Here is a 144,179-nt window from a genome sequence, read left to right as displayed (position 1 = left end):
TTGAGAACCTTAAGGGAATTACTTCATATCTTACATGGATTAATTAATTTTTCTTTTATGTATTTCAGTTTCCCTAAATGAGGTTTCATTGTTAATAGATACCTCCCATATAAAGAGATTTGGGTTATGGAAAAGAAAGGATGGTGAGCACAGTAAACGGAGTCATGCTATTCTTTTTCTCTGGGTCTCTTCAAATTACCTTCAGGACATTGAGATCCAATTAGATAATTCTTCATTAAGCCAGAAATGTGAGTATAATATAATGTCTTGGTTTTAGAATAACTTAAAAATACTGTATATAAAATAGTTTTTTCCTAAGATAATTTTTTTTTTTTTTTTTTTTTTTTTTGGTTTTTGGGTCACACCAGGCAGTGCTCAGGGGTTATTCCTGGCTCCAGGCTCAGAAATTGCTCCTGGCAGGCACGGGGGACCATATGGGACGCCGGGATTCGAACCGATGACCTCCTGCATGAAAGACAAACGCTTTACCTCCATGCTATCTCTCCGGCCCCTTCCTAAGATAATTTAAAAGCAAGGAGTAAGCCCTAAACAGCCAGTTGTGTCCCCAAAGTTAGTGAGTGTATTTCATAAAATTGAAATTAATTTTATTGAATTAAAAAAGAATTTTTGTCACATGTTTTCTATGATAAATTTACTCAACCAAGTCAAATTATTTTCTAACTTAAATGATTTCCATAATCACTTATCATTTGCCATCTTTGGCTATCTTTTTTGGCGAGGGTAGGCCACATGTGACAGTGCTTGAGGCTTATTCCTGTTAAGTTCAGGGATCACTCATAGTGGACTTGAGCAGTAGGTGCCAGGGCTTGACCCTCGGACAGCTCTGTACAAGGAAAGTGTCTTACTCCTACAGTATCTTGCTGGCTATTTTTATATTTTATTTTATTATTATTTTTTAAAACTATCTTTAAGTATTTTTATTTTTTTTTTTTATTTTTTATTTTTTTTGGTTTTTGGGCCACACCCGGTAACGCTCAGGGGTTACCCCTGGCTATGTGCTCAGAAGTTGCTCCTGGCTTGGGGGACCATATGGGACACTGGGGGATCGAACCGCGGTCCGTCCAAGGCAGCGCTGGCAAGGCAGGCACCTTACCTTTAGCGCCACCGCCCGGCCCCTGTATTTTTATATTTTAAATCACCATTAGATGCAGTTAAGTTGTTGATATTTGAGTTTTAGTCAAACAACGTTCTGACAACCATCCCTTCACCACTGTTCATTTTCCACTACCCATTTCCCCAATTACCCTCTAACCGTGCTTTTTCTCCCCACCCTCCAGTCTACCTCTATAAAACCTCTCTTTTTTCCTTTTAGGCACTGTGGTTTGCAATACTGTTACTGAACGGGCATCAAGCATATCAGTTTACCTTCTTGTGCACCCCGTTCTTGGCCACAGCGATGATTTCTAACTATTATTGTCATAGTGGTCCCTTCTGTCTTGTTTTATTATTTTGTTTATTTTGGGCTACACCAGCCGCGCTCAGAGGTTACTCCTGTTTCTGTGCTCAGAAATTACTCCTGGCAGGCTCGGGGGACCATATGGGATGCTGGGAATTGAACTTGGGTCAGCCACTTGGAAGGCAAAGGCCCTGCCTGCAGAGCTATTGTTTCAGCCCCCTGTGTTAATTGCTCTTTTTCTCCCCATTGTTTCCATTGTCTTTGGGTATTATTCTCATACAATTATTATTATTATTATTATTTTTGGTTTTTTGGGCCACACTCATTTGATGCTCAGGGGTTACTCCTGGCTAAGCACTCAGAAATTGCCCCTGGCTTGGGGGGACCATATGGGACGCTGGGGGATGGAACCGCGGTCCTTCCTTGGCTAGCGCTTGCAAGGCAGACACCTTACCTTTAGCGTCACCTCGCCGGCCGCATCATACAGTATTTTTAATATCCCGCAGATAAGTGTAATTACTCTATGAATGTCCCCTCCATCTGACTTATTTCACACAGTTTGATATTCTCCATGTATAAATAGATTACATGACTTCATTTTTTCCTAACTGGTGCATGTTTAGATACTTCTAGAACAGGGTCCCAGCGAACATTCTCAGTCATGCTATGGGAAGATATCAGGTGATTCCTGGGATTGAACTTGGATTCAGGTGCATGCAAGAAGGAATGCTCTCATTTCTTTGAGTTATTTCATTTTCCCCTATGGGTGCCATAGAAAAATAATGTATTTTTCCCTTTAATTTAAAGAAAATTAGTTTATTTATACATTTACGAACAAATGTTTACTAACACTGTCACAATATGGTGATGTCGTAGTGTACAATAAAGTTTTATTTCTAAAGCAGGAGGAATATAAATATTGTGTTTAGTTTATTTTTCCCATTTTGGGGCCACACTTGGCTGTGCTCAGCTTCTCCTGGCTCTGAGTTCAGGGATCATTATTACTGTTGGGGGTTCCATTTATAGTCTTCAGGGATTATACCAGGGTCAGGTGCATGTAGATATCTTGTGTCTAGATTCTAATAGCTTATTTGGAGTTAAAAACTAAATACAAAATGCTTTATAAGTTATAAAGTAATATTTTATTGTTTTAATTATAATCTCTGAAAAAATAGCATTGCTAAAAATTGGTTTCTTTTATCTTTCATAGCAAGATCCAGTGAATTTATTTTCCTTGAGTTACACAATCCTATTTCACAAAGAGAAGAATTAAAGCTGAAAGATATTATGACGGAAATAAGTACAGCCAATGGAGATTTAGAACTTTCTTATTCACTGTCTTGGGGTCAGGCACTTCCTTTGTTTCAGAATCTTTCTTCAAAAGATAGTTCTTTCATTCATTATTACTGCACTTCAACTTATTCTATCTCTGCTGTTACTGCTGTTGCTACTACTGCTGCTGCTGAAGAAATGAAGATGAAATCATTATCGCAGGTTAGCATCAATTAATCTAGTTGTCCAAGAGAAGGGAAGAACATCAACAATACGTTTTTTATTGAAAGTTAAATCTAATTTAAAGTGCTATTTTTTTTCCTGAAGGTCACAGGAGCCATCCTAAAAAGAGTTCTGATTGCTAAATCTAGAACATTTCCACTAACAAAAATTAGTAATAGCAGCTTTGATTATACCCAATAATGACATAACTGCCTGCAAATCTATATTGACATTAATAGATGAATGAGTTTTGAAAATGTTATATAGGGACAATCCTTCCTTAGAAAAATGTTCAGTTTAACAACATAAACGGAATAAAAAATATATAAACTAAACTAAACTCATAGTTATGATTGTTGCAGGCAATGCCCACTGAGAGATGTTTAATTTAATAGTGAAAATTTTAGGAAAGATAGATATCCTTTTTTTGGTTCTTGGGTCACACCCGACAGCACTCAGTGGTTACTCCTGGCTCTACACTCAGAAATCACTCCTGGCAGCCTCGGGGGACCATATGGGATGCTGGGATTCAAACCACTGTCCTTTTGCATGGAAGGCAAATGCTCTACCTCTATGCTTTCTCTCCGGCCCCGAGATAGATATCCTTGTAATAAAGTTTTATACTCCAAATATATTCGAGTTGCAAAAAGGAAGTAGAATTTTTTTTTTCAAAATAAAAATTATATATTTATTAAAAATAAAAGAAAGAAAGAAAATGTGTAAAAACATTGTGATTCTGCCATAGAAAGGAATCAAATATTGCTTCCTGCATTGGGAGAAACTTCCCACTTCTGCTTGGTCTTTGAGAGTTTGAACAACTTAAAACAAAGGCTAAGGAAGTACAAAGATAATATGTGCCCCAAAGCCAGGACTCTAAAACCCTTTTTGTTAGATTAAGGTTGTAGATGTCTTGCCCTGCAACATAGGAAGTAGAATTTTTACATTAGATAAGTCTGACAGACATCTCCTTATCCTATGATCATATTTAACATCACCTTTAGTAGGACACATTGACTAATGCACCCTGTCACATCATATACTTAACAAGGGGAATATCAACTCTGGGATATTCTTTTTTTTTTTTTTTTTTGGTTTTTGGGCCACACCTGGCGTTGCTCAGGGGTTACTCCTGGCTGTCTGCTCAGAAATAGCTCCTGGCAGGCACGGGGGACCATATGGGACACCAGGATTTGAACCAACCACCTTAGGTCCTGGATTGGCTGCTTGCAAGGCAAACACCGCTGTGCTATCTCTCCAGGCCCAACTCTGGGATATTCTTGGCTATATTGTATTTGGTTTTATATATATATAGTGTATAAACAATTGAAATGAAAATTAAGTATGAAAGTATGGGCAACAATATTATAAATCCTAGTACCTAAGTAAAAATAGTTTAACAAAAACATAAGTGTAGAGTTCAGTAGTCAGATAAGATATTAATATTAAGGAAATCTGGGAAAAGTTTATTTTTCTTTTGTCACTTTTTTTTTTTTTTGGTTTTTGGGTCACATCCGGTAGCACTCAGGGGTTACTCCTGGCTCTATGTTCAGAAATGGCTCCTGGCAGGCTCATGGGATGCTGGGATTCAAACCACCCTCTTTTTGCATGCAAGGCAAACACTCTACCTCCATGCTGTCTCTCCAGTCCTTTGTCACTTTTCTTAAGATTAAAATGATCATAATATAAATGGTTTGAAGTGCATATGTTTGGGACTAGTGTAGTCATACAAGGATTATTGCCTTGCTTGTGGCTTACCTCGGTTCAATGCCCTGTACCTTGTATGGTTTTCTCAAGCACCATCTGAAGTGATTTCTGAGCACTATAAGGTGTTGCCTGTAAAACAAACAAAAAAAGATGGTCTATTTTTGTGGGAAATAGGCAATATACATGACTTACATAGTTCTGCTATATAGTTCTAGAATAAAATTATTAAAGTTTGCACAAAACACAGGTTAGTCACACACCCAGGTCTGGGCTAATCTTTAAAAAAATTTTTTTTTGGGTCTCACCTGGCAGCGCTCAGGGGTTACTCCTGGATCTATGCTCAGAAATCGCTCCTGGCAGGCTCGGGGGATCATAAGGGATGCTGGGATTTGAACCACCATCCTTCTGCATGCAAGGCCAACACCCTACCTCCATGCTATCTCTATGGCCCTCTTTTAAAATTTTTAAAATAATTTTTAGTTTGAGGGGCTTACCAAACAGTAATTAGGGGGCCTTAGAGCCACTCCAGATACTTTGCCAGTTGGGAAGAGAGTTTGCTGATAGAGCTTGAGGAAGTGGTGCAGTTCACATACTGTATTGCTAAGGACCCAACTGGGCTACACTACGAGTGTTAAGCAGACTTCCAGGACCATAGAAAGTGGAGCTTGGGGACCATCCAGTGCTGGTTATTGTACCCCGCATGAACCCTAACTCCACTGTACTATCTATATAGCCTCTACTTTTTTTTTTAACCAGATTAGTAAAGACTTAGCACTTGGTATTTTGCTCAGGGATCGCTTCCTGTACTGTAAGGACTATGTAGTGATGGAGATTAAATTCAGGCTTCTCACATACTAAGTGTGTGCTCCAGCCCCTTGAGCTTTCGCTCCAACCCCTATAATATATTAACAGTTTATATTTATTAGTATAAACTAATGAATTTATTAATATAAACTCAGTTTCTTAAATTTTTTATGAAATCCAGTTATATTCTAATATTTATCACATATTTTGTTCATTTGAATAGTTGCATTTTCAGATTATTTGATTAAAATACAGATCAGGAAATAATAAATCTTTTTAAAAATTATTTTTATTGAATTATTGGGATTTATAATACTGTTAATTATACCTTTCATGCACATTGGTCCAACACCACACCAATCACTAGATCGCACCAATCACCAATTGCCTACTTACCTTCAGTGTCCAAGGTCCCTCTCAGGCAACTCTCTCTACCCTCCATGAAAGTTCATTTCTGTAGACAAATGCCCAAATGCCCAGTTTGGTGCTTTTGACCATTTGTTATTCTGTATATCCTATGTATGAGACGCGTGCAAGGCAAATGCCTTACAGCCGTGCTATTGCTCCAGGCCCATATGAGACATATTTCTAAAAATATTAATTATATAAATGGTGGCAGCTATACCATCGATGAATAAAGCTAATTACTTAATTTCTACAAAATTGTAAATCAATAATAATTTGATAAAATATTTTCCCCAAACTGTACATCTTTCTTTATTTACAGAAATACGAGTAAATATTGAGTATAAATAATTCTGTATTAGTATACTTAAGATTTACATGAATGATAATATACTACTTAAGCTTTGATCATGATATAATCTTTTTTAATCTGATGTACCACACTTAATTTGTTATATCTTTGTAGAAATTCTAAAACTACAGATACAATATTTGGGTCACATTTTTATGTACAAATCTAGGTTTTTGACTTCATCCTTTTGAAAGTTATTCTGTGCTTATGTATTTGTAAAGGTGATCATTTTCTTTGCCATTTCCTGACAGCCCTCAAATACAGATACAGCTAAGCCTACCTACACTTTTCTGCAGAAGCAAAGCAGTGGTTGTTACTCACTTTCTGTCATGTCAAATCTAGATGAAGAATGGCAAGAAGTCAGACACACTGGACCAGTTCAGAAGTATGTACTGTGTCATATCACATTTGTAATAGGTGGGCATATTAGTAGTTTTTATTTATGTTATTGCTTTTTATGTCATTTACATTTTGAAATGTTTTTATGTTACTTTTGTGCTGTAACAACAATAACTTATGCTTTTTATATGTTAGTAAAATTAAGGGTGTGTGTGTGTGTGTGTGTGTGTGTGTGTGTGTGTGTGTGTGTGAAGAAAATAGCTGTTGTAGGGGCCAGAGTGATAGCACAATATAGCCTTGAATGATTATAAGGGATGCTGGGGATTGAACCTTGGTCAACCACATGCAAGACAAACTCCCTTTCCTACCTGGCATACTATCTCTCTGTGCATAAATTTTCACATATTCTTGTTTTAATTTACCAGTAATCATAGGATTTATATACTAGGATTAAATCAGTTGTGAATTACTTGTTTCCTTGAATTTTTCTGGTATAGAAAGCACTTTTTTGTTTGTTTGTTTGTTTGTTTGTTTTTGGGTCACATCCGGCGCTGCTCAGAGGTTACTCCTGGCTTTGTGCTCAGAAATCACTCCTGGCAGGTACAGGGGACCATTTGGAATGCCAGGGATCGAACCCATGTTCATACTGGATCGACTACGTGTAAGGCAAACGCTCGACTGCTGTGCTATCTTTGGCCCCAAGAAGCACACGTTTTACTTTTTATTGGCTAAAGTTTTGTAGCCCATATCTTACGATTATAGTCTGGAATTCACTATAGGTTTTATTTATGAGTTTGTAAGAGGGGATCTCAGAGTAATATATTTTGTGTTTTGACTCTTTCTTCCTGTATTCTGGTACTTCATTTTCTTTATGTTTTCATATATTTTGCACCACACCCACCACCATCATGCCACTACCCTCCAATGATAGTCCCCAGAACCCATTTCTTCATTTCCCCAACACAAGTCTCCACATCCTTCTTGCAGACATGTTCTGTAAATAGAATATCAGAGTTTGGAGGTCTAATTTTTGACTGCTGGCTCTTCTAAATGAATAGAGGCTAGTCTTAGACATTTAAATTTAAAGTGGAAAAGTGAGTGTAGGATAATCTTATATAGTTTAATGGTTTGTTGAAAGTTAAAATTGTGCAGAGGCCATTCTCAAATATTGGAAATAAGGGACTGAAGAGATAGCACGGTGGTAAGGCGTTACCTTAGATGCAGAAACATAAAGCCAGGAGTAACCCCTGAGCGCTGCCGGCTGTGACCCAAATTAAAAAAATATTGGAAATAAATATATTGTAAATTTTTATGAGATTATAACCTGGTTAGGGGCTGGAGCAATGGCACAGTGGTAGGGCGTTTACCTTGTACACAGCTGACCCAGAACAGACCGTGGTTCAGTCCCCCTGTATCCCATAAGATTTCCCAAGCCAGGAGCAATTTCTGAGCACAGAGCCAGGAGTAACCCCTGAGCATCACTGTGTGTGGCCAAAAACAAACAAACAAACAAACAAAACACAAACAAAAAATAACCTACTAATAATATCAAGAATAAGCTATATGGGAAGAATTGGAAGTGAGAAGAAACTCAGCTAAGTATTGTTGGTACCTTGTGAAATAATGTGTGTAATCTGTTAGCTATTTTGTACTTTGGAATGGCAACTACTGACTACAGCTACTCTGCTCTAGTGTGTGACAATTTACCTTGGTAGTCAATGGTCAACACTTACATAGCTTAACTTCATTTTTATTTTAATTTTTTTTAACTTCATTCTTGTTTAGACTGATTGTATATCCCCCACCACCTACTAAAGGGGGGTTAGGAGTGACTAATGAAGATTTGGAATGTTTAGAAGAAGGAGAGTTTCTTAATGATGTAATCATTGACTTCTATCTTAAGTAAGTACAGTGCTAAATGATCTTATTTGTTTTACATATTTTGATGCGAATCTTGGAGTAATGTCATTATCTTTGAAATATTCTAACTCTAAAGGAAACCTGAGTATTTCAGATTAAAAAATTTTTTTTTATATATCATGATTTTTTCATCAATGAACTTGGTTTTTTCCTTCCTTCTATTTTTTTTTTTGCCACACCCATTTGATGCTCAGAGATTATTCCTGGCTAACCACTCAGAAATTGCCCCTGGCTTGGGGGCACCATATAGGATGCCGGGGGGTTTTCCATATGGGATGAACCACGGTCCTTCCTTGACTAACGCCACCTCACCTTTCCTTTACTTCTGATAAATATTATGTACTTCAAAAAAGCTACTTCTTATTCTGGGTTTTATTTTTCATTAGCATGTTTGACTTTACAAAAATTTATTTCTCATAATTCATGATTCTAGATAGAGTCCCAAGATCAAGATACCACATGATTTAAGTTAGACTTTCCTTCTGGTTTGCAGATGGACACCATCCATCTTTCATATCTTCATCAGTCCAGGTGTCTCTTCATCTTCTTGTAGGAACAGTTACAAGGCAAAAACTATCATTTTAAATTTTATCACTATTCTGTAAAATTTTTTTGTTTTGTTTTGGGGCTATACCCAGCTGTGCACAGGGGTGATTCCTGGCACTTTGGAATCACCTCTGGCAGGCTCAAGGGTATTGGAAGCCCGGAATCGAGTGCAAGTTGGCTGCAAGCAAAGCAAACCCTTAACTGCTGTGCTCTAGTTCCTTAAAAATTATTTTCAATATTTTTTTATATCAAAATGAGGGAGTAGGTATGATTTTCAAACTTCAATGATGGAATAAGGTCACTCTTTTAACTCTGAATATCTCGTGAATTCCCTATCTCCACATACAATCATATCACATTTTTATTTTTGACTGATAGCACTTTTTTTTTGGTTTTTGGGCTACAACTGGTGATATTCAGGGGTTATTCCTGGCCATGCGCTCAGAAATCATTCCTGGCTTGGGGGATCATATGAGACACTTGGGATCGAACTCAGGTCCATCCTGAGTCAGCCACGTACAAGTCAAATGTCCTGCCGCTGTTCTGTTGTGCCTGTCCCTATTTATAGCACTTCTTTGTTATATTATTATGGTATGAGAAGTACTTGCATAAATACAAATCGCTTTGAGAACCTAAAAGAAGTGACTGTGTAGTTATCTATTGCTTGTTTTGTAAATCATACTTTCATTAAAGCTTTCTGTCACTTCTATAAAAATTATTTTCTGGGGCCGGAGAGATAGCATGGAAGTAAGGTCATTGGTTTGAATCCTGGCATCTCATATGGTCCCCTGAGCCTGCCAGGAGCGACTTCTGAGCATAATGGAGCCAGAAGTAACCCCTGAGCGCTGCTGGGTGTGACCCAAAAACCAACCCCCCCCAAAAAAAATTATTTTCAACATTTTTTTATCCAAAAAATAGGTAAGTTTTCTAAATTTTATGCCAAAATTTTCATACTTCACTTTGTACTGTATTCTTATACTACGTTCTAACATTTCTTGAAATTATCTCCTAATTATTTCATGATTTTGGCCCTCCTTATTTATTTATTTATTGTTTATATATTTATTTATTTTGGGCCACAACCAGTGATGCTCAGGGGTTACTCCCGACTATGCGCTCAGAAATCTAGCTTGGGGGACCATATGGTATGCCAGGGGATCTAACCACTGTCCATCTTAGGCTAGCACAGGCAAGGCAGATGCCTTGTTGCTTGCGCCATCTTTTTGGCCCCTGTATCCCCCCTTTTAAGTTTTTTTTTAATCATTGTACTTAAGCTCTGTTGTTTTACTAATACGATGCTTAAAAAATGCTTGTTTGTTTGGGAGCTCATACCTGGTGGTGCTTGGAGCCTACTCTCAGCTCATAACTCTAGGTCATTCCCAGTGGTGCTTGGGGAACTATTCCATATTGGGGATCAGATTTTGGCTTCCTGCATGCAAAGAATATGCTAAGTCCATTGAACTATTTTTCTAGATCAGCAGTTTCTACTTTAAGTGATCTTAGTGGACAATGAGGTGACTCAAGGATCTTGTTCAAGTGTTAGACACTGGGTTTAATTTAATCCTTAGGTTCGATTCTTGACAAAACATGATCCTGTGAGTGTTCTGGTGCTTTTTCTGAGTACTCCTGAGATGGACACAGTCGTCTTCAGTACTGCTAGGGGTGGCAACTAAAAAAAACCCAGTAAGCTGAAAAGCTGAAATGCAAGTAAACTATCAGATTGTCTTGTGTATAATTGGATAGAAAATGAGTATATATAGGTCAGAAGCCAGCACCACAGCACCAAACAGAGTCTCCAAGTGCACACTCAGGCCACAGTCCCCTTCCCCTTGGGAGAGTGACTTGTGTATTAGCTCCCAAATCCACCTGGTGGCCATAAACTAGTGCTGTGGTTCCAAAGTGGTGTGTACAATGGAGCAGGGCAAACGGGAAGTGGATGAGTGAGATCTTTGGGACATTGGTGAAGGGTATTAGGTACTCTAGTGGTGGATGTTCAATATACTTATGAAACTATCATTAATAGTATTGTAAGTCACAAATAGAATATTTAATAAAAGATAAAAGATTAAAAAACAACAAATATCAAATAGAATATTTAATAAAAGATAAAAGATTAAAAAAATGAGTCAGCAGGGGAGTTGGTTGCCTTTTCTTGTAGGGGGCAAGGTGTGGGTTTGACTGGTTGTCCCTTCGCTTGGGTGCTGGGTACTGGTACTTGATGCCTAATGGAATAGGAACTGAGGGTGAAGAGTTTTAATGTGGGGAATCTGGATGGGATTGCGGGGTGAAGGGATAGTCGAATTTTCAAAGGGGTGAAAGGGGGGAAGTATATGGAAGGGGCAGGAAAGAAAAGAGAAAATAAATTAAAAAGAAAAGAAGAGAAAAAGAAAAAGGAAAAAGCAGTAGTGAGAAGAGTTAAAGAGCGAGGGAATGCTAGTTTGTTTAAGTGTGTTCGATGAGTAGGGCCTGTAGTATAAGTCTATAGGTCACAGTTGCTGCTTCGGTGGTCTGGGTGGTCACATGCTTCAAGTCCTAAATGAAGGTATTACCTAGGGATAAAGCCCTAGTCTAGGGTGTGAGCTACGACCTGCATAACAACTATGATCCCTAGTTCCAGAGGTCTGTCTGAGACTATTGCAACAGAAGGGGACCTCTGGAAACATAATGGAAGACGCTATCCCAGGCCCCTTCCTAGGATCAGCGCAAAGACCAGGACCCCCAAACACAGAAGACGGATTAAAATGACACTGAGGGAACAGAACTTCTAGATCCACAAAGAAAGACATAATCATAAGTTCAAATCCTTGACTCGTGCAGATACCAAGACCTCTAGATACAGAAGTCTGATGTTATCACCAGGACGGAGCAGAAGTCTTCCATACACCACAAAAGCACCAAGGGGAGAGTAAATGAACCTGAAAGAAGTCTATAGTTAATCCCATGACAATATACTTCAAGGGTGGAGAAACCCTGTATCTCTTAGGCAAAGGAAATTCCTTTTCAAATGACCCCAATATTTACTGTGCATCTGCAGGAGGGGAAAAAAGGCACAAAACAATTTTTTTTATTATTATTTACTTATCTATTTTTTTTGTTGATTTCATTGTTGTGGTTTGGCTATTGAAGTGGATGTCTCCATTTATATTTATTTTCTTCTTTTCTTATGTGCTCTGCCACATTTTTTTAATCTCAATATCATGGCTTTTATATGGTGCTTACCCTTTTGTTTGTTTTTTTTTTTGGAATGCTCACTGGATATTTTATTTGACAGTTCTTTATGTACTGTTGTGGTGTTTCACCTTCTTTTTCCCCTTCCTCTCTCAAACCAAGGCTGAAAGCCTCTACTCTGCCCAATTCCGGAGTATCTGATTCTTTTTTTCTTTTTTTTTCTCCAGGTTATTACTTTTCTCCTCTTCAAACAAAACTGCATAACTTGAACTATCTAGTCTTGCCTACCAATGTGGGGGGGGGAATCAGGGAGGTACCAAGACCAAATAGGTGTAAGACCACTAAATAGTAGTCTAGGCACAGAGGGGACCACTTATTCTAGCAGCCCTGGGGGCAAGGGAAGAGGATATGGAAAGAAGGACTGGAACGGAGGTGGAGGGAGGACAATTCGGTGAATGGAATTCCCCTGATTTTATGTTAATATGTACCTAAAATATTATTGTCAACGATATGTAAGCCACTATGATTAAAATAAAAATTATATTTAATAATAAAAAAGATTAAAAAATAACAACAACAAAAATAAATAAAATGAGGATTTTCATAACATAAGATAGTTTTGGGGGTGATCAGGTAAAATATAAAAATAAATAACAGTTTATATATATATATAAAAATAAATAACAGTATGGTATTGTTATTACCTTACAGGTATCTTATCTTGGAAAAGGCATCAGAAGAACTTGTTGAACGAAGTCACATTTTTAGTAGCTTTTTTTATAAGTGTTTGACAAGAAAGGAAAATAATTTAATAGAGGATAATCCAAATCTTTCGTAAGTTCTAAGAGGAGAATATTATTTTAATACTCTTACCTTATTTCCTAGCATTAACTATATTAACACTTGTTGGCATTGCCTGGGGTTGCTCTGGGACACATTTCTTTTTTTTTTCTCCTTGGGAGTGGGTCACACTTTGAGGTGCTTACTCCTGGTTCTGCATTGAGGTATCATTCCTGGTGGCATGTGGAGGATCATATGGGATGCTGGGGATTGAATCTGGGTCTTGTATGTCCAAGGCAAGCACCCTACCCATAGTACTGTCACTTCGGCCCCAGAGAGACATTTTTTATCTTTTCACTGTACTCTTCCCCGTGACAGGGAACTCTTGCATGTTACGTTTCTAGTTGAATGCTTTGTGGGACACTAATCTCAGGGGCAAGAAAGGGTCATGCGGGGCCAGGCAGTGGCGCTAAAGGTAAGGTGCCTGCCTTGCCTGCGCTAGCCTTGGACGGACCGCGGTTCGATCCCCCGGTGTCCCATATGGTCCCCCAAGCCAGGAGCAACTTCTGAGCACATAGCCAGGAGTAACCCCTGAGCGTTACCAGGTGTGGCCCAAAAACCAAAAAAAAAAAAAAAAAAAAAAAAAGAAAGGGTCATGCTACTTCTTTCTTTCTTTTTTTTTTGGTTTTTGGGCCACACCCGGTGATGCTCAGGGGACCATATGGGACGCTGGGGGATCAAACCACAGTCCGTCCAAAGCTAGCACAGGCAAGGCAGGCACCTTACCTCTAGCGCCACCGCCCGGCCCCGCTACTTCTTTCTTACTCTTTGCCTTGACCACTAATTCTGACAGACTGTATTTCTTCATTGTTCTGTCATTATTGGGTAACACATATCAACTGAGACCATCTTAGAAAAACTGGACTTTGCTCAACTATATATATATATATTTTTTTTTTGTTTTGTTTTGTTTTTTTGTTTTTTGGGTCACACCCAGCCGTGCTCAAGGGTTTCTCCTGGCTCTAGGCTCAGAAATCGCTCCTGGCAGGCTCAAGGGACCGTATGGGTTGCCAGGATTCGAACCACCGTCCTTCTGCATGAAAGGCAAATGCCTTACCTCCATTCTATCTCTCAGCCCCTTAACTATATTTTGAGTGTTTAAAGAGTTTTGGAACTTGTGCCAAGGGGTAAGACTGATTGTGTAGATGATTTCAAAATTATGTTTAATTTTGTTCATCATGGTTAATGGAGGAGAGATATAGGGAAAGGGAAGATTTGTTAAATAAATTTAATATTTAATATTTCTGATGCTCTGCAGTTCACTCATGTACATAGTAGTTGATAGATGGTTCCAGGAATTCAGTCTTCCCTTTTAAGATTACTAGTTCTTATAGAGATTATGAATTTGTAGAAACTGAGAAAAAAGGTGGATAAATTTTATTATATGTATATTGAATGGCATATTTCATGAAAATGAGGGTAACATTTATAATATACTTGTTAACACTTGGCTTTATAAGTATATAATTGTATATATCACTTGTATATATATGTATATATATTGTGTATATATATATCACTATAAACCATATTTTAAAAGCAGAAGATAACCAAAAAAGCATTAAGATACAAAACTTAGGGTCTGAGCAGTGGTGCAGCAGTAAGGCGTCATGAAGACTGAATTCCCAGTACCATCTATCAACCACTATGTACATAAGTGAACTGCAGAGCATCAGAAATATTAAGTATCAAATTTATTTGCCTTGCAAGTGGCTAACCTAAGACGGATGGTAGTTCGTTCTCTCGTGTCCTATATGGTCTCCAAGCCAGGAGTGATTTCTGAGCACGTAGCCAGGAGTAACCCCTGAGCGTCACCGGGTGTGGCCCAAAAAGCAAAACAAAAGAAAAAAAGAAAAAAAACTTAGTGGCCAGTCAATCCTTGTTTAGAGATTCAAAGGTCAGGACAACTTAAACTAAGTTATACACAAACTTATTGTTATAAGAGGTTCGATTCCTGGCATCCCATATGGCTCCTGAGCCTGCCAGGAGCAATGTCTGAGCTCACCTAGGAGAAACCCCTGAGTGCTTCTCGGTGTAGTACAAAACCAAAGAAGAGGAGGAGGAGGAGGAGGGAGAAGAAGAGGAGGAAGAGGAGCTATCTTTGTAGCCTTTTTTTTCCCCCATAAAAGCCTAATTATTTTTATGAAGTAAAAGATATCTGAGTGGTATATATCCTTAACTCAATGAGTTACAATTTTTAAAATATATTAAATAAAGGGAGGTGACATTTATCTTTAAAATATCTGAGGATATATGTTTTATTTTTCCTCATGTTTCTTTAGGTTTTGGCACATCTCAGATCACTGATAAGACATTTAGGTTGTTCTATTAAGTTCTATAAAATGTTACTATTTTATATTATATCAAACCAAATAATAACTAGATTTATTTGTGTTTTTATTTAGCTATATAGCCACTTTAAGAATCTACATTTTATACATTTTAATTTTTCTTCTATACATTACTTTATTGTCTTAAGTTATCAGATTTAAGAACACTTGGACTTACTAAAAGTATGTAAATTTTCTTTATTTTTGGTTTTTGGTTCACACCTGGCAGCGCTCAGGGTTAGTTACTCCTGGCTCTAAGCTCAGAAATCGCTTCTGGCAGGCTCAAGGGACCATATGGGATGTCAGGATTCAAACCACCGTCCTTCTGCATGTAAGGCAAATGTCCTACCTCCATACTATCTCTCTGGCCCTAAAAGTACTTAATTTTTTAGTATGTTGGATATTAAATATTTTGAAGGATATAAATGAATACACCAATTATAACATTTTTGATACTCTTGAAATTTATTTATATTCAAAATTTTATATATAAATATCTACCTTTTACTTTCCAGAATGGCACAGAGAAGACATAAAAGAGTAAGAACATGGACTCGTCATATAAACATCTTTAATAAAGATTATATCTTTGTCCCTGTAAATGAGTCGTGAGTATTTAAAATTATTTAAAAATGAAGTTTAAAAGAAAGAAAACAGAAAGATATTTATTGATTTGCTTATCTTGTATTCTTTATTTCACAATAGTTGTATTTTAAGTATGGTGGAAAAAAATAAGTGACAGGAGTATAATGACTGAGATGAAATATTTTTTCCAGAAAATTTTTTTCTAAATGAAAGATCAACCTTCACATATTAAAAAAATTAGGTCTTCAAGCACTAAAATGAAAAATAATAATACTATGCATTTATTTACTTACTTTTACTCTCCTTGGCTACATTCAGCTTTGTACAGAGATCACTGCTGGCAGCATGTCAAGGGACTTTATGTGGTGTAGGGATTGAACCTAGGAACTTAGTACTCAAAACAACTGTGTGCAAGGCAAGTGCTTTACCCACTCTACTATCTCTTCAGTGCCTACAAATCTATTTAAAGCACATCCTCAATAGGAGAAACACCAGATATATAAAAATACATTTAAATTATTTGAATTTACCCCAAGTAATGGTTTTACTTATTTGACTAGTTTCGAAAAGTGTGTTATGGATATTTTAGCAGTTATTGTGAGGAAGTTATTTAAACTAGTTACAAAGTTTGTAATACTTGTTTTATCAGCTAAAGTGCTTACACGTATGTGTGTGTGTGTGTGTGTGTGTGTGTGTGTGTATGTGTTTTGGTTTTTGGGTCTAACCTAGTAGTGTATTTTGGTTTTTGGGTCTAACCTAGTAGTGCTCAGGGCTCCTTTTGGCTTGACTCTCTGGGGTCACTTGGGGGACTTAACGGGGTACAAGGCAAGTTCCTCCCCCACTGTATTATCTCTTTGGTTAGAGAGTTTATTTGAAAGTCACAAAATTTATTTATTCAAAACCATTTATACTAAGCATATATTGTAATTTACTAGCATATACAAAGGGTTGATTAAAAAAAGATAAATATGTCAGGAAAAAATAACATGGAATGAGAATACAGTAACAGGAGAAAATGATTTTTGAAGCATTTGCTATGTAAGTGTAAGCTTTACTTTCACTTGAATGCATATTTATAAAAACATCCTTAAAGTCAACTTCCTATAGAGCAAGCAACATTCGTTTTTCTGTGTTATTTCAACATGGTGTTATTACAATAGTTTTATTAGTTTATTTTGTTTTGTTTGAAACAGGTCTCACTGGTATCTTGCTGTCATTTGTTTTCCATGGTTAGAAGAAGCTGTATATGAAGATTTTCCACAAACTATGCCCCAATATTCCCAGACTCAGCAATCCCAACAGGAGAACCAAGCAACAGGTAATGTGTTTTAATTAGCTGACAGTAAAATGATTATAGGGAATAATAGCGATCAAAAGATAGTACTATTGGGGCCGGGAAGGTGGCGCTAGAGGTAAGGTGCCTGCTTTGCAAGCGCTAGCGTAGGATGGACCGCTGTTCGATCCCCCGGCGTCCCAGATGGTCCCCCCAAGTCAGGAGCGATTTCTGAGCTCATAGCAAGGAGTAACCCTTGAGCATCAAAATGGGTGTGGCCCAAAAACCAAAAAAAAAAAAAAATAGTACTATTACTATAAACTTATTAGAAGAAAGAATAGGGTACCTTAACATTTCATAATAGATGCTCAATTTTATGTGCAGGTAAAATTATGGTTTTAAATAAAGGAAATCTAATAATAGAAAAAAAAAAAAAGGAAATCTAACCATGATTTTTATTGAAGGCCCAGGATTTACAATATTTACAATTTTGTTAATAATACTTAAAAATGTAGTTCTGGGGCCAGAGAGATAGCATGAAGGTAAGGCGTTTGCCTTGCATGCAGAAGGTTGGTGGTTCAAATCCCGGCATCCCATATGGTCACCCGAGCCTGCCAGGAGCGATTTCTGAGTGTAGAGCCAGGAGTAATCCCCGAGAGCTGCAAGGTGTGACCCAAAAACCAAAACCAAAAACCAAAAAAAACAAACAAACATAGTTCTTGGGGCCAAAGTGATGGTGCAATGGTAGGGTGTTTGCCTTGCATGCGACTGACCTAGGATGGACCTCTGTTCAATTCCTGATGTCCTATATGGTCCCTCAAAACCAGGGGTGATTTCTGAGCATATAGCCAGGAGTAAACCCTGAGCATTACTGGGTGTAGTCCTAAAAACAAAAACCATGGGGCCCGGAGAGATAGCACAGCAGCGTTTGCCTTGCAAGCAGCCGATCCAGGACCAAAGGTGGTTGGTTCGAATCCTGGTGTCCCATATGGTCCCCCGTGCCTGCCAGGAGCTATTTCTGAGCAGACAGCCAGGAGTAACCCCTGAGCACCGCCGGGTGTGGCTCAAAAAAAAAAAACCATAATAAAAATGTAATTTTGGGGGGGGGGGTGTTTTTGGGCCACACCCGGCGGTTCTCAGGGGTTACTCCTGGCTTTCTGCTCAGAAATAGCTCCTGGCAGGCATGGGGGACCATATGGGATGCTAGGATTCGAACCAACCACCTTAGGTCCTGGATCAGCTGCTGCAAAGCAAACACCCCTGTGCTATCTCCGGCCCCAAAAACGTAAATTCTTTTTTTTTTGTTTTTGTTTTTTGTTTTTGGGTCACACCTGGCAGTGCTCAGGAGTTATTCCTGGCTCTATGCTCAGAAATGGCTTCTGGCAGGCTCAGGGGACCATATGGGATGCTGGGATTTGAGCCACCGACCTTCTGCATGAAAGGCAAATGCCTTACCTCTATGCTATCTCTCCGGCTCCAAAAATGTGATTCTTAAGTTTACTGTTTATTTACTTTGCCATAACATTTTTTAAACATTATTTACTTACTATTGGTTGATTGATTGATTGATAGGTTTTGGGGCCATATCTAGTGATGTTCAGTCAGAGTTTACTCTTCGCTCTGCACTCAGAAATAGCCCCTGGTAGGCTGGGGGACCATATGGGATGCCGAGAATCAAACCAGGTTCCTCCTGGGTTGGCCACATACAAGGCAAATGCCCTACTGCTGTGCTATCTCTCCAGCCTCGGGTCATAACATGTTTTGTTTGGAGCCATACTGGATAGTAATTGGGCTGCTCCTGACTCAGTGGTCAGGTATCATTCTGGTGTTGTTTGGGGACCAGGCCGTGACATGGATGGAAAACGGCTCCTGAAGGCAGTACATGGACTACCTTCAGTACTGACTGTATTACAGGCAGTACAATATTGAGTTACCTTCATAGCTCTTAACATAGAAATTTTAAGAAAATATATAGATTCCCTTCCTTCTTTCCTGTTGTTTTCATTGATATTGTGGTAGGGCTAGAGAGAGAGTACTTTGTAAGATAGTGCTTTGTAAGAGACCACCCCTGATTCATTCCCCTGATTTCCACATAGTCTCATGAACACTGCCAGGAGTGATCCCTGAGCACAGCCAGAAGTAATTTCTGAGCACATGTCTTCTCCTATACCTCCCACCCCCCAAAGAACATGCAGTTGTAATGATTGTAGATTCTGTTCTGTGGCTGACTATAGAGCTTGTGCTTGCCAGGGGTTAGGCATCAGATTGTGGCGCTCACACAGTCAAACTCTGTGGTCACTGAGGGTTGCACTTGTTTAGTTGTGGTGCACCTGCACATTCTGGTTGCAGTGCTCACTGGATTTACTGTGTTCCTCACACCTCTGCTTGCTTGGAGTTGCACTTTCTGGCCATGTTGCTTCAACGTCTTTGAGTCTCAGTGCTCAAGAGTCAGCCTTTTGAGTGAAGGGCTCTCAGGATGCCACTTCACACATGTTTCAGTACAAGGGTGGAACTACAAATGAAACATGCCCCTGAGCTCTTCCTTCCTCTGGCTCTGTTATCATAGCACTTTCTACAGACAAATCTTCCTAACATGTCTAGGAATTAATGCCATGAATCTTCAGACATAGGTCCCAGATTTTTCTCCCCTGTAATTGCTACTCTGCATACAAATTATGATTTAGTTTTATCTGAGTACTTTGTATTACTCATAAAATGTGGACATAACTATCCTATTATTTCTAATTAGATAACGATCAACACCCTACTTCAACACAATCCCTGGTTTCGGAGGATTCCCAAGTAAGTGTGCTCTTTATATTTGTGAAGGAAGGAAAACTTAATATACTTTTATCTGTAAGATAGGGAATTACTAGATGATTAGTGATGGATATTGGTGGTCTTTAAATTTTGCTGTTTTATGATTCTATTGTATTTTTTGGTGGTGGGAAAGAGGGAAGTAGTTTTTCTTCAATCTGTTTAACTTTTATCACCCTAGATATGTTTATTTAGTAGTTTATCTGGTCATCTTGGCTACTGACCATTTTGATCACTTTTGTAGGTCAGATTTACTTTATGATATCAGCAGTATTTTTGTTTGTTTGTTTGTTTTTTGGGTCGAGCTCAGGGGTTACTCCTGGCTCTACGCTCAGAAATTGCTCCTGGCAGGCTCAGGGGACCATATGGGATGCTGGGATTCAAACCACCGACCTTCTGCATGAAAAAGGCAAATGCCTTACCTCCATGCTATCTCTCCGGCCCCTATCAGCAGTATTTTTAAAAATAGTTTGTTCATATAAACAAACATACTTTATATCCTATTTTTATTGTTTTGATTTGTTGTAAAAAATCATTCAAAATGGACTTCAATATAATTCATATGACTTCTAAGGTTATGTTAACTTTATATGTATCTGCAAAATCATAAGCCTGGTCTACATTTAGGGATTCAGAGTCTTAATTGAGTTAATCTCATTTTGCTTTTTTAGTATGGATATGAAGTAGCCTCTGTAGTATAGTCTAGTGTCTTTATTGTTAATGTTGTGTGGTGGACAAAAATAGGAACTTCTGGAGTCTGAGAGGCAGCATGGAGGTAAGGCGTTTGCCTTTCATGCAGAAGGACGGTGGTTCGAATCCCGGCATCCCATATGGTCCCCTGTGCCTGCCAGGGGCGATTTCTGAGCATAGAGCCAGGAGTAACCCCTGAGTGCTGCCGGGTGTGACCCAAAAATCCTAACCCCCCCCAAAAAAAAGGAAGTTCTTTTTTGTTTTCCTTCTGATGTTATAGTGGCAAAATAGAGATGAGTTCCTTTTCGCTTCTTAGTTTTGTTCTGAATTTGTTCTTAGACACTATATAGGATTAAAAAAAATTATAATGCCAGTTGAGTAAAACTTCTTGCACTGTTTCTCACTTAGAGATTCACTGAGTATCTTAGAATAATAAAAGTCTTATATTATATAGTATTATATAACTATAATATGTAATATAATTAAAGATTAGTAATAAAATGATAAAAGTTCACAGTTCAGAGTTCAGAACATAATAAAGAATTAGAGTAAGTTAAGCCTTGCCTTAAGGAAATGTATTAAGACTAATATATTAATTTTATCAGCAGAACAATAAAACACCTCATTTCTTTCCTCTGTATATACATTAATATTCTGCTTTTTGTACTTTAAATGGAAAATTATGTCTCTACTAATATTATATACTTAATCAGATAGGGCATAGAAGGATATATTAATTCGATTTGCCTATCACTGCCTAAGATGATGTCAGTAAAAGAATTGAAATTCCATATTGATTTTTAGTTCTAGGGCTTCTTGAGACATATGTAGAGTGTGAACTTACTTTTATATCCTATTGTAATTTTTTTCTATAGGATCTGGGAAAAATAGCAATTATTTTGCCAGAGTAAGAAAACAAACCAGTGATATTTAAGAAATGAAGTTAGCTCACTTCAGATAGTGAAAAGAGCACATTTGAAATTTGAAACATTTTAAAGATTGACAATATTTATTTAAATTAGTTTTTATTTCACCATCTTTAAAAATTCATGTTATTTCAGAGTACGGAGACAAGTATGTCAGCACCAAAGAAAATGTGTAAAAGGTAGGGGCATGCTATAATGTTTTTCAGATTCTTTTTTGTTTTAAAATTATATTTATTTAAACACCGTGATTACAAATATAATTGTAGTTGTATGATTACAGTCATGTAAAGAACACCCCCCTTCACCAGTGCAGGATTCCCACCACCAATTTTCCAGATCTATCTAATCCCCACCCCACCCACACCTGTACTCGAAACAGGCTTTTTTTCCCCCTCATTCATTCACATTGTTATGATAGTTTTCAGTGTAGTTATTTCTCTAACTGTACTCATCACTCTGTGTGGTGAGCTTCATGTCATGAGCTGCACCTACTGAGAAGATAGGGGGAAATAAGGGTTGGGACTGAGGCAGTAAAATATTAGAAATGAGATTTGTAGGGCAATATCAAGGTCACAATACAAGATGGATGTTATGGATATATAAAATATATGCATACAATACTATCAATAGGAAAACAAGGAGAAAAAAATTCCAGTGACTGTCCCAACATAAACCAGTACTAAAACAGCCCGCCCTCCTCCCAAAGTGCATTTCCATTAGTGTAGGGAGAGGTAGTGGGGAAGCCTGAGGACAAATAAGAGTCCACCTGAACCACTTCTGGCCATCTGAGCTGGCACCAAGGAAGGCCTGGAGTCAGGGGAAAAAGACAAGGACGGCTGGGGGCCTGCCAAGCCTCCCAGCACTCCTCAGGCCAGGGAGAAGGGCTCCAGTATGGGGCCGTTTTTCAGATTCTTAATTTTACCATATACAAATAAGGACCAATTGACTTCTCTTTTTTCTGCTTTTCTTAGACCATGCATTCTCATACTAGACTCCTTGAAAGCTGCCTCTATACAAAACACAGTTCAGAATTTGCGAGAGTAAGTAATGACAATTTTACCCTTCAGTTTGCTATTTAAAAATGTCAATAATTTTGAAACTACCATATAAATTACTATGAAAAAGTATTATTACAAAGAGAAGACTATTGGGGAAATTTTATTTTGTCTTATATTTATTGTTGATATTTACTTATTTATATGTTTATTTTATTTATTTATTTATTTATTTATTTTTATTTTTTGGATTTTTGGTCACACCCGGCAGCTCTCAGGGGTTACTCCTGGCAGGCTTGGGGGACCATATGGGATTCTGGGATTCGAACCATTGACCTTCTGCATGAAAGGCAAATGCTTTACCTCCATGCTATCTCTCCGGCCCTTATCTGTTTATATATATATTTTTTTTTTTTATTTTTATTTATTTATTTTTTGGTTTTTGATCCACACCCAGTGGCACTCAGGGGTATCTCCTGGCTATTTGCTCAGAAATTGCTCCTGGCAGACAATGGGGAACATATGGGATGCTGGGATTCGAACCACCTTTGGTCCTGGGTTGGCTGTTTCGGCCGCTTGCAAGGAAATGCCCTATTGCTGTGTTATTTTTGTATATTTAGGTATATTTAAATAAAGTAAATTAATAGTGCATATTCTATATCATGTGTAAGTACTAAGTATTTAAACTTTTCAAGAAGTATTAGAAAGTAAAACTTGAATTCGTATTTATAATTGAACAGCATAATTTTACTAGGGAGCAATTTTAATTCATTTTATTTTATTTTAGTTGTTTATGTTTAATTGCTTTATTTATGCACGTGGTTACAAAATTGTTCATTTGGGGTTTAATTCATATAGTGTACACCATCCTTCACTAATTCACTCTTTCTATCACTGTCACTGAAGTCTCCTATTTCCCTCCCAACCCTACCTCTCACCCCACCTTGCTCTTGGGCAGGCAAATTGCAACATTTTATCCCTCTTTCCCTTTCTCTCTCTTTCCCTCCTTCCCTCCTTCCCTCCCTCCCTCCCTCTCTTTTCCCCCTACTCACTCTCCCTCCTTCCCTCCCTCCTTCCCTCCCTCCTTCCCTCCCTCCCTCCCTCCCTCCCTCCCTCCCTCCCTCCCTGCCCCCCCCTCTCCTTTTTGAAACTGTTGTTAGCATTATTGTTAATGGACAGATGCCTTGCTTGTTAGGCACCTAGTTCTTGTCCAGAGCAATCAGTTCCAACTATCATTGTCCTCATAGACCCTTCTCTACTCTAGCTACACTCACCTCTATGTGGTGAGCTTTCTACCCTGGGCTAAAGCTCCTGAACTTTGTCTTTAATGTCTCTGGGTATTATTACCATACAATCTCTTGTTCTTTTTTGGGGGGGTTTTATTTTTTTTGTTTTTTGTTTTGTCAGTGCTCAGGGGTTACTCCTGGCTCTACACTCAGAAATTGCTCCTGGCAGGTTCAGGGGACCATATGGAATGCCGGGATTCTGCATACCAGGCAAACGCCTTACCTCTATGCTATCTCTCCGGCCGCAAATTTTTTCTTTGATTTTTTTTTTTTTGGGTCACACCTGGCTTTGCTCAGGGGTTACTCCTGGCTCTAAGCTAAGAAATCACCCCCGGCAGGCTTGAGGGACCATGTGGGATGCGATGATTCAAACCACCTTCTGCATGGAAGGCAAACGCTCTACTTTCATGCTATTTCTCCTGCCCCCTTCTTGTTTTTCTTATGCCTACACATGAGTGAAATTATTCTGTCTCTCTCCCTTTCCCTCTGGCTCATTTCATGCAGCATAATAGGGAGAAATTTTAAATGTTAGTAGCTCTCAATAGTAACATGTTAGGAAAAATATTCATTTTTATTTTTGTGTGTATAATTATATAGTTTATTTTAAAATCTGGAAAAGATATAGCAGCTAACATTTTAAAACATTATTGTAGGGGCCAGAGTGGTGGCACAAACGGTAGGGCATTTGCTTTGCATGTGCTGACTTAGATGGACCGAGGTTTGATTCCCCGGTGTTCCATATGGTCCTCACTGGTGTGGCCCGAAAACAAAAAGATAAAAATAAAACAATTGTTGTCGACCAGGGATTTGGCTCTGTAGTAGATACTTGCTTTTACATATGTGAGGCTCTGGGCTAAAACCGCCTTCACAAATAAGTTATTGGTGTACTAGTAATATACAGTGATCAACTCTCTCTCTCTCTCTCTCTCTCTCTCTCTCTCTCTCTCTCTCTCTCTCTGTGTAGTGAAAACTGAGTTGAGAAATTGAGCTGTTAATTTGAAATTCAGTGCTTTCTATTAAAGTTTGTTAAGTATGGAAATTTAGCTTGAGACAAATAGCTGACAGCAAGTATTTTTCCACTTTATGAAAGTAATGCATCATAGTAAAGAGATTTCTATTCCACTTACTCTACTTTTTGATGATTTAAGGTATTTAGAGGTGGAGTGGGAAGTTAAGCGAAAAACTCATCGTGAATTCAGCAAAACAAACATGGTGGATCTATGCCCTAAAGTTCCTAAACAAGATAATAGTAGTGATTGTGGAGTATATTTACTGCAATACGTGGAAAGTTTCTTTAATGTAAGTAAAAATATAATTTTTTTTAAAAACTGCAATATCAATGATATAACATACTATTTTTAGGTGTATATATAATGATTTAATATTTGTATGTTTGTGAATGATTACAATAAGTATAGTTAACATCCACCGTTATCAGTAAGTTTTTATTTCACAGTTACCAGTCCACATTCTTATGTGACTGGACCAGCAAAGAAGCAAGAAAATATTACAGGTAACTAACAAAGGGGAAAAAAATCAGACTCTCATGTGTTCTTAATATTGAAGTTACCAGATGTGAACTTTAGTTTGATTTATATGCTAGTGAAATAGTAAAAGATGGGGCCGGGCGGTGGCGCTGGAGGTAAGGTGCCTGCCTTACCTGCGCTAGCCTAGGAGACGGACCGCGGTTCGATCCCCCGGCGTCCCATATGGTCCCCCAAGCCAGGAGCGACTTCTGAGCGCATATAGCCAGGAGTAACCCCTGAGCGTCACCGGGTGTGGCCCAAAAACCAAAAAAAAAAAAAAAAAAAAAAAAAGAAATAGTAAAAGATGAATAGATGAAGGATGGAATATACTAAAACAAAATCTAGAGGTAATTCTAGGCTGGAAATGCATAATGTTTCTGAAAAGAGTTACAGTTAGGTTTGTTTAATATAAGATTAAACTAGTAGAGAATATGAATCAAGCACATTTAAAAGGACAGTAGATGGGGCCAGAGCAGTAGCGCAGCAGTAGGACATTTGCCTTTTTTGCGGCAGATCCAAAACAGACCTCGGTTCGATCCCCGGCATCCCATGTGGTCCCCCAAGTCAGGAGCAATTTCTGAAAGCATAGCCAGGTGTCACCCCTGAACATCACCGGTGTGGCGCAAAACCCAAACCCCCCTTCCCACCCAAAAAAAGGCAGTAGAAAGTGTACAATTGTAGAGAGGAAAAAATGTGCAAATAAGGGGCTGGAGCAGTGGCGCTAGAGGTAAGGCATCTGCCTTGCAAGCTCTAGCCTCAGCTGGACCGTGGTTTAATCACCCTGCATCCCATATGGTCCCCCAAGCCAGGAGCAATTTCTGAGCGCATAGCCAGGAGTCACCCCTGAGCGCCAAGCATCAACAACAACAACAAAGTGCAAATAATAGACAGGTCTGTCATGATCACTCTATCTTGGAAGTCTTCCTTTTCTCCCCCCCTGACTTTTACTATATCACTGTGATTTACTAATTTGTTCATAATACAGTCATTTCAGGTGTTAAGTATTCAAACATTGATTCCACCACCAGTGTGACCTTCTTTTCACCAGTGCCCACAGTCTCTCACCCACCACATTTCTGGTTTTTGTACAGGCAAACACAAATCACTTCATTTTGCTTGCTACCACACAAAGGCAAATGGAATTACCAAAACTTAGATCAACACAGGTCAGTTTGAAGTGACTGTGATGTTTCTCCATGATACCAAGTTCATTTTTCTTGGTATTACTAAATGGTTGGTGCTACATGAGCCCTTCAAATGTTTAGGTTCACTGTTAAAATTCGCTGAGCCTGGGGGTTACTATCTAGCTTTGCCACCAGATTTTCAAAGATGTTACTGAGCTGACACTACTATCAAACCTTGAGGTGTCCAGGAGTTATGGAACTAAAACAAATTTGAAGACTTGGAAGTTTGATAAGGTTAAGTTGTGGAACTACGCTATGATTGTTGGAGGATGTAAAGGTGTGGTGTCGGGCTACCGTAATTCACACAGAAAGAAGGGTGGATCTGCCCGTCCCCCTTTCTGAGAAAGCCACAGAGGTATCAACTCAGACTGGGCTATCTGGGAAGTATAAGTGGCCATTATTTTCTTTTGGAGCTTGGTGGAGGACCAGGACCATTTTCCAGGAAGAGGCCATGGAGGTTGGAGGTTCTGGGTTTCACAGTGGTAAAAGGGAAACCCAGACTTTTCTTTTTTTTTTTTTTTTTGATTTGTGGTTTTGGGGTCACACCTAGCAGTGCTCAGGGGTTACTCCTGGCTCCATGCTCAGAAATCGCTCCTGGCAGGCCTGGGGGACCATATGGGATGCCGGGATTCCAACCACCATCCTTCTGCATGAAAGGCAAACGCTTTACCTCCATGCTATCTCTCCGGTCTTCTGCATGTAAGTCAAATGCCTTATCTCCATGTTATCTTCCGGCCCCAAAACCTAGACTTTGAAACCCTGTAGTCCAGTCTTACTACAGGACTTAGTTGCTCATATGATTTGATTTTAGTCATAGAGCTAGATAGGCCATTTCTGTTGGAGGGTGTGTAGGGGGTAGCATTCAGTTGCTGCAGTTCATGCAGAAAGGGGTATTACACCCCCCCCCCCAAATCCCACCTCAACTCTTCTGAACTGGAGAACCCTTCTTTTTTTTTTTTCCTTTTAGAGACCATTGTGAATTACAAGTCTTTCATAGTTGTATTTCAGGCATATAGTGACAGTAGATTAGGGCCAGTCCCACCACCAAAGTTGACCTCCCTCCACCAGAGTTCCTAGGATGCATCCCATACTTTCACCCTTTGCCACCTGGTCTACCAGTGTAACAGCTAAATTTTGTATTTAGCTTGTTATAGTTTGGGTCTCTCTGTTTTTTAAAAATAATATCTTTATTTAAGCACCTTGATTACAGACAAAATTATAGTTGGTTTTCAGTCATATAAGGAACATCCCCCTTCACCAGTGCAACATTCCCACCACTAATGTCCCCATTCCCTCGCCCCCGCCTGTATTTGAGACAGACATTTTGCCTCTCTCACTCACTAACACTGTCATGACAGTCATCAGTGCAGTCATCTCTCCAACTGCACTCTCCACTCTGCTGCGGGTGAGCTTCACATCATGAGCTGGTCTCTCCAGCCCTCATCTCCATGTCTCTGGGCATTACCACAACAATGTCTCCCATCCTTCCCAAAACCCATAGATGAGTGAGACCACTCTGTGTCTATCTCCTCCCCCCTGACCCACTCCACCTAGCATAACAGATTCCATGTACATCCACATACAGGAAAACCTCATGACCTCATCTCTCCTGACTGCTGCACAATATCCCATCTTGCATATGTACCACGGTTTCTTTAGCCATTCATCTACTGAAGGGCATCTTGGTTTTTTCTAGAGTCTGGCTATTGTAAATAGCGCTGCAATGAATATAGGTGTAAGGAAGGCATTTTTATATTGCATTTTGTTTTGTTTTGTCTTTTTGGATCACACCCAGCGGCGCTCAAGGGTTACTCCTTGAGCTGTACTCAGAAATAGCTCCTGGCAGGCTCGGAGGACCATATGGGATGCCAGGATTCGAACCGCTGTCTGTCTGCCTGCAAGGCAAATGCCCTATCTCCATGCTATCTCTCCAGCCCCTTATATTGTATTTTTGTGTTCCTAGAGTATATCCCTAGGAGTTTAGGTTTCTTGATTCTATTTGAACTGGAGAATTCTTAAATTTTAGTGAGATTTCATGGCTTTTATTGGTATGTTTTTGGTTTTGGTTTTGTGCTTTCCAAGCTTGATTGTTACAATTTTCACTCTAATTGGGTAGGAATACCATACTATAGAACATAGTAAACATAATAAAAATCATGGGTGTCGTTACTAGTGGCTTTGCACTCAGGAATTATTTCTGGGGTTCTCAGAGGTTCATATGGGGTACTGGGAATTGAAACAGGTTAGCTCCACATAAGGCAAGCAACTTGCCCAGTTTGCAATCTCTTCAGTCCCAGTTTATTTTTAATTTTATTTTTTGGTTTTGAACCACATCTAGCAGTTCTTAGGGCTTAGTCCTGGCTCTGCACTCAGGGATCATTCCTGGTGGTGTTGGGAGACTATATGTAGTGCTAAGGATGGAACCTGGGTTAGGCTAGTACCCTACCTGCTATACTATGGCTATTGTACCCATTGAAGATTTTATTTTGCATTTTCTTTTTTATTTTATACCAAAGAACTTTATTATAGGCTAGTCATTCTCATTTCTTCATACACTTCCCAAAGAGATTTGATTTTACTTTCAGAATATTCAAAGTGTCATATGTTACATATTCTGAGTTTTTTTTTAAATCATTTTTACTGTATATCTAGGTCAATTGTGGTGCCATTGTGGGGAGAATATTGAAAATACTAAGGTTTGTTTGGGTTTTTCACATTATATATAATAGAACCTAGGTTGAAAAATTAGAGTTTGGAGAATTTGATAAAGTTGCTCACAATCTGTGGGTCTTTCTAAAGTAAGCCCTAACAAAATCAGTAGTAAGTCTAATAAAAATACACAGGTATGAGTCCATTGATCTTTTCTTCCTAGTCCTTTTCAGTTTGATACCTGAGACTCTTTGAATTTTTTTCAGCAAAGCATACACCCTTGTTATATCTGACTTCTAATAGTTTCACCAAATATATGATCATTCCGATAGCTTTCCTATGCAGTTAGCTTTTTTTTTCATCACAGGGGAGATGTCTTTGCAGTTGCCATCTGCAACTTCTTAATATAATGGAATACAGTAGTTCTTGAAACCATATATCATACTAAAATAAGGGATTTTCTATGTTTTTTTCAAAAACGCTTTTGTTTTGTTTTAAGTCTTTATTGCTCAGACATTTCTTGTAATCAGGCCAAGGATTTTTTTCCATTTTCCCCATATTTTTTTGGGCCTATGCAAACAATGGTGATTGCCACTGTCACACCTTTCCTGTTTTTTTTTTTTTTTGGTTTTTGGGCCACACCTGGCGTTGCTCAGGGGTGACTCCTGGCTGTCTGCTCAGAAATAGCTCCTGGCAGGCACGGGGGACCATATGGGACACCAGGATTCGAACCAACCACCTTTGGTCCTGGATCGGCTGCTTGCAAGGCAAATGCCGCTGTGCTATCTCTCCGGGCCCTCCTGTTTTTTATTTTAACCCTTATCCTTTAAGAAAAAAAAAAAAACAAAAAACAATTTACTGAACTTAAAAACAAATAACAAATGCCTCTTGAATACAGGCAGGGGATGGGATGGGGGAGGGTGGCATTGGGAGGGGGAATGTTACACTGATGAAGGGGAGTGTTCTGTTTGTGACTGTAACCCAACTATAATCATGTTACTTAAATAAAAAATATATTTAAAAAAATAGTTTAAAATGTTAATATGTTGTAAAAATTATGCTCAAATTAGCCCAATTTCTGCAATATACTTAATCATTCTCTACTAGAAATTGACTTAGATATGTGTCATAACAGATAGATGATACTTGAATGTACAAAAGTTAGCAATTTCTTTATATGGAGGCCACATAGTGTTCAGGTACTCGTGATTTGGAGCTCAGGTTTTATTCATGGTGGTGCATGGGGCACCATGTGCTGTGGTTTAAATTTGGGCTCCTGTGTGCCAGACATTCATCAGAGCATTGTCCAACTTCTTGAATTATCTCTCTGGCCCCAGAAATGAACAATTTAACATGGTTGTACAACCCTGTGACTATACTAAAAACGATTCAATGGAATACTTTAGAACAATTGTGTGGTATAGGAATTACTTCTCAAAGTTGTATCACATCGTACAGCTATTTAAAATGATTAAAAAATAATTTCTTAATCTTGGAAAAGTTAATAAAGCGATGAAGACACGAATTTTATGTTGCGTGGACAGAAAGTACATGTAAATTAAAGCATATTTGAAGCATTTGAATTGTACTGCTAAATTGACTTTTTTTTTTTCTTACTAGGATCCTATTGTTAACTTTGAACTTCCCATTCATTTGGAGAAGTGGTTTCCTCGTCACGTAATAAAGACCAAACGGGAAGATATTCGAGAACTCATTTTGAAACTTCACTTGCAGCAGCAGAAGGGCAGCAGTAGCTAGTTAATCTGTACAGACCTGACACAGATGTTCTATACGATTACTAGAAAGCTGCTTACCAGCATTTGTCTTAGCCAGCTCACAGAGAAGAAAATAACCTAGAGTAATTGTTTTTAAGTCGCTGAGCATTATTTAAAATATATAACATAGAAATTAGCATTGTTGGGTTCTCATTAGATGATGTAGAAATGGGGGTTATGTAGATAAACGTGAGATAGAAATGATTTCATAAATATTTGATATTTTTCTGATAAATATGCTTGGATTATGCAATCGCATATGTAATGTGGTCATGTTTTTGTAGATACTAAAACTCTGTGATCTGTACTTCTACATAACTGGGAGTTGAGGGGAGTTGGGTTCTCCCTGGTGCCAGCCCCAAAGCTTGTCAGACTTGTTGATAAGCCACATTATATAGTAATTTTATTCTTTGCAGCTCAAGCATGCAGTATGAATACTGTGTATTTTTTTTTTTAAAGAATTTAGTATCAAGGCTTCAGAAAATGCCATTTACGGCATCCATTCTGTATAGTAAAAAGAATACATAATGTTAGAAGATGATGAATTTGACTCTTTCAAATGCAGCCTATTTTTCTCAGTCGCTAAGCAGAACCATGACTCTGTTCTAATAATTTCCCCCATTTCTTTTGATATTATACATGGGGACCTGAGAATTTCGTTCTTTTATTTAAGGTGAAAATCGGAACAGAAATACATTAAAATTATATATGTAGCTCAACATGATTTATTTGAAGTATAGCTATATACATACAGACTCCTGAATTATCCAGGAATATATATAGTTTCTGTACATGTAACGGATAAGACTGGTTTCCTCATAACTTGACTTCAAAGCTTATTTGTTAGTCTAAATAAGTATAATGTTGTAGCTTTATCTACCCAGTATTCATTCACAAAGTCAGATTGTTCTCATTCCTTCTATATTTTTAAATTACAGGTTTTAGAAACTTGTGCTTTCCATAATGCTTAATATTAAATGTTCAGGTATCATCTGAATTCATGTGGTGATGATATGTGATTAAGTACTTCACAACATTCAATGTATCAAGAATTATTTCAGGGGATGATCATATTGTGCTTTCTTTGATAAGATTATTAACAAAATCTTAAAAAGATGTAATGTTTTAAACAGTTTTACAGTTTTACATTGTACTATTGTAAATTTACAATTTACATTGTAACTTCTTAGAAACAAAGAAATAAAATGCAACTGAAAGTTAGAACATTTTCTTAAAAATCTTGTGAATTGGGGCCGGAGAGATAGCATGGAGGTAAGGCATTTACCTTGCATGCAGAAGGACGGTGGTTCGAATCTCGGCATCCCATATGGTCCCCGAGCCTGCCAGGAGTGACTTCTGAGCATAGAGCCAGGAGGAACCCCTGAGTGCTGCCGGGTATGACCTAAAAAACAAACAAATAAATAAAATAAAAATAAATAAATAAAAATCATGTAAATTGAGATTGTCAGTCCAGCCTCAGAGTCCTTAAACTTTGTTTAATCTTGTCATCATCTTTATAGTCTTAGATTTGTTTCTTTCAAGATTTCCTATAAAGATGGTTATGAGTAAGTGCTTCATTTTCAATTTGTGTGTGGGGTGGGAGGGAACTTTTTAAGGTGACATTTTGTACATCTAATTTGGGGAAGCAAGAATATAATGTATCTTGTGACTTCTGAACCTTTTTGTTCTTTTCAAAGACACCACTGTTCTTTATCATATTTTGAAAACTGTTTAAAATTAATTTCCTAAATTCATGTGAAAGTAATGCTTTGAGAATTTCAACATTTTGTATTAAAACTTGTTTCCAATTCAGTAACCTGAGGAGTCATTTTTTCCTTATCAGATATTCTTTGGTCATGGGGAGCAAGCATTGGCTTATATGTATAACAACCTGTTTGTTTTTTTTTAAACTTGATTGATTGATTGATTGGTTTTTGGGTCACACCTAACATAGTGCTCAGGGGTCACTCATGACTCTGCATTCAGAAATCACCCCTGGCAGGATGGGGGCCCATATGGGATGCCAGGAATGGAGCCGGGACCCTCCCTGGATTGGTTGCATTCAAGAAAACACCCTACCACTGTGCTATCTCTCAGCTCTTAACCTGGTTTGATCCCCTGCAGTGCATGCCCTCTTCTGTGCCCCCTCCTTGTCCCCACTCTGCCAGGTGACCCTGGTGGCTCCACTGCTGTTCACGAGTATCACTGCCTTGTCAGGCCCTAGCATTGACCCATCCATCCCTGACGCAGCAGTCTCTGAACACTGCTTGGGGAATTCCTTCCCTTGACAAAAGAAACATCTATGTAATTCATATTGTGTAGCTGATGGTTAGGTTAATTTTTCTTCCTGTTTAAAGGAGCATGTTGTTAAATTGACTCTCCATTCAGATTAGAGCTTCTCTTACTAGCAGGCAGTTTTCTACATATAAAGGCAGAAACTTTTTTTTTTTTTTTTTTTGGTCACACCCAGCAGTACTCAGGGGTTACTTCTAGCTCTATGCTCAGAAATTGCTCCTGGCAGGCTCAGGAAACCATATGGGATGCTAGGATTCGAACCACCACCCTTCTGCATGCAAGGCAAACATCCTACCTCCATGCTATCTCTCTAGCCCCCGAGAAACTAATTTCTGAGTCGTGTGTGTGTGTGTGTGTGTGTGTGTGTGTGTGTGTGTGTGTGTGTGTGTGTGTGTGTGTGTGTGTGTGTGTGTATGTGTGTCTAGACTTTTAACCAAGAACTATGTCTAATCTGGTCTGGCCTTACTCTGTATTGATCTTTCCAGAGTTCATTTTCTTTTCTTTTTTTCTTTTCTGATCCTTTTTACCTCCTCCCTCCCTCCCTCCCTCCCTCCCTCCCTCCCTCCCTCCCTCCCTCCCTCCCTCCCTCCCTCCCTTCCTTCCTTCCTTCCTTCCTTCCTTCCTTCCTTCCTTCCTTCCTTCCTTCCTTCCTTCCTTCCTTCCTTCCTTCCTGTAAAATGCTAGATGATTTCAACTTTTTTTTTAATTGTGAAAATTATTTTGAGCATTGAATAGTGTCTGTACTGGGAGAAATGTCAGTGTTTTACATACTCTTAAATGTCTGCTTGTTTAGACTCATACGAAACCCTACTGAAAACATAAATTCACTTCTGCAGTCTCTTAAAATGTATTTGACTTTATTGAAATGTTACTAATGGGTTGTTAAAAGACCTGAATCTGGGGCCAGAGAGATAGCACAGTGGTAGGGCATTTGCCTTGCATGTGGCCAACCCAGGAAGGACATTGGTTCAATTCCTGGTATCCCATATGGTCCCCTGCGCTGGCTGGGAGCAATTTCTGAGCGAAAAACCAGAAGTAACTCCTGAGTGCTACTGGGTGTGTGAGTTTGATCCTCAGCAACCACATAGGGTCCCCCAACCCCAACCCCAACCTTGAGCCAGGAGGAAGCCCTGAGTACCACTGGGTGTGATCTCAAAAGAAAACACAAGATACCTATAAGCGTTTCAGATAAAGATTTGATTTGCTTGATATCATATAGAATTCTGGTTTTTTTTTTGGGGGGTGGGTGGGGGGTGGAAGCTGTCTCCTAATGCACAAAATAAAGATTAAATCCCTAAACACTGCCAAGTGTAGCCCACAAACAAACAAAAACAGACACTTTCACACTCAACATTTGTAATATAGGTCTATGTTTTGTTTGCATTAGGAGATAGCCAATGTCAGTGACAAATAGTATCAAGAGACTCAAGCTATTCACGGAAGGGACCTATTACACTAGCAGTCTAGGGGACTCAGGGTGGAGGTATGGAAGTATGCGGGGGGGGGGGGGGACTCTGGTGGAGGGAGGTCAACACTGGTGGTGGGAATGGCTCTAATTCACTGTCACTTTATAACTGAAATACAATAGTGAAAGACTTGTAATTCACATTGGTCCCGATTAATAAAAATAAAAAAAAAACAAACCCAGGTTTCTGAAACCTTAAAACTTCATGGAAATTTTTAAAGTAAACATTTAAAATTAGGAAAATTTACTACGTGCAGTGCTTGACTAAAGAATTCCAAGACTTGAAATCTCTTGATACTTTATGAATAGTAAGTATAAGTTGAGTATAATACATTGATTTTCAAAGGATTTTCATATTCTCTAATTCTTTGTAACAATCGTACCTAATTTCTTTTTGAGTAAACCACAGTTAAGGTAATTAATTTACAAAAATTAGCTGGTAAATAATAAACATTTTGTGACTAAGCTTCCTAATTTTTAGAGCAGGAGCATGTTAGAATATTGCGATTTTTTTTCAGATTTCTATTTTCTTGGACTATGTCATTAAGCAATAATTTCCAAATAATGTTTCTTATTTAAAAGTTCTCCGGGGGCCGGAGAGATAGCATGGAGGTAAGGCATTTGCCTTTCATGCAGGAGGTCATTGGTTCGAATCCCGGTGCCCCATATGGTTCCCAGTGCCTGCCAGGAGCAATTTCTGAGCCTGGAGCCAGGAATAACCCCTGAGCGCTGCCGGGTGTGACCCAAAAAAACCACACACACACACAAAAGTTCTCTCTTTTTCTCATTTATCAGCACAAATCTTTTGAGATGTTAAAATGTGGCACATCTGGTTTTTATGCTTGACAATAATGGCAAACTTCTCATCAGTTTTGCAAATACTTTTGTGCACATGTATTTAGTGGTTAATTAATTTTTTGTTATAAAGACAAAATAAGTCACAAAATTAAGTGTATACCTATTATATTTATAATTTACATTTCCTGAACATAAGTCAACACAAAATCATTTTGCTAAATTTATTTTAGGACTCTCAAGAGGAATGTACTTTTTATATGTTTGCAATTTTTTGTTTCCTAGAGCAACAGAAGACATAAATTCACTACTATTAGTGAACCCTAGCTTTGGCAGGGACTTTAACTAAGTTGATTATTTTCAAACTGGTTTATTTGTTTAAAAAACAAAAGAATTTTATGTAAAGGATATTCTTTCTTGGCTAAGAGTTAATCATGTAGGGGTTGGAGCACACTGGGTAATTTGCTTGTTTTTATATAGCCAACCAGTGTTCAATCATTGGCTTCTCTTATGGGGTTCTCCTACTCTTGAGTACAGAGCCAGGAGTAAGCCTGAGCACTGCCTATTGTCACCCCCACCCCCAAAATAAAAGGAGTTCATATAGATAAACAGTAGGCTTCATGTTTAAGTGCAAATTAAGTTATTGAAATCATACAATTTATCACAACATGGATGGAAGTGGAGGGTATTCTGCTGAGTGAAATCAGCCAGAAGGAGAGAAACAGAAACAATAATTTCTCTCATATGTAGGCTATAAAGATTTATAATATGGAAATAACAGATGGTCAAAGACAATAGAACCTGAGAACTGATTTTAGAACTGGACTTAACAAGTAAGTGGGGGGAGTAGGTGGGTGGGAACTGGAGACAGTGGTAAAACAGACACTGATGGAAGATGTATTTTTGGAATGCTGTATGTATGAAACACTTATTCATAGAATTGTTAAGTTACTGCACTTCAGATTTTAAAATAATTTATTAACATGCGTGTCATTTATATTGTATGCATTGTATTGCCAGAAACATTTTGTTCATTTTCAGTTCATTAATTTAACCCATAACAATTTTTTTTGTTAAACTTTATTTAGTTATTGCTTGCTTGATTGGTTTTTGGACCACAGCCAGCAGCGCTTAGGGGTCACTCCTGGCTTTGCACTCAATAATCACCCCTGGCAGGCTGGGGGACCGTATAGGTGTCAGGAATCAAATCTGGTCCCTCTTGTGTTGGCCACATGCAAGGCAAACAAACGCCCTAACACTATGCTATCTCTCCAGCCAGCCCATAACAATTCTATCATGAGACAGCATTACTATTCCTATGACATATTTTTGTTTTTGTTTCTATTTTGGGCCACACCCATTTGACACTCAGGGATTGCTCCTGGCTATGTGCACAGAAATTGCCCCTGGCTTGGGCAATATGGCCCCATATGGGATGCCTAGGGGTAGAACCGCAGTCTGTCCTAGACTAGTGCTTGCAAGGCAGACGCCTTACCTCTAGCGTCACCTCTCTGGCCCCTCCTATGACATTTTATAAATAGACAGTTCTATAGGGATCTTCAAGGAAGGAAAAAAAATCACGGTCCTAAGCAAGTGGAAGCAGAGATAAACAATGAGACTACATTAAATTGAGAAGTCTTTGCACTTCAAAGGATACAAAGGACAGCACAGAATGGGAGAAACTGTTCACCCAATACCCATCTGATTAGGTCTAATAATTAAGGTATACAAGGTATTGACAGAACTTAATCAGAAAATAACCATGTAGGGGCTGGAGTGGTGTCACAGGGCGTTTGCCTTGCATACACTAACCTAGGACAGACTGTGGTTCAGTCCCCTGGCATCTCAAATGGTCCCCAAGCCAGGGGCCATTTCTGAGCGCATAGCCAGGAGTAACTCCTGAGCATCACTGGGTGTGACCCCCACCCTTTCAAAAAAAATCCTCAAGAAAACAAAAAGAAAAGAAAAGAATCATTTAACCCCATAAAAAATGATGAAAAGAGGGGCTGGCGAGGTGGCGCTAGAGGTAAGGTATCTGCCTTGCAAGTGCTAGCCAAGAAAAGATCGCGACCGCGATTCGATCCCCTGGCATCCCATATGGTCCCCCCAAGCCAGGGGCAATTTCTGAGTGCTTAGCCAGGAGTAACCCCGAGCACCAAACGGGTGTGGCCCGAAAAAAAATGGTGAAAGAAATGAATCGACATTTTCTCAAAGAAGAAATACAAATGGCCAAAAGGCACATAAACAAATGCTCCACATCACTAATCATCAGAGAGGTGCAAATTAAAACAACAGTGTTGTACCATCACACACTGGAGACTGGCACACATCACAAAATACAAGAACAACCAGTTATGGCATGGATGCTGGGAGAAACAACTCTCATTCACTGCTGGTAAGAATGCTGTCTAGTCCAACCTTTCTGGAAAGTTATTCCTTACAAAAACTGGAAATTGAGCGCCCATATGATTCAGCTATATCACTCCTAGGATATACCCCAGGAACACAAAAACACAACACAAAAATGCCTTCTGCAAACATATTAATTTCAGTGCTATTTACAATAGCCAGAATCTGAAAGCATCCCAGGTGAGTGGCTAAAAAAACTGTGGTACATCTACACAATGGAATACTATGCAGCTGTTAAGAAAATAAAGTCTGCATAATATTCCATTGTGTATATGTACCACAGTTTCTTTGGCCATTCATCTGTTGAAGGGCATCTTGGTTGTTTTCAGAGTCTTGCTATGGTAAATAGTGCTGCAATGAATATAGGTGTAAGGAAGGGGTTTTTGTATTGTACTTTTGTGTTCCTGGGGTATATTCCTTGGAGTGGTATAGCTGGATCATATGGGAGCTCAATTTCCAGCTGTCAGGGGAGATGAAGTCATAAAATTTTCTTATACATGGATGTACATGGAATCTATTATGCTGAGTGAAATAAATCAGAGAGAAAGAGAAAGACGGAGAATCATCTCACTCATCTATGGGTTTTAAGAAAAATGAAAGACATTTCTCAACAATTTTCAGACAAAAGAGAGGAGGGCTGGACGTTACAGCCGACCTCATGAATCTCACCACAAAGAGAGATGAGTTTTGTTAGAGAAATAACCACATTGCGATCTATCCTAACAATGAGAATATATGAGGGAAGTGGAAAGCCTGTCTAGAGTACAGGTAGGGCGGAGAGGAGAGGAGGGATATTTGGGTCATTGGTGATGGGAGTGTTGCACTGGTGATGGGGAGGTGTCATCTGATATGACTGAAAACCAACCACAATCATGTTTGTAACCAAGGTGTTTAAATAAAAATTATTAAAAAAAATGAGTTTAAGTAACAAAGCTGAAATGAAATAAGATTATCTTAATAATTACATGAAAAACTGGACAAAAATGGATCACAAATCATCTCCTAGAATGAATGTGTGTAACTATATATGCTCAGATATTAATATGATATAGCTTTATTTATTTATTTATTTATTTATTTTTTTGGTTTTTGGGTCACACCTGGCAGTGCTCAGGGGTTATTCCTGGCTCCAGGCTCAGAAATTGCTCCTGGCAGGCACAGGGGACCATATGGGGCGCCGGGATTCGAACCAATGACCTCCTGCATGAAAGGCAAACGCCTTACCTCCATGCTATCTCTCCGGCCCCAGCTTTATTTATTTTTTAAAGTGTTTTCTTTTTCAGGCCACACCCTTTTGATGCTCAGGGGTTACTCCTGGCTAAGCGCTCAGAAATAGCCCCTGGCTTGGGGGGACCATATGGGACGCCGGGGGATCGAACCGGGGTCCTTCCTTGGCTAGACAGGCACCTTACCTCTAGTGCCACCTTGCCGGCCCCTTTTTTTTAAACCTTTTTTTTTTTTTTGGGTTTTGGGTCACACCCGGCAGTATTCAGGGGTTACTCCTGGCTCTATGCTCAGAAATTGCTCCTGGCAAGCTTGGGGGACCATATGGGATGCTGGGATTTGAACCACTGTCCTTCTGTGTCTAAAGCAAATGCCTTACCGCTGTGCTATTTCTCTGGAGGCTTTAAATATTCTATATGAATTAATTCGTTAATAAAATATGTGAAAGTTAAAAAAAAATAAACTCATAAACTTTTTCTATACATGCATGCTGAATGAAATGAGCCCAAGGGAAAGGCATAGACATAGAATAGTCTCATTCATCTGCAGGATATAGAAAAAAAAACAGTATGGCAATAATATCTAGAGACAACAGAGATGAGCCCCAGGAGGATCAGCATGTGATTTGCAACTTGCCACAAAGAGCAGTGAGTGCAGTTAGAGCACTAACCATAATGACAACAACCACCATGATAATGAGAGAGAGAGAGAGAGAGAGAGAGAGAGAGAGAGAGAGAGAGAGAGAGAGAGATGAGGCCAAATGCCTGACTCAGAGACAGACGGGATGGAGGGGGACAATGGGGGAAAATTGGTGGCAGGAAAATGGCACTGGTGAAGGGTGGTGTATATTCTATAACTGAAACCCAATTATGAACATTTCTGTAACCATGGTTAAAGAACAATAATATATTATTATAATATTAAATTATTATTTACATTATTCTATTGTATATTATATGAATACATATAATATAATATATTATTATTAAAAATAAAAAAGACTTAGTATTATAGAGAAATATATTTAAAAATTTGGGGGGGAGTTTGGGTCATAACCAGTGATGCCCAGGGGTTATTTCTGGCTCTGCTTAGAAATTACTCCTGGCAGGCTAGGGAGCTATATGGAATGCTGGGAATCAAGGCTATTTCAGACATGTGCAAGGCATAAGCCCTACCTGCTGTGCTATATTACTCTGTCCCCAAAGATACTTAATTTTTATCAAGGCCAGACATTTTAGAGTTATTACAAAGAAAAAACATTTCAAAGAAACTAATTTTACTTTGTATGTAGCTCTGCATGTCTTAAATAAATAGGTATGATTCATCTGGGTCCCTAAAAACCCAGAGAATATTGTGAACTTATCAAAGTTGACTAGTAGACAAAAGAAATGACTAAACTGGGCCAGAGAGATAGCATGGAGGCAGGGCGTTTGCCTTGCATGCAGAAGGATGGTGGTTCCAATCCCAGCATCCCATATGGTTCCCAGAGCCTGCTAGGAGCAATTTCTGAGCATAGAGCCAGGAGTAACCCCTGAGCCCTGCCAGGTGTGACCCAAAAACAAACAAACAAACAAAAAAAAACAAAAAAAAAAACAAAAAAAGAAAAAACAAACAAACAAAAAAAAAACAAAGAAATGAGTAAACTAAGTGAATTGTATGTGAAACCTTAACTTTTAATGGCTCACTTGTTAATAGCAAGGAGTGTTAGTAAAGAGCTTATCTGGTTAGATTAGATTGAAGAAATAGTCCCTCCCCATCTGTTGTAATTGGCTTATCTCTCCTGTTTGCATCCACAGTAGTTAATTCAGAAAAGAAGCGAGAAATATTTTATGAGGCTATATATATTTAAAAAAGAAAGATTTATTATGATTTTGTAACGATCGTAAATTCTTAAATATAAGCTTTGAAATATTGTACCTCTCCTGTAACAACAGTCTGTTGTTGGAACTTTAAGTCTTTGGGTTTTCAATCAAGGATTCTGGCCTCTCCTTGTTCTGTTGCTGTTTGCCTAGATGATTATGTTTCTTCATCTGGGGAAGATTTATTTGGGTATTTTGCTATTTATCCTGACAGAAGAAAACTTCCTATCATCAACAGGTATTTAAACAACTATGTTGTTTTTAAATATTTATTTATATCTTTAGTATTTTCTTTATATATTATTCGTTATGACTGCTATAAAATATTTAATCAAATACATCTCTAATAATAATGTACAATACTTTAAACATTTTATATCTCCCTAGTAGGAGCGAAGGAAATGCTCAGTAGACTGAAGTGCAAAAAGAAAAAGCATGCTTTCCATGTGAAGGCTGGGTTCAATTCCTGCCACTGCATGATCCCTTGAATTTTGCTAGATCAAACAAAAAAGATCTCTCTAATAATGTTTTTGTTTTGTTTAGTTTGAGGGACACAACTGGCAGTGCTCAAGGCTTACTCCTGGCTCTCTATTGAGGGACCACTCTTAGTGGTGCTCAGCGAATCTGGATCTACTGCATGCAAGGCAAACATCCTGCCTGCCATACTAACTCTAATCATTTTGTTTTGTTTTTTCTTTTCATTAGTGATTCTTAGCTTTATACCTACTCATTTCTTATATAGAAATTGGATATGTCCTTTATTTCAATCTGGAACAATCTTGAAGTACAGAAGTAGGAACTAAATGTCAGAAAAATATAAACCTCACTCTGTCCTCTCTCATGGAGGGGGGAGTCTATAATCTGAGCCTTCAAAATCCATCTGACACAAGTGTCAGTTTTTCTTTTGTATCTTTCATCATATTATCTTCCTCATCAGAAGTCTTGTTTATATTCTCACTCTGTAGCACAAACCTACTTATCTGTAGAAGAGATTCAAGAACCCAACAGCACAGCTTCTTTTCTCTTGACTGACTCAAAAGACACAGATCTCTTTTCCTCTGCTGAAAAGAGAAGATCTCAGAACCACAGAGAAACTGAGAGATGGTGGTTGTTCAGAAGAAGGCGATCAACTTTGTTTTCTAATGGAGTAAAAATCTGCCCTGATGAAAGTCTGACAGAAGCTGTGGAAAACCATGTGAAATATTTCAAAGTTCGAGGTAAGCAGCCATCTAAAACAAAACAACACAAAACAAAAAGCCTTGGGCTCTATGACAAATTTTTATTGAATTTGATTTTTATTTTAATTTTAAATCAAAGAATGGTGACTTATATGATGAATTTTAATGTATTTCACATTTAATATATCAGTATAACTCAAAATTTGTGATAAGTTTGAGATTTAGTAAAGTATTTTCCTACTACCTACAGATTAAAAAATCATGTAAGAATATATATCGAATGTCAAAGTTAATTTTATTATCTTCTTCTAGTAGTGCAAGGGGTTAATTCTGAGACTTCACACATCCTTGGACCAAGTTTACATTTATTTTTAGAGAGGAAAAGTTTTAAATTTTAAAATAAGTTTTATGTTACTAGAGAAATGATCATCTTTACTTCTGCATTATTAATGATTTGCCTAAATATAGGTATACTGACCTGTTTTATTAGTATTCATTTTATTCAATTAAAAAAGATAATAAATGTCAATATTTTGAGGATTTCACATTCTTACAGATTCGTGCTGGCTAGTCTATTGGTATGCAAAATATTTTAACAACTAAAATGATGGCACCTCACAATAGACTCTCAAGAAACAAATCTAGCATTTGATTTTATTTTTAGTTAAATAACATTATCCTAGGTTGTATCCTTTTTTTTATTTTGTAACAAAATTTCTTCTTTCCTTTTTTTTTTGTTTTTGTTTTTGTTTTTGTTTTTGGGTCACACCTGGCAGCGCTCAGGGGTTACTCCTGGCTCTATACTCAGAAATCACTCCTGGCAGGCTCGGGGGACCATGTGATGCCGGGATTCAAACCACCGACCTTCTGCATGTAAGGGAAATGCCTTACCGCTGTGCTATCTCTCCAGCTCTATAACGAAATTTCTTAATTGACATAATATATCCCTTATATACATGAAAACCTCCCAAACATTGCCTTTTGCTGCTCAAGAGTCAACAAAAAAGCCTTTTTTATTTGGAAATGATGCTAATAATCAAAGGTGGAGACAGATGATAAAATGATAATAAAAGCAGGCTCATTTATTCATGTATTTAATCAACAATTGTTTAAGCATTGACTATTTTCTGGCTTCTGAGTGTGATGATCCTTCAGTAGGAGCTGCTGTGTTCATCTTCTTTCTCCTCTTCTCTTTCTAGTCTTTTCCTTTCTCCCTTAATAAAAGCAAGCATCTTAGGGGCTGGAGCAATAGCGCAGAGATAGGGCATTTGCCTTGCACGAGGCTGATCCAGGACAGACCTGGGTTCAATCCCTGATGTCCCCTATGATCTCCCAAGCCAGGAGTGATTTCTGAGTGCATAGTCTAGTAACCCCTGAGCATCACTGGGTGTGACCCAAACAAAACAAAACAAACAACAACAAAAAAAGCATAGGTCAATGAAGCCATGCAAAGGTGATAAAGGCTTGTAAAGATGGCATAGTAATTGGGAAATTGGGAGTCTGAAATGTTAGAGTCAGCTTGACTTTTGCAGATAGAATAAATTTTTATCAGCTGGATACTTGTATTTGACTTGAACCCTTTGATCAGAGTCTACCTTTATTTTATTTCAAGGCAATTTTGATCCCTATAGCTTTAGAGTACATTTCCAAGTTAGGTAGTGAGATTCCACATTTCTTATTTTTCAGCAAGGCTTCGACTATTTGTGGTCTTTTTCGATTCCATCCAAACTTTATTAGTGACTTTTCTAAGTCCTTGAAGAACATTATCTGGATTTGGATGGGAATTGCATTGAATCTGTATAATTACTTAGGTAGGATAGTAATTTTAATAATATTGATTTTTTTCTATTATGTTGAGTGAAATAAGTCAGAGGGAGAAAGATAGATGCAGAATAGTCTCACTCATCTATGGGTTTTAAGAAAAATGAAAGACATTCTTGCAATAATTCTTAGAGACAAAAGAAAGGAGGGCTAGAAGTTCCAGCTCACAACATGAAGCTCACCACAAAGAGTGATGAGTGCAGTTAGAAAAATAACTACATTATGAACTATCATAACAATGTGAATGAATAAGGGAAGTACAAAACCTGTCTAGAGCACATGCGGGTGGGGTGGTAGGAGGGAGATTTGGGACATTGGTGATGGGAATTTTGCTCTGGTGAAGGGGAGGTGTTCTTTACATGACTGAAATTCAACCACAATCATGTTTGTGATCAAGGTGTTTAAATAAAAATATTAATTTAGGGCCCGGAGAGATAGCACAGCGACGTTTGCCTTGCAAGCAGCCGATCCAGGACCAAAGGTGGTTGGTTCAAATCCCGGTGTCCCATATGGTCCCCCGTGCCTGCCAGGAGCGATTTCTGAGCAGACAGCCAGGAGTAACCCCTGAGCACCGCAGGGTGTGGCCCAAAATCCAAAAAAAAAAAATTTTTTTTTTAAATTAATATTGATTCTTCCCATCTATGAGCATAGGATAATTTTCCATTTCCTGTGGTCTTCTTCTATTTCCTTCTTAAGCGATTTAAAGTTATTATAGTATAGCCCTCTTCCTGTCTTTTTTTTTTTTGAGTTGTAAATGGATTCTTTAAAGATCAAATAAACCCTGATTGGGAGTAGGAGGTTATTAAAAATGAGAGATCAAAGAAGAAATTAATAAAATATTGTGCCGTGTACATGAAAGACATAGATTTAGAATTTCAAAAGTGTACTCCATGCTAATTTTAAGGCAAACATATTTGGGGAACACAACTAAGAAGAGGCCATTGGATCCTGATCATAGGATAAAAGGCAGATATCTAAATATAAGGGAAGAAAATAAGATAGCTTAAAGAAAGATTTACTTAACAAACACCTTAATTGTCACAGGCCAGCTGAGTCAGGCAGCACTGAGGGGGCTCCAAGGTTATTCCATAAGAGTATGGAAGGGAGGAGTTGTTGAAGAGGGGGTACTCAGAATAGACAGTAGTTCTGAATTCCAACTAGTGAGTCTGATTTATTGGATTTCTGCATCATGTTTGGGCAAAAAATTATCAATAGTAGAAAGTTGGGTAGATCAAGCGTAACATGTTTTTTTAGCCATAGGATTAAACATGTGTCATAACAATTATTAGACAGCCATCTAAACACTGTATTTATATTATAAATTCTTTGTAATCAGTTTCACTTAGCATAAATAGAAATAAAAATACTTATTCTTGCCTCTTGGGTAGGATTCTTGCTAGTAAACTATTAATCAACAGAATACAAGCCCATTGTCTATTTTTTTCCATTGTCTATTAATGTTATACCAAGGAACTATTGTGAAAAGAGGGCAGATGTAATTAAAAGGCCAAATATTTTCATAGCCTACACAATACTAAATAGCTGACTAAAAATGTTAATGTTGATTCTACTGGCTTGGATAAAATATTATTTTAGATTCTTAAAACTTGAGAAAAAATGTTATTGTAGGTATTGCCAGCTACATAGAGTAAGTAAGGTGTATTCTAGCAATTCTTATTTTATTTTATTTTGGTTTTTGGGTCACAGTCGATGACATTCAGGAGTTACTCCTGGCTCTGTGCTCAGAAATTGCTCCTGGCAGGCAAGATGCCAGGATTCAAAGCACCATCTGTCCTGGGTCAGCTGCATGCAAGGCAAATGCCCTACCACTGTGCTATCTCTCTGGCTGCAATTCTTATTTTAATGCAAGGGGCAAAGACACAGTTTTTCATCTATTTGGCATTGTTAGTTCTCATTATGCATTAATATTTAATAAGCTATTTTTGCTATCCTGACAAGCACTAACCTAGGGCAGAATTGGCCTTTTCTCAGCTGTGTCTACCAGGACCACAACCCCTTTGACAGGAGGGAGGCTAGGCCTACGTCACAGCAGTCCTGCCGGTATTCAGCCATTATGCCTGTAGGCCAGGATACATGGCACTTAAATTATATAAAATTGTGGCAATAAAGTTTAATCTCGTCTACCGTCTATGGCTTGTGTTCACTACTCAAGAGGTACTATGCAGACCAATAATTAGAAAGCAGCTCAACCTTTTATTGCTTATAAGAGATACACATGGAAACCGTGTCTCTTATAAGACAAAAACAGAAACTGAGGCATCCCAGCCTGCTACACCCACAGTTGTCTCTGACTCTCCAGAAGCCCCTGAAGCTACAGCATCTCAAGCTCCTTCTGCACCCCTAGTCACCAATGCACCTGAGACTTCTGTAGCACTTCCAGTCTGGGCTGCACAAGGAGACACTGATGCATCACCAGGGTCCAAAAAAATTCATTAAAAAAAAAGAAAGAAAGAAGGAGGAGAGACCATGTGTAGCAAGAAGCAAATGTTGACCTTTTTCACAGGAGAAGGTTTGCAGTGTATAAATTATTTGTAGAATAGATCTGAAGTGCTTTTTCTGAGAATTTAAGATCCTGAGAGTCATTTCTGTGTCCCTCCAGAAAGGTTGCTGGTGTCTTAGGGCTCTGAGCAAACAGGTCCATGGTCATTGTGAGAATTCTAACATTAGTTTTTTTCTGAAAACAACTCTCTATTTTCCCCCCCAGTGTGTCAAGAAGCTATCTGGGAAGCCTTCAGAACTTTCTGGGATCGACTTCCTGGACATGAAGAATATAGTTACTGGATGAATTTATGTGAACATGGAATCACAACAGTATCTGAAATGGCCACAAACTTCAGTCAGTCTTTAGAACATAGACACTTAATTATGGAGGTAAGTGTAATGACATGGTGTCATGGGCTGCTTGGTCCAGACACAGAGGGAATTCTTGGGGTTCCTTCTTGAGAAGATGTGTGCATGAAGTTGGCAGAAACGAAATCAGAGATTCAGACACTTAGAAGTTAAGTTGCATCTTGTCTCTTTATTCTAGCCTAGCTTTCTCTGGGCTAGTGCAGAACACTTATACAACATTTCATGGCAAGGTATATTTTCAGACAAAATGATTTCACCAAGCATTCAGCATAGGGGCAAATTATTCAGGAAATTTTGTATGTTTATAATCTACTGACCTAGGGCAGTTTCACACTCCTGGGCCGCTTTTGCCATGTGAAGTTTTAGCTAACAAGGTCAGTTCCCAGAGACTGGTATTATTTATTGTTTTGGCATTAGTCCAGCTTATGCATTCTAAACTGGGGCCTGAAATATTAACCCTTGATATGACTGCACATAGGCAAATAGCAAAGCTAGATTTGAGAGTGTTCATTATTTCGCAAGACTAAGTAAAGAATCCTTGAATATATACAAATGTTCTGAATAAGGTGTTTCTATAAATCTGAGCAAACTTTAAGAGAGGCTCTAAGAAAAGTCTTTAGGATGTTAGTTGAAGTTATGTCTCAAATAATATTTATGTTTACATCCCTTTTTTTTCCCCCGAGTGCCTCATGGACAAGTTTTTCAGGGCCCTAATGCCTGGAGTGCAGGTTACTTTTCAAACGTTCTCCCTTGCAAGTGCTGCTTTGAAAAGATCCTTCAAGAGGACAGATAGCTTTGAAAAGACCCTCCCTCAGGCAGCGTGAGCCTTTTCAAACTTGGTGTCCTCCTAGAGGTCTCAGAGTCAGAGTTTACACATGTAGCAACATGGGGAATGAAATGCTGGACTGTTTTAGGTGTGTCTTTGCACCACTAAGAACTGAAGGTAAAAAGAAAAGCAAGTGACAGACCCTAAATAACTTGTTTAGGTGAACCAGGGTAGTTGATGAGCTGTCATAGGACATGAGCTAGTTTTTGTAGCCGTAGCTCTGGCCATTTTATTATACATATTTTATTTAATTTTGGTCTTATGTCCTTACCTAGCTGTGCTCAGGGCTTATTTCTAGTTCAGTGCTAAAAGATACCTCCTGACAAGGTTGTGTGTGTGTGTGTGTGTGTGTGTGTGTGTGTGTGTGCGCGTGTGATATGTAGTACCAGGGATTGAACCAGGGTTCACTGACTGCAAGGCAAATGCCTTACTTGCAGTATTGTCTCTCCAGCTTTGGCCATTTTATCATTATTTATTTATCTTTTTTTTAATTGACTACTCCTGGCTCTGTGCCCAGAAAATGCTCCTGGCAGTCTTGGGAAATTATATGGGATGCTGGGAATCAAACCCAAGTTCGTCCTGAATTAGTTGCGTGCAAGGCAAATGTCCTACTGATATGCTATCTCTCTGGCCCCATTGCTGCGGACATGTTTGCATCCCTAAGCAAAACGTTAGTGGGTCAGATAAATTCTCACTGGGAATAAGCGGGAACATGAAGCGGACGAATATGAAATATGAAATAATGATACCACATGCAGTATGTGTGGGGTCAACACATCTCTGGCAAGAGTGCGACAAATTTTAATCTGCAGGCAATGGAGTATATAAAGGGAAAAGAGAGGCAGTCATAACATGAAAAGAATGCAATCTACATTGTTTGATTTCAGAACAAATACACATAGCTTAGTGCGTTTAGTAACCTTAGAATAGAATAGGTTTCAGTTAGGAGTTAGAGGATTAAAGGAAGACTAAATTCTTACATATCAAAGAAGTTCCTGGCCCTAGGTGTCATTACTGATGTAAATTAAGGGATGGCAAGAATCCTGGTTTACTCCTGATAACAAATATTCTTTTTTTTTTTTTTTTTGGTTTTTGGGCCACACCCGGTAACGCTCAGGGGTTACTCCTGGCTATGTGCTCAGAAGTTGCTCCTGGCTTGGGGGACCATATGGGACACCGGGGGATGGAACCGCCATCCGTCCAAGGCTAGCGCAGGCAAGGCAGGCACCTTACCTTTAGCGCCACCGCCCGGCCCCAGATAACAAATATTCTTAACCTGAGGGAAATAGTATTCTAGCTAAGAGCTAAGACCCACTTCCTATGATCTGGTAATAGAAAGAGAATAACACTAAAGAAAGGGATACAATAATTATACCTAGTGAAATAATCTAATTCTACACTGACCAAACCTGTTTTCAAGCAAGTATTCAAAGTGACAGGGAGAGTTCCCAAGACAGAAACCATTCTGCTTTGAAGCTCAAAAGCAGGGAGAGAAGACCATTGTCTTGAAGATGTTACGTTTTGACTTGGCCTTCGGAAGTGAGAAGGCTGACAGAAAGAGAGAGCTGGCTGGATTTTAAATTGCAAATATGCTAAGCCAACAGGGAACTTCTAGCAGCTTGCTTGGTACTGAAATTCCTTTAATGACTGCAAGATAGTTAAGGCCGAATTTCTGTAGTGGCAAAAGAGACAAAATTCAAATAAATAATAGTAAAGAGAAAATGTAATGTCACAGCCATGTTAGAATTATAGCCAATAATCTATGCAAAGGGTCAATAATTGACTTCTCTGAATGGGCCTTTTGGCAGATAATTCTTGGGAGGAAAATTAGACACTGCACTAGGAAAGCAAAAGCCACATCTGGTGTGTGTTTCCTTATGTGGGGGGTAACACCCCATTGATTTTTTTTTTTTTGTTTTTGCACCACTCTAGGTGGCGATCTGGTTACTCCTTGCTCTGCACTCTGAAATTGCTCCTGGCAAGTTCAGGGTACCATTTGGGATGCCAAAGATTGAGCCTGGGTCCATTCTAGGTCGACTGTGTGCAAAGCAAATGCCCTACTGCTGTGCTATCACTCTGTGGCTATTTTATTTTATAAAACTCCTACCTGATCCACTCCATTCTCTTTGCTGCTATTGTTACTGCAATGAATTTCAGCAAACTATTCTGGCATGCTTGATTGTGGTACATGCTGGTTCTAGTACTGATATACTTACATAGTGCTGGGGTTAAATATATGAGTGGTGGGATGGAGGCTGGAGTGATAGCGCAGCGGTAGGGCGTTTGTCTTTCACGCGGCTGATCCAGGACAGACCTCCGTTCCATCCCTGGCTTCCCATATGGTCCCCCAAGCCAGGAGCCATTTCTGAGCACGAAGCCAGGAGTAACCCTTGAGCATCACTGGGTGTGGCCCCCCCAAAAGAAACCAAAACCAAAAAAAAATATATGAATGGTATTCATGCACACATGACTATGCCATAGAAACTGCATGCTCTGTTGTGATGCCAAAGATCCGAAATAGTTGAGCCTACGAAAATGCACTTGCTGCATATGAGAGGCACTAAGGGGGCTTACTTTTGTAGACCAGGTACCTTGGCCTCTGAACTATCTTCTGAGCTCCTTTGGTAATTTAAATATATAATGTGATGAGAACCTCAACTTTATAAATGAAAACACTTTTGCTTTGTTTTGGGGCCATACCCAGCTGTGCTCAGGTAAGACTTAGGGGACTATATGTGGAGTCTATGACCAAACCTAGGTTGACTGTGTGCCAGGCAAGTGTCCTATGCACTGTGCTATCTCTCTGATTCCTAAATACTTTAACATAAGGCTTAGTAAATTTTTTGTTTTGTTTTGTTTTGTTTTGGATCACACCCAGCAGCACTCAGGGATTATTCCTGGCTCTATGCTCAGAAATCGCTCCTGGCAGGCTCGGAGGCCCATATGGGATGCTGGGATTCGAACCCTTTCATTTGCATGAAAGGCAAACACCTTACCTCCATGCTATCTCTCTGGCCCCACCAAATATTTTTTAAAGCAGTTTTTTTCTTTATTAATTGATTGGATTTTGGGGCCACACTCGGCAATGATCAGGGGTCACTGTGGCTCTGTGCTCAGAAATCTCTCCTGGCAAGCTTGGGGACCATATAGGATGTTAGGAATTGATTCAGGTTCGTTCCAGGTCGGCTGCATGCAAGGCAAACGCCCTACTGCTGTGCTCTCTCTGGCCCTATCTTAGCAAATATTTAGACTGTGAATATAAATTTCTGGCAGTAAACTTTTTCTTTTATACTTCATTAATTTGATTTAGTATCAGTGAGTACGATATAGGATGTAGTTTTTTTTTAACTTGTAAGAATATAAATATAACTCTAATGAATTTGTTTACTTTATTGTAAATATGCTTTAAAAAGGTTATATCATGGGGCCAGAGAGATAGCATGGAGGTAGGGCATTTATCTTGCATGCAGAAGGACGGTGGTTTGATTCCCAGCATCCCATATGGTCCCCCAAGCCAGGAGCCATTTCTGAGTGCATAGCCAAGAGTAAGCCCTGAGTGTCACTGGTGTAGCCCTCCCCCAAAAAACAAAAATATTTTTTATTGTGATTAAAGTGAATTACAAATCTTTCACAGTAATATTTAAAGTACATAGTGACAATGAATTAGGGCCATTTAAAAGAAGGAAATTTGATATAAATGGATAGGTACTTTGATTAAAAAATGGGTGTACACTAGACAAAGTTTTCAGGGTATAAACATTTTGAAAGTGTGCAGATTTTTGTGGTTTTTTTTTTCTTTTTGGTTTTTGGGTCACATCTGGCAGCGCTCAGAGGTTACTCCTGGCTCTATGCTCAGAAATTGCCCCTGGCAGGCTCGGGGGACCATATGGGATGCCGGGATTCGAACCACCATCCTTCTGCATGCAAGGCAAAAACCTTACCTCCGTGCTATCTCTCTGGCCCAGATTTTTGTGTTTTTAAGATAAATTCAACTTTCAGTTATGTATCTCACATTTTAATCAACAATATTGCATATATTTTCTTCTGCAATGTTTTAAACTGGTCAGTATTAAAATTATGAGAATATCTAGTTAAAATATATTCTGTATTTATTATCATGTACCATGCCATGTCTTAGATTTACGAAAACATTATATCTAACGAACGGCAACCTTACAAGGTGAAAATGTTTCATTTTATAGATGTGGACATAAACTGGTTATCCCCAGTCCCTAAAAGAATCAAGTTTAAATCCAAATCCAGTTCTCCTAATCAAATTCATGTTCTTTCCCTCTATCATGAGTCTCTCTTCTAAATTAGTGACAAGTGTTGCATATACTGTAACTAATATGTAATATCTTTCAGGTAAAAAGGGAAAACATAGCTGGAAAAAAAACACAATTTTTGCACACAGAAAGACATATTTATAATAATATTATAATTTTCTTCTCCATTGTAGTCAAATAATCTGCTGAAAGAGTAGCAAACATCTATTAATATAACAGCATATAACATATAACAACAGCCTCTGATTTTGTTATCCTGAAAAATGGAACTTTCATTAAAGTTAAATTAAAAAAATAAGAAAACATACATTCAGTGATTATTTAGTAAAATATGTAGACTAAAGGTGTGTGTGTATGTGTGCGCACACACACACACATGTCCCTGAGCGCAGAAGGGTGTTAATATGACTAGCATTGAATCTTTTATAATGGGTAAAGTTAGCAAAATAAATTTAAGATGGGCATTAGAGGCTATGGTGAGAATATGAACCAAGTGTTTTTTATGGAATATTTTAAGCTAACATGCCAGAAGTCATAGGAAACCTGGCTGGTGCAATGGTTGAGTTTGGATTTAATTCTCTAGGTGATGAAAGACCACTGAAAGGTGGTAAGTGGATATGTCACAGGGACGGTCACATTGGACAGTTTAGAATTTGGAAATGTCATTGTGATTTTTTAAAAATTATTACCTTGCTTTAAGCACCCTGATTACAAACATGTTTGTAGTTGAGTTTCAGTCATAAAAAAGTTCACTCCCTTCACCAGTGCAACATTCCCACTACCAATGCCCCCCATATCCCTCCTCACCCCACCACCTCCTGCTTGTCTTCAAGATAGGCATTCTATTTCTCTCACTCACTACCTACCATTCATTGTGATTTCTATATTACAAGAAGGATTTTCCTGAACAAGACCGAAGCAGATCAATCAGAAAGCTACTCAGTAGTCTAGGTTAGGGGTCCTCAAACTTTTTAAACAGTGGGTCAGTTCACTGTTTCTCAGACAAATGGAGGGCCAAACTATAATTTTTTTAAAGTATGAACAAATTCCTATGCACACTGCACATAGCTTATTTTGAAGTAAAAAGACAAAATGGGAACAAATGAAATATTTAAAACAAGTAGAGCAAGTAAAATTAAATCAACAAAATTGCCAGTATTTTAATGGGAACTATGGGCTTGCTTTAGGTGGGCTGTAGTTTGAGGACCCCTTCCTGAGACTGAGAGGAGGAGATGAGAAACAGAGAGTAGGAGAAATTGGAGAGTGTGGCCTGCGCACTGCAGGCCTGGGACAAGTTGGTAGCTAAGCAGGACAGGCAGTAGGCAAAATATCTGGCAGGTCGGATAAATGTCCTCAGTGGGCTGCATGTGGTCCATGGAACATAGTTTGGGGACCCCTGGTCTAGGTCCTAGGGCATTGTGTACTAACAAAAATAGAGCCAGGGGATGGGTGGGTAGGGACATTGATAACATAGCAGGTAGAGTGTTTGCCTTGCACATGGCTAACTAGGGTTTGACCTCAAGCATTTCCCGAGTCTCCCTGAGTCTGTTTGAGTATTACTGAGAAATTGCTCCCTGAGAAATTTTTGAGTGCAGAGCCAGGAGTAACCTGTGTCCTCAAAGGAAAACAAACAAACAAAAAAAAACAGAGGCTGGAGAAAAGAATATGAGAGATATAAACAGGAAACAAGATCCCCGGGACTCAAGATTAGTGGAACTATGAAGGATGAAGAAAAAGCCCAACAACCTCTTAGTTTCTAAACTGGATAATCAAGCAAGGAACTTTGGCATATCTAGCTAGTGTGTGTGTGTGTGTGTGTGTGTGTGTGTGTGTGTGTGTGCGCGTGCGCGCGCGCACATCCACACTCTCATACGTGAAAGAGAACAAATTCCATTTGACTGTTAGTTTGAGTCCTGTGAAATGTTAATACTTAATATGAAACCAAGATGGACGCTTGGGTTTTTTGTTTTGTTTTGTTTTGTTTTGTTTTGTTTTGTTTTGTTTTGTCTTGGTCACACCTTGGTACATAGGGCCTAATTCTGGCACCGTTTTAAGGTGTCGCTCCTTTTGTTGTTTGGGATACCATATGCAGTACCAGGGATCAAACTGAAGTTGACTGAACGTAAACCAAGGGTCCTACATCTGATATTTTATCTCCAGTCCCTAGGAATGAGTTTTAAATATTGTTTTAGGAATAATATCTTTGAGGTGGTGATCAAGATCATGAGAGTGACTAAGATTATTCTAGAAGTCTGTAAGAAGAGCATTGACTTATTTATAAAATCATGGGAGTTATTTAGAATAATAATATAAAGATGCAGAATTGAGTCTAGACACAGAAAAAATGTTGGAAATGTTGGGGTTGGGGGCCGGAGAGATAGCAAGGAGGTAAGGCATTTGCCTTTCATGCAGAAGGTCATCGGTTCGAATCCCGGTGTCCCATATGGTCCCCCGTGCCTGCCAGGAGCAATTTCTGAGCATGAAGCCAGGAGTAACACCTGAGCACTGCTGGGTATGACCCAAAAACCACAAAAAACAAAAACAAAAACAAAAAAGGAAATGTTGGGATTTATCTTTATAGCTAAGCAAGAGAAAACGAGACTTGAAACTAGAAAAATCTGATTCCAAGTTAATGTTCTTTTATATCATCTTGATCTCAACACACATATATTAATAATTTAGGAGGAACTTGAAGGAATTTTACTTTGGAACGTCCATACAGAATAATACAATATTGACACAATTTGTTCTCTTGTTTGAATTTTGAAAAAACAGAGGGAGGGAACCTGGGAACATTGATTGAGGGGAAGTTGACACTGGTGATGGCACCAGTGCTGGAACTTTGTATGTCTACAACTCAACTATAAATAACTTTGTAAATCACAGTGCTGTAATAAAAAATAAAATTTTTCAGTTATTTTATCCATATCATTCTATTTTTCTACTGTGATAGCCACTGTTAATATATTAGAGCACATCATAAAACACTAAGTACATAAAGTTTTAAGTTCATGGAAGGTTAGTATAAAGCTATACCAGCCTTTAACTATTTGGGGATTATTTTCAGGGAGTTTGTGCTAGTAATCTGTTCCTATTAAGAGCACAGATCTTCTGTTACTATGATCATAAAACAAATTTGTCATTATTAGTATCTCGCTTTACCTATTTGTTTATGTTATTTTATGTTTATGTTTATGTTTTATGTTTATGTTATTTACCTATTTGTATATGTAGGATAATAACGTTGATTCTATAATATCAGAATTTTAGTGTTCTCTAGGTAATAGGTTTTATTAAAAACTGCTTATTAACTGTAATGAACACATGGAGTCATATTTATATATTTGTTTTCCTTAGAAACTGACACATACAAAGGCAACTGTAAACAGGTGAGTGTCTTTTTTCCCCTTTAGTTCACGTTTGGCAACAGGAATATATAATGCGCATTCCAAAACTCAAATAATGGTCCCTTTCTTTTTCCTTGCCAGTCCTTGCAGTGACCATCCTTGTGGGTAAGTTCCAAATGCTTTTCCTCATTTGAAAGCCACTTTCCTTCCAGACCACCCTCATAGCCACTGCACTTATTTACTGTCTAATTTTATTAGGAGGTAGGCATATTATTCATTCATCGGTGAGAAAACAGATTTTTGGAAATGGAATATGGGATGGCCTACTGTTGTTGAGCTTCATCCACTAACAGTAAAATCATTCTGAAATGGTACCCGTGGTGGAGGATAGCTTATTAAATGATAGGTAGAGTAGATCCCTAGAATGAGCGATAATTTGACCTTTAAACAGTATATATATTTTTAATTTCTATTGAGACCAATGTGAATTACAAGTCTTTCACAGTTATATTTAAGTTACATAGTGAAGAGGATTTAGGGCAATTTCCACCAGCAGTGATGACCTTCCTCTGCCACTAAACAGTATATTCTTGATGAATTCTTCAGTGCTATTCTTGATACTTGATTCTGTTGACTTTAAAATTGGGATTAAGGTATATATTTGGCTCCCAAGCTGGAGTAGCACAGAGTAGATAATGAAAGGTGAAGGATTTTGAGCCTACGTTGGTTAGGATTTCCAGTTCTGTCCAGGCTCAGAATGTCCACACATGAGGCCACTTTGTGGGTGCTTATGTAGAAAAGCACCCCTGTGGCATGTAATATGGGTCAGAGCCTAGAATTTTTTTTTTTTTTTTTTAGTTTTTGGGTCACACCCAGCAGTGCTCAGGGGTTACTCCTGGCTCTCTGCTCAGAAATAGCTCCTGGCAGGCACGGGGGACCATATGGGACACCGGGATTCGAACCAACCACCTTTGGTCCTGGATTGGCTGCTTGCAAGGCAAACGCCGCTGTGCTATCTCTCCAGGCCCAGAGCCTAGAATTTTTGTTTCAAATTAGAGGGAAGGACAAATTGAAGGATCAAGCGGAGGAATCACTATTTACAATTTCAGCCTGGGCATCAGTGTCTGGGTCAAAGCATAGCTTGTATATATAAATGGGATGATAGGAGGGAATTGGAATTTTGTGTGGTCTCATTCATAAAGCTGATGATACTGGTGAATATATATTCAGGCTTGGAACTTAGTGCCTCGATTAAGGTTGTGTGGTTTCATGAATGTTGTTTTTGCTCAGTGAGAGCAAATAGTCAGAGGAAGACTCCTTGCTACTTCCAATATATCACATAACCAGGGGACTCTTGTGAGCCCACCATTCTCATAATCTTCACAATGGTACCAACTGAAAATAATACTTTACCCATGGAAGTGTGTAATACATACTCCATAATACATACAAATCTTTTTTTTTTTTTTTGGTTTTTGGGCCACACCCGGTAACGCTCAGGGATTACTCCTGGCTATGTGCTCAGAAGTTGCTCCTGGCTTGGGGGACCATATGGGACACCGGGGGATCAAACCGCGGTCCGTCCAAGGCTAGCGCAGGCAAGGCAGGCACCTTACCTTTAGCGCCACCGCCTGGCCCACATACATACAAATCTTAACCATAACACTTAACTGAAACAAACACAAGATTTTTCTTTATAGAAGTGGACATTGCAAAGTGTATGCCTGGAGTGACTGTAAGTGGTAAAAGTAGGTTAGCTGGAATAGATGACCAGGTGTGGTGTCAAATGATGACAGATGTGATTCATAACACATGGAAGAAATGAGGTAGTGGGGAGACATTTGAGTACATAAGTTTATGTGTGTACATAAGTGTACATATGTTTATGTGTATTCTGCTGTGGCTAACCTTAGTTTGATGCAGTTTTCTGCAGTTCCTAGTCTTTCTCACCATCAAGTTGCCTATAAGTCAAGCAGTATTTGTGTTCTCAAATATACTGAGGATATTGAGACTTATTTGCAGCTATGAAACATAGCAGAACTACTATATTTTTATTGATAAGACTCTAGATCTGGTGAAAAGACTCAAAATATTGTTCTTAGAAAATAAGTCAATGAACAGAATAATAACACACATGAAATAAAGTTGGTATGGAAATTTAAATTTAAGTTAGTATCTTTACCATGAACTAGAACAGTTCAGACTGGGGTGGACTGGAAACCGTTAGCTGTGGTAAATTGCTGAATGTGGTTCCACCCGTGGCAGAGTGGCACTGGATGTGAAGCCAAGTCAACTTGACAACTCTAGAGACACAGGAAAACCTTTGATCTATCCATCACTTTTCCGTATTCAAATTTAATTCTTTTGATTTTTAGAGATGATTTTGGTATTTATTTAAAATTTTATTTTGGCTTTTGGGCCACACCCTATGGTGCTGAGAGGTTATTCCTGACTCTTTGTTCAGAAATCACACTTGGCAGGCTTTGGTGACCATATGGGATGCTGAGAATTGAACCTGGGTCTGTTCTGGGTTGGCTGCTTGCAAGGCAAATGCCATATCACTGTATTATCTCTCTGATCCCTATTTTTTTGAATTTTATTAAGAGAATATTATGTTAGTTTTCTGTTACTACTGTAATAAATTATCACAAGCTTGGTAATTTTAAAATGATGTTCCACTTTTATAGTATAGAAATCTGACCAGGGTCTGAAGGTCTGGGCACATTTTTGGAGGTTGTAGGTAAAGTTGATTACCCGCCCCCCCAGCCTTTAGAGGCCATCCACATTGCTTGATTATATTATCCTTCAGAGCTAGCAGTGACATTTTCTGTCTCTTACTTTGACACTCCACCTTCCTCTTTCTATGTAAGGATCTTTGTTATTACATTGAGCCCAACTAGTAAATCAGGCTACACTTCTATTTTGTGACGAGCTGATTAGCAGTTTTTTTTTTAAATAATACCTTTATTTAAACACCGTGACTACAAACATGACTGTAGTTAGGTTTCAGTCACAAAAAGAACACCCCCCTACATTAGTGCAACATTCCCACCACCAATGCCCCCATCTCCCTACTCCCACACCCCCTGCTTGTATATGAAACAGGTATTCTACTTTTCTCACTCATTAACATTGTCTTGGTAGTTGCTAGTGTATTATTTCTCTAATTGCACTCACCCGTGATTAGCAGTCTTAAGTCCAGCTATGACCTAATTCCTCACTGCCTCTATGTGAATTGTAACATTTGCTGTTATAACTTACACGGAGTATTTTACTGTATATAATCTTAAGATTTTCTGTTATTGGCTAGGTTTCTTTTATAAAAAGCATTTTGACATCTTGTTTGGGAACTTATATTCTATCAAATCTTTTAAACACCTCTGTTATTATTATTATTATTATTATTATTGTTATTATTACATATTTTGCCTTTACAAACTAATATTGTATTTTTTCCTTCCAAGTTTTCATGTTCTCTCATGACTAATCCCTTTTCATTGGCATATAAACATGCTAAAATCATTTTTCTTTTGGTTTGTTTTTGTTTTTGGGGCCACACCTGGTGGTGCTCAGGGGTTACTCTTGGGTATGCGCTCAGAAATTGCTCCTGGGTCAGGAAACCATCTGGAGTGCCAGGGATCCAATCCAGGCCCATCCTGGGTCAGCCGCATGCAAAGCAAATACTCTACCGCTGTGCTATCACTCCAGCCCCCATGCTCAAATCTTTCCCTCGGTTCTTAAATTACTCTCCTCCAGTTCTTGTCTTCATTATAGCCAGATACCTTGTAAGCATCTCCATGTAGCTCCAGTTGCTGTTTAATCCTGTGCCATCTGGTTCTTGTTGCTGGTGTTGTTTTGGGGCCACACTCAGTTGGGCTCAGGTGTCCATGCTGTGTCAGGGATATAAACAAAGCTCCTGACTTCAAAGCTCAGCCCTTTATGCTCTCTGCAGCATCCTGACACCTGATTTTACTGTTGTAGCCTCAGTCACAAATAGAAGATTCAATCTATGATAGATATTCATTAAACTTTTTAAAGTGAAGAACCAAGTTTCTGCTTAATCAAAAGAACTGAATATGAATTGAATCAAAAGAATATAAATATGAATTGAAGGGCCCGGAGAGATAGCACAGCTGCGTTTGCCTTGCAAGCAGCCGATCCAGGACCAAAGGTGGTTGTTCGAATCCCGGTGTCCCATATGGTCCCCCGTGCCTGCCAGGAGCTATTTCTGAGCAGACAGCCAGGAGTAACCCCTGAGCACTGCCGGGTGTGACCCAAAAACCAAAAAAAAAAAAAAAAATGAATTGAATATGAGCAATCTCTGCTCATATTCTCAGTACAAAGATTTTTTTTTTGGAGGGGAGGGATTTGTTATTGTACTTCAACCATATATTTGAAGAAGGGGGTCCCCCAAATGGCACGAAGAAGACCTGGGGCTCTCCTACCAAGTCTTGGCAAAAGAGGAAGCCCTCAATTCAATGTTAGGCCAGAGGATGCTGTTCTGCTCAGAGCTGTGGTTTGGGGGCGCTTGAGGGCCTCTAGGGCTGTGCCCTGTGATATTCGGAACCTTGTGGTTCTGGGGGGAATAAAGTACAAGTATGCAGGACAAGCATCTTAATCACCTTGCACTAACTTTTCAGCCTCAAATATAAATATATATATGTATATATATATTGAGCAAATATTTCCTTTATTTTTATAATTAATTACTTAAGCAACATGTTTACAAAATCATTCAGGGTTAAGTTTCAGTCATAGAATGTCCATCACCCTTCACCAGTGCACATTTCCTACCACCAATTTCTCTGGTTTCCCTCACACCAAGCTTCCCTTGCCTGCCTTTTGGGCAGGCATTTTACTTCTCTCTCTCTCTCTCTCTCTCTCTCTCTCTCTCTCTCTCTCTCTCTCTCTCTCTCTCTCTCTCTTCTCTCTCTCTCTTTCTCTCTCTTCTCTCTCTCTTTCTCTCTCTCTCTCCCCTCTCTCCCTCTCCCTCTCTCTCTCTTTCTCTGTCTCAGTCTCTCTCTCTCTCTTCTTTTTTGACATTGTGGTTTTCACTATTGCTAGTGAAGGGGTACCATGCATATCACTTTATCCCCTTTCAGCACCCAGTTCTTGCCCAGAGTGATCATTCCCAACTCTCATTGTCACATCGAACCATTCACTACCCTAATTACATTCACCACTCTTTGTGGCAAGCTTTTTACCATGGACTGGCCTTCCTACTCCTTATCTCTGCTGTCTCTGGATATTATAACCAGATATGGATATGTGAATATTATAATCTTAATCTTTTTATATCCCACATACATGTTTTCATTTTATCATTCTGTGCTTTTCATGATTCTACTGTACATCATTTTTATTTGTCTTCATAAAATATTTGTGAAACAGTGATATTCGTGCTTTAGACAGTAAGTTCTCTAAGCCCAGGGAAACAGAGGTCTTTTCTTGACTCGTGCAAAGATGATATATCTAGGTGTAGCACCAAGGATTCCTGGCTCTCTGCTTTGAGTTCTATTGTTGTCCTGAGCTGATTAAAGTAAACTGATTTACAAGCAAAGCAAAGTATAGAAAATTAAAATGTCAAGGTTAGTATTTAATTGTGCTGTTTTCTTAAATTTTTTTATGAATTCTTTTATTTTTAAAAACTTTTTTCCTTAATAAATCTTTATTTAAGCACCATGATTACAAGCATGTTTGTAATTGGGTTTCAGTCACAAACAGAATACCCCCTTTACCAGTGCAACATTTCCACCACCAATGTCCCTCTCCTCCCCTGTTTTGATAGATTTGTAGGCTTGTGTTCCTTATGGCAATAATACCTTTTGACACACTCCCACCTGAATTCCACTGAAATGACTAGGCAGTGGTGGCGAGGAATAAATTATGTGCTAGAAGAGTTGGGAAAATAAGACACTAGGGGGTTGTTTGCTGTTGGTCTTAAGCTAATAGTCTTTGCTAAACAACCGCAAATTTGTGGTTTGGCTGAGAAATGAAGGGGCATTGCTGTCTCCAATGTCAATACACGGCTGTCTTCTAGTTATGTTGTGGCAATCTAAGGGATCCTTGCAGGAGGCAGACATAATGAGGACATGTGAGAGTGTGCTTGTTTTATTTTTTACTTTTTAAAAAGTAAGAGGCTGAGGGATAAAGTGATTTGAATTATTGAGAGTTGCCCACTGGCTGTCATTTAAATAATTCTATTTTCTTTGTGTGTGTGTGTTTTGGGTGGGTTTTACCAGCCTGCACTCAGGGGTTTCTCTTGGCTCTGCTCTCAGAAATTACTCCTGCTTGGGGGACTGTATGGGATACTGGGGATCAAACCTGCATCCATCCTGGGTCATCTGCATGTAAGGCAAACCCCCTACCACTGTGCTACCATTCTGGCCCCTCTATTTTATTTGATAGATGGTCTAAGTTAGTCTTACTAGGGGAAAACGGTTCTTTGAATTCAGTAAGTGAAATCTAGTCCGAGTAAGGAGAGCAACTTCATTCTAAATGCTCTCCATACTTTTTAATCCTTATCAATTTTTTACTTTCATCTAAGGCTTTCTCTTTCTTTTTCTAATATTTTGAGTTTTAGGTTGTGTGATTTATGTAAGCTGTATCTTTGAGACCCAGAGAATACTTGGGGTTGTCTTTTTAGATAACATAGGTCATTTAAAGGCTATGTTGTAAGGTATTAATGTAGGTAAGAGTGAGATTGCTAAAATTCTTTTAAAACTTTTAAATTATTATATTTTTAAACTTTATTGATTGATTTATTGATTGGTTGTTGGACCATATCCAGCTGTGCTCAAGAGTTACTCCTGGCTCTGCACTCAGAAATCACCTCGGCAGGCTGGGGGACCATATGGGATGCCAGGAATTGAACCAGGTCCCTCCCGGTCAGCCGCAGGCAAGGCAAACACCCTATTGCTGTGCTATCTCTCCAGCCTGATTTCTGGAATTCAATGAACCCTCCACCAACTAGCTATGTAATCCTGAGTAAATTTTTTGTTTTTGTTTTTTGGGTCACATCCGACAGTGCTCAGGGTTACTCCTGGCTCTACACTCAGAAATCTCTCCTTGCAGGAACCACCGTCTTTCTGTATGCAAGGCAAACTCCCTACCTCTATGCTATCTCTCCGACTCCTGAGTAAATTCTTAACTTCATCTTGAATAAGTTTCATTTGACATGTAAATGGGAATAATAGCATCTTTCTCTTAAGCTTAGAATTAAGTGAGTTGACCAAGATGAAGTCTTTTAGCACATTGTTTGACATATGATAAATTTAATTTTAATTTTTACAATTGAAAAGGAAATTGGATATGGAAAAAAAATTTAAGTATGGCTTTAAGCCATATCGAATCATTCCATTGCCTGACCCTGAAATAATTGCTTTTACCCATCTGGACTTCATTTTTTCTCTATAAAATAAAGATATTTGGAAGGGGTTTTGAATTATGGATAATTGATAGACCCAATTCTAGCCTGCTATGTTAATGTTTGTTCCATATTTGTCTGACTTTCTCTCCCCCAATCTCTATCTCTTGCAATCCAAGAAGCCTCTTGATGTTTTCTCATTCCCCAGTCTTTCTCTGCTCATCATTCATCATATTAACTTACCTATATGACATATTTCCTTAAATTCTGCCAGATGACATTTTACTTAGTAAGCAATTTCTTGCATATGCAGTATAAATTACCAATACATATAATTTTGCTTCATGCTTTATTCTTCCCAGTATTTTGAAAGGCCAGAATCTTTAGAGTGAAAAAAAAATTTAAATCTGTTTCTTTTTTATTTTCTTTCACATTTTCTACCAAAGTAAATTGTTAACCTCTTCTAGGGTAAGTTTCCTTATAAATGTAAATGGGGGTAATAGTGTCTTCCTCTAAGATTATTGCTTAGCATTGGGTTAATGGGAGTTTTCTACCAAAATTTAGGGGTTTAGGAAGTGGAGTAGGGAGGGCACTTGCCTTCCACAATGTTGACCTAGTTTTAATTCCTGGCATCACCTATGGTCCCCTGGGCATCACCAGGAGTAATTATTGAGGGTTATTCAAGAAATAACCCTTGAGCATCACCAGATAGGTAACCCAAGAAACAAAAATGGAATTAAAAACACTAGAATTTTGGGTACAATGGTCCTAGTTGCCTCTATAGTTCTAGTCATGAAATAGCTTTGAATTGTGTATTTCATTTAAGCACTTATTTAAATTTGATATTCTGTTCCATAATATAGCCACATATGCTTAAATATTACAGTTGTTTTAAATTATATGTCAGTACTCACTTGTTATCTCCTTTAGCTACTTATGCTTCAAGTAAAACTTATGTTTCAAGAAATATTCAACTTTATTTAATGGCTTTGAGTTTACCTTACCCTCTCTGACTTAACTTTGACCAGTGGAGGAATTTATGAGAATAGTTTTATTTTTTATTTTTTTAAAAATGTATTTATTTATTTATTTATTTAGTTTTTTTGGGTCTCACCTGGAAGTAGTTTTTGGGTCTCACTTGGAAGCACTCAGGAGCTACTCTGGTTCTGTGCTCAGAAAACTCTCCTGACAGGCTTGGGGGACCATGTGGGATGCCGGGAATCAAACTCTGGCCCATCCCAGGTTGGCCACAAGCAAAGCCAACACCCTACCACTGTGCTATTGCTCCGGTCCTTAAAAAAATAATTTCAAAGATGAAACTCACTAGCATATTGGCAAGTCTCTAAGCCAGATTATTGAAGCTGGAGAGTTTCCTATTGCTATAAATTGAAAACTGGTCTTATCACTCTTTAGCTCCTTTGAAAGGGTTTAAAGGAACAGCCTTTTTTTTTTTTTTTTTGGTCACACCCGGCAGCGCTCAGGGGTTACTCCTGGCTCGATGCTCAGAAATCGCTCCTGGCAGGCTCAGGAAACCATATGGGATGCCGGGATTCGAACCACCGACCTTCTGCATGAGTGGCAAGCGCCTTACCTCCATGCTATCTCTCTGGCCCCCACAGCCTTTTCACTTTAGGAACATACACAAAAGTTTTTAACTTTCCCCAAATTACTCTAATGTTTTGAACTATGTGGAAATGTGAACTTGCACAAGCCCCTTTTCCTGTAGATAGGGGGCCTTGTCAGATTATCTTCTGATCCTTTTTGATTTTTATTTTTAGTTGCAGAGTGATATGATTAGAGGATAGCGGTCATATAGACATCTAGATTCTTTGATTCTCTGGAAATAAAAACTCATTATCCTCAGACAGTTTTATTAGAGAAACATGACTTATGAAGTTTGGAAAGGGGGCAGAGAGAACACTGTCATAGATGGTTCTCTGCAGGGTTTGTGGATCAGGGTCTATCTAAACTCTTACTCTGAATTCGAAGACATTCATCCAATCTGGCAACCCATTTGTCTAGAGGTGCTAAATTTAGCTCCAGAAACTTCATATAAAATTGAAGTTTGTTGTGTTCCTAGTGTTATAGGGGGCACATGCTTAGTGGAGATTAATGACAATCTAGATGACAGAGTTGCTCATTTTTAGTTCCAGGAAGGTGGTATAATGGACAGATTGTTTGGTAACATGCAAACAGGGCTAGAATGCCTCCCCTGCCTTGGGTTAAGGAGGACTTTTGTCTCAAGAAAATTAATTAGGGGGCCAGATCCATAAAAGGGCGGGTAGGGCATTTGTCTTGTATTTTGCTAACCTGGGTTCAACCTCTGGCATCCCATATGGTCCCCTGAACCCACCAAGAGTGATTCCTCAGTGCAGAGCCAGGAGTAACCTCTGGTGTGTCCCCAAAACCAAAAACCAAACAAAAAGAAAGTCACAACCCAATTAATGGGTGCCAGAGAGCTAGAACAGTGTGTAGGGTTCTTGCTTTGCATAAAACTGACCTAAGTCCCATCCCTGGAACCCTATGTTGTCTTTGGAAGCTTGCCAGGAATTATCTCTGAAGGCAGAACCAGGACTAAGTCCTGAGCATGGCTAGGTATGGTTCCCCTAAAAAGAAAGAAGAAAATGTCTAAAGGATGTATAAACTAGCTATTATTTTGCCTTGCGATAAGTTCTCTGAGGAATTCAGAGGTCAAGCTTGAGTGAGAGAAGAAGGAATCCAGAATTCATTCTCTCTGACTCAGAGATCTTAAACTTGCCATCAATGTGATCTACATCAAGTCACCACTAAACTAGATTTTCTTTATGTAAAAAGGTTTATATATTTATTTTTTGATTTTTTAAAAATAATATCTTGGGACTGGAGAGATAACATAGAGGTAGGGCATTTGCCATGCATGCAGAAGGACAGTGGTTCGAATCCCGGCATCCCATATGGTCCCCCGAGCCTGCCAGGAGCGATTTCTTTTTTTTTTAATTATCTTTATTTAAACACCGTGATTACAAATATAATTGTACTTGTATGATTACAGTCATGTAAAGAACACCCCCCTTCACCAGTGCAGGATTCCCACCACCAATTTCTCAGATCTACCTACTCCCCACCCCACCCACACCTGTACTCGAGACAGGCTTTCTTTTTCCCTCATTTATTCACATTGTTATGATAGTTTTCAGTGTAGTTATTTCTCTAACTGCACTTATCATTCTATGTGGTGAGCTTCATGTCATTAGCTGCACCTACATGGGAGGATGGGGGGAAGTAAGGGTTGGGACTGAGGCAGTAAAATATTAGAAATGAGCTTTGTAGGACAGTATCAAGGTTCCAATACAAGGTGGATATTATGGATATATAGAATATATGCACACAATAATATCAATATGAAAAAAAAGAGAAAAAATTTTCACTGACTGTCCCAATATAAACCAGTACTAGAACAGCCTGCCCTCCTCCCAGAGTGCATTCCCATTAGTGTAGGGAGAGATAGGGGGAAAGCCTGTTGACCCCTATAGAGTCCACCTAGACTGGTGTCCAAGGGAGAAAAACCCTATACCTGGCAAGAGCTGGTCTCCAGAATCAAAGAGGAAACCGGAAGCCAGATGTCTGCCTGCCCTCCTCCCCATGCACCTCCCCCCTGGAGTACGGAGGGAGGGGGGAACCTGAGGACCACTAAGAGTCCACCTGAACCCACTTCTGGCCATCTGGGCTGGCACCCAGGGAAGGCCTGGAGTCAGGGGGAAAAGACAAGGATGGCTGGGGGCCTGCCAAGTCTCCCAGCACTCCCCAGGCTAGGGAGAAAGGTTCTGGTATGGGGTCTCCCCAAACCCCATACCTGGCAAGAGCTGGTCTCCAGAATCAAAGAGGAAACCGGAAGCCAGATGTCTGCCAGGAGCGATTTCTGAGCTTAGAGCCAGGAGTAACCCCTGAGCGCTGCCAGGTGTGACCCAAAAGCCAAAAAAAAAATCTTTATTTAAGCACCATGATTACAAACATGTTTATAGTTTATAAACTATAGTTTATATATATATATATATATATATATATTTTTTTTTTTTTTTTTTTTTTTTTTTGGTTTTTGGTTTTTGGGTCACACGCAGCAGCGCTCAGGGGTTACTCCTGGCTCTACGCTCAGAAATCGCCCCTGGCAGGCTTGGGGGACCATATGGGATCCCAGGATTTTAACTACCATCCTTCTGCATGCAAGACAAATGCTTTACCTTCATGCTATCTCTCCGGCCCCTGATTGATATATTTTTTATTGGTTTTTAGAAGGCATCAATATGGAAATAAATGAATTTTGAAGACTTAACTTAAAAAAAAAGTGACTTAACAATTTGAATCTGCAAATCTTGTTTGAAGAGCTAGTGATTTACTTTGTGGAAAACAAATTTCCTAATAAGTCTTCACAGTTCTCTCATTTTATTCATGGTAATTATTTTATTTCTCTAGCCCTGAAGTCTTATCTCCAGCTCCTGCTGATAGCTCAACATTGACAGGTATGCATTTGTGCCTTTATTCACATTTATTTTTATTAATAAATTTTAGTTTGAAACACTGTGAGATACACAGTTATAAAGTTGTTCATGGTTATTTGTCAGTCATGTAATGTTTAAACACTCATCCCTTCACCAGTGCACATTTCTTTCCACCAATGGTCCCTCCCACCTCCTCCTCTGTGCTTCTTTTTGTTTTATTTTGTTTGGGTGCCACACTCAACATGCTCAAGGATTACTTCTGGCAGTGCTCTGGGGGCCATATGGGATACTAGGAATCAAACCCAGGTCAGCCACATGCAGGCCAAACACCTTACCTACTGTACTATTGTTTCAACCCCCAATGCCTCTATGGAATACATTTTTCTGCTCTCTTTCTCTGTTTTCATTTTTTACTTATAGGCATTATGGTTTGCAATATTGCTACTGAAGGAGTATCATGCACATTGCTTTCCTTCCTCTCAGCACATAGTTCTTGTCCAGAATAATCACTTCTGATTATCATTGTTATAGTGGTCCCTTCTCTGCCTTAACTGTACTACCTCCTCTTTGTGGCAAGTTTCTTACTATGAACTAGTCCTCCTGACCCTCATCTCTATTGTCTTTGGATATTATTACAATACTGTCTTTAAAAATACATACATATATATATATATCTATATATAGATATAGATATATATCTCCCAAAAATGAGTGTTGTTCCCTTTTCCTCTGACTCAATTTACTCAGCATAGTAGTCTCCATATCCTTCCATGTCTAAGCACATTTCATGATTTCATATTTCCTAACAGCTGTGTAGTATTATCGTATTTGCTGGCATATAAGACGACCCCCTAATTTTGCAGTTAAAACATAGGTTTAGGCTTATATTCGCTGTATCAGACAGAACGTTCCTGTGCTGCAACTGTATGTACCACAGTGAGCCAATCACAGCAAGCAAAGGCTCAAAGGTTATATTGTCATAGACTGCCTCTCTGACTCTGGCCAATCTGAGCAGGCTTTTGAGAGTGTAGATTCGGGTCCAGAACATTGTCTAATTTGCATGCATAAAAAGCCTGCTTGGATTGGTTGAGTCAGAGAGGCCTTCCGAGCAGCCTGGCAGTGATTGGTGCAGGATCGAGTTGGAAAATTCGTTTTGTGGCAATATTCAGACAACTTTCGTTTAGCGGCATATTGAAACATTTTTCAGGATATACTCGGCGTATAAGACGACCCCCGATTTTCGGTTGACTTTTTTTTTTTTTTAAGTCGTCTTATATGCTGGAAAATACGGTACATTGTATAGATATACCATAGCTTCTTTTTTGTTTTGGGGCCATATTCGGTAGTCTTCATGGACATGGAGCCTTTTCCCTCCCCAGCCCACCTCTTTCAAGTTACACTTTCTCCCATAGTGATGAAGCTTGCATGTGACCAGAGTTTTCTGTTGAAGGCTCACTGATGCTGTGCTGCACTTTTACAAAACACCATCAGTTTGGCCAATTGCTCCCAGGGCTGAGCTCAGGCTCTTTCAGTGAGCACTGCCTCTTAAGACCCTAATAAACTTCCTTCTTTGTTAAAAAATAGTCTAGGGGTCAGGAGCAATTGCTTTGCAAGCACAAGGATCTGAGCTAGACCCCTAACATTGCATGGGCCTCTAAACACCCCACGGATAGCCTTGGAGGCTCTCTCTGCTCATACCAAAGTGGCCTTGGTAGTTCCCAGTATTATGCAGGGCCCCAGCATTAAACTTCTCAACTGAAAGGCAGAGTATTTTTGGGAATAACTATTACATACCTTGAACATTGCTAAGGCAATCACATATCTAATTAAGAAACATCAGATAAGGGCCAGAATGATAGCATAGCGGTAAGGCATTTGCCTTGCATGCGGCCAACACAGGATAGATCCCACCCGGTTCGAATCCCAGCATCCCATATGGTCCCCCAAGCCTGCCAGAAGCGATTCTGAGCACAGAGCCAGGAGTAACCCTTGAACACTGTTGCAAATCAGCCTTGGATGGTGGATGGAGGCCTTTGTCCTTAGGCCCTGGCCACGTGTCTCCATCCCTCATTAACTGTCAGGTCTTCAGGTGGTCGAGGTGGGAATCAGATTCACTCAGACAGGCATCAGGAAGTATCAGTTTTATTCATACCCTATCCGCCATATGTGTGGTCAATCTCAACCATTTACGCATGCTATTGTTAGCTTGCCCTGCATCTTAGCTCTTCCTCTCCATCCTGGCAAAAGACCAAAAGGGCCAAAAGCCCTTAATCCTCTCTGGTCAAAGCCTTATCTAACCTTTCCAAGACTCCTACCAGAAATGGGCGGGGTCTTGCAGGTAAGATCAAGTTACCTGGGAAGAATGGGGGGATGAGGCACAGAACACCGCTAGGTGTGACCCAAGAAACAAAAAGAATCATCAGATATCATTCTCCTTATATACTATTCAGTAGTCTCAAATTATTTTTTAAATTTATTTATTTATTTAAAGAAAAATTTATTGGGGCTGGAGTGGTGGCACAAGTGGTAAGGTATCTGCCTTGCCCACACTAGCCCAGGATGGACCTTGGTTCAATCCCCCAGCATCCCATATGGTTTCCCAAGCGCATAGCCAGGCCTAACCCCTGAGCATCAACAGGAGTGGCCCAACAACAACAACAACAACAAAAGAAAATGTATCACATAGTTGGCATAACTGTTCATAAAATAATTGTTTCAGAATGACAGAAAGTGAAGTTATTAAAATAGTAACAAAATAGAAAATCTCAAAAGAGAAAAGAAAAACAATTGGAAAAAGAATGGGCCGGTGAGGTGGTGCTAGAGGTAAGGTGTCTGCCTTGCAAGCGCTAGCCAAGGACGGACAGCTGTTCGATCCCCTGGTGTCCCATATGGTCCCCCCAAGCCAGGGGCAATTTCTCAGTGCTTAGCCAGGAGTAACCCCTGAGCATCAAACGGGTGTGGCCCCCCCCAAAAAAAAAAGAATTGGAAAAAGAAGAGAGTTAATTGGCAGTTATATTCATGAAAATTATTGTAATACCAATAAAGTCATTAATACAATAGCAGAGGGTTTAGTATGAGTAGTCTCAAATTTTCATTTTTGCTTATTTATTGGCATCAGATTGTGGATACTTAAAATGTCTATTAAGTATAGTACAACTCAGAAAACTATTTAAAGCAATTACATGGCCACCGTCCAAGCACAGAATCTTCAGGACTACATAAAAGGGAGCATCCTCTAGTAAAAGAAAAAACAATCATATGACCTACATAAGTATTATAAGGCAAGCACTTAAAATTTCTGCTGATGCAAAATGTTAAGTCTATCTAGCATTATCATTGATGATCAGTCTTCTAGAGTTTCCCAGAATAAAATACTTTTCTGATTACATTCTGTGTTGTCCTTTAAACATGATCCTTTGACTTATTCTTTTTTTTTCTTTTCTTTTCTTTTCTTTTTTTTTTTCTTTCTTTCTTTTTTTTTTTTTATAAATTTGTGGCTGTCTTATTTTAAAAAATAGTTTGGTGGGCTGGAGAGATAGCATGGAGGTATGGCGTTTGCCTTTCATGCATCATTTCGAATCCCGGCGTCCCATATGGTCTCCTGTGCCTGCCAGGAGCAATTTCTGAGCATGGAGCCAGGAGTTTCCCCTGAGCACTGCTGGGTGTGACCCAAAAACCATACACACATACAAAAAAAGTTTTGAAAAGATTCATCGGAAATTTAAAATGTATATACAAGAAAGGATAGAAATATTTGTAATTCTAAGTGTCCTGCATAAAGACCAACATATGGTAAGTTCTCAATAAATCCTTGTCTAATGTCTAAATTAACTCATAATCATTTCTCATTCTGAGAAGACTGTACAATTGTGTCTTGAGGTTAGACTGCTATATTTTTCAGGATGAAAAGGCAAATGACTTATAGAAATGACCTTGACATTAGTTCTTTGTTTCCTGCTATGAATTGTAACTTTGTCAGGGACCCAATTCAGACACATGTTTTTGCTTTACTAAGGTACTGTTCTCAGTGTTCCATATCCAGGGGTGACCTCCTACGAAGATACCTCAGAGAACAACTTGGAGAAGTCAGAGGAGAGTGTGAGTGATGTCCTGTTTTTATTATTTTGTTTTTAACATGGAGAAACAGAGCTTGGGAGAGATTTGTATTCCAAAAGATATCATGTAGATGCCAATAAGGAAATATCAATTCTTTTTTATTTTAATTTTAAACTTTATTGATTGATTTTTGGACCACACCCAGCGCAGTTCATGGGTTACCCCTGGCTCTGCACTCAGAAATTGCCCCTGGCAGGCTGGGGGACCATATGGGATGCTGGGAGTTGAACCAGGTTCCTCTTGGGTTGGCCGCATGCCAGGCTGCCGCTGTGCTATCTCTCCGGCCCCAGGGAATATGGGCTCTACTAGAGATGTCTTGGAGACCCTCGAAAAACTGTTTGGGCCAGAGAAGGCTAAATATGACCAATGAAATGTCTTAGAAACTAGGGATACCTTAAGACAGTGATCTCTGGTTAAAAAAATTGAACAAGGCAGTTTTACAGGTCAATAATTTTACTAATTTATTTTGCCATTTACAAATTTGGAAATTATATACTTTATGTGTTTTTAGTAGTTGCCCCATAAAATATAAGGATACTAAGACACATTTAAGTTTTTAAAACTATGTCCTTCACAACATTAGAACATTGTAATTCAAATTATTGCACTACTGATTTATGTCAGTCAGTATTTTTGTTCTTTTTTAGTTTTTCTTGTAACTTTTTTTTCTGTAGTTCTAAGTCTTTAATTAAAAATTAAAAACTTGGGGGCTGGGCGGTGGCGCTAGAGGTAAGGTGCCTGCCTTGCCTGCTCTAGCCTAGGACGGACCGAGGTTCGATCCCCCGGCATCCCGTATGGTCCCCCAAGCCAGGAGCGACTTCTGAGCACATAGCCAGGAGTAACCCCTGAGCGTCACCGGGTGTGGCCCAAAAACCAAAAAAAAAAAAAAATTAAAAACTTTACTAATTTTGCGTGAGGAGCAAATATTTGCAGTACTTCAGGCCACTTGGGGCATATACAATGTGTTTTGGGGCTGATTTGGGCTCTTATAAAAAGGTGTTGACTCCAGCCCATTTGAGCTAGGTTCTTAGCCCAAAATTTTCTTTTTGAGTGTATGCATGCTAAACTGTATTATATTTGTCTGAGGCAGTTTGTATAAAACTTTATATATATTTAAATGTTAACAATTTTATTTTGTTCATATTTTTTATTTTAGAAACTTGTAAGTAAATTTAGAAATTATTCTCTTCTGGAATTTTATTTTGAAATACGTGCTTCTGATCTTACTGTATTAAGTTAATCATTAAATATCAATTTTTGATCACCTGGAATTTTTTTTATTGTTCTCTTATTCTAGAATGATGCATCTTAAATCAGATTAAATTCTGATTGAGCTTTTGTTCAAGGTTTTATGTCACTATTATTGTTGTTAATGAGAAGTCAACTATTAATTCACTTTTTGTATTTTTGTTTCTTTGGTTATCTGGCTGTTTGGAGTTTTGGTCTACTTTTTATATAACTATATATAAAATATTATTTACTTGTATTTATAGATATAAATATACTTAAGTATAAAATATGACAGCTGAGATTTTCATTTATTTATTAAAAATCTTTGATATCCATATAGATTCTTGGGTATTAATTTTATATTTATAAGTATATTTTGAATATTTTTGACTTAAATTATTTGGACTTTAGCCACTGGAAGGTCTGGATTTTCCCTTATTCTTGCTGTTTTTTAATTAAAGTATTATTGTATAAGTTATAAGTTGTATTGCTATAAGTTATTGTTATAAGTATATTGTTATAAATTATAACATTATGTAAGTTTCAGATATGAACCATTGAAAATCAAATATGATTGTATCCAATATTAAATTCACCAAAATTTATTGTTATTCTTCAACATATGTTAATCCTTTTTGTTCTGATTTACTCACCCTCTTCCCATCTTCCTTTCTGGTAGCTGCTGATGAATTTTATAATTTCATTTTAATCATATTAGTTCATCTGTTATCTATTTGTTTTCCCTCTGTGCCACATATGAATGAAATTATATGATGTTAATTTTATTCCTTTTGACTTATTTTACTAAATATGAAACTTTTGAGGTCAATTCATGGTACTGCAAATAACAAGCTTTTATTATTTTGGTATACACTTAATAGTATTCCATTGTGAAAATATACTATATATACTTCATAATTATTTATTATGGCTACTTGGGTGATTTCTAATTCTTGATTATTGTAAATATTATTGCAGTAATCAAGAGGAAGCATATCTATCCATCTAACTATCTATCTAATTTATGGTTTAGCTAGTATCTTTGTATTTTTAAGGTATATATAAAAGGATAAGAGTATTCAATGGAATATCTTTTTTTGTCAGTTTCTGGATCAATCATCTCACCAGTGTCACTTTTTGTTTCTGGTGGGAGCTGGGGTACTACTATATGTGGTTCAGGGGATCGAACCTGGGCTGACCACGTGCAGAGCAAGCATCCTACTCATTGTGCAATAGCTCCAGGCCCTCAAGATGTTGGAGTTTCAGCCCCTGGAATTCTTGGGTTGTTAAGTAATTTTTTAAATTGCTTTCCATAATTGTTGCACCAATTCACATTTCTGCAACAGTGTATATTCTCTTTTCTGCTTATCCTCTCCAACACTTACTGTTTACAGTTGTTATATTTAAATTATTATAACTTAGATAACAGAGGAGTTGTGGTTCCACTCATCCTTCCCCACCCATCTTCCAGTTGTTGATTGATTGTTGTTACATCTCATTCTTGTTTTTATTTGCATTTACCTAAAACTACACTTGATATTAGCCAAAAGGCCAAGAAGTGATTTGCATTTACCTAATATATGATAATGATATCATTATGCTACCACCCAATTATCAATTATATGGAAATCCTGAATCCAATAACTTAACATGAACTACTGATGAGACTATGGTACCTTTATAACCCTAGAGAGATAATGAAAGTCCTTTTGTGCTCCTATTAACTGTGTGTCTTTTTCAGATAATTGTTTGTTTACATCCTTGTCTATTTTAATTAGATTGCTTATTTATATTACATATGATTGGTATAATTTTAATATTAATTTATATTTATTAATTATATTTAATCAGATTGCTTATTTATATTTAATAAGATTAATTATTTATATTTAATCAGATTGCTTATTTATATTATATGAATACTGTTTAAAATATAATTTCGGGGGCTGGAGAGATAGCACAGCGGTAGGGCTTTTGCTTTGCATGTGGCTGACCCGGGAGAGACCCGGTTTGATTCCTGGCATTCCATATGGCCCCCCAGCCTGCCAGGGGCGATTTCTGAGTGCAGAGCCAAGAGTTACCCCTGAGTGCTGCTGGGTGTGGCTCAGAAACCAATCAATCAATCAATTAAGTTTAAAAATTACATAAAAAATAAAATACAAATTTTGAATAATAAAATAGAATGGAGAAAAGGAAGTAGGTAAATCAGGAGAAAGTTGGGGGAATGTATATAATGAAAGGATTGTACTGGACATTTTTTGATGACTTGACTGTGGCATATACCCTTGCTGATTTCAATAATGCTTATCTGAAATGTATGCAATGCAGTGTTACTTAATAAACAAGTGGGGTTGGTGGTCTCCTAACCCAAAGAGTTTGAGATTAGCCTTCTAGACTTTAAAAAAAAATACTCATTTCACATAGTCAGCTTTGGTGTTTATATGTGGAAAATTTTGTATATTTGTATATTCCATTCAACATATGTTCAAAGGAATATAAGAATGGATAGTAGGGGGCCCGGAGAGATAGCACAGCGGCGTTTGCCTTGCAAGCAGCCAATCCAGGACCAAAGGTGGTTGGTTCGAATCCCGGTGTCCCATATGGTCCCCCGTGCCTGCCAGGAGCTATTTCTGAGCAGACAGCCAGGTGTAACCCCTGAGCACCGCGGGGTGTAACCAAAAAACCAAAAAAAAAAAAAAAAATTAAAAAAAAATTAAAAAAAAAAAGAATGGATAGTAGGGCCCGGAGAGATAGCACAGCGGCGTTTGCCTTGCAAGCAGCTGATCCAGGACCAAAGGTGGTTGGTTCGAATCCCGGTGTCCCATATGGTCCCCCGTGCCTGCCAGGAGCTATTTCTGAGCAGACAGCCAGTAGTGACCCCTGAGCACTGCCGGGTGTGGCCCAAAAACCAAAAAAAAAAAAAAAAAAGAATGCATAGTAATTTTAATATTTTAAAATTCACCTAACTAGTTCTAAACTCCAATATCTATAAAAGGTCATTATCAGAAATTACCTTTAGCACCTAGTCAAGCATTTTGCAGGCAATCAGATTTTGCTAATTGAATGAGTAAACACTGACATTCATTGTTTTCTCTAAATATTCAGATTAGCAATGAAATTGATAATCTGATAGAAGAATCTACACAGCCAGCAACTGAGCAGATTGCACAATTCAGCATTCACCTTTTGGGGGAGAAATATAGAGAAGAACTACAGGATCCCTCCAGCTTCTACTACCAGCATCTTGTAGAAGAATTTATCTCAGAGGTGGGTGATTTTTTATGATTTGTATTTATTCATTTTATTTAATAAATAGCCCAATGCTCCAGGGTTATAAAGGTACCATAGTCTCATCAGTAGTTCATGTTAAGTTATTGGATTCAGAATTTCCATATAATTGATAATTGGGTGATAGCACCCATTTTTTCTTTCTGACAAATTCCCAGAAAGATGAGTTAGTTTACTGAACAAAACTCATATACTTGTACTATCTGCTAATTAATAAATGCTATTTTCAACTTTTGTATCTCAGTCAAGGAAGGATATACTCCATATTGTGGTTTTAACTTGACTTTAAAGATGAGTCTGTGAGAAATTATATCCAATGCATCATTTTTCCTGTTTTCTTTTTGTTTTGTTTTGTTTTGTTTTTTCGGGCCACACCCGTTTGATGCTCAGGGGTTACTCCTGGCTAAGCACTCAGAAATTGCCCCTGGCTTGGGGGGGACCATATGGGATGCCGGGGGATCGAACCGTGGTCCTTCCTTGGCTAGCGCTTGCAAGGCAGGCACCTTACCTCTAGTGCCACCTCACTGGCCCCGATTTTTTCCTAGAGAAAGAATTGAACATAATGCCTTTAAATTTAATATTTATAATTTATTTAATTGAAAAAAGCTTAGTGGGGCCATAGTGATAGCACAGTGGTAGGGTGTTGCCTTGTATGCGGTCTACCTGGGATAGACTTGGGTTCAATTCCTGGTATCTTGCATGGTATCCCGAGCCTGCTAGGAGTGATTTCTAAGTGCAGAGCCAGGTGTGGCTCAAACACACACACACACACACACACACACACACACACACACACACACACACACACACACAAGAATAAAAAAAGGAAAAAGTTTAGTAGTTAATACATAAGTAACACATGGACCAAGCTTAAAAAGTACAATAGAGTTGCTATGTCTGCATTTGGCTGGCTCCATAGATTCATTTTATATTTTTTTTTAATTTTCAATTTTTTTTTTTTTTTTGGTTTTTGGGTCACACTCGGCAGTGCTCAGGGGTTACTCCTGGCTCTATGCTCAGAAATCGCTCCTGGCAGGCTTGGGGGACCATATGGGATGCCGGGATTTGAACCAACATCCTTCAGCGTCTAAGGCAAACGCCCTACCGCTATTATATCTCTCTGGCCCCAGATTCACTCTATTCTTTAAAGAGATGTATACTAAGCCATGAAAAAAATCATGAATACTTGGCCATGAAGCTGAAAATAGAAATCTTGGAAAGAGGATGAGCCGAATCCCTGGATTGTTAAGCCATGCCAGTTGCACCCACCACCTACAACCACTGAACTCTGCAAAGAGTCAAACCAACCAACACTTCAGGTATATTGACATCTCTAGAACTTATTTTGGAGTGAGTGCTGGTGCCCTCCTCTGCCTTCTTGTGCTTCTGGAAAGTCTGATAGCTGAAACCATGTCCCATAAAATTGGGGATATTAGCCAGAGAGCTTGGAATTTCTGGATCATGCGGCTACATACATGGCTGCATGATAACTCCATTATTTTTTTTTCAGTATTGTCATCCTAGTAGAATGATACCAATTTAGATGTTCATATAAATTCAAAGCTACCTAATGTTCAGAAATAAAACAAATAGCAGAAAATCAACTAGCAACAAATTGCTTAGCGAACCTGACAATGGCTTAATGACCTCACTGCAAGATACATTAATTTTTGTAAATTTTCTTATTGTGTTACTTAAAAAATAAAATAATCAAAGAATAGTTTTATTTCTACTTATCATTTAATAAGAATATGAACTATATTATTTTGTGTCTGCCAAAGGGGTAGATTTGGGAAGGTGTGGTAATAGGGGGACAATGGTGAAGGAGATAGTGCATTTGTGATGTGATTGGAACAAATGTATTATAAGCAGACATGTAATACATAGTCTTTAAATAAAGTAATTTTTATTAAACAAGTACAGTAGGGAGCTGGAGAGATAGTATGTGGAGGGGAATTCTCAGAGAAAAAATTGTTCCATGGTAAGTCAATCCTTTAATTTGAGTTTATAAGTGGTTGTTTTATAGGCAGTTGACAAGGACTTATTGCTCAGTATCACATGAACACCATTAGGAATGAGCATAGAGCCAGGAGAAACTATGGGTAGAGTCTCCAAACAAACAAATTTTGTTGTGTCACCCCACCCCCACCTTCTGCATAACCTTACCTGATGGTAAGACCTGCCCATTTCTGGAAAGGGTCTTTGGTAGGTAAAGTTATGCAGAAGATGGGGGTGGGTGACATCTCCCCCTTACTGAATATCAAGAAAGGCCTCACCTTCCATCCATCTCACCATCATCCACTTCCATCCAGGACTGTTATTCTACAAACTGGCATGCCATACAGCACTCCATAATTACTCAGTTTTACTACACTGGAGTAATGAAAAATAAATTTTGCTCTTCTTTATTTCTGTTTCCTGGTTGGGAAGAATTTTGAAAAGAGTGCTCTTATATTTGAGAGAGGGTTGGGCCATTTTGCAGTGCTCAGGTCTTCTTCTTGGCTCTGCACTCAGGGACCACTCCTGGAGGTGTTTAGGGGGCCATATATGTTGCTGGGGGTTAAACCCAGGAGGGTCATATGTGAGACAATCACTCTATCTCTACCCTCACTCTGGCCCTGAAAAAAAAAAAGGGTGTTCTTTAAAGAAGTGTGCATGAGACCATTTCTATAACTTTACTTTCTGGAAGAAAAGTATGTAGTACTTGAACTCAAGATTCTTTTAGTCAAAAAGAACCCACATTTGGCTCCCTTCTTGTTGTCTTTGCTTTTAAATTTGCACTGAATATCCAACTCCTCTCTTTGATGACAAGGCACATCAGTCCTTCCTGTTTATTTCATTTCCATTCCCTTTTGCTGGAGTTATCCTTGGTCAAGTCTTTTAATTTCATTGCCTTGGGCCAATTTTCCTTTCCTGGACATTGTGTCTAGATGAGAAAAAGAAAATGTGCACCTCTCAGCCAAACAACATCAATGTAGCCATCAGACATGTGGTGTGAAGGCCAACCATTAATTTTCCTACTTACGTGGCCAAGTTGTGAGACTGTGTGGTATGTCGGAGAAATGTCAGCCAGGCCAGTGGCCACTTGGCATCAAATAGTATCTTGGATAAACTTTCTGGTTCTTTCTGCCCTTGGATTAAGGAAACTTTAATAAGCATGAGTGTTTGGGTAAATAATTGTACTGAATGACCACATATTTAAAGAAAAGCATCCTGAAAAACATCTTCTAAAAAAACTTTATGAGGTAGGCAGCTATTTGCTTGTGGTATTTTTTTTTTTTTTGAGAGTGCTAAAGGGATTGACCTACCATGGGCCAATTCCTTCTCTGACCTATATCTACTCCCCTGATTTCTTCCGTAGGAGAAAATGGCTACCTACTTGTTTGTGTAGAGCAGCTGAATCAGCATGTTTGGAAGCATCAGTCCTTGAAGATAGCCACCCTATCAACATGGTGTCCAGGCTTAGAGCTTTGTGTTCTGTTTGTCTGCTCATAGTAGTCATGCAGAATAAGCATCTTTATTTCACAGATGAGGTATAGGAGGCTCTGTAACTTGTTGGTGGTCATTGAAGCTTTTAGTAGTAGAAAGGAAAATCAAATTTCTTCCTTTCTTTAAAGTACCTTCCAGAGTCCCCTTCATTTTAATTCTTAAAGCAGTTTATTTATTTATTTATTGGATTTTGGGCCATATCTGGCGATACTCAGGAATTACTCCTGGCTTTGTATTCAGAAATCGCTCCTGGTAAGCTTGGGGGACTATATGGGATGCCAGGGCTTTAACTGGGTCTTTCCCGAGTCAGCTGCATGCAAGGCAAATGCCTTACTGCTGTGCTATCTCTCAGGCACTTATTTTAATTCTTTTTTTTTGTTTTGTTTTGTTTTTTTGGGTCACACCCGGCGGTGCTCAGGGGTTACTCCTGGTTGTCTGCTCAGAAATAGCTCCTGGCAGGCACGGGGGACCATATGGGACACTGGAATTCGAACCAACCACCTTTGGTCCTGGATAGGCTGCTTGCAAGGCAAACGCCGCTGTGCTATCTCTCCGGGCCCTTATTTTAATTCTTGATGGTGAGAATTTATGGTGAGATTAATGGAAGTATTAACTATGAAGCAGAGGAAAAAGAGGGAGACATGTACTCTAGTGGGGGGAGGATATGGGCTTTGGTGTTACAGAAGTTTAGGGACGAGTAATTTCTTTTTTTTTTTTTTTTTTTTTTGGTTTTTGGGCCACACCCGGTGACGCTCAGGGGTTACTCCTGGCTATGCGCTCAGAAGTCGCTCCTGGCTTGGGGGACCATATGGGACGCCGGGGGATCGAACCGCGGTCCGTCTCCTAGGCTAGCGCAGGTAAGGCTTACCTTACCTCCAGCGCCACCGCCCGGCCCCGGGACGAGTAATTTCTAATGCAGCCTCTTGTCAATTGTGTTATCCTGGGAAAGTTACTTGGCATCTCAGAATCTCAGGTTTATTATATATAAGATTGGGGAAATATACCGACTCTACTACAGTTTTCTGCAGAGATACCAATCTGACCAAAACTCCAGGCATGCCGGTATTTGGGCTGATATCACCAGGAATTTTTTTTGGAGTTGGTGCGGGCACCCTCCCCACAACTTTCTCATACTTCCAGAAGCCCTGGCAGCTGAAACCCACAAATTCAGTAGCCAGCTCCAGACTCACTCAGTTCTTGAAAGTGGTGTAAACCGAGTGGTGAAAAATTTGGGTACCACACAGCTGAAAACTGACAATCTTGGGAGGAGGGGGTGGACCAAGTCCTGCCCTGGCAAAGCTGCACCTGTTGTTCTCATCATCCACAATAACTGCTTCACCAATGGTCCTGCTTCATTCCTCCTCTATAGCTCTCTGCAGAGTTACCTATCTAACCAAAACTCCAGGTATCCTGGTTTTGGGGCTTTTATCACCAGGAATTTATTTTTTGGAATGAATGCGATACTTTCTCCTGGTCTTTTTATACTTTCAGAAGACCTCACAGCTGAAAACATGCCCTGCAAAAGCTGCAGTATCAGCAGTAGTGCTTGGAATTTTTAAAAAACTTCAAATTTATTTATTTTTTAAAAATAATTTTTATTTTTACCACAGTGAATTAAAAATCTTTCACAGTAGTATTTTAGGTACATAGTGACATTGAATGAGGGGCTTTCCCACCACCAATGTTGTCCTCCCTCCACCCCTGTTCCCAGCATGCATCCCATATCACCCCTCCTTTGCCCCCCCCCCGGGGGGGGCTGCTAGTATAAGTGGTCCCCTCTGTGTCTAGCTTGTTGTAGATTGAGTATCAATCCTGTTGTTGTCTCTGGATTTGGTACCTACATCTGATCATTTTTTATTTCTACTCGATGTTCATATAACTGTTTGGTCTTGGTACCCTTCATTATTTCTCCTCCTATTTGTGAGGTAGAACAAGATGGTTCAAGTTATGTGGTTCTGTTAGAAGGAAAGAAAAATAAGGGGGGGGGCAAAAATCAAACAAGCAAAAAACAGGAGGAGTCCTTCTAGAAGATATAAATATCAATTTAAGAGAAGAAAGGGAAAAAGGAAGAAAAACGTAACAAGAATAAAAAAATCAAACAAACAAACAAAAAACCCCTGAAATGCACGACAGCAGTAAGCACCACAGCAATAAGACAACAACCAAGCAATAACCATGGTCCTGAGATAAAAACAAAACAAAGCACAAACAAAACAAACAAAAAACAAACCCAAGCAACAACAAAGGAATTCCCTTTCTAATCTCCCCGATATTTACTGTGCCTATGCAAAAAAAAAAAAAAAAAAAAGGCATAAATTCTTTTGCTGTTGTTTCAGGCAGGCCTCTGGAATTAGAGATCTTGGTTGATAACTCCATATTTGTTTAATACTGCCATCCCTGTAGGGACACACCAATTTAGACATCAATGTCTTTTTCTTTCTTTCTTTCTTTCTTTCTTTCTTTCTTTCTTTCTTTCTTTCTTTCTTTCTTTCTTTCTTTCTTTCTTTCTTTCTTTCTTTCTTTCTTTCTTTCTTTCTTTCTTTCTTTCTTTCTTTCTTTCTTTCTTTCTTTCTTTCTTTCTTTCTTTCTTTCTTTCTTTCTTTCTTTCTTTCTTCTTTCTTTCTTTCTTTCTTTCTTTCTTTCTTTCTTTCTTTCTTTCTTTCTTTCTTTCTTTCTTTCTTTCTTTCTTTCTTTCTTTCTTTCTTTCTTTCTTTCTTTCTTTCTTTCTTTCTTTCTTTCTTTCTTTCTTTCTTTCTTTCTTTCTTTCTTTCTTTCTTTCTTCCTTCCTTCCTTCCTTCCTTCCTTCCTTCCTTTTTTCCTTCCTTCCTTCCTTCCGTCCTTCCTTCCTTCCTTCCTTCCTTCCTTCCTTCCTTCCTTCCTTCCTTCCTTCCTTCCTTCCTTCCTTCCTTCCTTCCTTCCTTCCTCCCTCCCTCCCTCCCTCCCTCCCCCCTTCCCTCCCTCCCTTCCTTCCTCCCTTCCTTCCTTTCTCCCTCCCTCCCTTTCTTTTTGGGTCACACCCGGCAACACTCAGGGGTTACTCCTGGCTCTATGCTCAGAAATCACTCCTGACAGTCTTGGGGGACCATATGGGATGCCAGGATTTGAACCACTATCCTTCTGCATGCAAGGCAAACGTCCTACCTTCAGCCCCCACCAATGTGTTTCTAAGCCACCTAATTTTTAGGTGAAATGAAATGAAATAATAGAGTAGTCAACTAGCAACAAGATCTTACCTTCTGACAATGGTTTAATGACCTCATTGTGAGATAAAATAATTTTCACAAATTTTCTTATTGCTGAACTCTTTTTTTCAAAAAATTTTTATTTTGATCATATTGGCTTACATATCTTTCACAGTAGTATTTTAGATACATATTAACATTGAATCAGGGGAATACCCATCACCAAATTTGTCTTCCCCCCATCTCCGTTCCCTTCCTACAACCCATATCCCCCACGATCACCCTCCGGGCTGTTAGAGTAGGTGGTCCATCTTTGTCCAGCTTACTATTAGTGATCATATATCTGTTTGGTCCTTGTACCCTCCCTTGTTTCCCTCTCTATTTGAGAGGCAGAGCTAGATAATTCAAGTTATGTGCTGAACTCTTTTTATTCTTTTTTCTTTATTTTTTTCTATTCTATTTATTTATATATTTATTTATTTATTTATTTATTTATTTATTTATTTATTTATTTATTTATTTATTTATTTATTTAGGCTTTGGGACTCTACATGGTGGTGCTCAGGGGTTACTCCAGGCTCTGTACTCAGAAATTACTCCTGACAGGCTCGGGGACCATATGGGATGCCGGGGATTGAACCTGGGTCAGCTGTGTGCAAGACAAATGCCCTGCTTGCTGTGCTGTCACTATGACCCCGACTGTCTATTTTAATAATTTGCTTCCACTAACCTGGAAACAAATGTATTATGATCAATTGTATAAACCATGTGAGATATGATCTGTAAATAAAGTAAATTGAATTAAAAATTGTGAAAATAGGGACTGGAGCGGTGGTGCTAGAGGAAAGACATCTGCCTTGCAAGCCTTAGCCTAGGACAGACTATGGTTCAATCCCCTGGTGCCCCATATTGTCCCCCAAGCCAGGAGCGATTTCTGAGTGCATTGCCAGGAGTAACCCCTGAGCGTCACTGGGTGTGCCCCCAAAACGAAACAAAAGAAATTGTGAAAATATGTACCTCTTATAATCTGTGGAAGAATTAGAAATGAGGGGCTGGAGTGATAGTACAGTGGGGAGGACATTGGCTTTGCCTGTGGTTGACTGCGGTTTGATCCCTGGCATCTCATATAGGCTGCAAGGAGTAATTTCTTATTCTTTTTGGTTTTTGGGTCACACCTGGCAGCACTCAGGGGTTACTCCTGGCTCCACACTCAGAAATCACTCCTGGCAGGCTCAGAGGACCATATAGGATGCCAGGATTCAAACCATTGTCCTGCATGCAAGGCAAATGCTTACCTCCATATTATCTCTCCGGTCCCATCATGGAGTAATTTCTGAGCACAGAGCCAAAAGTAACCCCTGAGCATTTCTGGGTATGGTCCCAAAACAAACAAACAAACAAACAAACAAACAAAAGAATTAGAAGTGAAATTCTTTTTTGTTGTTGTTTTGGGGCCACTTGGAAGCACTCAAGGAGGAGAGGGTGGGCCAAGTTTGCGCTTAAAAATCACTAATGACAGGCTTGGGGGACCATGTAGGATGACAGGGATCAAACCTGGGTTAGCAGCATGCAAGGTAAATGCCCCACCTGTTTATTTGTTTGTTTGTTTGTTTGCTTGGGTAGTGTGTACTTACCAAGTGGTATTCTTGAGACTCTGAGTCCCCATCAGAAATTCAGGCTAACTGGCTGGTGGTTCAATGCAAGGGCTCTACATGTGATAATGGGCCCTGGGTCCTGCATTGCTAGGGATTACTCAGATCCCCTCCCCTAGCCTCAGATAGTTGCTGCAGGCTTCTATGGATGAATTCATGATGCTCAGGGGGACCAACTGCTGCCAGGAATTGAACTTAGAACTGGCATACTCCCTAACTGTTATCTTATTTTCCAAACCCAGATACTTAATTTTAAAAGCAGAAGTCCAGAGAGGTTCCAAATCTAGCTTCCCTTGCTCTTGCGTTGAACCCCCAGCAATTTAGCTAGTGAAGTGATCATCTTCCAAAATGATAATCTGTTAAATGTTAATTATTGTTAAATATGAATTTGTATATAACCTGATCAGTTTTTAAGTTTTCCTTCCTGTCTAGCATTCTTTCCCTCTATCCTCCTTGTTGTGAAGTTTTTATTAATTTATATGATTAAATTTTAAAAATCTTTAAAAAAAAAACTGTAAAGCTGGATTGTTCAAAAATTAATCATTAGACTAAGTAAGTTATTGGTGACTGCTTCATAGTCTCCTCTGTGACACCCAGCCAACAAAGCCAATTCAACCCTCCTAAGCCCATGCTTGCAAATATCTTTCCCATGTGGACTGTGTTTACAATTGGAGGAACAGGAAGCAAGGAGTCACCAAACACTTAGAGAAAATGAACACAACTATTTTTTTTAGTGTGTGTACTGTGGCCAGATTTTGAATCCAAGCAATTTCATTTTGATCTTGCTGTCATAGTTCTTTTAGAAATGAGTGCATTCCCCCACACTTTTCTGATATAAATATCAGGAAAAATAATGTTTTGCCAATAAGATGGATGGTTTTATAATGTGGAAAATCATTATTGTTAGAGTCCATTAAAACTTTTAAAGACAAAATAAGGAGGAGAAATGTGTCAGTGTTGTGATGAAAATGATTTTTTAACATTATAATGATAAATTTTCTTATGAGTTTCTGATTCATGTGTCTCTTTAAAAAGGTGACTTCTTGATGTACTTTTTCATATTTCTACATACTTAGATATTTAATTTTTATTTTAACAGGTTGAAAATGCATTCATTGGATTACCGGGCTATAAGGATATTCGTGTACTTGACTTCAGGTAATTTCTCAATCAGGAGTCAGGAACTTCATTCAAATTCAAGGCTGTTTAGATATTTTAAATATCATCAAATGGTCATACAATACAGTCAAATGAATAAAAACATTATAAATAAATAATTTATACATCATAAATGTATAAACTACTAGACATTATAAATGTCTTTATACATTCTAAGTCTATGAAGACAATAAGGGTGGGGGGCAGTGGTAGGAAATAAAAGACAGTAAGGGTAATTGGTTTATTTTTATTAAAATTATAATTTATGTAGCATAGTTACAATAATGTTCATGTTATGTTCTTGATGAACAATGTTTCTGCCTTCTACCATTATTCCTTATTTTACCTATAGTTTTGTGTTTTTTCTCCTCACTCCCCCCATGTTTATTAATTGCTTTTGTATAATACATGGCCAAGGGGTTATTATTGTTCAATTGTGTTTATTCTATGCTTTGTCTTTTTATATTTCAAAGATGAATGAAATCATACATTTTTAAGACACTTTTAAAATATAATAATTTCTACTATTTAAAAATATCATACGGGGCCGGGCGGTGGCGCTGGAGGTAAGGTGCCTGCCTTGCCTGCGCTAGCCTAGGACGGACCGCGGTTCGATCCCCCGGCTTCCCATATGGTCCCCCAAGAAGCCAGGAGCAACTTCTGAGCGCATAGCCAGGAGTAACCCCTGAGCCTCACAGGGTATGGCCCAAAAACCAAAAAAAAAAAAAAAAAAACAAATAAAAATATCATACTATTTAAAAGTAGAATATTTTCCTCATGTCTGTGCATTTTCTTCAATCTATAGGAATCAATCAGCATCTCTATAAATATTATATTATGCCTATGAGTATGGATATATTTATATAAGGAACATTTCAGAGGAAATGCATTAACTTGCATTTTGATGACTATTGTGGCAATTATAGCTGTCTTAAACTCTGTTTAACACTTTCAATTTTTATTTTCAGCATTTCCAAGGAAAATGACAGGTAGAGTATTTTTTTTTTACTGAGGAAGATAATATGCTTTATTGACAAAATATATGTATTGACACAGATAATTGGGATAATAGCAGGGAGATTCCTCGAAAGAAAAGAAAAGGATAACACATGATTCATTTATTCTGCTTCTGGGTGTTTATCTGAAAAATACAAAACCTACTAAGTAACAAAGATATATAATATGTTTTCCTGTTTATTACTCTTCAGTTTGCTTTCTTCTCTGAATTAAAGTACCTTTCTTTTATTTTTTTTTTCTAATTTTTATTATAACACTGTGACTTACCAAGTTCAGAATATAGTCATTTCAGTCATTAAATGTTAACCACCAATCCCTCTGCCTGGGCGACCTTCTCTTAACCAGTGTTTTCAATTTCTCACCTACTACAACAACCTGTCCCCGTACTCACATTGCTTGTTACAACACAAAGGCAAATAGGATAATCAAAACTTAGATCAAAAAGGGTCAATTTGAAATAATTGTTTATCTCTGCATGATATTATTAAGGTCAATGTCTAAGGATTGACCGGGCTCTGGGTGGTATTAGTTGAGCCTTCTGTGTTACTGCTAGGGTCACTGAGCTTGGTAGATTACTAGGTATCCTTCCCACTAGATTTCCTGTGATATTACTGGACTGACACTACTATAAAATATTGGTGTGTCCAGGATTTCTAGGTCTGAAACACATTCGATGGCTTGGAATGTTGATAAGGTTAAGTTGCAGAGCTGGGTCATTTCTGTTGAAGAGGTTAAAGGTGTGGCATTAGGCTACTGTAATTCATGCAGAAAGGGGAATCTGTACCCTCTTCCTTTCTGAGAATGCCATAGAGATAATTGTAGAATTAGAGCCTTTAATACTAAATAACCAGGACAAGTTTACCTGGGAAGTATTGTTGGCTATTATTTTCTTTTGGAGCTTGATCGAAGAGCTGAGTTGTTTTTCTTCCAGGAAGATGGCAACTATCAAATATTATTTATACTTCATAGCACTTTTTTTTTTTTTTTTTGGGCCACAGCTGGCGGTGCTCAAGGGTTACTCCTGGCTGTCTGCTCAGAAATAACTCCTGGCAGGCACGGGGGACCATATAGGACATCGGAATTCGAACCAACCACCTTTGGTCCTGGATCGGCTGCTTGCAAGGCAAACACCGCTGTGCTATCTCTCCGGGCCCAGCACTTTCTATATAATATACTGATTTAGGAGTTTGTGATTTATTATTTGTACGTCACAGCACCTTCTATATAAAACACTGATTGAGGAGGTAGTTTTGAAAATTTGGTGGTTCAATTCTTTTATCATTTTAAATGTTATTTTCTCCTGGAAAGTCAGAGGTTTTCAAACTTTTTCTATGAAAGGACAGATAGTAAATATTTAAAAGATTTCAAATCATATGGTCTAAGTTGCAACTAAGAAGCTTTGTCACTCTTAAAGTACAGACTCTATACTGGAAATTAATAATCATATTTGTGTTTCAGTAAATGTAATTTATAGATACTTATATGAATTTCATAATTTTAAATGTTATAAAATGTTATCTTAATTATTTAAAACTTTTAAAAATATAAATTTCACTTATTCATTGTCAGTGGGCTGGATCTCTAGTTGTAGTCCTTTTGTCATTGACTGTAGGCCATAGAACTTTTACATTTAATTTAGAACACAATTTTTTTTTATCAATGTGAACACTCCATTCATTATGTTATTCAATAATAAACCTAGTACTATTATCAAGTGATAAAAGGAGGGATAAACTTTTAGTCTCTTAGAATATAAAAAGTATATTTTAAATATATAAAGTATAAAAGTCAGCATCCCTTGTACTTTCATGCCTTATATTACAAATTCATTTAAAATTTGCTTTCTCTTTAAAGATTGGAAAATATATCTTAGAAGCTAGGAAGCAAATTATTGTGCTAGGTATAGACTTATTTAAAGAGGTAGTAATATTTGTTAATTGTAATATTTTATATGTGTAAAGGGGTTCTTGACTTCCTTGTTTAGGTTATGTTGGCAAGTATTTTCTCCTCATTTTCCCCTAATTTGACAAATCCTTTCTTATAAAATTGGATTTTAGTCTCTGACATCTAGACACTCACAGTGTAATGAAAATGCTTTCAGAGATGTCAGTGAACTGTTTTTGTTATTACCTTTTTTGGTGGTGGTGGGGAGATGGATCCAACCCAACTCTTTTGCAAACAAACATGCACTCAAGCTGTTAGGGGTCTTTGAATTATTTCACTGGCCTACCTCGTTCATTTACTCTGTGTGTGTTTGTGTGTGTGTGTGTGTGTGTGAGTGTAGGCAATATATGTTTCTTTAAAACTGTGGTTACAAGCTTGTTCATAATACAGTTGTGTTTTAACAGTTACTTAACTACAAATTAATTTTTCAGAGCTAGAAAGTTGTTCATGATCGAGTTTCAGTCGTACAATATACAACACACTTCACAGTGCATATTTCCCACCATCAATGTCCCCAGTTTTCCTCCTTCTCTCCCAGCTGCCTACCTCTGGGGCAGATATTTTTCATTTTTTTAGTTATCTTTATTTAAACACCATGATGACAAACATGATTGTAGTTGTATGATTTCAGTCATATAAAGAACACCCCCCTTCACCAGTGCAACATTCCCACCACCAATGTCCCAAATCTCCCTCCTCCCCACCCCACCCACACCTGTACTTGAGACAGGCTTTCTAGTTTCCTCATTCATTCACATTGTTAGGCTAGTTTTACATTTTTCTTTCTCTCTTTCTTTCTCTTCCTTTTTTCCTTTTAGACACTGTGATTGGCAATATTGTCGCTGAAGGGGTATCATGCCTATCTCTATTACTCCTTTCAACACCTACTTCTTGTCCAGAGTGATCATTTCCAACTATTACTGTCATAATGACCACTGCCCTAATTGTACTCCTCCACTATTTGCGGCAAACTTCCTACCATGGACTGGTACTCTTGGCCCTTGTCTCTATTGTCTCTAGATATTATGGCCATATTATCTTTTTCTTTATATTCCACAAATGGGTGCAATCATTCTATCTCTGTCTCTCTACCTGTGACTCAGTTCACTCAACGTAATATTCTCCATTTCCATCCATGTATAAGCAAATTTCATTAGTTCATTTTACCTAACAGCTGCATTGTATTCTGTTGTGTAGATCTATCACAGTTTCTTTAACTACTCAGCTGTTCTCTGGCACTTGGTTTGCTTCCAGATTCTGGCTATTGTGGTTAGTGCTGAGATGAACATAGGAATGCAGTACAGTTTTTTTTTTTTTTTTTGCTTTGTGTATTTTGGTTCCTGTGTACATTCCTAAAGAGTGGGTCATATGAGGAATATGCACATTGTTTTTCAAAAAGGCTGGAGCAGTTGATATTTTCACTAGCAGTGAATGAAAGTCCCTTTCTCCCTGCATCTGTACAAGCACTGGTTGTTCTTGTTCTTTTTGATGGGAGCCGTTCTCTGTGGTGCTACACATTTCTAAATAGTATTATCCATTTGAAGTAAATCAACCATGTTATTCTATCTCTTTGGTACCTGTACTTTTAAAAATTCAACAAAAGAGGCCTCTTCAATTAGCAGTGCTAGGAAAACTGGATAGTCATATAAAATGATATTGGATTCCTGTCACATATCATACACAAAAATAATTTATAATGGATTAAAGATATTAATATTAGACAAGAATCCATAATGTATACTGAGTAATATAGTTAAATTTTTTCAAGGTATTAGACTTGAGACATATCTTCAAGAATTTGATTCAATTATGAAAGAGTAGCAAAGCTGAAATTAAATACATGGACTAACATCAAGCTAAAAAGTGTACAGTGAGGGGCTGGAGTGATAGCACAGCGGTAGGGCATTTGCCTTACATGCAGCTGACCCAGGACGAACCTGGATTCGATCCCTGGCATCCCATATGGTTCCCCAAGCCAGGAGAGATTTCTGAGCGCAGAGCCAGAAGTAACCCCTAAGTATCACAGGGTGTGCCCCTACCCCAAAGTGCACATTGAGAGAAATTTGGGCTAATTTAGACATTGTACTTAGTGGGAGAAAATATTTATACACCATATATTAGATAAAGGACTAATATACAAGACAAATAAAGCAATTAGAAACCTAAACAATCACATCCTCTAATTAAATAAAAATATTAAACAAAGAAAAAAGAAAGGAATAAAACGAGGAGGAAAATAAAGAAAATAAATAAAGAAAACAAGAAAACAAAGAGCATCACGTGATGACAAACGTTTGGACTTTGCTTACAAAACTGAGATGACCAAGCAGTGGGGAGAAAAGAGAAGAGGTAGAGAGACATCGGTGGTGATACAATAATTTTGTATATAAATACCATCAATGTTAACAATATGTAACCATGTTACCTAAGTTTCACTAAAAATGTAAAAGATCTTTAGGTTATTCTGTTTATGACTGAAACCCAACTACAGTCATGCTTGTAATCATGGTGCTTAAATAAAGATTGATATATTAAAAAAAAAGTTGTGAGTTTTGGGAAAAATTCAGCTCCAGAACTTTCTTTTTAATAGGAGTGTTAGAGATGAAGAGATACCTGAGTTTCTCTGAAATCTCTCTTTTGGTTCATTTTAATATATTTGATATTATTGCTTATACATTTATGATCTACACATGTCAAATAATGATGATAATCAGGGCATTTGGGGCGAAATAAGAAAGTGAAATTTACCTCCATAAGTTTGATTTCCCGGGAAATAGCCGTCCACAGAGAACTTTCCTCCTTGCAGAAACTGTTGTAGCTCGCTCAGAAAATGAAATATGAGGGACCGGAGTGTTAGCACAGTTGTAGGGCATTTGCGTTTCATGCTTCTGACCTGGACGAAACAGGGTTTGATCCCTGGCATTCCATATGGTCCCCTACGCCTGCAAGGAATGATTTCTGAATGCAGAGCCAGGAGTAACCCCTGAGCACCACTGGGTATGGCCCCCCAAAACCAAAGAACAACAACAACAACAACAACAAGATATATGATGTTACAGAGTTGGTTGATAAATGGAATTAGCTGTGAGTTGCAAAGCTTTTTTAAAATAAGATAATGTTTTGTCCCTCTGTGTGTTTTCTTTCTATATATATACCCTTGGCTGCTTGGTTTTCTTTATATTGTTCCTTATCCTTAGATGTCTTCATAGTATTCCATTAACCATACCAGAACTCATCCTCCTCTGATCAGAGTGAATTTCTTTTTTCTTTTCTTTTTTTTTCTTTTTTCTTTTTTGGTTTTTCGGGCTACATCCGTCTGATGCTCAGGGGTTACTCCTGGCTAAGGGCTCAGAAATTGCCCCTGGCTTGGGGGGATCATATGGGACGCCGGGGGATCGAACCACGTTTGCGATCTTTCCTTGGCTAGCGCTTGCAAGGCAGATACCTTACCTCAAGCACCACCTCAACAGCCCCCAGAGTGAATTTCTTAACTCTGAGAATAGATGGCTTCCTGATACCCCAAGTATTTCTTTGAATTAGTTTTCCAGAATGAAAACATGGTAAAACATTGCAACATCTGTCTGGGACATTTTATCTTCCTTAATGAATTCTTCCTCATCAGAAAGGTAAATTGTAACAGAAATGTTATTTTTAGAAGTTCAAGAGCAACATTGACAGAAAAATTCTGTTTTGCCAATAAAGAGAAGGCCAGGAGGTAAAGGGTGGTGTATACTGTATGACTGAAACTCAATCATAAACAACTTTGTAACTGTGTATCTCATTGTGATTCAATTAAAGAATTTATTTATTTATTTATTTAGAGGGAGAAGTGGTCCAGAAATCTAACTCAGACAGCCTGATTTGCATAGAGTTCTTGATCCAGAAACACTTATTTTGATTTTTTTGTCTCTGATATTTAAAAATCATGGGGGGGGGGTCCAGAATAGGCTTCCTGAAATGATTTGACTCTCCTTTGATTTTCTGCAGAACCTGGTAAACAGCTGAATTTCTCATTGACCTCATTGACCTGACTTTGTCCTTTCTTATAGTTTTTTTTCCTGTTTATTGTGTTCTGTCTTAGAGTCATATTGAAGTTTTATTATTACTATTAATTTAATTTTGGAGCCACACCTGACATTGCTCTGGAGATATACCTCGCTCTGTGCTGAGGATTGATCCATGGCATTGCTTAGGGATTGCACGAAGGGTTAGCTAGAAGCAGCTGGCTGCTAGGCAAGTGCTTTGCCTCCAGTATAATCATTCTGTCTCCATGTTGTCATTTTAATAGGCTATACATATCTCAAAGAGAAGTTTGCTTGTTTTGATATGTAAACAATAATCCATCCAAAAGCGTAGTATTCCTCAAACTTTTCCCAATCATGGCCCTCTTCTTTCCTATGGGCCTCCGTCCTACCAGTTTACCCCCTAGTCTTGTACCAGGACATAATCTGTTTATGTGATTTTCATGCTTGGCTCTCTTGGACTATCCTGGAGACCGACCCACAGAGGGTCATCTATTCCTCTGGTTGAGAACAGTTGCCATAAAGCTTTGGAAGAGTAGCAAGCATACCTCCACAGATTTGGATGATGACTTTAAAGCAATGTTAAGGTTCAAGCGCCTTAATCCTATGCTATTTCTCAGCATCGGTATGGGAACAGACTTCTCTTACTCTTTTAGATGACTTTAGGAATATCATTTGACAGTGAATTTATTTCTTTACAAATAATCTATATGTTCTGACATGAAAAATTAAAGGATTGAGTGCATGATCCCTTAATTTAGTTTTAGGGATACCTTAAAATTTAAGGGGTCTCAAACTCAATTTACCTGGGGGCCGCAGGAGGCAAAGTCGGGGTGATCCTTGAGTGCAAAGTCAGTAGTAAGCCTTGAACATTGGGGTGTGTGACCCAAACAACTAAAACAGAACAAAACAAAAAAAAGATTCCTCTAGGGCAGGGCCACAAAATGTTTTATTTGAGCTCTACATTGTCTGTACACAGAGTTTGCTTCTGAATCTGAGCTCAGAGATTACTCCTGGAAGGCTCAAGGGAACATACGAAATGCAGGGTTCAAAATTCTTTTCTGGAAGAACCAGAATTCCATCCTCTGTCCTGCTCTATAGCCTTCATATCACACGTTAGTGGGTAGCCAATAATGAGAGTGGTCGCGAGTTTGAGACCCCTGTCTTAAATAAATAAATAAATAAATGTATAATAACATATTATTATATTATATAATATATAATTATATATAATAATTATATATCATATATTAAGTAATTAAATGCATTTAATATTGTTAGATATATTCAATAGTTATATAATCATACATAATTATAGATTTATAATTAATATAATAAATTAATCCTGTTACATATATTAAATATATTTATATGTGATATCTTATTTTAAATCAATAAATCCATTAAATAAAATAAATTAACTAAATCAGGAAATGATCCCTTAGTTGACAGACTAATATCTTAACAGGTTGTGGTACCTTAGGGTACCAGATTGCTCAGTTACCACTTTTTTTTTTATTTTTTGGGCCACACCCGGTGACGCTCAGGGGATTACTCCTTGCTATATGCTCAGAAATTGCTACTGGTTTGGGGGACCATATGGGACAATGGGGATCAAACCCAGGTTCATCCTGGGTCAGCTGCATGCAAGACAAATATCCTACTGCTGTGCTATTGCTCCGGCCCCATCAGTTACCACTTCTAAGAGTCCTAAACTATCCTATTGGAAGTGGCAGCTTATCATATCTTGGAGGAAAACTCTATTGAAGTTAATCAAAGTGACTGAAAAACACCAAAAGGGCCTGACCACTGGTATAGCATGTAAGGGAGACCACTCTCATTATTGGCTATCCACTAACGTGTGATATGAAGGCTATAGAGCAGGACAGAGGATGGAATTCTGGTTCTTCCAGAAAAGAATTTTGAACCCTGCATTTCATATGTTCCCTTGAGCCTTCCAGGAGTAATCTCTGAGCTCAGATTCAGAAGCAAACACTGTGTACAGACAATGTAGACCTCAAATAAAACAAAGCAAATTAAAAAAATAGAATAAAGACTAAAGAGAAGGAATAGGGAAAGAAGGGATCAGGCTCATGGTAGAGGCACTGTGAACTTTGAAGGAGGAAAGAAATGAGAAAGCAGATCTTCTTAAAACATTTCAACTTTGGGGCCGGAGAGACAGCACAGCAGTAAGGCGTTTGTCTTCCATGCAGAGGGATGCAGAGGGATGGTGGTTCAAATCCCGGCATCCTATATTGTCCCCAGAGCCTGCCAGGAGCGATTTCTGAGCATAGAGCCAGGAGTAACCCTGAGCACTGCGGGGTATGACCCAAATAAAAAATAAATATAAAAACAAAACAAAACAAAAAACATTTCAACTTTTTATCACTATACATACCTGTTCTCTGGGAGGAACAACATAGGTGACAAAAAAGTTTCCTAGAGGGGTCGGACCGATGGTGCAGCAGTAGGGCATTTGCCTTGCATGTGGCTGACCCAGGACAGACCTCGGTTTGATCCCCAGTGTCCTATATGGTCCTCCATACCAGGAGCAATTTCTGAGCGCAGAGCCAGGAGTAACCCTTGAGCATCATCGAATGTGGCCCAAACACCCCCACCCCAGAGTTGCCTGGAGTCTGAAAAATAATGATAAACTTCATGGTTGTAGAGATTCCTTAGTTTAGTGTAATATTTGTTCTCTGTGAATTCAAAATTCCTTTGGTGTGTTTTCTTTGTATCTATTTCAATCTGTTCTCTCTTCTCATCCATAGTGGCATAGATGTTCATTATGAAGTTTCCTTCAATGGGGAGGCCATCAGCAATACGACATGGGACCTAATTAGCCTTCACTCCAACAAGGTGGAAAATCATGGTCTCATGGAATTGGATGACAAACCCACTGTTGTCTATACAATTAGTAACTTCAGAGATTATTTAGCTGAGACATTGCACCAGAATTTTTTGCAGGGAAACTCCTCTTTGAATCCAGATCCTGACTCTCTTCAGCTCATCGGTGGTGAGTTTGATAGCGTCATGAAGTCTTTGAACAGTTTGACTTTCTTTTTCAGCATGCTTTGGTGAAATCAAGTTTCCCTAAATATGTGATTCTGAGCAGTCTTTAGACTGATGGAGACAAAAGCCATTCTGATATGAAGGGTCTTTTTTTTTTTTAAAATAATGTCTTTATTTAAACACTGTGATTACAAACATGATTGTAGTTGGGTTTCAGTCATACAAAGAACATCCCCCTTCACCAGTGCAACATTTCCACCACCAATGCCCCTCATCTCCCTCCTCCCCTACCCCTTGCCTGTCTCTTACTCAAGACAGACATTCTACTTCTTGCACTCATTAACATTGTCATGGTAGTTGTTAGTGTAGTTATTTCTCTAACTGCACTCACCACTCTTTGTGATGAGCTTCATGATATAAAGGTCTTAATCCATGCAGCTATTTTTTAGAATTAACCAGTGATGTTCAGAAACATTTGTAGACAAAGGTGACAGAGTGAGGAAACTAAATTGTTATTTAGCCTGACATTTAGAAATAACCTAGAGAAATAGGGGCAAAGTAGGGGAAAATGAATGCAAGGCCTGGAAATATAAATTAAAATAGGCAACAGTGCTGTCTGGTCCACCAAGACATTAACTTTATTTAGCTAAGTAAGGCTTTTAAAAACTGGAGTGCATAGAGAAGGAGCAGCTCAAGAAAACTGATGGAAAACTAATGTTAAAACATTAATACCACTGCCGCTGCCGCCACCACCACCACCACCACCACCACCTGCTGCAGGCATCTTGTGTCTCAGCAACTCTAGTGGGGAAAATATCCTTCACAAGAGAAAAGTGGGTCAACATGAGTAGCTGAGAGGAATAATATTGAAGAAATGATGAGACCACACAAAATAAATTGTTTGGGGACCTGCATCTTCTGGCAGAAGTGAAACAAGTTTATTCTTCCATGTTGGTAGTATATATATAAAATGACAGCAGGCCCTGCTAAAATATACATATCAAAACTAGCCAGTATAGATGAAAAGTATCTTACTAAGAAATTCCAAGCTAGGAAGGAAGAAGTAGCATAATAAAGAGAAAGGGGTGTACTTAGATTAGAAAGGAGGATTTTATGACAAATGATGAAAAACTTGTTTTGTTGCAATTTGGGGGTTGAGCCCGGATGGCAGCTAGCAAGGAAGGTAGAAATTGTTTACTACTTAGAAGCTCAAACCAGAAAAGCAGATTTGCATTTTAGCTGGAAGACTTACTTTAAGATGTAGATTTACTTGTTGGCCAGAGGGAAAACTTTTCTTAGTAATATTTTGTGCTGCATTACTCTGAACAACAGAATTTGAGGCCGTATTTAGGCCTGTTATTTTTACAAGGATGAGAATATGCCAGATAATATGAAAGAAATTGTAATGTCATTATCATGGCATGCATTTCAGAAATATTGCCAGTAATCCATGTAGGGGGTAGAACTAGCATCCACAAACAGGCCTGCTTGGACAAATATTTCTTGAGGAATTATCAGCTCTCCACTCCAGGAAAATTCATAGATACATCTGGTGGGCGTGCTGAATTCTCCTGTAAAGGAGGTGCCTTATGTCATGGCATGGCAACCAACACCACTACCAACAGCAACAAAAATAAGATACTAGGTTCTGATACCAGGCATAATCCTTGAGTAGCCAGTTATTAAGTTTGGTCTGATAGGTGTGGATTAGTTATGTTCCAGAAATACAAGTGGTTCTGGGACCATCAAGGAGAGATTGACCGCTTGGGATTAGAGGTGAAAAGTGGTCAAGTTAGCCAGGAACTGAATCTTCAACAGGCTGGTTTCTTCAGTGCAGAGCTGAACTCATCTGGGAATTTGTTAACAAGTTTCTGTTGACAAGGGTCTCTTTCACGAGAACAGATGAGTGGCTAAAGATATGGTACATGTACACAATAGAATACTATGCAGCTGTTAGGAAAAATGAAGTCATGAAATCTGCTTATACACGAATGGATATGCACATATTGTGCTGAGAGAAATGAGTCGGAGGGAGAGAGGGATAGACATAGAATAATCTCAACCATTTGTGGGTTATAAGAAAAATAAAAGATAGTATGATAATAATATCCAGAGACAATAGAGATAAGGATTAGGAGGATCAACCCCTGGTAGGAAGCTAAGCTTGCCACAAAGAGTGGTGAATGCATTTAGGGTGATGAACAATTCACTATAACAAAAATAGAACTGGTCACTCTGGATAAGAACTGGGGCTGAAAGGAGATAAGGTGATATATATGGTACCCCTTCATTAGCAATAGTGCAAACCATAGTGTCAAAAAAGAAAAGAGATAGAAAGATAGATAGATAGATAGATAGATAGATATAGATAGATATGCAGAGAGTAAATGCCTGCCCAGAAGCCTGTGGGAGAGAGTGGGTGGAAGGGAAGTGGGAAGAGAAAAGAAGAGACTGTCAGAGGAGACAGAAAAAAAAAAAAGCTGACTTAGGAGCCAGGGTGATAACATAGTGGGCAGGGCACTTGTCTTGCACTCAGCCTACCTGAGTTTGATCACCAGCATTCCATTTGGTCCCAGAGCCTGTCCGAAGTGATTTCTGAGCATAGAGCCAGGAATAATCCCTGGGCACCATTAGGTATGACTCACACACAAACAAACAAGCAAACAAAAATGAAAAAGAAAGAAGAAAGAAAGCTGACTTGCAAAAAAAAAGGAATTAATGAGTCTTATATATATAAAATAGGAAGAATATTTATGTTTTAGAATTCAGACATATTATGCTAATTTAAGTTTTCAGACCTATCCTCATATAGTTGGCCAAAATCTAAGCTCTAAAGAGGTAGAATAGCCAGAATCTGGAAGCTACTCAGATGCTTGACAACAGATGAATGGCTAAAGAAACAGTGGTACATATACACCATGGAATACTATGCAGCCATCAGAAAAAATGAAGTCATGAAATTTTCCTATACATGAATGGACATGGAAACTATTATGCTGAGTGAAATACGTCAGAGGAAGAGATAGACACAGAATATCTCACTTATCGATGGGTTTTAAGAAAAATAAAAGACATTATTGTAATAATGCCCAGAGACAATAGAGATGAGGGCTGGAAGGACTGGCTCACGATATGAAGCTCACCATAAAGAGTGGTGAGTGCAGTTAGAGAAATAACTACACTAACAACTATTGTGACAATGGTAATGAGTGAGATAAGTGGAATGCCTGTCTTGAATACAGGTGGGTTGGGATGGGGAGGGAGGTGGAGGACTTTGGTGGTGGGAAGGTTACACTGGTGAAGGGGTTGTTCTTTTCCATAACTGAAACCCAACTACAAACATGTTTGTAATCGTGGTGCTTAAATAACTATCTTATTCAAAAGAGGTAGATTAAAAAAAAAAACCTGTTGAGCTCAACTTAGCTGTACTCCTACAGACTTGTGGGGTTCATGTGGTGCCAGAGATTGAACTAGGGCTACCCTCATGCAAACAATGTACCCTAGTTTTTCAAACTATCTTCCCTGCCAAGGAACTTGCTTTTGTATTTCTCCTTAAGTCTTAATATCAGGGCCCAGAGAGATAGCACAGTGGTGTTTGCCTTGCAAGCAGCTGATCCAGAACCTAAGGTGGTTGGTTCGAATCCCGGTGTCCCATATGGTCCCCCGTGCCTGCCAGGAGCTATTTCTGAGCAGACAGCCAGGAGTAACCCCTGAGCACCGCCGGGTGTGACCCAAAAACTAAAAAAAAAAAAAAAAGAAAGAAAAAAGTCTTAATATCAGTAGTAGTCCAACTAAAAATTATTTTTGTATTTCCATTTTATAGTGAGAGGAGTTTTACTTTCCCAGACTGAACAGCTAGTTTGGAACAATGAAAGCTCAAGACTTCAGGCAACTCCACAATCCATCGTGGTATGTTTCTGTATTTTATATCAAGGAATAAACCTTTACATTACCTTTTGAAAAGAGAATTCTCACTTGGGTAAGAAAACTTAGTAATGCTGTTTTGGTATAATGTATTTTCTGAGCTATTCTAATATTGAATATTCTCTCATATCATCCCTGGGACATTATTTATAGTTGTCAGTTTACGGGTATTGAACCAAGTATTGGCTCAGAAAATTTAAGCGTTTCACAGTGGTTTGATGAGGCCCACACATTTGGTATTGCCAGGATCCACACATGGTACAAAAATTACATATGTTTCATACATATTTTAGGATAATTAAGCTATAAATTCATACTATGTTATTCTCTAAAAGTTATGTAGATTTTTTATAGCTAAGACTATAACTGGTTACATAGAGAGTATGTATATTTTCAATGATTGTATTGAAAAAAAGCTTAGACTCTAAGAGGCATATAGATCTATGTGTGTTTGTGGGGAAAGGAGACAAGGAAGACAAAAACTAGCAACAGATAAATAACAGGGACTCTAAATTCTGCATTTGAGAATCATTCCTGATAGGGCTTGGGGGGTCATATGAGATGTCAGGGATTTAACGTGGGTCATCTGTGTGCAAGGCAAACCCCCTACCTGCTGCATTATCACACTTTTAAATTAAAATTTAATTTTGATTTTAATTAAGTTTTTTGTTTAATTATAGAACTCTTGACTTAAATACTGCCTGGAGCAGCTCTGAGTCTCTGAGAAGAGTGTATCACCTGAGCCTTTTAACTTGGATGGGTTCCCCCAACAAACATTAAATAAAACAACTAATGTTTAGGAAGTTTTTATTTAAAAATGTAAATTTATTTTTTTGTTAGAAAGCCAGTAAGATCTTTTTTTTTTAATTAAATTTACATTGTCCTGTTGCAGAAATGGCTACAACTTGGCCTATGGTAGTTACCTATTCAATGAGGCGATGACACCTATCTGATCTGAGCTCTGTTTGTTTCTATTACTAATTCCATTTGAATTTAAGGCCATTCTTCAGTTTTTGAATTATAATAACCAAAGTATGTCAATAATGTGAGGAGACATTGAAATGCTTATGAATTATAATAAGATATGAAAAATGCATGTAATTTTAACTGTTTGGTTATTAGTTCTTCTTTTATTTTTTATTTTTTATTTTTTTTAATTTTTATTTTTAATTATGAGAACAAGGATGCAAAGAAAGAGGACAAGGTAAAGTTACAGTGGAAGGACAATCACCTATAACATAATTCTCAGAAGTCCCCTTGCTGATATCTTAACTTTGAGATTTCAGCCAAAGAACATTAAGATAAATAAGACAGAATCCATGTACAATTACTTTGTCCCTCAAGTCCCCAGATTGTTACACATTATAATATTTCTTAACAGCACACAAGGCAATCCAAAGCCATAAAACTTACGTAACTCCTTAAACATTACAGACATAGTATTTTCTTACATTTCCATATACATGCATATTAGCTTAAATTAACCTCAAATTTTAAGTGGGTTCTTTTTAAGGATTAGAGTCAAAGGAGCACAGTAAAAATGGTGTTAGAGTGGCAATTGTTGTTTGCATAGGCCCACCAAAATATGAGGGACATGGAAAGAAATAACCTTGGCCTAAATACAAAGAGACCTGACCCCTGAAGTTTCCTGGCACAAGACCAACTCTAGGCTCCAGGCAAGCTAGATCGTCCAATCCAGGACATTGTCTGTAGTGCCAACACACTTTTATTTTTCACACAGTCTCTGTTGTTGGTATCATGTTTCTGTATTAAAGATCCTGGAATCTGCATATCCTACATTGAAGTCAGGATGTGGAGCGTCCTCTCCTTTCACCTCACAATCAAAGGGCAATGCAGGGAGCCCTGTCCTGTAAGCAGGTCATTGTTGTTGTTAAGTCTTCTCAGTGTTAAGGGAAGTCTCTTTTGAGCAGGTCAATGTCTGAGCAGTGTAGGGTCTTCTGTGGTAGAGGATTGCTTCCAGGTGATGTTAAAGACCAGCCTGGATGTTTTGTGGATGGCTCCCTGGTTCAGGGAGAATGGAAAATGCCCTTTCTTCTGAGGTCTGTGCCAGGTCGTTATGTCAATGTTCAGGGTGTAAGGTCCCTTTGTACTACAAGATTTGTGTGTTCCAATCTCTATTAGATAGGATCTTATTTGAATGTATAGTATTTTCCCATTTTAATGTGCCTATGCAAATAAGAAGCAATGCCACGTGGTGTTATTGTCGCATATGGGGGCCATAAGAACAATTCCAATTATTCCCATGATATGGTTCAATCATAAGCATTAAACTGGGGGACTCTTTCACAAAATTTCTTGTTAAACAGCTCAAAAAGAGAAGATATAAAGTGGTTAGAATCGTCACTGTATAAGACAACATTTAGTAAGAATTATAGCTGTCAGAGAAGAAACACAAAATATTCTAAAAAAATACGTGTCCATTATATGTATCTTGAAACAGTTTGGGGTTGTCATACACAATGCACAGCTTTGGACTGTGATTAGGATTGTACACTACTGAAGTTAAAAAGAGTAATGTAGGTTAGTGACGTTTGGGAGGGGGTTAGAGAGTTAAGGAGTAAAAAAGAGCTTCGTAGGGGTGTGGGAAAGGGCAGAATGCAAAATGAACATTCTGTATATGCAAAACATAACAAAAGAAAAAGAAATACTCTTAATACATGAAGTACGCTCGGGGGCGTGAGCCCCCCCTGCGGTTCTATAGTTTTTGGATGCCTAGGGAGGAATTTCTCACCCCTCCCCCCAGGGCCCGATTAACCAGGCGTGGCCCTGAAGACCCTGGACTAAGTGGTCAGCCCAGGGAGCCTATGGCTAGCTGTCCTGCCCAGAGCCCCCAACATACCAGTCAAACACCCCAGAAATCCTGGCATGCGGAGTGTTCTGAGCCCAGTTGTACCTCTGTAGTTTTTGGATGCCTAGGGAGTAGTTCTTCTTTTAAATATCATTCTTTAAGCACCATGATAACAAGTATGTTTGTAGTTGGGTTTTAGTTATAAAAACAAAACAAAACAAGACAAAACAAAATCCCCCAAACTATTCTTTACTTTCTCCAGTTTTCCCACCACCCTCTCATTCCTTAATCTTATTCTTCCTCCTTCCTATTCTTCACCTCTTCCTTTCAGCAAACTGTTAATCATATTTTTTTTATAGAAGAGCAATTTTTTTTAGAAGAGCAATTTTTAAACACAATTATTTTAAAGGTAGGAATGTTGGGTTGTTTTATTAGATTCCTTTTGATATCCTGGCTTGGAAAATCACTTGCTGCTCAGTGTGTTTTTTGTAATACCTAGCATATTTTTCAGTTGGCTTTAGTAGAAGTGAATATAGCCATATAATAATAAACCTGTTAATACATGGCACTAACTAAAGAAGCATCCAAGAGTTTATTTTTTAATTCATCTACTGAGTTTTTCAGACCTGTTATTTCAGTTTGGAGTTTTCTGATTTTTATCTTCATATCCTCTTGATTCTTATTAGTGTTCCATTCAACTCGATTTATGCTTTCTTTGAGTTCTGTGAACATCCTCCATATTCCTCCTCTAAACTCTGTATCTGAGAGACTGACTAGGTGGTTGGCTGTTTTTGGGACATCAGAGTTGCCATCTTTATTCTCTATGCCTGGTGTTGGCCTGCATTGTTTCTCCATTGTCACACTTGTATTGTAGATTTTTCTATGCATTATGGTGGTTGGTGTATTGGTGTATTATGGTGGTATGGTGTATTGCTAGTTGGACCTTTCTTTTTATTTTTTGTTTGTTTTTGGGCCACACCCAGAGGTGCTCAGGGGTTACTCTTGACTCTGCCCTCAGAAGTTGCTTCTGGCAGGCTTGGGGAACCATATGGGATGCTGGGGATTGAACCCACATCCGTCCTGGGCCAACCACATGAAAGGCAAACACCTTACCGCTATGCTACCACTCCATCCCCTGGACCTCTCTTTTGGGAGTTAGATGAGTTTATGGTGTTAACTACTTGCACAGACCTGGCAGGATGCTACGGATCTTGAGTGTGACTGCCAGGAACTTCTGGAAGTAAAGAGATATAGGAAATTGTAGGAAACAACCTGGCCTAGTTCTAAAGGTCCTTGGAGATGTCAGCCACAAATTCAACATACCTGGAGTTGTTTGATGACTAAGAAATCTCTTTTAAATAGCTTTTGTTTCTATGGGAATATCTAGCATATATCAGAACAAGTAGATGCTATTCCTGAAATATAGTTGTTCATCTTTCAAAATGTATAAAAAAGCTTTATTATACCTTATTGTCATGTAATTTTCTAGGAGATTTATTTGAAATGGATTGTATTTCTTTTTATTTAAGAGGTATGTTATCATTTTTGTTTCTTTTTGAAAAGTCACTGATAAGATTTAGCTTTTTGTTCCCTTCCAGGACAATATCCTTACTGTGGAATGGCCCTCTGCAGATGAATCTACCACCAATAGGATTTCACTACTTGATTCCATCTCTCACCATCACTCAGCCACTGACAGGGAACTCCAGTCTGAAAACCCTTTCAGAGATCTGGTGGCTACATCCAAACTAACTTTACCCATGGCAATGGGACTCAGTTCTTCCCCAGAGATTTTCGAGGCCAGCGGTTTGACTCTTCATTCTATCACCCCCGTAGTGCTTCAGACTGGTTTGCCTGTGGATTCTGAAGAAAGGACCTCTGGATCTTACTTACTGAAGGATGGTAAGAAATGCCAATAACTTTTTATACCTCTTTATTCCATTGTAACATGTGGCAAGGATTTTAAAGAGAGAAAGAAACTAGGATTGATAAAAAAAATGGTAGTGTGCATTTGAAGGATATGTTTTGAGAAAGTTGTGTGAGAATGTTAAGAATCTGATTTAATTGGTTGAGTTGAAGACACCGATTAAGTAATAATAAACTTGGTAAACAGGACAGTTATATATTAACACAGATTTTAAAGATACTACTAAAGAATAGATTATCTAAGTTCTATTAAAAAACTTATTTACTTACTTGAATATAGAATGGTAAGGAAAAAAATATCCCAGTGATTTTAATGATATAGGTATACATACATACATATATAGTTTGTATGTTTGAAGTGCTTGGGCTAGAACATGGGATTTCACATGTGTGAGACATGTGTTGTATCACTGAGCTACATACCTGGTTCCTCCAGCTGTTTGTGTATATTTATTTTTATTTTGGAGCCATTCCTGGCAGTACTCAGTGCTTATTTGGGGGCTCTTTGCTCAGGAATACAGCTTAGTGGTGCTTGGGAGAACATATGCTTTGTCAAAGATTCAACCAGGGATTGGCCTGATGCAAGGCAGGGTCTTAACTTTTATTTTATTTTTCTGGCCCCTCTTCCAGTAGTTTTTAGTAAAGAATTTTTACCTTATCTTAGATTTAAGAAGGATAGAATTTAAACTATAGCAATCATGGCAGAGAGAGATTAAGAAATGAAAACAAAGTTGGTAGTTTAGATGTTATAGTCACAAAAATCAATGTGACTTGGAGATGAAGAATACATGAGGCAGAAAGATGAATTAAGGTTTAAATAATAAATACAGATGGTTGAGCTTTGGGTAAACCCAAATTTCTGGGTGAAATGGGAGAAAGTGGGAATTACCACAATGAGGAAATGGGAATTCAAAAATAAAAATTTCCCAGGGATTATTTTCTATTTTATGTTATATCACCATGATTTACCACATTTTCCATAATACAGATATTTCAGACATTAAATGTTCAAACACCAGTCCCACCACCATTGTGACCTTCTTTTCATCTGAGCATGCCACAGAGGTTTCATTCCAGATTGGGCTACCTCCCAGGGATTTTCTTCCTTTAAATTTTGACATATTCAGCCTTCCTGTCAATATAACAGCAGCAATTATTTTTTTAATGGAGTATAAAATCAAGTGTTTAGATATATATTTTTTATTTGTTACCACTCAGACTACATTTTCTCCCTCTGTCCTTTCCAGAGGAAAGGGAGAACGATCATCAATGGCAAGAGGCAGTCACAGAAGCGACACCTAGAGCTGGCTTCACGTGCAGGAGAGGACGCTCCGGCTCCTTCTCATGGCTTTGGGTGCTCTACACGATCAGAGAAACTTCTCTAGTCACATACTATAGAAATGATCCCTGAAAGTATAGTCACATATATTTAACATCCAAAGGTCTTGTTACAATCAGACAAAGAGAGTGGATTTATGAATGTTCACACCATTTTACAAGTATGTTATCAAGTCTTATTTGCTGCCTATGTATAGCAAAGTAGAGATACTTTGGCCGGAGAGATAGCATGGAAGTAGGGCATTTGCTGTGCATGCAGAAGGACGATGTTTCAAATCATGGCATCCCATATGGTCTCCTGAGCCTGCCAGGAGCAATTTCTGAGTGTAAAGCCAGGAGAAACCCCGGAGTGCTGCTAGGTATGACCCCCAGACCAAACAAACAAACAAATAAAAAAACCAACCAAAAAAACTACCTCTCATAAGTTAATAAAAAAGGGGGGTTATCTCGTATTGTTAGAATTAGAAATGTATTTTGGTAACTCTGGAGATTAACTATTAGAACTTTATTTTTAGGATTAACCCAAGGTGAAGAGCCAGAAGATTTTCTCTTCTTTGATCCATTGTCTTCAAGTCCATTAACTCATCCTGTATCAAAAGAAACAGTGCCATCTATGGAAAATATTGAGGTATCCATGACATCCTCATCATATATGGTCTCATCTACCACATTAAATCTTCTTGCTAATGAACTAACCCAACCTTTTTATTTGGATTTCTTGGCCTCTAAAGTCAAAGACCAAGTAGAAGGGAGTTCTTTGATGCCAGACACATCAATAGAGAAAGAATTTATATCTGAAAGTGGTTTAGGTTCAGGATCTGGGGAAAAGGTAGATATAATTACTTGGCCTTGGGACACGAATTTATTGGAAAAAAGCACAAAACCACTGACCATGTCATGGCTGGAAAAAGAAGATTCACTTTTGCTTACTGAGGATGTAGATAAAAAGCTAGTTATAGATATTAAAATAGACCCTACAATTCAGAGTATTGAACATTCCAGATATGCAAAACCTACGAGTTTTGCAGAAGAACCTACTGGTGAACTGATTACATCCTTTGTTGCAGAAACTCCAGCTCAAGTAATACCTATAATTTTCTCTAAGCACACATCAGAGGTACCTGACACTGATTATTATTCAGTTACCAGCATACCCATTCTATTGACATCTCTAGAGACCTCCACTTCTACTGAAAAACAAGATCAGGTAGAAACCTTTTCAAAGGACTATATAAAACAAACTACAGAATCATTCAGCAGTGATTGGTTTGACAGCACACTTTCAATAGAGAAGCCAAATATGCACCCTTTGCCAGAATCTTCTCCAGAGAAGTTGTCCAAAGACACATTGGCAAGTACATTACAGAGTACTGACAAGTTTTGGTTGTCAACCAAATTGTCAACCAAATTGTCTCCAGCCACAAGCTCCACCCTGTCAGAGGATGAAGTAATCATGGGTGTACAAGATATTTCATTAGAGCTGGACCGGATTGGCACAGATTACTATCAGTCTGAGGTAATCCAAGAGGAAAATGGAAAGGTTGGGAGTTACATGGAAATATCTACACATGTCCACTCCACAGAGATGGCTATTGTGACTTGGCCCACAAAAATAAATGACTTAAGTCATGCTCAGACTACAGGAGCTTTGGTAGTTTTCTTTAGTCTTCGAGTGACTAACATGATGTTTTCAGAAGATCTGTTTAATAAAAACTCCTTGGAGTATAAAGCCTTGGAGCAAAGATTCTTAGAATTGGTAAGTACAGGAAGTTAAACATGGACATTAGTAGAAGAATATTCTGTCAACCTCTTCCTAGAACCCCTCTCCAACACATAAGATCAGAGATAAGGAAAGCATGAACATTCTATGAACATTCAATTTCTGACAGATTATAAATGGGGTTGCAGCCTAGGATTGGTAGGAAATCACTAGGACAAGTAGATGTTAAGAATGGCAGCTATAAATGTGACTTGAGAGTGTTTTAGTTTAGATATGAAAGTTTGTATTTTATTATTACTGGAAGTGAAGTAAATTTAAGATTTTTTTCTTCTCATTTTATTGTGACACCAATATTTTAGATTCCCATAATGTCTTCACAATTATAATCCTTTAGTTAAACAAAGAATATAGTACAGGAAATCTAAAACTATGAGTTTTATGGGATTCTTCAAGAATACTATAAAAACCTTTGACACTCAAGTAAGTCACAATTAAAACTTTTATTGAGAAACATTTAGAAAACTATAGAGTTCAACTTGGAAGAGTGAGGGAGGGACTCATTCTTGTTTGAATTATTATTTTTTGATGTATTAAATAAAATGTACAAATTTGTCAATAAATTGACCACTTTCCATGTATTGTAGCTAGTTCCCTATCTTCAGTCAAATCTCACGGGATTCCAGAATTTAGAAATCCTGAACTTCAGAAATGGCAGTATTGTGGTGAATAGTCGGATGAAGTTTGCTAAGTCTGTGCCTCCTAATGTCAAGAATGCTGTTTACATGATTCTGGAAGACTTTTGCATCACTGCCTACCAAACCATGAATATGGCTATCGATAAATACTCCCTTGATGTGGAATCAGGTATTGATATTGAATACAATAGCAGTTTCTTCATAGAATCTAGTTTCATGTACTCTGTTATTATGGTGTATTCTACACTGGGCCAGGGAACTCAGTATTTGTAGACTAAAGAACAATATATCAGTTGAATTTTCCACATCTTGACAACTAGTCATATATTTCTGAAATCCCTTGCCCACGTCCTTCTAACTAGCTACTATAATACCACTGTTTGATTTAATGGAATTTTGTCCTCTCTTGAGAAACCGGCTTTACTTTTTCTCATTTTATTTATTATTTATTTTTGGTTTTGGGTGCTACACCCTACAGTGCCCAGAGTGTAGCTTTTTTTTTTTTTTTTTTTTTGGTGCTATATCCTGCAGTGCCCAGCACTATACTGGGAAGTTTCTTCTGTCAATGCTCAGTCATCCATGTGGTGTCGGGGATCAAAAATGGGGTCAGCTACATGCATGACAAGTAACTTAACCATTGTTTCCTCTCCTGTTTCTCTCTATTTTAATAAGCTTACTTCATTACCAAAAAGTCCATTCAAAAGTCAGTACTCTTTTTCTTAAAGGATTATCCACAAGTTTCTATCTGTTTGTCTCCTGTTATAATTTCCACCACTCGATCTGGCTTTCTTTCATTATACCACTGGATTTGCTCTTGTTGTCATAGACAATATATTTGGAATCTTACAATTTTTATATGATTTATTATTTGTATCTATTTTTATTAAATCATATACATATCAATATTATCAATATGTGTCAGTATCTACCTTTTTGTTTTTGGGTTTTGGGCCACACTTAGTGATGCTCAGGGTTTACTACTGACTCTGTGCTCAGAAATTGCTCCTGGCTTGTGGGACTACGTGGGATGCCAGGGATCAAACCTAGGCCCATCCTGGGTCAGCTGCATGCAGGGCAAATACCCTACTGCTGTGCTATCGCTCTGGCCCAATATGTACCATTTTTTGATATTTTAAGTTGTAGTTTAGCTAACATAGTTGCAATAGTGTTAACATCTCACTTGTGATCTACAAAATTATTTCATCATCACGGAAGTGTCCTACAATTTTCTGCTACTTTCTTTTAAAATATGTAATTGTTATAATTTAGACTACATGTTTGCAACAGTGTTAACATTTATGGCTTTGGTGTACTTTAGTTACCTCACCTCAATACCTCCAAATTGCCTCAAACCACCCACAAATGTCCGTATATTAATTCCAGCCTACCTCACTAATCCCACTACCTTCTCCCTTAAAACTTACATTCTTAGTTCTATAAATCAGAATGTAGAATCTAAAATGTAGTTGGATGAATTCCAAAATTATTTGTGATTGGGTTTTAAGACCAATCCCTTCACTAGTGTCCACTTCTCTCCATCAATTAGTCACACTCCTCATCCATTCTACAAGAGGTATTTTGTTTTTTTATCTTTTAGTTTTTTCACTGTGGTTTACAGTATTATTGCTGGTAGGGTTTCATACACAACAATATTTTACCTTTCAGAATCACCTCTTCTTCCTGGTTGAATACTTCCCTCTACTGTATATGTTGCTCCCCCCACCCCCGTCTTAATACCCAGCCCCTAAAATGGCATCTTCCATATTGATACCATTCTTTGTTTCCATTGTCTTTGGACATTCATGATTCCATCACTATATTTCATTATGACCTGCATATTAGAGATAGTTTTGTCTCAGTTTCTCTTCCTCTATCTTCACTCAGCATGATACTCTCCAGTTCCCTCTACATTAAATTACATAATTTTATCTTTTCTTATGAATGAGTAATAGTATTCCATTGTGTACATGAACTATACCTTCCTTATATAGACAATTTCCCTTTTTCCTGTCTTACCCTTTCCCTGTTTATCTGTTCTCCATATTTCATTTTTTCTAATTGAAATACTTTAACAGGTGTCTGATTCAAAAGTCACAGGGTTGGTCTCTAGCTTCTTCCACAACAAATTGAATTTTTTTGTTCACTGTGTTCTAGTCAAACTATTTATTTATATACTATTTTTATTTGTATATTTATTTATTATTACATTCTTGGGCCACACTTAGCTGTGATTAGGATTTACTACTGGTTCTTTACTCAGGGATCCCTCCTGCAAGGCTTTGGGAGACCAAAGAGAGCATCAGAAATTGAACCCAAGTTAGCCACTTGAAGGCAAGTTCCCTACCCATTGTACTTTCTCCAGCCCCCAAAGAAATTTTCTCAGATCCAAAACACTTACCTTTCCCTGCACACAATGTTCCCTTTACCTGAACCTCTTTTTTCTCTTGTTTGACTTTTGCTCTCTCTATGCCTCAGTTCAAATGTCTATTCCTCAAGACTTTCACTGATTTACCCATGATCTAGATTATCATTTGTTTTTTTCTATACCATCATATTTTTGTATGCATATAAAGTTTTATAACAATTGAAGTTTGCTCACTTATGTACCTAGATATCCATGGCTTTTGTCCTAGTTGGACTGTCCACAGGACTGAAAGTGTTTATTTGTTAGAAACTTTCTAGCCAAAAACTGTGTCATGTCATACCCATCGACCATCCTGAAAACACTGTAAATGTGTGGAATAAACTTTTTTTTTGGCAGACTTGGATACAAAGAATACTCTTGGGTTTTCAAAAAATTTTCTTTTTATATATGGAGGACAGTGATTGTGAGTTGGAGTAAAGGTGGAATGTCTAGGTTCATATTTCTCCAGTTTTCTTATCCTTAAGTTGGTTTGGAAACCAGTCCAATTCTTTAATTAGAAATGATGGGAACATTATTTCCTTTGAAATCCTTGAAGGACTATTATTCACTAAAAGTAAGGATGTAGCTGCTCCTCTAATATTCAAATCTCTTTCCAGTCCAGCTCACTAAGATGATTTGTACATTTTTTTCATTGTGGGATAGTAGAAGAAACAATTGATTTTGATTTGGAGGTCTTGACTTTTTATACCCCTTATGCTCTCTCATTTTTCATATATGTGACACAGTTGGACCATTTTATCTGTGTTAAAATGGAATACTATCTGGCCTGTGTATTTCAGAGACTATTTTAAAAAACTAAACACATAGCATTAGGAAATATTTGTCTAGTCATACAAATGCTAGTACTATAGCAAAAAAGTCTTTAAGTTCAGGGGCGTTGTATGCAGTTGATTTGGGTTAGATCCCCGGCCTCCCACAAGATCCCTTGAGCTTGTCAGGAGTAAATTCTGAATGCAGAGTCAGAAGTAAACCCTGAGTGTCGCTGGATGTGGCCCCAAACCAACAACAACAAAAAAGTTCAGTAAACAAACATTTATTTAAACCAGGGGTCTCAAACTCGCGGCCTGCGGGCCGTTTGCGGCCCTCCGCACAACATTTTGTGGCCCTGCCCTAGAGGAATCTTTTTTTGTTTTGTTTTGTTTTAGTTGTTTGGGTCATACCTCCCAATGTTAAAGGCTTACTACTGACTTTGCACTCAATGATCACCCCAACTTTGCCACCTGTGGCCCCCAGGTAAATTGAGTTTGGGACCCCTGATTTAAACTTTATACCTAACTCACATGGCAAGTCATTCAATTTTTTTTTCTTTTTTTTCTTTTTTCTTTTTGGTTTTTGGGTTATACCCAGCAGAGCTCAGGGATGACTCCTGGCTCTATGCTCAGACATCGCTCCTGGCAGGCTCGGGGGACCATATGGGATGCCAGGATTTGAACCACTGTCCTTTTGCATGCAAGGCAAACGCCTTACCTCCATGCTATCTCTTCGGCCCCTCAATTTTTCTTTAATATTCAGATTAATTGACACTAGCCTCCTCAGACACTGTATAGAATTTTTTTATGAGGTTTCCCCTTTTAATATCTATAGGATGACAAAAGAATTGATCTTTTCTTACAGGAGACATATCGAATGGTTCTAAGAAATCCTCTGGGGTCATTCCTTCCTATACTTTGCTGTGAGGTGCAGTGTTTGCATATTTGGGCTTAGATTAGTTTATGGGTCACCAGGGTTGCTCAGTAAATTATTCTATGTCATGTGTTCAGCTTAGGGCCTCTCACATTTTAGGCATGTGCTCTACCATTTGAGCTTTCTAAACTTTCTCTTAATCACTTCATCTCCAGCAAACTGGTTCGTTTGATGTTGTAGGTGATCAAGCCGACCCTTGCAAATTCCAGGCATGTAATGAGTTTTCGGAGTGTTTGGCCAATCCCTGGAGTGGGGAAGCAGAATGCAGATGTTATCCTGGATACCTGAGCGTGGAAGAATTGCCCTGCCAGAGTCTCTGTGATTTGCAACCTGACTTTTGCTTGAATGATGGAAAATGTGACATTATACCCGGCCATGGGGCCATTTGTAGGTATGCTGTAGTTAAGGATTTTGACTTCATAAGGTTATGGGCATATCCTCTGAAGAAAAATAAGGTCTTTATGGTTTTAGGATGTTATAGATGTTATGTTTGGGCAAAGTAAATATTTCTCAGAACACAATGGGATTACTATCTGAAAACTACAATAAGTTGAAAATATTGCTAAATGAAAATGCATTAGTTTATCTGACATAACCTACTTTGAATATACTTACAGTTGAGTGAAATCTTCTAACTCAAATCCAGTTGTATAATAAGGTATTGGTTATATCATTAATTTTTACTACTTGTAGTGAGAAAAGCATAACACCCAAATTTATAATTTAAGGTATGATTTCGAGTTAATGTGTAACAATATTAGAAAAGATCTAGGCTAGCATTTTAAGCCAAAATTCATGGTGTCATCTAGTTTAAAGATAAATTAATGGTTAATGAGTATGTCTGGATTAAACCTAACTTAATAATTATTTTATTTTATACTCTAAGAGTACAGAAGAAAAAGTGTTTAGGTATGTCTAAGAGTAATTGGAGATCTTTTTGTTATGGTTATTATTATTGGTGGTAAGGCAATTGGTGCTCAAATTATCAAAACTTTTATTTTCATAACAGAAAACAAATGTATTTTACTGTTTTGTGTTGTGTTTTTAATGCTTTTGACAGCTTGCAGTCCTTCTGAGCATCCAAAAGTTAGGAAAGCATCTATTTTGATCTTGGAAATTGTCACAAATATACTTTATTTCAGGTACATGATATCTTTTTTTCATTTTAAAGGTATAACCAAAGAAAATGCAACATACAGATGAACAGATTTAGAAACACTACTGTTTCTGGCTAGTCCTCTTATATAAAACGAACATATCAAACTTTCATCCACAAATAGCCATATGGAAAGAATACTAGAGATAAGAAATAAAATAAACAAGATAACGATTTTTGATTTCAGACTGTGCAAATGTTGGTTACAATGGAAGTAAAAGATGAAAGTTATCCAGGCTCTTCTATATGAAAAGAAGATAAAATTTAATTAAAAAAAAAGAAAAAGAAAAAAAATGTGTGTATGGGATAACCAGACTATAATTAGAGTAGCTACCTTATTTAAAAGGTTTAATTCCTTGCTGTGTTATTGCAGATAGTTTTGCACTGGTCTGTGACCATAGGTTTTGACAGATTTCTGTAGTGAGGTGCATATGAGGAGTGGAGATCAAGCTCTAGGAGTCAGCTCTCTTGTAAGCTAATTGTGAACTCTTCCATTTGCTCTTGTTCTTCTTGTACAGAGTTCCCCCATACTTAATTGACCTATTTTTCCTTCAACAAAAAAGTTCAATTAGTGCTCTCCTGAAAATCTACCTTTATAAGGTAAATAAAACTGAACAAACAACCCCTCCCAATTTTACTCATGGCTGTTACTGCCCCACTTGGATCATTCTTGTTTCTCCCAACTCCAAAGGGCATATCAACCACCTGGGTAAACATCGTAAGAATATTAAATAGAGGGACTGGAGCAATAGCAGAGGGGGTAGGGCATTTGCTTTGCCTTGGCATCCGATATGCTCTCCTAAGCCCACAAGGAGTGATTCCTGAGTTCAGAACCAGGAATAACCCATAGCATACCTTGGTGTGGCCCACAAACAAAGACAAAGAATATTAACTAGATTGCATTCTTTTTTTTTTCTTTTTGGTTTTTGGGCCACACCCAGTGTTGCTCAGGGGTTACTCCTGGCTGTCTGCTCAGAAATAGCTCCTGGCAGGTACGGGGGACCATATGGGACACCGCGATTCGCGATTCGAACCAATCACCTTAGGTCCTGGATCAGCTGCTTTCAAGGCAAACGCTGCTGTGCTATCTCTCCGGGCCCTTGATTGCATTCTTTAAGTTTGTTTTGACTTTATTCTACAAATAGTAATGGAAGATTGTTGGTCTGTGCCTGGTATTATATGCAATCTAAAATGATGTGGTCAGATACCTTGTATGTTTACTTTTTTCCCTGACGCTTTGCAAGATCAGCTTTTATTTCTCCACCTGTCTCTAGTCCCAGGTAAAGTTCTACTGATAATTGTCTTCATTTTTGGATGTGGTCCCTTCTTTACAGATGTCGGGTGGGTGAGAACTGGTGGTACCGGGGAGAACACTGTGAGGAACTGGTATCTGAACCCTTGGTCATTGGCATTGCCATCGCCTCCGTGGCAGCGCTGCTCCTCATCATATCTGCTATCATCTTCTTGCTCGTAAAGACTCTTCCAGCTCAGTATATTCGGAGAGAAAGTGAGAAGCTTTCCAGGTAAATAAGGAAAATTGCCCTCTGACGGAATACAATATTCTTCTGGTTCACGCATTTGTTATTTATTATGTGCCAAAATTTCTATAAGAATCTGGGAAATGAGTGCTACATATGATACTTGAACCCGAATAAGAGTGATTCCCAAGTGCAAAACAGGAACACTGCTGGGCATGGTCTTCCCCAAAACTGAGAAATAAAATACTCAATTTTATTTAAAACACCATCCTAAGGCGGTCTACCATAAAAGCCCTAAAAATAAGCCTAGTTGAATCCCCATATCCTAAAGGCCTAGGAGGCTGAGAGCATTTCTGTTAGCATCATAAGCTGTGCTTTCCCTGCTAACATAATCAGCTGTTAACATAAGAGACCCTAGAAGCCCCAGCCTTACTAAGTTCTTCTATTAAATCCCTTGAATTGAACCAGCTATGCTTTCCCAACCATAAAATCAATTATTTTATAGACATTATATTCCCTTCTCATGATTGGCTCAGAACATTTTTATATAACTCTCTCCCTTCCTAAACCGGCTATTTGGCTCTTGTGCACTCACTTCCCCAAATTAACTAATCTGCAGAAAACGGAAACTTCCCAGCTAAGCAGCTCAGAGACACACAATAAAAGTCTCCCCAATACTGTACTAAGCTGGTTTCTCTGAAGGCCTCCACTGAATCAGTCTGACAAGTGCATTCTCTTTCAATAAACCAACTTTGCTTTGCCTAAACCAGTTCATTCACCAACCCAGAACTCAGAGATTGCTCTCCATCAACACCAGCCCCCCAAATTTTCAGAGCCCAATGAAGGAGTGGGGAGGAGTTCTCCTCTGGCTCTATCTCCCCTCACTTTCCACACTCCTCATATCTTCTGGGGCCTGGAGAGAAATGAAAGGCAGTGTCACTAAACAAGAGTGTGGAAACCTCCACAGTCCACAAGCCTTTTCTATTTTTCCTTTTTTCCTCTTTGCTAAAAATCTTTTTATTTCCCAAAAATATACAGGGAAAAACCTATTCTGAAGGCTCTAAGACCATCAATGCCTGCCTGCACAGGTTTTGAATACTATATAAGAACCACTGAGTTTGTACTTTTAAGAGTTGGAGATAATATTTATACCTCAATTAAGATCCTCTTTCAGAACATCTGTATCTCTGTGCAATTTATATATAAAACCTTGTGTATTTACATAAAATGTGTTTATGCATATTTATATATTTATGTGCTGTACATATAGATATAAATCCTTATGCTGCCCAACTTGTTAAATAACACACCCCATGAAAATAGTTCCTGAATTTGTTATTTATCTATGTTTTGGCTTGAGCTTACAATTCTTTCTAAATGCTCAAAAATAGAGTATGAAATTCATGTATCCTAATGTGTAATAATTAAAGAAAAATAAAATTTAAAAATATAAAAATAAAGAATCTGGGAAATGAGGACAGCTATAAAAGTGACTCAAGACACGTCAAATTAAGAATAAATACAAGCAGTAGTGAGAGCACACAAGGGGACTGTGATATGTGATGAATTTATTTATGTATTTTTGACTTCACCTAGTAATGCAGTGGTAACTTCCAAGCTCAGTGCCAGTGCTTGGGAAATCATATGGTGCTGAAGTTAGAACCTAGACTTTCTATATCTTTTTTTAAAATTATATATATATATATATATATATATATATATATATATATATATATATATATATATATATATATATATATATATATATATATTTGTTTTTGTTTTTGGGTCATACCCGGCAGCGCTCAGGGGTTACTCCTGGCTCTATGCTCAGAAATCTCTCCTGGCAGGCTCGGGGGACCATATGGGATGCCGGGATTCAAACCAATGACCTTCTGCATGAAAGGCAAATGCCTTACCTCCATGCTATCTCTCAGGCCCGTTTAATATAATATTTTTATATTTTAATAATATATTTTATTTATCACATAGTTGATGTACTGATCAAAATACAGTTGTTTCGGGAAGACCAAAAGCAACATGATTTTAAAAAATAGAAAATTGAAAGAAAAACTAAAGATATGGGAGAGAAAGAAAAGAAAATATTCAGTAGCAAGTATATTTTTTGAAAATTGTTGAATCACCAATGAACTCATCAAAGCACTAGCAGAAAGTTTAATAGCTTTTATTTTTTGTTAAAGGATGAGGGTTAAAAAAATACAGTAAACACGGTGTGGATGGCAATTGTTGTTTGCATAGGCCCAGCAAAATATGGTGGAAATGGAAGGGAAAAAAGCCTTGGCCTAAATACAAGGAGACCTTACCCCTGAAATTTTCTGGCATAAGATCAACTCAGAGCTCCAGGCATACTAGACTGTTCAACTCCTGATTCATTCTCTGTGATCCTGGTAAAAAAAATTTTTTTTTTGCAGATTCGCTGTTGTTGGTGTCAGGTTTCTATAGTTAAAGATTCTGGTTTCTGTGCATCTTCTTCATCAAAGTCAGGATGATGATGAGCATCCTCTAGTAAAGTTCCACCTAACCACTAGCAGGCAATGTGGAGAGCTCTGCCAGGAATAACCCTGAGCACTGCCGGGGTGGTCCAAGAAAAATCCCTTTAAAATAGGGCTGGAGAGAGAGCACGGAGGTAGAGCATTTGCTTTGCATGCAGAAGGTTGGTGGTTCGAATCTCCGCATCCCATATGGTCCCCTGAGCCTATCAGGAGCGATTTCTGAGCATAGAGCCAGGAGTAGTCCTTGAGAGCCACCGGGTGTGACCCAAAAACCCAACCCCCCCCAAAATACCTTTAAAATAACCAAACAAACCAGATTTTCTGTTTGGATACCCACTAATTAATTTTGCACTCTTGGAATAATGAATTTATATTTGTTTAATGAAATTTTATCTACCAGCAGATGTAGTTACATATCAATATTTATTGAGTGCCAGCTGTGGTAAGTAGAAGTGAAAGAAATGTGGAACAGTTCTGTGGAATTCTCGGTGTGAAATTGAGGAAGCAAGATGATAATAGATGATTGGAATAAATGGGATATATTTCACAATTTTCTCCTTTGTTTCCTGTTCATCTTTTTTTTTTCTTCCCCCAAGAAATCTTGTTCCAGGTAAATATTCTTGAATATCTGAAGAAGGAATTAAATCAACTAAACTTTTATTTTTGTGGTTCTAGGAGGCAACCTGACAGTCTCGCCTCTATTGAAAATGCCATGATGTACGACCCCAGGTATAAAGGTCATATGGCTGGACTTGAGCGTCAAGAGGGACTTTGTCCTTCTCATCCCTTCTCTAGCTATCCAGGTGCAGGCATGATTGGCGATCTGAGCAGGGAGGAAATCAGGCAAATGTACGAGAACAGTGAGCTGTCCAGAGAGGTGGGACATTGCTGCTTTTCTATTGCTTCTTTGTGCTGCAGCTGCTGAGTGAGTTTGTGTGTGTGTGTGTGTGTGTGCGTATGTGCGTGTGTGTGTGTGTGTGTGTGTGTGTGTGTGTGTGCTTCAAGAAAGGATACAAAGCATTTTATGGTGGACTTTACTGCAGTTATATCCCAAAACTGTACAGTCAAGGATGTGTACAATTTTGAGCTATAACTTATTTCCACCAGCAGTTGGAATAAGTTATATGTCTCTCTCTCTTTCTTTCTTTCTTTCTTTCTTTCTTTCTTTCTTTCTTTCTTTCTTTCTTTCTTTCTTTCTTTCTTTCTTTCTTTCTTTCTTTCTTTCTTTCTTTCTTTCTTTCTTTCTTTCTTTCTTTCTTTCTTTTCTTTCTTTCTTCTTTCTTTCTTCTTTCTTTCTTTCTTCTTTCTTTCTTTCTTCTTTCTTCTTTCTTTCTTTCTTTCTTTCTTTCTTTCTGTCTCTTTCTTTCTTCTTTCTTTCTTTCTTTCTTTCTTTCTTTCTTTCTTTCTTTCTTTCTTTCTTTTCCTTTCTTCTTTCTTCTTTCTTTCTTCTTTCTCTCTCTCCTTCCTTCCTTCCTTCCTTCCTTCCTTCCTTCCTTCCTTCCTTCCTTCCTTCCTTCCTTCCTTCCTTCCTTCCTTCTTCCTTCCTTCCTTCCTTCCTTCCTTCCTTCCTTCCTTCCTTCCTTCCTTCCTTCCTTCCTTCCTTCCTTCCTTCCCTCTTCCTCCTTCCTTCCTTCCTTCCTTCCTTCCTTCCTTCCTTCCTTCCTTCCTTCCTTCCTTCCTTCCTTCCTTCCTTCCTTCCTTCCTTCCTTCCTTCCTTCCTTCCTTCCCCTCACCTGGCAAAGCTTAGGAGTTACTTCTGGCTCTGCACCCAGATACTGCCCCTGGCAGGCTCGGGGGACCATACAGGATGCCAAGGATTATGCCCTACCACTGTGCTATCACTCGGGCCCCACATTTTCATTTTTAGCACATGCTTTTCCTCTTTCCTCCCTTCCTAAGAAGTATATGTCAGTTACGTGGTGTAATTTATGGAGTATTTAAAATTTTCACTTCTCTGAAAAGACCATTCCCTCCCCCCAGAGCTATCCCTTGGTTAGCCTATAAAGATATTGTTCTTTATAAAAATGAAAATGTATTTGGAAATGATGTTAAAGCTTTCCCAATGCAATGTATGGCCACTTTTACTTTTCTCAAAGGAAATCCAAGAAAGGATGAGGATTTTGGAACTGTATGCCAATGATCCTGAGTTTGTAGCCTTTGTGAGAGAACATCAAATGTAAGTCATTGGAACAGCCTTGACCCTGGGTCTTCATAGTTTGCTTAGGACAATGCCATCAGGGACTTCACATTCTTTCCATCTCTATTACATGTGTTAACCAATGTTTATTGAGTTCCTTTTTCAAAAAAGTTTTGGGGACTTACCTGGTGATGCTCCAGGTTTATACTCATGAATTACTCTTGGTTGGCTCAGGGGACCATATGGGAACACAGGTTAGCTGTATGTAAAGGTAATGCCCCACTTAATGGATTATCTCTCTAGCCCTAATATTGAGTTATTTAGTTAATGCACTTACACACCCAAGACCAAATTTATTTCTGATTATGACTTGTAAGTTGAGTGTTTCTTATTTATTTTTTATAAATCAGAAGAGGAAGACTTAGATTAAGGAATTTAAGCCAGATGACAGCAATAGTTGGTGTCTAACAAAAAAGTCTCATCTCAGTGCCTTCTTGTTTTTTCTTTTTTACTTAGTTACCCTTTGTTTTTTACCCACTACAGGGAAGAACTTTAATCAACACTCCTATTTTGAAAAGAATTGGAAGCCTAGAGACGAAGAATGTTATGTGATACCTATAAGATATAATTAACCTGGATTTTAAAGTCTGTTATTAGTAGTGTTTTTTTTTTAATTAAAAAATAAAAATTTAGGGCACAGATTTTTTTATAATGTAGCTAGAAATGTGACAACATTTTTTACCTATAAAGTTCAAAAGCTGAATTTAAAGGAGCTGTAAATATGCAGAGTCCTAGAAAATATTCTACAGGAGCAAAGCATGGTATGGGGACTGCATTTACTTTCTGCTTTTAAATCCCAACGCTTCTCTTAATAACAACACTTCATTCTAAGGGGGAAGCTAAGGTAAAAGTAATGAAATAAGTAAATGAAACAAAATATGGCGGTTTTTTTTTTTTTTTTTTGGATTTTGGTTTTTGGGTCACACCTGACAGTGCTCAGGGATAACTCCTGGCTCTACGCTCAGAAATTGCCCCTGGCAGGCACAGGGACCATATGGGATGCCGGGACTTGAACCACTGTCCTTCTGCATGCAAGGAAAATGCTTTACCTCCATGCTATCTCTCTGACCCCACAAAGTATGTTTTTTATTAAAAGATGGAATGTAAAGCCCTGGAAAATATTTGTAGTATTGTTTATTACTATTCATTAAATAAAATAAAGTTTTGACTTTAACAATCTAAACTTAAATGGGCCTGTTACACTGGCAGGCCAGGTGGCAAAAGGTGGTGAAATAGGATGCACTCTGGGGTCGTTGGTGGAGAAAGGTTTGCACTGGTGGTGGGAAGGGGCCTGACTCACTGTGTGCCTGAAATTCAACTATGAAGGACTCTGTAGTTCACAATTGTTTCAATAAAATAAAATAAAAAAATAATGGTTATAAAACAACAACAACAAAAATAAGGTTTTGAGGATCAGATTGCTGAAGAAAAAGCAAACTTTTGCTGTTGTGTAAAGTTATGCTTTTGGCAGAGTTTTGAATTTTCTGAGCATAGTAATCAAAATCATATTATTGTTAAGTCTAGTTTTTGTTGTTAAAGACAATGCATAATATAAAGCAATGGCGATTTCTGTCAGACTGAAGGTGAATTTAGTCATCTAAACAAAGAGGGTGAGCACAAGGTTAAGAACTCAGGATTCAGATTATATTTTGCTGATCTAACAATCTCAGTTCTCACTCTATCTGTGTCTGATATCTAAAAATGTTGGGAAAAAAATCCCGTTTTAGTTATATGTATTCTGATTTTACCAACTTCACATTGAGCAGTTTTGTTCATTTGCGTGACTTTTTCTATGTATCTTACCTTTTGTCTCTATTAATTCCTGTTTATACAATACATAGCAGTATTTTTGAAATAGTTTTTGATTTGTTTTTTATGTTTTCAATCCACATCAAAATCTGTGCTTAGGGCTTGCTCTTGGCTATGTACTCTGGGATTACTACACGCAACGTGGGTTATCAGATGGCCTGCCAGTGATCAAATATGGGGTCAGCTATGTGCAAGGTAATACAATACCCATTGTATTATTGCTCCAGCCCCAACCTGTTTTATTTTATAGGTGTGAAAAATTCATATTTTATATAAATTTTAACTAAAAATGGAAGTTTTCTTCTACTATGTTTTGAATGGGAAAATTTGCAGGGGCAAGGAGTCATTAATTTTGAATTTCCAATAAAACAAGTTATTATTATTAAAATCACTATCATTATTAATTATTATTATTGTTTTAATTATTATTATTATTATTATTGTTTTGGGAGCCACATCTAGCAATGCTTACCGGTTACTCCTGACTTTGCACTCAGGAACAACTGCTGGCAGTATTCAGAGACAATACAGGTATCTAACCTGGGTTTGCTGCTGCAAGGCAAGTGCCCTACCGGCTGTACTATTGCTTCAGTCCCAGAAACTGGCTTTTATTATTTTTATTTATTTATTTTTGTTTGTTTTTGAGCCACACTCGGCGATGCTCAGGGGTTACTCCTGGCTGTCTGCTCAGAAATAGCTCCTGGCAGGCACGGGGGACCATATGGGACACCGGGATTCGAACCAACCACCTTTGGTCCTGGATCGGCTGCTTACAAGGCAAACGCCACTGTGCTATCTCTCCGGGCCCGGTTTTTATTATTTTTAAAAATAATTTTTAAATTAATGACTACAAAGTTATTGATAGTTCAACACCAATTCACCACCAGTGTTAACTCTCATCACTAGCATTACTATACTCCCTCACACCACCCACTCTCTGCCACTTCAACAGGCATATTAAAAGTTTAGTGGTTGTACCGCAGATCTCATGTTTTCAGTGTTGCTTAGTCTGTGCTTTGAATGCATAGTTATACCACTCTTACACATCATCAAAATAACAGAAGCCTCAACTTCTGATGCCCCATTACTTCTCTTTTTCATATGTTTTTTATTATTTTTAGAGCTATTTTGTTAGATGACTTTATGTTTGTCAAAATAAATCTTTAATATTTCAGTTTATTTTCAACTTGATAAAATTAGCTAAGGATTAGGTTGACTATAGAATAAGTATTATATTTATATTTATTTATAAATATAAAATGTTTATTCTGTGTTTATCAAGTTCATGACTGCCATTTTACTCATTATGAGGACACTGTAAACTTAGTTTCTAGACTGAATAAATACCACAGTATAGCGATGGAAAGACTTCAAGATATTTTTTAATATATATAAATATATATATATATAAATGTGTGTATATCTATCTGTCTGTGTAACAACTTGTCTATGTGTATATCTAGTATTTCCTTTCATTTTATTCTCATTTAAATTTTTGGCTGGGGGAAATGGTCTTGAGCCACTCTCATTGGTGCTTGGTGACTGCTCCAAGCTCTGTGCTCAGGAGTTATTACTTTTGGTACTTGGGTGACTGTATGTGGTACTCAGGATTGGGGTGTGGTAGGCTGTATATAAGGCAAGCCCCTTCCCATTATACTATTTCTCTGCCTCCACATAATTGATTCTTTATAAATTTAGCATAAGAACAAAGCCATTGCTAGATAATGGTAATTATCTTTAAGTGCTAGTTGTTAATAATACTAATTGGAAATGGTTGACTTCAGTTATGCAACTTCTGAATATTTTTGTTTTAGTTTTTAACCTCCACCTATTCCAGTTTGTTAATGTTAGACTAGAAAGGAAAATTGTTTTCATCACAAATTAATTTGAGAACACACCCTTTTGAATATTGCTTGCTTGCAAAATCCTGGTCATAGTCATGAAACTCATAGGAAAAGCATAAAATAAGCTGAAAAAGGATCATTGTTTCCCAGAAGCCAGGATACGAATTGGAAATATGAAGGTTCTGACACATGTCTCTGCTCCTTATTTTTTTTGTTTAACCCTTACATGAATGAACAAATCACTTAATTTCTCATGAATATTTATTCCACATCTATTAAATGGAAGAGTGAAGGAGTCCTAAACTACCATGAAGAGGCCTGGAGGACTCAATACAGGAGCAATGACTTCCATTTCACCTTTGTGATAACTGAACCACACGAGAACTGTTGGGGTGTACCATTTGCATGGTGAAGATCCACAATGGGCAAAAGGAAAGGGATAAGGGATGTATCAGTCAATAAGGCAAACTACTCTGAAAGAACTTTTCAAAAGACCTTTCCCTGGGGATAATTTAGAATAGAATCTTTTAAAAGTAATATCTAAGTTTAGTCCAGTCTTTATGAAAAACAATATGGAGATTCCTCAAAAACTGGAAATTGAGCTCCCATATGAGCCAGCTATACAACTCCTTGGGATGTATACCCTAGGGACTCAAAAACACAATATAAAAATGCCTTCCTCACACCTATATTTACTGCAGCGCAATTTACAATAACCTGACTCTGGAAACAACCAAGAAGCCCTTCAACAGATGTATGGTTATAGAAACTGTAGTACATATACACTATGGAATATTATGCAGCCTTCAGGAGAGATGAAGTCATGAAATTTTCCTATACATGGATGTACATGGAATCTATTAAGCTGAGTGAAATAAGTCAGAGGGAAAGAGAGAGACACAGAATAGTCTCACTCTTCTATGGGTTTTAAGAAAAATAAAAGACATTATTGACATAATTCCCAGAGATGAGGGCCGGAAGGACTGGCTCACTATATGCAGTTAGAGAAATAACTGCACTGAGAACTATCATAACAATGTCAATGTGTGAAGGAAGTAGAAAGGCTGTCTCAAATGCAGGTGGGCGGGAGTAGGGAAATAGGGGCACAGGTGATGGGAATGTTGCACTGGTGAAGGGGATGTTCTTTTTATGACTAAAACCCAACTACAATAATGTTTGTAAACATAGGGCTTAAATAAAGATATTAAAAAATAAAAAAAGTATTAGCTAAGTTCTCACAAAGCGCGATTAAAGAAATACTCTGATTACTGGAATATATTTATCAATCTAGCAATATGGGTATACAATAAACTATCCTCTTATTTGAAAATAATAAAATGCATTTACTACTGAATGTGATGGTCAGTAATACAAACTGTTTTATGATTTATCAGATGCTTTGGACTCTTCTAGATGTAGCTTTATTACTAGTATGCATGTAGATTCTGTATAAAGGAGAACTTTCTTAATAATTAGGGCTACATTTTGTGCATATTTTAAAGGGTTATCATTCACATTTATGTGGAATCATGATTCTTATTTAATAATACATGTGAAATATTCTCTTGTTTCTACTCTCATCTCATTTTTTTAAAGTAACTAGTCACCATAGATTGGCTTAGTCCTCCACATTTTTGGTCACAGACTAAATTAGTTGAATAACTCTAACTTAATATTACTCTTTTTTTTTCAGTCTCCGTAGAGACTGTCAAAAATTGCCAATGCTGACTATATTTCAAGTCGTCATGGTGGGGTATTGGGAAAAGTTTTCAATTAGCAATTATTGTGCCTCATTGGCTACGATACTGCCACTGTGCAAAGCTAATATTACTCTTAACAAAAAGAAAACTATAAAATTTTCTGTAGACTCTAAAAACATTTTGACTCAGATATGATACCTGAAATAGTCATGCATTTTCATGCTTATTTTCTAGGTTTAACTTTTATGAATTTAAAAGACTGGTATTGGGCCGGAGAGATAGCATGGAGGTAAGGCATTTGCCTTACATGCAGATGGTCTTTGGTTCGAACCTTGGCATCCCATATGGTCCCCCGAGCCTGCCAGGAGTGATTCCTGAGCATAGAGCCAGGAGTAACTCCTGGGCGCTGCCGGGTGTGACCCAAAAACAAAAATAAATAAATAAATAAATAATAAAAAATAAAAGACTGGTTATGTGTTGTTTTCATGTTTTTAATAATGAATAATTTGACACATATCACTCCATGGATTGAACCTTTTTTTTTTTTTTTTTTTTTTTTTTTTTTGGTTTTTGGGTCACACCCTGCAGTGCTCAGGGGTTACTCCTGGCTCTATGCTCAGAAATCGCTCCTGGCTGGGTTGGGAGACCATATGGGATGCTGGGATTCAAACCATCGACTTTCTGCATGCAAGGGAAATGCCTTTCCTCCATGCTATCTCTCCGGCTCTGAACATTTATTTTTTTAATGAGTATATAAAGTATTCTATATAGAAACAGCTGATTTAGAAGGATAGCATTTTGTTAAACTGAGATGTTAGAGTTAAGAAAAATATAGGTCACATTTCTTTTTTTTTTTTCCTGAAATCTTTAATAATTCCCAGTAGGAATGAGTGGAACAACCTTCTTCATTTACTGTCCAGCTGCAATGAGTCATAAATCCTTGCTCATTCTATTCCCAAGTGTGTAATAAATGCAGAGAAATGGTGTGGAGGTCACAGTCCTCTTACCAACTCAGAGCTTTATAAGAGAAACCATGATGGTGTTGGGAAGATAGAAGAAATTTAATTCATGATAAAAAAAAATCTGAAAACTTCCTTGACTCCTTTGTTTGTAAAGATTATGAATTAACCAGACTACTCCCCTCAGGATATAAAAAAAGATTTGCTCATAGTATAAAGATACTACCTAAAGACTACGGAAATGATGGAGGTGGGGCAGTGCAGTTAGGGCAGAGAAGGGACCACGAGGACAACATAGCTGGAAATGATCTCTCTGGACAAGAACTAGAAACTGAAAGGAAGTAAAGTGATAGACATGATACCCCTTCATTAACAGTATCACAAACCAGAGTGCCAAAAAGGAAAAGTGGAGAGAAAGAGAGAAAAAAAGAATGAAGAAAAGTGTCTGTCAAGGAGGTAAGCTAGGAGTGGGGTGAGGTAGGAGACAGGAGAGTAGCTGGGGAAATTGAGGGCTACCACTGGTGAAGGGATGGATGTTGGAACATTGTATGACTGTAATGCAACTATCAAGAACTTACTGACTGTATTTCATGGTGGTTTAATAAAAAAAAGTGGAATCCAGAACAATGGTATTTATTAAATTAGAATAATGTAATTTTGAGTTAAACAAAAAAAGGTTTTTTTGAGTTAAAAAAAAAGCTTGAAGTCCTCCATCAGTTATTCAATTGTAGCCGCACCCCATAAGTTACTTGACTAGGTTAAATGATTATTTTTCCTAGCTCCTCTTTCTCTTATAATTAATACTTCCCTAGATATTAGGATATGAATAAGCAAAATTTAACATGATATCAGAAAACAAGGTTATTAGTTATGTAATAAGACTAATGATTAAAGTGATGGTTTATGTGCATTGTCAATGTGGGTAATAGATAAGGAATATGGGATTCTCTTTTCATTACTTTTCATATACTACCTAAAGTGTAATCAGACACATTTTTGTTATTGTACTGTTTTCTGAAATATTCTGGTTTTTGATAAGGGATAATTAGAAATAAAAGAAGTTTACCCTTATAAATGACTTTCATTTCTCGTGTATATAATTTTTCATTTCAATATTAATAAAATGATCTTTCAAGACTTACTCTAAATGTTTTTAAACTTTATTTAAACATGGTGGCTTACAAAGTTGTTCATATTACTGTTATTTTGAACCTACATGTACCTTTCAAATACATCCTATACTTAGTAGCAGTCTCACTTGGAATTTCCTCTCAAGTTCTCAAGGTTTATTCTGAGGAGAAAAAATTTTCCCCCACCATTACACTTCAGTCTGCACACAGTGACTTGTGTACTCCAGGAAAGGCTCTGAATATAGAAAACTTGGAGCCAACTGACTGTAGAAAATACTTTCCCAGATGAGATGCAGGTACTTAAAGCAGCAATTTTCTCTGTGCTTCTAAGAGATAGGTGGTAGTTTTTCTCAGTATAAAAATAGTTGGTAAAAATCCTCAGTGAAGATGATATCGCTGCTGTTATAAAATTATCAAAGGTTTGTGCGATGGTGATGAATGAGGAAAATATATTTATTAATTTTATTATTTTTTATTCCTATTATTATAGTTAATATTATAGTAGCATGGTTATAATAGTATTAATGTTTTTGATGCCGATGTACAAGATTACTACAAACAATCCCCACCCACCCTTACCCAACACACATACCAAAGAGTCCAAGACCCTCCACTATGCCTACTAGTTAGTTGGAAGACATGAAAAATAAATGAGTTGTAAATTTTTTTAAATTTGAGAAAAAATAAATTGCAATTATTTGAAATGAGATAGTGCTCTAATTTCTAAATTGCCTCCTTTGGTTCCCTTACCTACCTCTTACATTTTATAATGGACATCTCTTTCCCATATAAAAAATAAAATAAAAAATTTATGTTTAGATAGTTTTTAGGAAATAAATTTTCCTTAAAGATCTGTGCTTTTCTGGCATCATAATGCATTATTTATTAGAAATGAGAGAAAGTTGATTATATAAGTTAAAAAAATTTCTTTCCTTGTTTTTTTAGTACCATTTTGATTTGAAATTTTATAGGTAAAATAGACATCTAGATGTCATTTCACAATATAGTGACAATTTCTTTTTAGCTGAATTATTCATATTGCAGGTTCTACAGGAAAAGTGGATCAAATGACATTTCCAAGGCAGATGAGAGTCTTCAAAGTATTAGACAAAGACATTGTAGATGAGAACCAATTTTTATATGTTTCCCATTTCTTAAAAAATGTGAATATAAATAAAATATTTTTAGACTATTTTATTTTGCATATAAAGTGTTTCTCTATGACAGTAGTGGAATGATCCTTCAACCTCATAAAAGAAAACTCTAAAACACATGTTAGGATTGGAAAAAACTTCTGCTTGATACAGTGAGCCAGACCGTTTTCCATTGCTTCACTTTTTCTTAATTTATTTTCAGATTTGCCAGTGATGTTTCAAAATCAGAATTTATCTTGGAATTGCACAGCTGCAAGTTTAAATGGACTTTCCATTAATGAACAGGTTTAAGCATCGTTCTATTTTGAGTATGGTCAAATTAGTTTTGACTTGAAAAATCTAAAATGGATAGTTTGGAAAGGTCTGTAAAATCAGATGATTAAACCAAGTTGGAGTGCAAGAATCTGATAATATTAGTGGTTGTGTCGTAAGAGCATTGGCCTTGCCATGTTTCTCCACTACCCAGATGGAGCCCATCTTGATTGATGGCATCTAATCATTTTTGCTTGTCTTTGGCCAGTAGCATTCTATGTTGTTCTCCAGGTATATGTTCTCATCAGAATCTCACAGTGACCCCAGCTTAGGATGGTGCAGCAGCATAGCACATGAGAACCTGAAATCACTGGAGATACATGAGAGTTACAAGGCAAGTTGCAGAGATACACATGTTAACTTGCACTTCAGTTGTTTCAGGATTTCCATTTGATTGTCTTAGAAAATATTGCCCCTAACAACATTCAATTTAGAGTAGAAGATTGGATTAAATGTACCTAAAATGGTCCTTTTTTGCTTGCCATATTTTGTGAGCCAAAATATGGTAATCATTTCAACTTTCTTACTCTTAGGTTGGTCTAAGAGGGAGATAATATCATTCTCTCTTGGTTATAAAACCATTCCTTAGATGCACAAATAGGAAGCAATTATCTTGAAATTTTCCTTACTTTATGTTTCCTTTCAATATCAAGGAGCCTGAAAAGTATAGTGTTTATAGCCAACAGGGTTGATCATGAGATTTTGTTTCTTACTTTTTTGGTTTTTGGGTCATGCTCTGTAGTTCTCAGGGTTTACTCCTGGCTCTGCACTCAGGAATATTATTGGCATTCTTGGAGGACCATGTAGAATGAATGATCAGGATTAAACCTGAGTAGCCATGTATAACGGTTTATTTTTTAAAATAATTTTCAAAGACTTTTATTTATTTTTATTATATGTAATTTTTATTTTAACCATATTGGCTTACATATCTTTCACAGTAGTATTTTAGGTACACATGAACATTGAATCAGGGGAATTTCCATCACCAAATTTGTCTTTCCTCCACCTCCGTTCCCATCCTGCATCCCATTTCTTTTATTTTTTTAAAAATAATATTTTTATTTAAGCACCATGATTACAAACATGATTGTAGTTGGGTTTTCAGTCATAAAAAGAACACCCCCCTTCACCAGTCAACCTTCCCACCACCAATGTTCCCCATCTTCCTCCTTCCCTACTCCCTGCTTGTATTTGAGTCAGGCATTCTATTTCTCTCCCTCACTACCTCTAGGTTGATTTTGTAACCCTTTAATCTGATATCAGTCTATTTGCCAAAATTGGTAGCATGTTGTTCAGAATTCACAAACCACTTAGGTCCATAACCCTACCACTGTTTCAGTCCCTAATGGGAGGCAGGGTGCTATTTTCTTGATAGGTAATGCCTCTACCTCACCCCTCTTCTAAATATGACTATCCCTCTGCATTTTTTGAGTTACAGATGACACTTAGCTCTGGTATACCTTTATTACATGTCCACTGTGGTTTGTGCATACTCCTGGTTGCTTTGAGATTTTTATATCTGTTTCAAAAGCATTTACTTCCTAGGAATATGGGTCTCATGTTGACTGCACAGAGCTGGGTGACAGTAGGCTGAGTGACTGTAAATCAATCACACGTTAACTTACAAATCAGGTACAGTTGAGTTAAACTGGTTAGCAAAGGTGTGACATTGTCATATGGCATCTTTCTTCCTAGCCCCAAGGCACTCTTGAAATGAAATCTGCTAGTCTGTGTGTGAATGAGCATAAACTTTACATCCCCAAAGAAAATCTTCTTTGGTTCAAATCCAGTGGTCCTGAGGTCTTGCTCCTGGTTCTTTGCTCAGAGACCTTTGGCAAGGCCTTGGAGAACAACATATGGGGTGCTGGGGAGCAAGCCCAGATCAACATCACATAAGCAAGAACCCTACATACTGTGCTATTGCTCAAACTCACAAAGGAAGATATTTAAAAAGTTAAGGACCTTGTTCTCTTTTGTAGGCCATCTTTGTTATTTATTTATTTATTTTTGGAAACCTATGTGGTTGCAGTACTACTGAAAAATCTTACCCATGGTAAATTTTTGGCACTGTCCTCTTAAGTAATGTTCAGTGAAGCTGGAAGCTACTCTCAATGCTACTCAGCTGACCAGGTCATTATCACAGATGACATTAGGATAAAAAAGAAAAAAAAGATAAAGATAAAAAACTATCTTAAATATACTTTAAAATTGAGCCAATATTTGAACAAAAAGCTTCAGATTTTTTTAAAGTAGTTAGATTTATTTATTTATTTATTTATTTATTTATTTATTTATTTATTTATTTATTTTTGGTTTTTGGGCCACACCCGTTTGACGCTCAGGGGTTACTCCTGGCTATGTGCTCAGAAATCGCCCCTGGCTTGGGGGGACCATATGGGACGCCGGGGGGATCGAACCGCGGTCCTTCCTTGGCTAGCGCTTGCAAGGCAGACACCTTACCTCCAGCGCCACCTACCCGGCCCCAGTTAGATTTATTTGTCTAGCTATTATGTTTCAATTCTATCCTATTGCTGGATAATGTTCATCAGGGGCTGAGAGTTGGCGCTAACAAGGCAGACACCTTACCTCTAGCGCCACCAGGCCGGCCTCTTCTTCCTCTTCTTCTTCTTTCTTCTCCACTTCCTCTTCTTTTCCTCCTCCTCCTTCTCTCCTCTTCCTCTCCCTCCTCCTCTTCCTCTTCTCCTCTTTTTCTTCTCCTCTTCTTTTTCTTCTCCTCCTCTACCTCTTCTCCCACAAAACGAATTTTCCAACTCGATCCTGCACCAATCACTGCAAGGCTGCTCGGACTGCCTCTCTAACTCAGCCAATCCAAGCAGGCTTTTGATGCATGCAAATTAGACAATGTTCTGGACCCAAATCTACACTGTCAAAAGCCTGCTCAGATTGGCCAGAGTCAGAGAGGAAGTCTATGACAGTATAACCTTTGAACCTTTGGTTGTTGTGATTGGCTCACTGTGGTACATACAGTTGCAGCACAGGAACGTTCTGTCTGATACAGCAAATATAGGCATAAACCTATGTTTTAACTGCAAAATTAAGGGGTCGTCTTATACGCAGGCAAATACAGTATATATACTTTTAAACTTTATTATTTATTTATTTTAATATATTTTATTTAAACACCTTGATTACATACATGATTGTGTTCGGGTTTCAGTCATGTAAAGGACACCACCCATCACCAGTGCAACATTCCCATCACCAATGTTCCAAATCTCCCTCCTCCCCACCCAACCCCCGCCTGTACTCTAGATAGGCTTTCTATAACCCTCATACGTTCTCATTATTAGGATTCAAAATGTAGTTATTTCTCTAACTAAACTCATCCCTGTTTGTGGTGAGCTTCATGAGATGAGCTGTAACTTCCAGCCCTTCTCTCTTTTGTTTCTGAAAATTATTATTGCAAGTATGTCTTTCATTTTTCTTAAAACCCATAGATGAGTGAGACCATTCTGCATTTTTATCTCTCTCTCTGACTTATTTCACTTAGCATAATAGATTCCATGTACCCATATATAGGAAAATTTCATGACTTCATCTTTCCTGACAGCTGCATAATATTCCATTGTGTATATGTACCACAGTTTCTTTAGCCATTCGTCTGTTGAAGGGCATCTTGGTTGTTTCCAGAGTCTTGCTATGGTAAATAGTGCTATAATGAATATAGGTGTAAGGAAGGGATTTTTGTATTGTATTTTTGTGTTCGTAGGGTATATTCCTAGGAGTGGTATAGCTGGATTGTATGGGAGCTCAATTTCCAGTTTTTGGAGGAATCTCCATATCGTTTTCCATAAATGTTGAACTAAAGGCATTCCCACCAGCAGTAGATAAGAGTTCCTTTCTCTCCACATCCCTGCCAACACTGTTTGTTCTCATTTTTTGTGATGTGTGTCAATCTCTGTGGTGTGAGGTGGTACCTCATAGTTGTTTTGATTTGCATCTCCCTGATGATTAGTGATGTGGAGCATTTTTTCATGTGTCTTTTGGCCATTTGTATTTCTTCTTTGTCAAAGTGTCTGTCCATTTCTTCTCCCCATTTTTTGATGGGATTAGATATTTTTTCTTGTAAATTTCTGTCAGTGCCTTGTATATTTTGGAGACTAGCCCCTTATCTGATGGGTATTGGGTGAATAGTTTCTCCCACTCAGTGGGTGGCTCTTGTATTCTGGGCGCTATTTCCTTTGAGGTGCAGAAGCTTCTCAGCTTAATATATTCCCATCTGTTAATCTCTGCTTTCACTTGCTTGGAGAGTACAGTTTTCTCCTTGAAGATGCCTGTAGTCTCAATGTTCTGGAGTGTTTTGCCTATGTGTTGTTCAATATATTTTATAGTTTTGGGTCTGATACTGTGGTCTTTAATCCATTTGGATTTTACCTTCATACATGATGTTAACTGGGGGTCTAAGTTTAATTTTTTGCAGTTGGCTAGCCAGTTGTGCCAACACCACTTGTTGAAGAGGCTTTCTTTGCTCCAGTTAGGATTTCTTGCACCTTTATCAATCTATCTCCTTTATCTATCTATCTTTGGGCACCCTGCTGTGCCCAGAGGCCACTTCTGGTTTTTCACTCAGAAATCGGCCCTGGCAGGCTGGGGACCATATGGGATGCCGAGAATGGAACCGGGTCCCTCCCTGGTCAGCAGCATGCAAGGCAAACTGTGCTACCACTCTGGCCCCAAGAGTATCTTTCTTGATGCTGTATGGGCTGTGTCATAAAAGTAGACGATGAAAAGATTCTAGACAAAGTAAGGTGAGAGCAAAATGTGAAAGTCACCAAGTGTTTGATTTCTCAGCATATATTGTGGTGCTGGCCATAGAGTTACTTGTCTAGTTTCTCAATTATAAAATTTAGATTAGACATTATAGACTTAGTTTAAATGTTCCTATTTTTGTAAATTGGGCTAGATAAAATAATATCAAGTGCTGTCTTTGAAATGCCATGGAAACATTTCATAATGTGCACATAATTCTGCCTCCTTGTATTGAAAGTGATTATAAATTAATATCTGATAAATATCAAGAATCAAGCAGCTATAGAGCCTACTGCCTGTCTTTTATGAAAGATTGATCCATTTTATAATTATAAGTATTATTTTTCTATGGGCTGTTACCCATTTTTTGGTATTCCAGACTTTACTCTTGATTGCCTATTGTTGGTACCCCAAAGGCTACAATGCAGTTATTCACTTTCAATTCTTATTTGAAAATGAACCATTTCTACTCCCTGCTGGTTCTCAAATTTTGATTTTGAAAGTTGCTATTTTTGGACATTTGTGGGCTAAGTGCCTTATTTACACTATATATTTTGTTTTTGGGCCACTATGGGTGCTGCTCAAGGATTACTGTTGACTCTGTGTTTAGGAATTACTCCTGGCACTGCTTGGATATGCCTTGGGTTGACTCTGGATCAGCTGCATGCAAGGCAAAAAACTTATCCACTCTGCTATTGCTCTGACCCCACCTTTTGAAATTTTTTTTAATTTTGGATCACAGCTAACAATGCTGAAGTGCTGGCTCTAAGCACCAGGTTGCTCCTGGTGATGCTTGAGGCACCATGGAGTTCTAGGTATAGGTATAGAATTCAGGCTTTCTGCCTGTAAAGCATGCAGTCAAATCATTGAACTTTTTCTTCAGATCTATCTTATAACTGCCTTCAGCAATGCACCAACCTCTTAATGATATTAAATTAGTCAAAGAATTTAAGATTATGGGGCCTCACAAATAGCTATTAACAAAAAATGTAACTATGATTAGAAAAAAATGTTTTATGCCCATCTGAGTTGTACTTTGTAAGGAATATTATCTAATCAGTGATGCAACATAAATGTTAAACTTAATCACAGGAAAACTTGAGCAAAATCAATTTTTCAGGAATTAAAATATTGCAGCACAATAAATATTCATTTGAAGAGAATTTTGAAAATATGGTAAATCTTAAAGAAAACAATCCATGGTATTCCTTTAAGATATAGCTATCATTACTTTGATATCTCTCCTGCTAACCTTTTTCATACACATATCTCTTTTAAGTAATTAGAGTTATACTCCTTCCCTCCTTAAATCTAATATTATACAAGGAGCTTTCACGTCAGAATTACTTTACCACATAAATCAGAGATATCTAGCTGGTAGTATATAGACTAAATCTGACCTATAGACTCAATTGGTTCAGTAATTGTAATATTAGCAAATATTTTTTGAATAAGTTGCCAATATATTTTATTTATTTATTAATATTTTTAACTTTTTGGGTGATACCTGGTGATGCTTATGGGTTTTTTCCTGGCTCTGCACTCAAGAATTACTCTTGATGGTGCTTGGAGGACCAAATGGGATGCCGGGGATTGGACCTGGGTTGATTCCTAGCAAGAATCTTACCTTCTGAACTATTGCTCCAGTCCCTCCAATGTATTTTAAAATCATGAGTTTTTTTTACATCACTAAGCCCTCTTTACATGTCTTGGAGACCTGTCTGGTCATTTTCAGCTCTTGCATTGATAGTTTGGAAAAGGCTCTACCATACCTTTTGTTAGCCATTCATGTATTTTACCTATTTGAGATCAATCCTAAATTTTAAGTGCTCACAATGAATAATGAAAGGGATACTATCGTAATTTCTCTGTTTCTAAATACCTCCTTTAGAAAGAGTTCTAGATAGATTTATTTCTCTGAGGTTTTGAGTTTTTTCTTATCACTTTCTTATAAGAGAAAATGTTTAACATTTATGTTGCATCAATAATTAGATAATATTCCTTAACAAGTATAACTCAGAAGGGCAGACAACTCTTTTTTTTTTCAGTCATAACACATGTCTGTGTTTCAATGGCAAAGAACCTTTCTTCCATTTGGCCCAGCTCAGAGTGTTTGCAAAGCAAGGACCCAGGCCTCTTGCTGGCCTGAAGGGAGGGCTCTAGGCCATCTTCATGAGTGTAAGACCAGATCTGATTTTACCATGTACATATGTGCTTAGAGACTTTGGCTCAAGCTAAATTGGGCCTTTATTCTTATTCTTTTTTTTTAAAAAAAAATCAAAGGTGAGTTAAACCAAGTATATTACTAATGTTTATTTCCTTTTACTTGGATATAAAGTCATAACTAAAAAAATATAATCTTTACTTAGATGATTTGCAAATGTCTTCAATTTTGATTACTGAGTTAGTAAAGTTTTGGGAAACTTATAACTATAAGTTTTGGAAAACATTTGTCCTATTTTATTATTCTCTAAAATCTGATCAATGACAATTATGTAAAAATTAATATAGAATTAGAAGAGTAATGAACATTTGGTCTAGATACAGTTTTCAGTGATACTCTCCCCAAGTCTTCATTACTCTGCATTTCAAGACTCAAACTTCCTTTATGCAATTTTGCAATTCTTTCTTTCTCTCTTTCTCTCTTTCTCTCTTTCTTTCTTTCTTTCTTTCTTTCTTTCTTTCTTTCTTTCTTTCTTTCTTTCTTTCTTTCTTTCTTCTTTCTTTCTTTCTTCTTTCTTTCTTCTTCTTCTTCCTTCCTTCCTTCCTTCCTTCCTTCCTTCCTTCCTTCCTTCCTTCCTTCCTTCCTTCTTCCTTCCTTCCTTCCTTCCTCTTTCTTTCTTTCTTTCTTTCTTCTTTCTTTTCTTTTCTTCTTTCTTTCTTTCTTTCTTTCTTTCTTTCTTTCTTTCTTCTTTCTCTTTCTTTCTTTCTTTCTTTCTTCTTTCTCTCTCTCCTCTCTTTCTTTCTTTCTTTCTTTCTTTCTTTCCTTCTTCTTTCTTTCTTTCTTTCTTTCTTCTTTCTTTCTTTTCTTTCTTTCTTTCTTTCTTTTCTCTCTCTCTCTCCTCCCTTCCTTCCTTCCTTCCTTCCTTCCATCCTTCCTTCCTTCCTTCCTTCCTTCCTTTCCTTCCTTCCTTTCCTTCCTCTTCCCTTCCTTCTTCCTTCCTTCCTTCCCTCCCTCCCCTCCCTCCCTCCCTCCCTCCCTCCCTCCCTCCCCTCCCTCCCTCCCTCTTCTTTCTTTCTTCTTTCTTTCTCTTTCTTTCTTTCTTCTTTCTTTCTTTCTTTCTTTCTTTCTTTCTTTCTTTCTTTCTTTCTTTCTTTCTTTCTTTCTTTCTTTCTTTCTTTCTTTCTTTCTTTCTTTCTTTCTTTCTTTGTTTCTTTCTTTTCTTTCTTGCAGTACTCAGGGGGTTTCTCCTGACTCTGCACTCAGAAATTACTTCTGGCAGGCTCAGGGGATCATATGGAATGCCAGGGATCATGTACATGATGATCGTGGAACTGATGCCACATAAATTGAGTGCAAGGCAAATACTCAACCTCAGGGGTTTCAAACTCAATTTACCTGGGGGCCACAGCAGCAAAGTCGGGGTGAGGCAGGGCCACATAAGGGATTTTGCTTACCAAAATATTCGCATTAAAAAATCGCATTAGTAAGAAAAAAATCGCAAAAAATCTCATTAAACATTTGCATACCCTGAACGGAACTGCTTGGGGTATGCGAATGTTTAATGCAATTTATTCTTACTAATTGCAATTTTTATTTCGATTATTCTGTAAGCGAATAATCTCGAATACTGCGATATTTGAAGGCCTGCCACGGGCCACAAAATGTTGTTCGGAGGGCAGCAAACGGCCCGTGGGCCGCGAGTTTGAGACCCCTGCTCTACCTGCTGTGCCATTGCTCTTGCCTCTCAGAGCACCTTCTTATGAGAAAGACAGAACAGGCTATACTTCCTGTTCTCAGGGAATTTAGAGAAGAAGATTCATCTTAGAGTCAATAGGTTGATCTCAGAGTTTAGTTTTGAATTTCTAAGTGAGTAGGGTCAGAGTAGCTATTTGAATAGGAAAGTGTTTACTTAACACAACGCTGAGGCTGGGAGACACATTGTTTACTTTGTTTATTATGAGATAACTGTGGATTACATCACTTTCTGTGTTTTGGGGGACAAATGCAAACTTCTTCAGAAGTACTGTTACCACAACACTTCTACCACCAAGGAATCTTGGCTGTATGAAGTAGAGCTCAGAGCGGGTGAGTGAGTAAGAGGTGGCTGACCTCCGAGACTGCCAGGTGAAGTGCTGATTGACTCACTTGCAGAGTCCCTGCCTGGCTGTGCTTCTTCTGAGGAAACTGAGGACCTGAAGGGAGCCCTGTCTGTCCTTCTCTGTCTTTTCTGACTCCTGAAACTCTCCGCAGAGCCCTGGGAAGCGAGCCCCCAAAAACTGCATTCAGAAGCTACCCAGCGAGCCAGTGAGTGAGTAAAAAAAATGGCTGACCGTGGGGACTGCCAGGTGAAGTGCTGATTGACTCACTTGCGGAGTCTCCGCCTGGCTGTGCTTCTTCTGAGGAAACTGAGGACCTGAAGGGAGCCCTGCCCTGTGCTTCTCTGTCTTTTCTGAATCCTGAGAATCTCCTCAGAGCCCTGGGAAGCGAACCCCCCAAAACTCCATTCTGAAGCTACCCAGCGAGCGGCTCTCCTCAGAGCCCTGGGAAGTGAACCCCCAAAAAAACTGCATTCTGAAGCTACCCTGCGAGCGAGCGAAAAAGAACACCATCGCAACAAGAAGAAAAAAATCACACTAAGAACCGTGCTGGATCACAGAAGCAAGCATTTCCCTCCGGACTGTCTTCTCTGCTGTGTGCTCTGGCCTAAGATTTGACCCAGTGTGAGGCTTCATCCACGGAGGACTTCCCTCCCTTAGAGGCAAGTCAGCCCATCCAGAAAGGGCGGAGCCAGAGGAGAGTGGTGCCTGCATCATATAGCCAATGAATTCCACCATAACACGTAGAAAAACCCACAATACAAGTGGGACAATGGGGAAACAACGTAGGCCAGCATCAGACATAGAGAATGAAGATGACAATTCTGAGGACCAAATAATGACCAACCAACTAATCAACCTCTCAGATAAGGACTTTAGACTAGCAATATGGAAAATGCTCAAAGAACTCAAAGAAACCATGGATTGAGTTGAACAGAACACTAATAAGAACCAAGAAAATATGAAGACAGAAATCACAAAACTCCAAACTGAAATAACATGTCAACTAACAGGACTGAAAAAGTCAGTAAACGAAGTGAATGACAAAATGGATAAGCTCTGGTACAGGGTATCAGAAGCTGAGAATAGACTTGGTGCTGTGGAAGATGAGATACATAATAATTCCATACAGCAGGAGAAATTGGAAAAAAAACTTAAAGCAAATGAGCAGACAATGGAAAAATTAGTCAAAGAATGGAAACAGATGAAGATACAAGTCTATGATAAGATCAACAGAAATAACTTAAGAATCATTGGAGTCCCAGAGACCCAGGACGAAAATTTCCAGGAAGAATCAATGGTCAAGAACATCATAAAAGAGAAACTTCCAGAGCTAAAGAATATATGTGATCAAATCCTGCATGCTCGAAGAGTACCAACCAAAAGAGATCCCAGAAAAACCACCACAAGACACATCCTAGTCACAATGACAAATCCCACAGATAGAGACAGAATTCTGAAAACAGCAAGATCAAAAGGGGAAATTACATTCAAGCAAGCATCCTTGAGATTTACAGGAGACCTGTCACCAGAAACACTCAATGCCAGAAAGCAGTGGTGGGACATTGTGACAAGACTGAATGAAATGAATGCTTCACCTAGAATACTGTACCCAGCAAAACTCACTTTCCGGTTTGATGGAAGAATACATGGTTTCACAGACAAAAAACAGCTCAGAAACTTTACAGACTCAAAACCAGTCTTAAGAGAAAAACTGAAAGACCTAATTTAAGACAAGAGTAACCAAAAGACACACCAAATTTCGATATAAAGATGGCATTAAATCCCAGGACAATTCTTTCTCTCAACGTCAATGGACTAAATACACCAGTCAAGAGACACAGAGTGGCTAAATGGATCAAAAAACTCAATCCAACCTTCTGCTGCCTACAAGAAACGCACGTGAATAGCCAGAACAAACATAGACTCAAAATAAAAGGCTGGAGAAAAATTATTCAAGCAAACAACACCCATAAAAAAGCTGGAGTGGCCATACTAATATCAGATAATGCAAACTTTATACTCAGGAAGGTAGTAAGGGACAAAGATGGACATTTTATATTAATCAAGGTGTATGTATAGCAGGAAGAAATAACTCTCCTAAACATATATGCACCGAATGAGGGGCCAGCAAAGTATTTAATACAACTGTTGACAAATCTGAAAAATAATATCAGTAACAACACAATAATTGTGGGGGACCTCAACACGGCTTTGTCAACACTGGATAGGTCAACCAGACTGAAACCCAACAAGAATATACTAGACCTGAGGAGAGAAATGGAAGAAAGAGGCCTAGTGGATATATATAGGACACTCCATCCCCAGAAACCTGGGTACACATTCTTCTCCAATGTACATGGGACATTCTCCAGGATAGACTATATGCTGGCACATAAAACATACCTCCATAATATCAAGAGGATAGAAATTTTGCAGAATACCTTTGCTGACCACAAGGCTCTGAAATTATTTGTGAATTCCAAAGGGACTCAGAAGAAAAACTTTAACACCTGGAAGTTAAACAGCCTCATACTCAATAACCAGTGGGTCCAAGATGAAATCAAGGAGGAAATCAAAAGGTTCCTCGAAACAAATGACAATAAAGACACAAACTATCAGAACTTATGGGACACAGCAAATGCAGTACGGAGAGGAAAATTTATAGCTTTGCAAGCGCACATCAGGAAGGAAGAAGGAGCTTACCTGAGTAGCTTAATGACACAGCTAACAGAACTAGAAAGTGCTCAACAAAAGGACCCAAAAATAGGGAGACAGAAGGAAATAACAAAGCTGAGAGCAGAAATGAACGAAGTGGAAACCCAAAAAACAATCCGAAAGATCAACGAAAGCAGAAGTTGGTTCTTTGAAAAAGATTGATAGACCACTGGCAAACCTAACAAAGAAAGAGAGAGAGAGAAACTTGATAACTCGTATCAGGAATGAAAAAGGAGAGATCACTACTGATATGACAGAGATTCAAAGGGTAATCAGAAACTACTTTGAGAAACTCTACGCCACTAAAAATGAGAACCTGGAAGAAATGGATAAATTCTTGGACTCTTATAATCTTCCACGGTTGAAGGAAGAGGATGTAGCATATCTAAACACCCCCATCTCCATCGATGAAATTAAAATGGTAAAGCCAGTGGCAAACATTATCCTCAATGAAGAAAATCTAAAAGCCTTCCCTCTAAATTCTGACACAAGACAAGGCTGTCCTCTCTCACCACTCCTATTCAACATAGCACTAGAAGTACTTGCTATAGCGATTAGGCAAGAAAAAGATATCAAGGGAATCCAGATAGGAAAGGAAGAATTCAAGCTCTCACTGTTTGCAGATGACATGATACTCTACTTAGAAAGTCCTAAAGACTCTACCAAAAAGCTTCTAGAAATAATAGACTCATATAGCAAGGTGGCAGGCTACAAAATTAACACACAAAAATCAATGGCCTTTCTATACATCAATAGTAATAAGGAAGAAATGGACATTAAGAAAACAACCCCATTCACAATAGTGCCACACAAACTCAAATATCTTGGAATCAACTTGACCAAAATTGTGAAGGACCTATACAAAGAAAACTATAAAACTGCTCCAAGAAATAAGAGAGGACATGCGGAAATGGAAACGCATACCCTGCTCATGGATTGGCAGGATTAACATCATCAAAATGGCAATACTCCCCAAGGCATTATACAGATTTAATGCTATCCCTCTAAAGATACCCATGACATTCTTCAAAGAAGTGGATCAGCACTTTTGAAATTCGTTTTGGAACAATAAACACCCTAGAATAGCTAAAACAATCATTGGGAAAAAAGGAATATGGGAGTAATAACTTTCTCCAACTTTAAACTTTACTACAAAAGCAATAGTTATCAAAACAGGCATGGTATTGGAATAAGGACAGGCCCTCAGATCAGTGGAATAGGCTTGAATATTCAGAAAATGTTCCCCAGACATACAATCTCCTAATTTTTGATAAAGGGAGCAGGAAAATCCTAAATGGAAAAGAGAAAGCCTCTTCAACAAGTGGTGTTTGGCACAACTGGCTAGCCACTTGCAAAAAATTGAATTTAGACCCCCCCAGCTAACATCATGTACGAAGGTAAAATCCAAATGGATTAAAGACCTCGATATCAGACCCAAAACATAAGATATATTGAACAACACATAGGCAATACACTCCAGGACATTGAGACTACAGGCATTCTTCAAGGAGGTAAACTGCACTCTCCAAGCAAGTGAAAGCAGAGATTAACAGATGGGAATTTATTAAACTGAGAAGCTTCTGCACCTCAAAGGAAATAGTGCCCAAGATACAAGAGCCACCCACTGAGTGGGAGAAACTATTCACCCAATAACCATCAGATAAGGGGCTAATCTCCAAAATATACAAGGCACTGACAGAACTTTACAAGAAACAAAACATCTAATCCCATCAAAAAATGGGGAGAAGAAATGAACAGACACTTTGACAAAGAAGAAATACAAATGGCCAAAAGACACATGAAAAAATTGCTCCACATCACTAATCATCAGGGAGAAGCAAATCAAAACAACGATGAGATACCACCATCACATCTCAGAGAATGGCACACATCACAAAGAATGAGAATAAACAGTGTTGGCAGGGATGGTGTGAGAGAAAGGAACTCTATCCACTACTGGTGTGAATGCTGTCTAGTTTCAACCTTTATGGAAAGCAATATGGAGATTCCTCCAAAAAACTGGAAATCGAGGCTCCCATACGATCCAGCTATACTACTTCTAGGATTTACCCTAGGAACATAAAATACAATACAAAAACCCCTTCCTTTACACCTAGTATTCATTGCTAGCACTATTTACCATAGCAAGACTCTGGAAACAACCAAGATGCCCTTCAACAGACGAATGGCTAAAGAAAACTGTGGTACATATACACAATGGAATATTATGCAGCTGGTCAGGATGAGATGAAGTCATGAAAATTTCCTATACATGGATGTACACAGAATCTATTATGTCTGGAGTGAGATAAGTCAGAGAGAGAGAGAGAGAGAGAGAGAGAGAGAGAGAATCGCAGAATGGTCTCACTCATTCTATGGGGTTTTAAATGAAAAATGAAAGACAGTTCTTGCAATAATAATTTTCAGACACAAAAGAGAAAAGAGCTGGAAGTTCCAGCTCACCTCAGGAAAGCTCACCACAAAGAGTGATGAATTTAGTTAGAGAAATAACTACATTTTGAACTGTCCTAATAATGAGAATGTATGAGGGGAAATGGAGAGCCTGTTTAGAGTACAGGCGGTTGGTCGGGGCGGGGAGGAGGGAGACTTGGGACATTGGTGATGGGTAATGTTGCACTGGGTGATGGGGGGTGTTCTTTACATGACATGAAACCCAAACACAATCATGTATGTAATCAAGGTGTTTAAATAAAAAAATAAATAAAAATAAAAATAAAAATCTAGAAGAAAAAAAAAAGAATTAGAGCTCAAAAAGGGGCAACTATAGATCATGACACGGAAATTACCCTTTACTTCTTGAAGCTTCAGTTTGTTTCTGGCAACCTCAGTTCTCTAGTCAGAATCCAAAGGTCAGTTTTGCATTATATTTTTTCTTTTCTTTTTTTGCAAAATAATATCTTATTTAAGCCATAATTACAAACATGATCGTAGTTGGGTTTCAGTCATACAAAGAACACCCCCGCCCTTCACCAGTGCAACATCCCTACCATCAGTGCCCCCCATCTCCCGCCTTCTCCATCCCCTGTTTGTATTCGAGACAGGTATTCTACTTTTCTCACTCATTAACATCGCCGTGATAGTGTAGTCATCTCTCTAACTAAACTCACCACTCTATGCGGTGAGCTTCACATAGAGAGTCTAGTCCCTCCAGCCTCAGCTCTCTATTTTCTCTGGGCATTACTACAATAATGCCTTTTGTTTTTCTAAAACCCATGTATGAGTGAAACCATTCTGTGCCTATCTCTCTCTCTGAGTTGTTTCACTCAACATATTAGATTCCATGTACATCCATGTATAGGAAAATTTCATGACTTCATCTCTCCTGACAGCTGCATAATATTCCATTGCGTATATATACCACAGTTTCTTTAGCCATTCATCTGTTGAAGGGAACCGTGGTTGTTTCCAGAGTTTGGCTATTGTAAATAGCACTACAATGAATATGGTGTGAGGAAGGAATTTTTGTATTGCTTTTTTTTGTTCCTAGGGTATATCCCTAGGTGTGATTTAGCTGGATCATATGGAAGCTCAATTTCCAGTTTTTTGAGGAATCTCCATATTGTTTTGCATAAATTTTTATGTTTCCCATCTTTGTTTACTTATATTCCTCACAAGTGTGAAATAATCTGGTAGCTGTCATTCTCCTTCTAACCTATTTTACTTGGCATAACCAGTGCAATGTGTAGTGGCAGTGGCTGTAAGAAGTAGAGCTCAAAAAGGGCATCATAGATCGTGACCCTGTGAGATGATAGGAAGTATTTGGACCCAAAAAACATGCAAGTTTTTTTTTGGGGGGGTTCTTTTTCTTTTTAGTTTGTGACCTGTTAAAATAGGAATGGAATGAAGACAAGGAGAACAGCTGGGACTGGTTTTATTTGGAATAGAGTAAAAAGGAAAAAATCAGATGACTACAAAATATCGAACTTTAGCTTCTAGGAACATTATGATGTCTTTAGATAGAAAGATGGAATCTTAAATTGGGCATTCCTTTATGGCAGAAAGGAGTAAACTGAAGCTTGAGAAATAGTCTCTGCTTCATGGGCTCTGTCTTCTCTTGAGCTCTGTTATATTTAGCTGCGTATTGAAGTGCTTGATGGTAAAATTGAAGGTGAGAGGAAATTGAATGAACAGTTCTGTCTAAAGGATATAGATTTTTCTCTTTTCGGATTAGTGAGCTATTATATTCCAGTTTGAATAGCAAATTAATGTTATCAAGACAAAGATGCTGACTTTTGTTCACTTTTGAACAATTACATATATATTTTATATCTCCTTTCTTCCTT

General features: G+C 38.1%; 2 protein-coding genes, 1 non-coding gene and 1 pseudogene across 3 annotated transcripts in view; 2 read left to right on the top strand and 2 right to left on the bottom strand.

Annotated features, from left to right (window-relative positions):
• Positions 1-31,528, top strand: part of SENP7 (SUMO specific peptidase 7) — a 115,447-nt gene extending 83,919 nt beyond the window's left edge. Inside the window, exons 13-24 of the mRNA XM_049785597.1 lie at positions 69-248; positions 2,628-2,911; positions 6,428-6,561; positions 8,301-8,417; positions 12,861-12,983; positions 15,835-15,927; positions 17,098-17,222; positions 19,927-19,979; positions 21,746-21,789; positions 22,582-22,650; positions 25,040-25,190; positions 30,871-31,528. Coding sequence (XP_049641554.1) covers positions 69-248; positions 2,628-2,911; positions 6,428-6,561; positions 8,301-8,417; positions 12,861-12,983; positions 15,835-15,927; positions 17,098-17,222; positions 19,927-19,979; positions 21,746-21,789; positions 22,582-22,650; positions 25,040-25,190; positions 30,871-31,008 — 1,511 coding nt within the window. The 3' untranslated portion in view covers positions 31,009-31,528. The remainder of the gene's footprint in view (positions 1-68; positions 249-2,627; positions 2,912-6,427; positions 6,562-8,300; positions 8,418-12,860; positions 12,984-15,834; positions 15,928-17,097; positions 17,223-19,926; positions 19,980-21,745; positions 21,790-22,581; positions 22,651-25,039; positions 25,191-30,870) is intronic.
• Positions 31,529-41,225: 9,697 nt separating this feature from the next.
• Positions 41,226-119,199, top strand: IMPG2 (interphotoreceptor matrix proteoglycan 2). Its single transcript, XM_049785643.1, has 18 exons — positions 41,226-41,310; positions 42,038-42,289; positions 46,797-46,963; positions 55,412-55,443; positions 67,217-67,263; positions 71,258-71,340; positions 75,694-75,855; positions 85,299-85,357; positions 86,326-86,346; positions 95,112-95,356; positions 99,176-99,261; positions 103,684-103,987; positions 105,865-107,105; positions 107,714-107,933; positions 112,053-112,263; positions 114,363-114,542; positions 117,677-117,896; positions 119,116-119,199. Exons 1-18 carry the CDS (start codon positions 41,226-41,228, stop codon positions 119,197-119,199), a joined length of 3,699 nt encoding a protein of 1,232 aa, XP_049641600.1.
• Positions 105,221-105,434, bottom strand: LOC126026536 (small nucleolar RNA U3). The gene has a single exon (XR_007501770.1). It is a non-coding gene; the product is annotated as a small nucleolar RNA U3 (small nucleolar RNA).
• A 5,363-nt stretch (positions 119,200-124,562) lies between the features above and the next one.
• On the bottom strand, positions 124,563-124,692 carry LOC126026550 (uncharacterized; annotated as a pseudogene).
• Positions 124,693-144,179: the final 19,487 nt, after the last annotated feature.

Source organism: Suncus etruscus, chromosome 13 (assembly GCF_024139225.1).
Source record: "Suncus etruscus isolate mSunEtr1 chromosome 13, mSunEtr1.pri.cur, whole genome shotgun sequence".
NCBI lineage: Eukaryota > Metazoa > Chordata > Mammalia > Eulipotyphla > Soricidae > Suncus > Suncus etruscus.
The sequence above is the reverse complement of the archived record's forward strand: the minus strand, read 5'-3'. Positions and strand labels throughout refer to the sequence as shown.

What these genes read in the sequence shown, in the direction of transcription:
- IMPG2 (XM_049785643.1), top strand. Translation starts at nt 41,226, where the DNA reads ATGATTATGTTTCTTCATCTGGGGAAGATTTATTTGGGTATTTTGCTA. An exon ending in ATTTCCAAGGAAAATGACAG is followed by an intron (nt 86,347 to 95,111) that starts GTAGAGTATTTT and finishes TCTCATCCATAG; the next exon opens with TGGCATAGATGTTCATTATG. An exon ending in ATCTTACTTACTGAAGGATG is followed by an intron (nt 103,988 to 105,864) that starts GTAAGAAATGCC and finishes CTTTATTTTTAG; the next exon opens with GATTAACCCAAGGTGAAGAG.